Source organism: Panthera pardus, unplaced genomic scaffold, assembly GCF_024362965.1.
Source record: "Panthera pardus isolate Hobbes unplaced genomic scaffold, ASM2436296v1 HiC_scaffold_17, whole genome shotgun sequence".
Classification (NCBI taxonomy): domain Eukaryota; kingdom Metazoa; phylum Chordata; class Mammalia; order Carnivora; family Felidae; genus Panthera; species Panthera pardus.
In genome coordinates, this window is record NW_026526732.1 from 13,393,518 (window position 1) to 13,537,696 (window position 144,179).

General features: G+C 36.9%; 1 protein-coding gene across 1 annotated transcript; it reads right to left on the reverse strand.

Moving 5' to 3' along the window:
* Positions 1 to 6,167: 6,167 nt before the first annotated feature.
* On the reverse strand, positions 6,168 to 76,447 carry OPRM1 (opioid receptor mu 1). Its single transcript, XM_019412635.2, has 4 exons — positions 75,931 to 76,447; positions 30,896 to 31,248; positions 29,641 to 30,161; positions 6,168 to 16,606 (listed from the first exon to the last, which is right to left on the reverse strand). The coding sequence occupies exons 1-4, from the start codon at positions 76,221 to 76,223 to the stop codon at positions 16,568 to 16,570; spliced, it is 1,206 nt and encodes a 401-aa protein (XP_019268180.1). The 5' UTR covers positions 76,224 to 76,447; the 3' UTR covers positions 6,168 to 16,567.
* Between the last annotated feature and the right edge of the window lie 67,732 nt (positions 76,448 to 144,179).

Here is a 144,179-nt window from a genome sequence, read left to right on the forward strand (position 1 = left end):
CTTTAGGTAATATTCAAAATCAAATTCTTCCAACTTGCTTCCTAGCTTGGTGTTCTTAGTATATGTCTGCTTTGATTTTTCTCTAAGCAAAGGCATGTCTAGTTTCAAGGGGAGAGCCTGAGCACTGCCGCTAGCATTGGGCTGTGCAAGGAAAGTCGTAAAAGGAGCCGCACTACTGCTCTCTAGCGGGAGCCCCTGTGTCTCCTTGATGAGTTGGAGAGGCTGGAGAGGCCTGGATAAGAGGCCCCGGGTAGCTCAGAGAGGTTGGGCACTGCGGCTGACTCAGCCTTCCTATGTGGAGCCTGTCACTAGGCAGAGGATAAAATTAAAAAAAGAAGATCCCCCTGGATCTGGACAGAGATGAAGTCCATTAATATTCTGTAGGATGGGTACACAGACTTAGTAAGGGAAGACATATACTCTCATAGACTTCTAGTTATTCTGGTCTAGTTTGTTTTTGCAAAAGACAGATCCAAGTAATTCCATGAACAAAGGTTTGTCAGGATGCAGACTATAGATCCGACCTACAGAAATGGTCCAAGGCTGAGCTGGCCACCTGACTGCCCTGAAAGCCCCATGACCTTGTAGGAAATGGGCGAGAAGCAAAGAAGGGCCATGAGATCTTCTCTTCTCGGCATTAAATCTAATTTAAATAGACAGTTCCTGTCATCTATTTTTGATAAGTGGGTTAACTACGATTCCCATTTCCTCTTCTTGAATAGCATTTTTCTTTGACTCTTGTCCTAAAAATGCATACGAATTTTTAAATAAGCTGCTCAGTCAGCCAGTTTCTGGAAGAGAACGGTCTGTACTTTTGCAGGACTGTCTGATTGCTCCTGCAGTCTGGATCAGAAGTGGGAATGCAAGGAGTCTGAGTCATGGATGAAGATCTTTTAACAAGTTGCTGCTTTGTGTGTATTTTATGGTACATAGTGTATGTGTTGTTCCGCCTGTTTTATATGTCTAGCACGTCTTAGTGATGAGTGTGTTCTCTGCCTCAGGGAACCTGGGGGTTAGAGGAAGGGGGAGCAAGAGAGTGGGAGGCAGGGTGGGTCATTTGGGCACAACTCCAGAACAGAGCCATTATATCTGCTCTCGTCACCTTGACATCCCGGAGAAGTACACATCTTTCCTGGAGACATGAACTGGTTGAGAGAGGGTGGCACTCTCCTGCTTCTCAAAACAAGACTTGGACTGAACTTTGGTGTGTTAGAAAGAAGCACATTGTGGGCTGTGTTTATTCTAACACCTGGGGAGATCTCTTCCCACCCAATCCTAGGCATGAAACAACTTCTCTGCTTTGAGGTTCCAGGGGGAATAGTCCATTGCCCAGCATATGGGTATAAACACGACTCTACTTTTAAGACAGGTATATGGGAATTTAGATGGATAGATTTGGCATGGATGCTGCTTCCTGGTGATGTTTCAAAAATGCAAATTTAATCATCTTAGTTTCCCCGCTTAAAGATCTCTGATGGTTTCCCACTGTCCACTGAAGAAAGTATACATTCCTTAAATAACATTCAAAGCCCTTTAAAATTTGGTTTCAACCAGACTTAAAGCTGCTTCCATTGTTCAGCTCTCAAACCGTATGCCCCAGTCACAGTCCTTCCCAGCAGGCAATACTTTGCATTAATCAAAATCTCTTTGGCCTTTTCTGTAGAGATCAACAAGCTGATTCTAAAATTTGTATGGAAAAATAAAGGGCCAAGGATAGCAAAGTCAATCTTGAGGGCAAAGAAAAAAGTTAGAGGCCTTATGCTCTTAGATAATCAAGAGTCCTTGTAAAATTTCTGTATCTAAAACAGTGCAATAGAACAGATTAAAGAGAAACAGATGCATTAGGGCTCTGGGTGGCTCAGTCAGTTGAGTATTTGACTTCGGCTCGGGTCATGATCTCATGGTTCGTGGGTTTGAGCCCCACGTCAGACTCTGTGCTGACAGCTTGGAGCCTGGAGCTTGCTTCAGATTCTGTGTCTCCATCTCTCTCTCTCTCTCTGCCCCTCCCCCACTCAAGTTCTGTCTCTCTCCCTCTCAAAATAAATAAAAATTTAAAAAAGTTAAAAAAAAAGAGAACCAGGTGCAGATATATAAGGTTAAGTGAGTTATAACATGGGGGTTCTACTAGGCAGAAGGGATGCTCTTTTTTCGATATTGGTGGTGGGTTAATTGAATGTCCATATGGAAAATCCTTCTTAATTTCATACCCATACATAATTGTGTATTGTGAAAGGATTATGGACTGTGAAAGGTAAAAGATTCTAGAACAAAACATAGAATATCTTCTTCATTTTGTTGTCAGCAAAGATGTCTTAAACAGGATGTAAAAACCACTATCATTGATAAGTTAGAGTGTTTTACAATCCAGAATTTCATTCATTCAATTATTCATTCATTCAAATATGCCTGTGAAAGAGTAAAATGTCAAGCCATAAAGTGGGAAAAGATATTTTCAATGAATACCAACAAGATACTTCCAAACAAAAAAAAAATCCAAATGAAAAACCCCACAGAATGTAAAGAGTTATAAGTCAACAGAAAATGACATACAACCCAATAAAGAATAGCCAAAAACTTACATAGGCGTTTCACAAAAAAGAATTTGCAAATGTCAATGAAGACCTGACAAGATGCTCAACATAATTATCGAGAAATACAACTTAACCCCCTAATAAAATATCATCATATACCACTGAGGTGGCTAAAATTGTTAAAAACTGACAAGATGAAATATTGGCTAGGAGGTATAGCACTGGAAGTCTCTCACACACTGATGGAAGAAGCATAATTTAATGAAACCAATTTAGGAAATCATTTGATATTATTTCCTAAGCAATTTCACCCTCAGGTATGTATCCAAGAGAAGTATATATGTGTGTGTGTATAGACACACACACACACACACACACACACACACACACACACACACACACCAGACTATAGATTTAGTAGCATTGTTTATGACAGCCTAACATTGGTAATAACCCAACTGTTCATTAATAGTGAGATGAATAAATTGTGGTATGTTCACACAAAATATGAAGATTCTTGCACTCCATGAAGGCATCAGACTTTAACAGATAGGTAATGGAACATCATTCAGAGGTTTTGAGCGGAAGAACAAGCTGTGCTTCAGGAAGTTCCTCTGGTACTACTAGGCAGAGAAAACATTTGCATATATTGGGATCTGGGCCTAGGTTTTTCTTTTCAGAAGTTTCATGTTTATATCTTTTTAAAATATGTAATCTGGAGCTATCCAATATTATTTTACACTAGTTTTTTCTTGCCATAAAGTGTTTTTGCGTGGAGACAGCTTCCCCATTTAAAAAATTATGCTGAACAACTTAAAGTATGCTCTAAAATTTACCCCATTGAACTTCTTGTTTCTTGCAAAGAATTTCACTGCTTAAGATACCAAATTTATTTTTGAAAAGAAGACTAGAAGTGCCTACATTTATTTTCAACAATGGACTTTATAGCAGAGGATTATTTCCCTATATAGTTGGATTGGCAGTTCTAATTGAAGGAGCCACGGTTGTCAAGGTTTAGGGACATTTTGATTTTAAAAGTAGAAACAATCGAAGAGAAAAAGCCCACTTACTTCATTTATTTTAAGTACTTATTCAATATAGAAAACAGGGGAGACTCCACCAAAAAACTGATAGGACCGATAAATGAATTCAGTAAAATCATAGGATCCAAAAATCAGTGTACACACATCTGTGGCATTTCTATACACCAATGATGAAGAAGCATAAAGAGAGATTAAGGAATTGATACCATTTACAATTGCACCCAAAACAATAAGACACTTAGGAATAAACCTAACCAAAGAGGTGAGAGACCTGTATTCTGAAAACTATAAAACACTGATGAAAGAAATTGAAGACAACACACAGAAATGGAAAGGCATTCCATGTTCATGGATTGGAAGAACAAATATTGTTAAAATGTCTATACTACCCAAAACAATGTACAGATTAAAAAAAATTTTTTTTAATCTTCATGTATTTTTGAGAGAGAGAGAGACAGAGACAGAGAAGGAGTGTGAGCAGGGGAGGGAGACACAGAATCTGAAGCAGGCTCCAGGTTCTGAGCTGTTAACACAGCCCAATGTGGGGCTTGAACTCATGGACCGTGAGATCATGACCTGAGCCAAAGTTGGATGCTTAATGGACAGAGCCACCCAGGTGCACTGCAGTCTACAGATTTAATGCAATCCCTATCAAAATACCAACAGCATTTTTCACAGAGCTAGAAAAAACAATTTTGAAATTTGTATGGAACCACAAAAGACCCCGAATAGCCAAAGCAAACTTGAAAAAGAAAGTAAAGCTGGAGGTGTCACAATTCTGGACTTCAGGTTATATTGCAAAACTCTAGTGATCAAAACACTATGGAACTGGCACAAAAATAGACACATATCAATGGGACAGAATAGAAAACCTATAAATAAACCCACAACTATATAGTCAATCAATTAATTTTTTAGAATGCAGGAAAGAATATCCAGTGGGAAAAAGACAGTTTCTTCAATAAACGGTATTGGGAAAACTGAACGGCAACATGCAAAAGAATGAAACTGGACCACTTTCTCACACCAAACACAAAAATAAATCCAAACTGGATTAAAGATCTAAATGTAAGACTTCAAAACATGAAAATCCTGGAGAAGAGGGGTGCCTGGGTGTCTCAGGTGGTTAGGAATCACACTCCTGCTTTTGGCTCAGGTCATGATCTCACAGTTTGTGAGTTCAAGTCCCATGTCAGGCTCTGTGCTGTTGATGTGGAGCTTACTTGGGATTCTCTCTCTCTCTCTCTCTCTCTCTCTCTCTCTGCCCCTCATCTACTTCCTCTCTCTCTCTCTCTCTCTCTCTCAAAATAAATAAATAAGAACTTTAAAAAAGTCCTAGAGGAGAGTACAGGCAGTAAGTTCTTTGACATTGGCCATAGCAATTTCTTTCTAGATATGTTTACAGAGGCAAGGGAAACAAAAGCAAAAATGAACCATTGGGACTTCATCAGAATAAAAAGCTTCTGCACAGCAAAGGAAACAATCAACAAAACTAAAAAGATTAACCTACAGAATAGGAGCAGATATTTGCAAATGACATACTGATAAAGGGCTAGTATCCAAAATATATAAAGAACTTATAAAACTCAACATTCAAAAAACAAACAATCCAATTAAAAATGAGAAAAAATAAATAGAAAATTTTCCAAAGAAGACATATAGATGGGCAACAGACACATGAAAATCACTAATTGTCAGGGAAATAAAAATCAAAACTACAATGAGATAATACCTCACACCTGTCAGAATGGCTATAATCAACAACACAAGAAACAAATGTTGGTAAGGATGTGGGGAAGTGGGAACCTTCTTGCACTGTTGGTGGGAATGCAAATTGGTGCAGCTACTGTGGAAAACAGTATGGAGTGTCCTCAAAAAGTTAAAAATAGAACTACTCTAAGATCCAGCAATTGCACTACCAGGTATTTACCCATAGAATACAAAAATACTAATTCAAAAATAGCATCATTGTCTACAATAGCCAAATGATGGAAACAGGCCAAGTGCTCATCGACTGATGAATGGATAAAGAAGAAGTGGTATAGATGTACAATGGAATATTATTCAGCCACAAAAAAGAATGAAATCTTGTCATTTGGAAAGACATGGATGGAGCTAGAGAGTATTATGCTAAGCAAAATAAATCAATCAGAGAAAGACAAATACCATACGATTTCACTTATATGTGGAATGTAATAAACCAAACAAGCTAAGGGGGAAAAAACAGAGAGTGAGGCAAGCCAAGAAACAGAGTCTTAACTATAGAAAACAAACTGATGGTTATCAGAAGGGAAGTGGGCGGGGGGTATGGGTTAAATAGGTAATGGGTATTAAGGCGTGCACTTGCTGTGACGAGCACAGGGTGTTGTATGGAAGTGTAGAATCACTATATTGTACACCTGAAACTAATACTATGTTGTATGTTAACTAAGTGGAATTTAAGCAAAAACTTAAAAAATAAAGTACTTATTCAGTGCCAAAGTCATCTGTTAGTTAATTCTTAGACTCCTGACAGGCAACATTCACCTGGAGAATATCCTTTTTAAACAGGTAAGTTATGATGTGCAAATGAGAAAGACGAGGAAAATCTATATATCGCTATCAGATTTTCTTTATTAGTCATATATATCATTGTACATTACATGCAAGACAATCACAATATAGCCCAAATGGTTATGTATTCTGGCACAATAAGAGTAATACAGTCAAAAGTTTATATTTTTACATACAATTATCCTCAACAGTCAAATAGGAATAATGTAAAAATAATATACTGTTGTGCTCACTGTTTGATGTACAAGTCAGCATTTTGATCTGCCCATGAGACCACTGGGATCTGGCAATTCATTCTTTTGAAAGCTAAAGCTGACTATCCTCTCCTATCTGGAAATGTGCATAAAGTGTAAAATGATAGCTTAGTCTTTACTGAAAATGGAAATATTTATTTTTCTATAATTAAAAAGACATTCTGATGGGACCAAGACATTAATTAAAACCAGAAAACAAACAAAAAACTAAAGAAAAACTACCAGACCATCAACATGAAAAGAATGTTATATAGTTTTAAACATTTCTCTTTGGTGTTACCACAACCAAAACTATACAGTTGATCCTTGAACGACGTGGGGGGGCAGGGATGAGGGGGTTGGAGGAACTGACCAACCCCCCCCCCCCCCCCCAGCATGCAGTTGACAATCTGCATAAAACTTTTGACTCCCCAAAAGCTTAACTATAGCCTATTGTTGACTGGAAGCCTTAGAGATAGCATAGTCAATTAACACATATTTTATATGTTATACATATTATGTACGGTATTCTTACAATAAAGTAAGTTAGAGAAAGAAAATGTTATTAGAAAATCATAAGGAAGAGAAAATACATTTACAAGACTATACTGTATTTATTGAAAAAGAACCCAGTTATAAATAGACCTGTGCAGTTTAAATCCATGTTGTTCAAGGTCAACTGTATTCATTTGCCTCTATTTTCCTGGCAAGGGCACACGGGTGAAATACAGACACCTAGGTAAATATTTTTGATTTATTGTGCTGCGGGCAGATTTGGGGAAGGTCTTAAACACAGGAAGCATGTTGTGCCCACCGTTAAATCTATGGACTTTGTACTATTTTTCTAATGCTGTGGTTATCATTTCATTTACTTGGGTAGAAAATCTGTAAAACATGAACTATTCTAGACCCTCTTTTTACGCTACTGGTTGGCATTTTTATAATCAGCTCTTTGGATATGTGCTGCATAGAAGCTGAATCCATATGTAGAGCAGCAGATCTGTTTCTTTCCTTTTGTCCCCAACATGTTCAAGGAAAATGATCAATTCAGCTTTTTTGTCAGACCTCTGAATGGGAGCTGTGAGAACAAAATCAATGCATAGACAGTTGATTGCTTCTGGTAGGTTTGACTTCGAACTATAGAAAAAGGAAGCAACATTTCTGCTGCCATTTTTATTGCTGGGGGAAAAAGTAGTTTGTGGGCAGCATGTGAGAGAATCTGTACAAAAATATTTGTACCAAATCAACCACAGAGAATCTCATTTAACAAAACATATTTTTAAACAATATTTTGATTTTTCCCATGGAAACATGGGTATCTTTTTAAACTGTTTTTAGTTACTTGAATTTCAAATATAATTAAAAGCCTGCAGCACACCTCCTCTCCTTCGCTAATGGAAATTATCTTAATTATCTTTGGAAAACAAAAATGTGTCATTAGTGTTACAAAAAATTGAATGACAAGTGACAGAGCACCCAATGCTTAGATTCACACCTTTTAAAAGCTTGGCTGTTACATCTGATTAAACAGATTTTCCAATTTCTTTTTTTTTTAAAGCTCCACTTGCAATTTTTTTTTTCATTTAACAGAACAAAATAAAAGCAACAAGATCACTTGTTTTAAGTTTTAAGAATTATTATTAATTAAATGAAAAATTCGGAAAATGTATGGCCAAGAGAAGGATGTGTTAGTGGAAACTGGCACTTCTTTTTTAAAATTCTCATTAAATTAATAGGAATTTATATTCTTATATTCACAGAGCAGCAATTTTTATGGTGGGAGTATTAAATTATAAGTTGTAGCACTGAATTTTATGAAATCAGAATTTATGACCATTCAGACTTTATAGTGAAATTAATGGTTTGGGTGGAGATAAAAGCATAATTTGAAGTTCAAATTAAGATTTTAAGTAGAGAATGTATAGTTGAAAGCATTTTCTAAATTTCATTTTATTTCCCGAGTATCAATGTAAAAGAGCTTGCAATTAATTTATTGATACTGGACTTCCAAATAAGGAGCTAAGTTCTTAGTAAATTTTATTTCATTGATCGCTTTTTATTTTGATTACAATTTCCATACAATTTCCAAGGCTCCATTTTGTTAAGTGTGTGTGTGTCCATGATAATTATGTTCAAAAATGCCACATAATGTAAAGACCTTATCGGTAACAGAAAGTTCAACCAAACCAGACATTTTAAGAATCACAGAGTCCTCTGATCTTCAAGAGGCTGCAAAGATATTCCCGACAGCTCGGGAAGTCACCTGTTCATCCAGCCAAGAACTAAATAAATATGCTTGAGAAAATGTATAGAAACTTTTTTCAAATGAATATAGATGTTCTTAGGAAACAAAATACACATCAAAAATATTATTGACGTTTTACTTTTCCCATTATGAATTTTCTCACACAGTGGGCACTTAACACTCAAATTGCTTTTGTATGTGGGAGTCTCCAGCATTATAAAGTGCTGACAAGAGCTTCTTAGACTTCAAAATATTACAAAATACAGCTAGAGGTCAAAACTATGCTCTTTTAACACAACACAGTAAAAAAAAAATGACTAGTTTATGATCCAATCTAAGATTAATTTCCTACTTTTTACAAAGATATCTGTGCACTATGCAAAACCAGAGCCAGAGGAAACACTTCTTGCTTTTAAATTTATGCCAGAAACAGTGTGGCTGTTACCTGGCAGTTAGCATTTAGTGGATTTCCCCTTTCCTCTCGTTCAATTCTGCATGAAGTATAGGGTGGCTTTTTCCCCATGGTGTCTTTAACTGCTCACCGTCCAGCTGTCTCTAAGTGGGAAACTAGCCTATTAGAGAACAACCAGCATGATCACTTCAATGGTCTTCAGGATCAATAAGAAAACAACCAAACCGATCTCCCAATTTCCTACCAGAAGCTTCAGCATTGTTATAAGAAAATGATACTTTAAAAGAGATACTCATATTTTTATGTGCATATCCATGCTTATGGGCCAAGCTACATCCTGGTGCAAGTAACTTCAGTAACCTATTCCTGCTTTTGGATTTCACTGGAATTGTATTGTAGTGAACATTACTTAAAATAAAGGGATCACCAGTCATTATTAGGAATTGTATTATACAATTTGATTTATGAATTTCATTATGATAAGATTTAGTTCAAGGGTGCCTGGGTGGCTCAGTTGGTTAAATGTTAGACTCTTGATTTTAGCTCAGGTCATGATATAATGGTTTGTGGGTTCGAGTCCTGCGTTGAGCTCTGTGCTCACAGTGCGAAGCCTGCTTGGGATTCTCTCTCACTTTTTCGCTGACCCTTCCCTGCTCTCTTTCAAAATAAATAAATATTAAAAAATGATTTAGTTCATTCTTAGAAAAGGAAGAATTTCATAATAAAAATGAAAAAGAAATCGTGTAATCAACATCCCTAATAAATGGATGAAATTTATCAAAACAAACAAAAATCACGCAGCAGTTGTTGATGTAAACATAAGTTTTTCTTGTTGTTTCCTCCGCCCACTCCCCCCTCACTTAATCCATGTAGAAGTTATGCGACTGATTGACAGGCAGCAAGGGGATCCTAAGAGCTACTTGCCAGGTTCTACTATTTGCAATATTGAGTTTGTAAATCTCGAAAATAACCTGATGCTATTTGAACCTAATTTATATAGATGTAGTGGCTTGCATGGAAAGTGCCTAGCTGGGTAGGAGGCCTATTGTTTTTCTCTATTCTCTTGAGAAATAAGGGCCATGGATTTCATAAGGCAAATGAGTTTTGAGCTAATACAGCAATGATCAGTAGCAGCTTCCTACTGAGTAAGAACACTGGGTGAGCCTGGGGGCAGATGGGAACAAATTGTCTCACAGCCAAAGAGTAACAGGAAGGCCTTGTTATTTTTCTGTTTTTTGAATGGACTCCTGCAGAGGCAAGAGCAAGGAATAGGAATCAGGTTTACCACTTGCAGAGATGCAGGAAAACAATCAGCTGATAGGTTTCTTGTGCTAGTCAGGATATTAAGGGTTGAGTTCTGACTGACTCTAAAGTCAAAATGATATAGAGAAGGGGGACATTATTGGATGAAATGGGAAATGTAGGTGGCCCACCATGATGTCAAACCATGAGCAAATGTATGTCTCGATTTTCTACTTTCTTCTGGCAATGATGGCCTCCCACCCTGGTCATTACAAAGGGAAATCCATTGAGCAGAGAAAACTGAAGAGCATGCATGTGTGTGATGACAAATATCCCAGGGAGAAGTAAAAAATTTTGAACAGCCACAAAAAATAAGCCAACAACAACAGCCCTCCCCAAATCAACCAGCTAAGCAAGCAACTAATAAACAAAAAAACCCTCAAAAAGCTGGCAAATAAGGAATAGGCAGTCTGAAACATCTGACTGATGTTTTATCCTAATTTACTTTATAAATGGGAAATCTCTTTTGGAAGTCTCTGGTAGTCAGACTCCTTAGGCAATAATATCCACTAATTTTAAAACATGATGTCTTGACCATGGCAAGAAAAAAACTCATGTGTACAACTCTGTCAGGAAAACTGTAGAAATTAATACCACATCTTAATGTTATGCCATATAATGGAAACTTCATGCAAATTGCATTGTATTATTCTGGGAAAGTAAAAACCATGTCACTCAAAAACCAATGGAATCTACAGGTTAGCGTCTGATTAGAGATCTTTTGAGGGGATAATATAGACTATATGCCTGTAACTGGTCCTTTCTAACTCTGGGAATATCTGTGGAAGCCAAATCTACGTAGGCATTTGCAGACCCAAAGAAGCACCAATGGATCTCTAGGCTTGGTTGTTTTGATGCCCTAGCAGTGGGGGCAGTGACATTATGCCAGAACCAGATATGGGATGTGAAAATATCTCTGTGTCCCAGAAGCCCTTCTCTGAGGGAACCATAGAAAGGGGAGCCAATGAGACGTATAAATGTTGCAAATATCATGTAGTGTTGGGACATTACTTCCCTCCTCAAAATGGGGGAAAATAATTTGCTGTTTTTCTCAGTGATTCATCTGCTGTGTCCTCCACGATGGATAGTAAAATCACAGTCATCGGGTCACACAAATGTGATCTCTCCCTTTTCTCCGGGGCTCAGTAATTGCAACTATTTTTGCTGTGTCTATATTAATGAAGCTCACCTATGCTTGTTCAGGGTATATGACCATGTTCAGTTTTATCCAGGCTCTCAGGAACATAGTGTCTTCTCTATTCCTTCCCTTTCTCTTCTCAAATCTTCCTCTGTTTGTATCCCTTTTTCTCTCATTTCCATTTGGCATTCTATAACCCTCTGTATTCAGTAGAGACTTTCTAACTTTAGTGGGTAATACTAATTAAATAAAACATTGATGTATTGGAAGCAAAACAATAGAAATATCTCTTAAGAGACTTAAATGTATATATTATAGCCTGTTCTCAAGATTTAGGTTCTTTAAGAAATCAAATAGCAAAATAAGAAGGAAGTTGTAGGTAATGTTTAAACTACCTATTAAATGATAAATGATATTCTTATTAAATAATTCACCTATTAAATAATAAATAGGTAATCCACCTATTCCTGGAGGATTTTTGTTGCTAAACATTCCTATTACAAGGCATGTGACAATACAAAGATGTATTTTCCTCACTGTCTCCAGAAAGACCTCTATGTTCTTTCTCTGAAACCACAAATGAACAAATATACATTTATTCTTTTCAGGCAGTGCATACATCACTAAGAATGTGACACTATTAGTTGGAACTTAGGCAATAAGCCTTTTCTTGTTCTAGTTACACTGGTTTAGATTTCATACACATAATTGTAGGGGGAGAAGAAAACAATGTTTGACTCAGGAGATAGCTCCGAATGACAACAAATCATTGAGATGTGTGTGCAGTTATTGAGGTGTACAGAGGCAAATTCAGTTGCTGCAAAAATTATGAGCATCTCCCCTTATGACATATATTTAAGACTACCATTCTTTCAAAATCAAAACCTAAGATACTCCGTCTGAAAAATAGAAACGTATCTATGCTTACATTGAGACATTTGGGGCTGTTAAAATTAATATTGGGCAATTTTCAGACTACAGAGGGCTGTTTTGTGTTCTTTCCACAAGTGTATAGGGGTTTTATTGAAACACAGAGCTGTAAAACTTGCTTGTTTTATGTAGGTTCTGTTTCTGGTCTAATATATCCTAAAGAACCACCACAGCTTTGAGTAGATTACTACCTGCTCTGCAAAATGTTCGCACGATTTTTAAAGACAGTCTCTTAGTATAAAGGGTAGTAGTGCCAACCAGGTCCTCTGGGTGGTAGTGAAGTATGATGCCAAATAAGTCTGATGGGACAATGATAAAAATGAAGACACTCTCTCCTTCCCTGCTTACCCCTTATTGGTTCTACTTGATTCTTAACTAATTTCCCCCAAATAAATAATAAACATTTTGCACTGTCTTAGGGCTGGTAGTACACTCCAGGAACATCTTTTTCTATTGCATGGAGTTTTATTTTGTCTTCAAGCAGAAGGGGTACTTTTCTAGATGTGAATGGATCAGAGACTTTAAGTTTCTGGAGCTTGAGAGAGAAAGAAAGAGCTCATACCTTGTACCACATGAAATCACAGGGCTGTTTTTTCTAGGTGTGGGTTCTGGGACCTCGGGACTCAGAACTCTAAGCGTTAGTTTTCGAGTCAGTTGGTCACGAAATGCAAACCTGAACCTCATTCAAAGAGCAGATGAAGCAGTAGTTGTCCCAATTTCCTCTGTAAATTTGTAAAGTTTAAGTGCAATTCCAAGTGCAGATTTCAATGGAATTCTCACTTCATACAAGGTTACAGACAATGCAAGCGAATTGAAAAAGTATAGTATTAAATTTGCATTAAATATGTAATGGGAAGAACCCCACCCCCAAACTGATCTTTCTCTGAATATGTGCCCAGGGTCTAGAATCATCTTTTCACATATTTGAATCAAGACACACTTTCAAAGATTTATATATTTAATTTTTTCTGAGTTTTAAAAATCCCTTTAAATGTACATGCAGCTAGTCAATGTTCTTTGAAAAGTACCTTGTTACAGGATGCATTTTCAGCCCACCCTCAACCCATTTTCTGTAATCCTAAAATCTCAGTGTCAATGTTCGTTATGTTTGTAACTTAAGTGTCTCGGACACAAAAATATTGTGTAAATTAAATTGAACTTACGTTCTGACTCCTTTAAAAAATGCCATGGCATTACATGGCAAGAGCTTGAATATTTATTTGCCACACACCACAGTGCACTAAACTTTTGCCATTTGGTTTTGCTTACTTTTGAACAGCTAGTAATGTACATACTTCCTTGTGGTTTTAGTTTGATCTCGGGGTTACCAATGACTAGGTTGAAATTCTTTCTAATTACATTTAACTGGCTCTTGACTGGATGTCACAAAGCAGACCCTTTAATTGACTCGTCACTCTTAGTCTCTAATGTCCTAATGGCAGTAGTCTTAAATATAACCTGGATACCATATTCTGTCACTGTGATCCTGAAGCATCTCACACGAGGGAAAATACAGTGGTTGGGACAAGGCACTGATGAAAGTTCATGTTTCTTTCCATCCCTTCCCTTCAGCCAAGCAGTATGGCTTGTGAGAAAAAGAATTTTGTTGAGAATCTCGGCAAAAATCTTGATGCTTTTACAATGGCAGTGAGGATTTCTGAAGACACCCATTTCCTATGGGTGGATATTTCTATGAAAAGGGTAGTGTTTGTGGCTGTATATGCACAGCCACAGCAGGGGCATGTGTGGCTCCTAGAGAGGGTGAGAATCTAAGGCTACTATGTCTTATCCTTAGTTCACATCTACAGTCTCCTTTACTGGAATGCCAAGCCAGAAGAAATCCTATCCATAAGGACAGGAAGGTAAAATGAGAAGGAAGAACAAAGCAGAACATTGCATTTTCTTTATATTCGGATTTCATAAGGAACTTAAGCTCATCAGACTGAGTCAGGGCTGGCACTTCCCTATTTGTCATGGAAAAGCAAGGTAGTTCTAGCAAATTTCTGATAAAAAATGGTTTTGAATGAAAACTACTGAAAAAACACACCTATTTGTTACTTACCTTAGAATGTCTTAACTAAAGCTGGTTCTTAGGCAGAAATGATTGTTGAGAAACATCCTATGGGCAGAAAGCAGTAATATTTCATCTCTTGAGAGAACCTCTGTTATTACAGCCCATTAAAGGGAAGAATTTTCCTCCCTAGTGACTTACATACAGATACTTTATTCTCCCTTATTGTGTTTTATTTGAATTATCCTTTTACTTGTGAAATATCTAATAGTGTATATATGCATATATGTATTTATACACAAATGCATTTATTTAACATTCTAAAAATTTTTAAGGCTCCAGTTTTAATTACTCTGATCAGAAAAAAAATAAAAAATAATGCATATCCATTCTGGGACATGATACTTGAGAAATAGGTTTTTAGAGGCCAATATAAGACTTCAATATTCAAGATAAAATATTATCTTGGCTTTTGTTTTTTTCTCATCCAATGGATATATGTATTGGGTCCACATTAACTACAGCCAACTAGATCTGAGACAGTAAATTTAGTTATCTTGATCCAAGACAGCTGTCTTCCTGAAACATTGCCTCTGGATGTCCGGTGCATATTTGTGCCTTATTATATTGAGGGACAGACACAGATTTTAACATTGAATCTACTGGCAGCCTGTAGAGTCAGAAATATTCTTATAAGGGAAGCTGGCACCCTGTTTTTTATGATGTTTTCATAGATAACTTCAGTGTGCTTGATTCATCTAATTAATAGAGACAAAAGTTCAGAGTGGAGGGCTTTTTGGCATGAGGCATCTAACTTGACTGTCTACATAGATAAAATAAAACGGGTGATTGCCTAATCTCTACTGTATGTTACAACAAAGAAAACCATAGAGTAGAATTGTCTTAGAGAAATTGATTATAAGACTGAAATTTTACAAAGAAAATCTTGACATAATTTAACAAAGATCAGAAAGACCAACATACTGGTGGTGGCATTATATAAACACAATCTTCAGGAAAATATTCTTGGGTCATTGTTAATATTTCATGTCCAAGGAACTACACAGGAGTGAAAAGATTAGCCATGTTTATCTACTGTCATTTGAGTCTTTCTGTTTTGAGATTAAGCTTATTGGATCCATATTTTTCAAAAGGCTTAAAGTGTTCTGAAAATCAACCAAAAAAACCTGTCATTTTATCACATTGATTCAAAAGGCATAAGTATTCTGAGCAGAGTTTAAAAAAAAAAGAGAGAAAATAATATGCAAAGGGAGCATGCAGTATGGAGAAACTACAGAGAAATGAAAAGTAAGTACATTTTAATGCTTGACTTCCTGCACAGATGCAATGATGAGCTCACTGATCCACTGTTACCTTTTATGAATACTTAGATAGAAGAAGGAAACTGCACAGTTGAAACTAGGGAGTAAACCACTGAAAACCTTCGAATGGACAATCGCCCACTAAGACTCTCAGGAAGTACTTTCAGTGTGCAAGAATCAACCTTTCTGCAGCTGACACATTTCTGGCTTTCAGATTACCTTTCATGTTAATTTCTTCTCTTGCAATTATGTGGAGATAGGTAAGGGATGTTATTCTTTTAAAGAATACAAAACCAAGACTTGAAGGTGGACATGATGTCTTAACCAGAAGATAATTTTAAGGTTAATATTAAAGGTAAAAAGTAGAAGAAAGTATTCCTTACAGAAGACTAGAAAGTCTTGGACTTTCCACACAAGGTCCTTTGATCAGAGGTAGCATTTACTTTTCATGTCGCTATGGTGAATTTAACAATTGATGGGCGTTTTCTTTGATGAGGCCATCAATGTTTGCTTGCAAACAAAATATTACACACAAAGGAGTCACCTTCTAGGATGACCTCATTCACATACCACGGTGTGTTTCTGTCCTATTGGGCATCTTCCTCGGATTATGTACACAAACCGGACTCTTCAGTGCGGTATAGTTCTCTCTTTCCCAGCACTTCACTTAGTTTAGATGTCCCTCTCATGTGCAGAGTGGAGTGGCCACAGAGGATCAAGTTTTGATGACTCAGAAGCAGGCACTTTCCTAGGAAACTAGAGCCTCCCACATGTTCCTGCAACGACATACTTCCACAGAGATGGTGCCTTTTAAGCTCAGTGAGGGTCTGAATGGCATGAGACCCACTTAGGGCAATGGAGCAGTTTCTGCTTCCAAATTTTCCAGCTGAAAGAAGAAAAAAGAGCAAAGACAATGAGCATTTCAAATTGGGTAGCAGTGCACATTTATGGGACGTCTCCTGTATGTGGGCATTTATGGGGCAGCAGCTCTGTATGTCCGAGCTGCACTGAGGGTCCTCAGTATACTTTCACCGGGGACCCTCAGAGCTTTTCTTAATTGTCAAGACATTACTTAATCTCTTGGGTCATCACAAATAATCTCTTGGATCATTATGAATATGGCTAATGAATAAGGCTAATGAATAAGAATTATACACTAGCCTTCAAAGAGATATTATTGATGGCTTCTTGGAAAAAATACATTTTAATCCAAACCCCCTTATCTCCTTCTGTTCTTGACCCTCTTCCTCCTTCTTTAGCCTCAAATTATTCACGACCTGACAAAATTTTCAGAAGAAAAACAGTGTCTCTCTTTGCGATACTTTTTATATTCTTTATTTCTAAAGAAAGTAATCTTTATTTTTCACCCAATTCTCAAAATTAATGGATTTTTTTCTGAAGCAACTGACTTGAAATACAGGAATTTTTCCACCCCCACCTCCACGGTAAAGCTGGCATACATATTGAGCAATACCAGGAAATTTGTTCACACATGTAAAAATGTGGCTTGAGATTTTCAAATAAGGGGGGAGAATTGTGGAAGAGAAATAAATTTTGTAATTAACAAGTACTTATTGCTGTTATTGTTACTATAGTTTTTGGTGAGAAGAAAAAGAGGTGTTTATATAGTAAGTGTAACTTACTGTAAGTATAACTTACCATAAACACTTTATTTTGGTAAATTTCAAACTTCAGGAAAAATGCAAGAATAAGAAAGGTACAAAGAACAGTTGTGTACACTTTACCCGGATTCACCTGCTATTAACTTTTTATCCCATTTGTTCATCATTTGCTTTCTATTCTTTTCTTCCCTCTCCTTCTACACACACACACACACACACACACACACACACACTATCTTATTGAACTCTTTGATACTAACTTGACTTTTTATCACTAAATATTTCAACATGTTTCCTAAGAATAAGGAATAGAAAGATCATGATCACCATTTGGAAAGGCAGTCTGCCAGGCGCTCTGCGTTTCCTGCACATCCTTGTTGACTGCCCAACTGCAAAGCTTACCTATCCTCTGACCTGGAACAGTTTCTGCAGATGGTCACATAGGCAAGTAGGTAGGCCAAGGTGACCACAGCGCTGATTGTCCTGTGAAGTGCTTTTTCCTAGGGAGGTCTGTTTATTGCTTGCCCCAAAAGGGGCTGAGACTTTAGCTCTGGGTTCCTTAACTGTGACCCATCGTGTGTGCAGATGGTTCCATCCCACTGCCCTGTGGGGTGGGGGCAGAGGAGGCACAGCTATTGTGAAGCGTCTGCTGTTTGCTGTGCTGTGAGTACTAAACCGTCTGACATTTGGTCTACTTTTGGCATCTAAAGAGTTGTGGCAAGACAACCTGTTTGCTTGCTCAGTCACCTTCTTTGGTGTCTGGTTACTTCTTCCCAAAGGGGTACAGCGAACACTGATATTGTTTCCTCTGGTCCATTGAATCACATTGTCTATTTTGGTACCCATGGAACAGTGCCAAACCTGCTTGCTTGCTGAGATACCTCCTTTGGAAACTTGTAAGTCCCTGCCATTTTCTAAGACGGGGCTTCTTTCCTGACATAACCACAGTACTGTTACAGATTTCAGGATATTTGACATTTGACAGTGATACACTATTTTAATCTACCATCAGTTTTCCAATTTTGTCAACAGCTTTTTGAACTGTTATTTATTTATTTATTTATTTATTTATTTATTTATTTATTTATTTATGTATGTATGTTTTCAGGAAGTCAACTAGCAAATCCCCTTGGGTTATTTTTTTAGCCTATTTTGAACAATAAAGTTTTGAAAAACTTTTAGATTCAAACTGAAGCTTACTTGAGGCACTTTTAATCTCTATCCATACAATGGCTGGAGTTTGTTTACTACCCCTGAAGGGAATTTAAGAAATTGTTATTTGTTTGTTTGTTTTTTTATTTATTACTGATTTAATCAGCAACAAGGCAGTCCTTGAATCTCAAGGCTTAGAAAAGTCTTTCTTTGGTTGTATTGCAATGCCTTTCCCCATAGCTTCCACCTGTTGGCTTTAATTAGTGGAGTTGTGGTGAATAAATCTAATTCTCTCTTCATGTCCCTTCAAGTATATAAAGAGAACTACCTTGTCCTCTTAGAGTCTTCTATTTCTCAGGGAATCACGTGCAGTTACTTCAACCATTTGTCATATTGAGGAATTTTAACTTCTTTCACCTTTTTGGTTGTCCATCTCTGAACACATTATAATTTGCTTATTTCATTCCTAAAAAATGTGGTGTAGTAGAGAGAAGCTAACATTTCTTAGGCTCTGGACACTAGACTTCTGTTGATGTGATTATCTATAATTGCAATAGTTCAAATGGCCTCTATCATATTGTTGGTCCATGAAATAGGATCTGTAACTTTTTTTTTTCATATCTGCTATGACTCACATTCTGTGTGTCTGTAGTTGGATTTTCAGACTAAACTTTTTCTCTAGTAGATACTATAGTTGTAGGTTTTGCTTACTCTTCTAGTACATTGGTTCTTTATCCTATCATCTAAGACTGGGACTGCTAAGATGGGAATCCATTCAAATTTATAAACCTAACTCATTATACCATTATATCCAGATCATAATTCAACATACTATAACATTACAAAAACTAGCAAGAATTTGTCAAATCTCTTGTTAAAAACACCGTTGATGCTGTGCTTACCTGATTTCCTTGTCCTCTAAGAAAACAAGATTCCTTTTACCATAACTAATTCCTAGAGGTATTATCTTACCTCCTAGAGGTTATTGTTTCCTTTCTAAGTATTCTCAAAATATATATTAATAATATGATCTAGGTCCTAAAAATAATTAGTACAAAGCTCAATATTCAGTGTGCTTTTTAGTTGCTACAAAATAACCATTAAAACAGTGACTCTATTTCTTTCCACTAGTTTTCCAGGACTAATTCCCATTCTTCTTTGCTTCTGAGGTTATGATTTCGGTTTCACTGTGTTTCATTTACAAGTTCTCTTACTGGGTCACAACATCCAAGAGACTTGACCTCATTCTGAGCCTCCCAGGATCCTTGAACACTATCCTCACCTTTACTGACCTTTAATCCTTTCTTAATAATGTTTCAGGCTGAAAATCTTTTCTCTGAGAGAGAAGCTTCAAATAAAAGAAAGATTGAAGAATTGTCCTTTCCTCTTGTCTTCCATTAATATTGAGTCTTAGTCTTTGCAACTGGTTAGCAGTGCAGAAGGAAGCTTTCTTTTGAGAAATCGGTGTGCTGTTTCACAGAACACCTGGGGTCTAGCTCCTAGTTTGGGCACTCCTCTAAAGACATCACAACGAATTTCTTGATCAGTTACACACGGCTGTCAGTTTAGAGCAGTGGTTCTCAATTCATTTCCGCCCCCTGCCCCATCCCAGGGGACATTTGGCAATGTCTGGCGACATTTTGGCTGTCATAACAGGGTAGGTGGGTGATACTGGCATCTAGTGGATAGAGGCCAGGGATGCTGCTGAACACTGAAGTGCACATTCCCCCACAACAAAGAATTAGCTGGCCCAAAATGTCACCAGTGCCAATGCTGAGAAGACTTAGCTAAGATCAACCTTATGATTCCTTTTGGCACCATTATTTAATTCCTTTTAAATTTTCTTTATAAAAACTGTAATTTAGTTTCTTGGGGAAAAGAGAAGGAAGGAGATGATAAGTGTAAAGCTTCACTGAGTGGCTTGGAATAATAGTAATGCTAGCCAGTTGCCTGGCAAAGTGCATGGACTATGATCCAACACGTTCAAGTCAAAACTAAGTGCTAGCTATTACAAATACCACTATTCTCACAGAAGTAGCAGTTGAAACTGGAGAGTTCCAGAGGTTACTCAGAAGCATTCAGCTGATGGGTGGCAGAATCTGGATAAATCAATGAGCCACCTAAACTGTTGGATTTTATATTGTCTGCTATCCTTATCTAATTATAAAGTGCTCCCTTACCTGTTGAAATGTTTAATTAAATTTATATATACTTGAGTATATACAATACATAATAACCTGACTTTGTTTTAATCATAAAAGTTTTCTTAAACTCTACTTGAAAGCCAGGTATTTGACAAGATTCTCACTATCATCTTTCATATTTGGAAAAAAAAAAAGCATATAGTCAAAGAAGTATATTTCTGGCCTACACTTTCCCCGTTTGTAGAATAAGGAAGTTTGGACTGGACAATCGATCTTTAGTTTTTTGTTTTTTGTTTTCAGTTCCCATCACTTAAGAACTGTGAATATTTTGCATATGCTTGATAAATCCAATTGCATGAATGGGATTTAGATGTTGATCTTTTCTTATAGTGTAGTCATTTGAGAGTCTCCTTGTCCCTCTGAATTTCTGAAATAGCCAGAAAACTTTTCAATAACACGTATGCTTGCCATATTGCAAGCTTCGGTCTGCAGCATTGCAAGGTTCTAAGAGTGACAGGTTCCTCTTCCATTTCCAAAGTGTAGCTGAAGAAAATCAATTTTTAAGTTGATGTTTTGAATTTGAATGAACCCCTATATAATTATATTTGGGGATTTTTGAATATAAAGACATTTTAGCTAACATGATGAAGAAGAAAGAACAGAAAGAGTGAACTATTCTTGCTGGGTTGGTAAATTATAGGATGGGTTAAATACGTGATTGTATTGTCAAATATATAATGACCACATTCCCTTCCACACATCTACTATTCACTGCATTTTCTTGTTAAGGTTTTTTTTTTTTAAATAATTTGGTTTTTCTTGAGTAAAATATTCTTATTTCTTAATGTCATTTTCTTTAGCCTTTACTTTTTTGCTTTTCTATCAAATGTCTTAGAGGTAAATATTTCACCACAATAAGAAAAAATTACTCATTTCCAATGTTTTAAGGGACTTAGGCATACCATTTGGGATTCTGGATCATCTCTATCTCTATTGACCTTTATGAAGATTTGATAATGTGGGTAGAAAAAAAGGGGAAAATTAGGTAGGGCTTAATAGATTTTCTAGATTTCTGGTATCCTTAGGATTTCTGGTGTCTGTGTGGAAAACAGAATAGTGGGAAGAATGTGGCTGATATACTCTTTTTCTCCTTCCCTCCCTCCCTTCTTCCTCCCCTCCCTTTCTCCCTCCTTTCCTTTCTTTCTACCTTCTTACTTTATAAATTCTGTGCATTATAGACAAATGACATGAATTATTTTTCTCCATATTCATTCTTGGACTGACAGAGCCATTATTCTAAATCACAATGAAACTTGCAACTTATATTTATATTCATTCAATATTTGATAATTATATGTAGCTAATTTATCTGGCTAATTATTTGCATGTGTTCCTAATGAGTTCAGGTATTATGGAAAGAAAAAGTTCATTTCCTTTGATTCACAAGTAGTAAAGCAACAAACATTAAATTAAATGTAAAATAGACTCACACCCAGGTATGGTTAGTAAAGTAATATTTATGGGTATTCGTTCCTTCAGGATACATCACTGGTAATGCAGAAGATCAAACTCATATGGGGTCTTGAGAGTTGGCATTATAATCTTTTGCATATGTTGATCATGAAAACCATTCATGTTTTGAAAAAGTACTATTACAATGATTTAGCACTCAACATGAATCTTGTTTGTAGACTCCCCTTACCCTCACCGTGTGTGTGTGTGTGTGTGTGTGTGTGTGTGTGTGTGTATGTGCTTTTATTGCAGTATAGTGTTCTAATATTTCCTTTTGTCATGAAAGTTTCTACTCATGTCAAAACCAGAAACTCCATTATATAAGAAAGAAATTCCTTAGTGTAAAAGGAGAAGGGCAACAAAATTTGTGCTCTAGGTTCTTGACTTCCATGAAAATAATAATTAGAAAGGAAAAATTAAGACATGTTTTATTTTAAACATTTTTTTTTAACGTTTATTTATTTTTGAGACAGAGTGAGACAGAGCATGAACGGGGGAGGGGCAGAGAGAGAGGGAGACACAGAATCAGAAGCAGGCTCCAGGCTCTGAGCCATCAGCCCAGAGCCCGACGCGGGGCTCGAACTCACGGACTGTGAGATCGTGACCTGGGCCGAAGTCGGACGTCTAACCGACTGAGCCACCCAGGCGCCCCCATGTTTTATTTTAGAAACTTATACTTCTCATAGTGTCATTCCCCAAATCCTTTTGCTATGTGAAAAACTAGCAATTTGCAAAGATTTATTGCAGCCTATCAAAAAATAGGTTGAATGACATTCAAAAATTAATGACTGGTTTGTGGTAGGTCCTTTATATTCAGATGGTCAGTTTGTTTGGGATGAGGAAAAAATGCAAAAGCAAAATAATAATATGTCACTGCATTTCAAGTTCATATAGGTAGAATAATAAATGTGTTGTAGAAAGTTAAAAGAGCAAAATGTCCACCCTTCATATTTAGCTCCCAAGATATAAATACAGATAGAGAATAAAGACTGACATGTTCCAAAGCACTCAATCTCCATGTGAGGACTTTTCCATGATAAGTGATTATGAAATATCAACTCACCACTTAAGGTTAGCCAAATAATAACATCTCATTTAAAGTTAGTTTTTTTAAAGCTAAATATGTTGCTTTATTTTATCAGTTAGTTACATCAGTTGAAACAACAAGCACAGAAGAATGCTGCAGTAATTATATTAGTTAATCTAATCTTTAAAACGTAAAATGTAAAATGAGTACCCTCCCTGAAAGATGAGGGTATTCATTCAGGAAGACCACTAGCCAATTCATGATCCCTGTATGGCTCTGATATACAGAACAATCTTCTGGTTCAGTCCTCTTATGTTTGAGTTGAGAAAACTGAGTTTTTATAAGATGAAGGGGGCTTGCCCCATCACATGTTGGACAGACATAGCATGCCAACTCAAACTTTCACCTGACCCACTGTCCTGGTCTCCTCTGGCATCATCACCCACCAAGCTGCCTTGTCTAGTAGGATAAATATGATTTGTGAAAACACTAAATGAACCTCTCTGACATGAATGAAAAATTTTAACTTATGGAAAAGCAAATACTATCATATGGTGAGAATCAACATGGACTTAATGATGGCAAGAGTTCAGTTCAAATAATTTGAACTCATATAATGATAACCAAAATTCTCGTCATTGAATTTCTAATTTCCCATGATACTCATTAATCTATTTTGATGTTTATCTTTATACACAGACACACATATATCCTATGAATACATCTAAACAAGCCTACATAAAGACCTTTGTGCGTTTGAATTGTTAGTATGGAAATGCTAAAATTTAATTCTAAAAGTCACCATTGAGAAGAGTGTCAGCCACACTGGAGGAGAAGTAGGACACATAGATAAAGATCAGATTCAGCTGGACTCATTCCTCAGTCACTACTTTTGTAACTATGACTTTGGGCAAGTTAATTCTGTAGACATTGGTTTCCTCAACTGTAGAGATAATAATCCATACCTCATATGACTAAGTGAGATATACTGGACACAAACTGGTCAGTAAGTTTTATTTCTAATAGACTTAGAGCCAAATATTTTCTGCGAATAAACATATTTTCAATTAAACAATATTTTCTCCTCCCAGATTATGGCCAAGTTATAGAAGCATATGAAATTCTTCTGCTATTTATTAAAGATAATATTCACTTTAAATCTAAATAGACTCTAGTACTACAGATGCTTAACAAGGCACGACAAGATCATGCACATGAACACACACGCGCGCACACACACACACACACACACACACACACACACACTTGTAACTGGAATGGTTTTCTTCTTAAACCCTAGAATTGAAAGAACAACCATTTTGGTTTAGCAAAATATGCATTAATGAGGTCAAACTCTGTAGTTTTGTGAGCTATTCACATTTGGGGCTTTTGTGATGGAATTGAAATGCTTTTTCTTCTCCAATGATCTTTCCACAGATGTTTTATTAAAAAAATCAAGATCTGGTATTTGAGAGTGACACAGTTGGTTTAAAAAATAGTCTTCTGCTTTTAGTTTACCTGGGGATAATAGAGCTTTGTAGTAAATACAAATGCAAAACATCTCCTAATTTCTTAACTTGCTACTTTGATTAAAACGTTAAGAAAATGCTTAAAAAATGGTAACCAGAGGGCTTAGGGCTCAACTTGTCATATTACTGAGAAGAAGCTGTCGGAAGGTACTGTAATGTTAGCTTTATCACTGTTACATTACTATGTCCTATGAGACTCACTGATAGATACATTAGAAAGTTAAGGATTTGTCCAACTATAGCTACGTTATCTTGCTTTAGCAAGATGCATTTAGTGAAAAAATTCTTACCCATCAGATTGACTGAAATGGTAGCTGGGTTAGACAAAACGGTAACCTTGGTAGTATTTGGATAAAGTTACAGTTTAAATCAGTTTTCAGTTTCATGTTGTATTCTAAAGGCAGATTCTTGGACCCCACCTTGGTCTTGAGGCAGTGAACCAGAATTTCTTAGAGAAGTTCCTCAGAACTTATACTCACAGTAAGGTTTGAGAGCCTCTGGGTGAGACCACGTAATATTTGAGTACAATGTGGCGTTGTGTAAGAAAGCAGAGGAAAGCTTTGGATTAATATTAGAGGCCCCGATATTTGTCTGGGTTCTGCCTCTTACTGGTGGTTTGATCTCTGATAATCATTTAGCCTCCCTGAGCATTTATTTTTTTTTATATTTACCCATCAGGGTTGTTATATGAAGCCAATATGATCGTGCACGCGAAAGCACTTTTTAATTTGTTTGCTGTGATACAAATGTAAGACAGCATTATTATTATAGCTGTGGTTAATACAAGCTCCTTAAATAACAGTCCAGCTTGTCTAATAGAGTTGCTTCTTTTCCTGTATAATGTTAAATAGTAAAGGACGTAGTCTAGGTGTCAAAACAGAAAATGCATTATAGAATGCAGTCGGGGTGGAAACCAAGCAGTGAAGGCAAGCCAGCATCTCAGGTCCAAGGTGACCTGGATTGATCTGAGCAAATGGGGGAAGTGTTCTGAAGCAAGGTGGAGTCCAGTAGCAATGGCAGGGTGGGACATGCACAGAGAAATTAAATTGCACTGAGAGCAGATGGAAAGTGAATGTCTATGCCTGACTCTCCCTAATAAAAATCCAGAAGCTATAAAGACAACGAGCTGAACATAAATCAGGCATGGAATCCTGCAGCTGGAGTGGGAGGCTGAACCCTGGAATGGACAAAAGGACATGAGACATCTTTTCTTTCCTTGTTTATTTATTTTTTTATGCTTCTCCAGGGCCAAGTCCTCTTTAGGGCACGAAATCCTGTTCTTGGCTTCCTCATCAATAGCACTTGTTAGAAATACAATTAGAAGACAAGTACGAGTGTGACGATTTTTTTTTGAAAAGTAGAACTTTTGGTCAGAGGACTAGAGAGTAGAAAATGAAGAATGCTGCTGTGAATAGCTTCCAGTTACTGAAGGGAGAGCTGGGAATAACGTCAGAGTGTTATATAAGCATTGACGTTGTCAATCGGTTGTGTAAGAAAGGGGTCATCCTTACTACCCTCTGTATCTCCTGAAATATCATGAGGCCTCTGATCATCATTCATTCCACAGATATTTTTGGAGTACTTTTTAATGTGTCAGACACTGTTTTAGGTAGATGCTGGAGGAACTAGAAGGAGGAAGGCAGACGTGTTCTGTGCTCTCAGGAAGCTATGCCTACCCAATGCAGCACGTGTCTACGATAGAGATAGTTGGCAAAAAGGGCCACGATGATTTCCCTCCCTATATCCACATCCCTTTGCAATGTAACTTCAGCTCCTACCATCAAGAGGTGAGGTCTGTTTGGCCACCCCTTGAACCTAGAACCTGTGATCACCTTGAGAACAGCAAGGAAGATGAGGACCCATGTACAGTCTGCAATTGTTGCAGGGGTCATCCCAGACTAGCTAGCTGACAGCACTTCTGACACCTGCTGCTGTCCCTAGTGTGAGCCCAGCTGAGACCGGAAGAACTGTCTGGAAGCCCAGCCCAGGTCCAACCGCTGATCTATGGAAGTGCAAACTAAATAAATGGTTGCTCAAGGGTGCTGTGTTCCGGAATGATTTGTTATGTAGCAAAAGCTGACTGAGCAGCCCTTGACTATGTAACCATGATTCAAACTTTATTTGGGGCACAGAATTTTCTCAGATGGTTTATCAAATTACCTTGATAATTGGCAACTCTTCGCTTTGCGCTGTATGGACATGGTCTCAGTGTACAGTTGTCAGAATACAGACACCCTGGGAAGATTTGATATCGGATCTCTGATCTGCAGGATATGAAGTTGACTAATGTGCTTGAAACATGACATAGATAGTATATTTCTTGGAGAAAATACACATATATCTACAAGTACCAACTCCAGACAAGCAGTTAAAAAAGCTCATGCAAATCCAATTAGCTTTGTTTCCCAACATAGTGGCTCATGGTTTAAGAACAGAAAAGGACAAACAAACAAACCAACCCCCCCCAACCTGTCCTTCAGATTCTGAATTTGTATGACTAATCAACTATGCAGTATAGATATAACCGTAAAGTCTCTGGTTTTCCTTCAAATGGTTTTATTATTTTGATATATTATTGAAACTATCACCAAAGGCTTATGTACTGTTCCAGATGTCTGCGCGTAACTGCCTTGATTCTAATGATGACACATCAGTGGAGATTAGTGAAAGAGATCTTTGATTTGTCTTAATTTCCAAATATGTCAGAGTGTCTTTTCCTCTTTTCCTGGCAGCCGCTCTTCTCTGTCCAGCCCTCCCAGCTGGGCATTTTGGGAAAGCAGCCAATTCCAGGGCTAATGTGTTTCTGCTGTTATCTGACACTGATGCTGCTTCATAGAGGCAGCGATGAAGATAAGCCCTAATTGGATGTATTTTTAAAGCAAACCTTTTAGTTACTTAGAACAGAGCTTCCTCAATTAGCTTCCTTTCTCCTCTCTCTGGCTGTGCAGGAACCACACTAATGTGGAAATGCTGGATATGGATGGAAGTCAAGGGCAGGGTCTGGGCAACTAAAGGACAATCATGGTGAACTCAGGAGAAGTGCTTCACCAGACAGGCTAGGAGCTGAGCTGTTTCCAGGACAGCAGGTGAGGGAAGAGGGCTGAGAGGATCAGATGGGACTGGAGGCCTCATCAGTGGCCTGGGTCACACTACCCACAGCCACACCCCAGAGTGCCTGCAAGGGAGAGAAGGTAGGGCAGGCCCTGACTGAGAAAGACTCAGCACTTACAATGGGCTCCATCACTGTGCTCCCGTGCAAGTACTTTGTTCCAATGCAAAATATGTTAACCTGGGTTTAGGACTGAGGGTTTTAAATTGCTTTCCACAACATATTATCCTCAGGTCAGAGAAAATCTATTTAAATCCCTACCCTTTTTTAAATTACTCACAAGCTTTTGCTAGCTCCTGAGATGGATCTAGAAGAAGCAGGTGTAGAGGTCTTGATGTGGAAAAAATATAGAGAAAGGAAGCAGAATAGAAACACATTTCTTTCTGGCTTTTATTTCTGAAATGAAATTGGAGGTGACACTTAGTAAGTTAGTAATTTCCCGTTGGCTGGAAGAGGAGCTGCCATCATACCGTCTAGGGGGCCCAATGGCCCCTGCTCCTTTTGGCGTTATTCAGTATCAGCGATGTGAGGATCAGCGCCCCCTAACGCAGACCCTCTGCACCACGTTACCTTGGGTCTGTGGTGAACTGGAAGGGCTGAGCCTGGGCGGGGCGGGGTTGCGGGGGGAGCGGGGGTAAGAGGAGACAGAGTGGGGCTCAGGGAAGAGAAAACGGAGAGGAAGCCGCTGCTCTGTGCTGTACAGCTCTCCCTTCTCCCTCGCCAGTTCGACTTCCTTGTCATTTTTATGGAGTCATCTGTTCAGACAGTCCTGCCCCCAGACCTTAACAAGTTTTAAGGTTCTGACTCAAGGATTTACTTCACAAAATGTTAGAATTTGAGTTCTGTGTTATAAAATTACAGAGGCTGCGATTTTTGGATGCTGGCACTATCATTTGAAAATTTACTTATCTCAATTAATGTTAATAGTTAGGCGGTATGTTTGAATTACCTTACAGGTCAGATTCCAAATTTTGCACATCAGTGGCTTATCAAGGTCATAGTAAGTTAGAGACAAATTTTTCTCTTTTCTTTTTTTTTTTGGTTCTCATGTGATTATAATATTGTGTATAAATCTTGACTCTTCTGTGCAGCCCCGCATCTGTACTCTGTGCCTAGGAATACATCTTCCAAAAAATAGTCACTCCTCACCATATTAACCCTGACTGGTATAAGGGCAGTTATAAAACTAAGTTAGTTCTAGTAATTAAGTAGTATGATTGCTGTGTCCTCTAGAGTTCAGGTATAAAAATGGACAAACTAATGGCTGAACAGGTTAGGGCTGGCCTTTTTTTTTTTTTTTTTCCTTCTCTTTTCTCCTTTGCTGTGACCCTGATTTGCTGGGAACATCTGACACTCATCACCACGGTCAGCAAGTGATAACCCTTCCCATTTAACCACAGAGCCAGAGCAAGACTGGCTTTTGAGAAGTGACAGAGATATTGGAGTGATGTGCATGAAACATAGAACACCGGGGGAAATGAGAAGAATTTCAGAACAGGATCACTTCCACCATGTGCTAACGTCATAAATTTTGCATAGAAATAACAGCTGTGAGGATAGTGATTTTTAGTGGCTTTATGGATTTCTGGTAGGCATATCTCTGTATCTAAATAAATACATACCGGCACCTAGAGTTGTTTATATCATGAAGTACCCCTCTGTCTCAATGACCATAATTTACTCCTCTCCTCCCTCATTCCTCACGGGAGGAACCTCTATCCCTTAGTTACCAATCCACTTCTAATGGATTAAAACTGGATTGGTACAAACTCTGTAATTTTTATGTCACCTCCAGTAGGTATACCCAATTCCAGAAGCTGCATACCTGATGGTTAGTCCTATCCACTGTATTGGCCGTGGAGGGGTGGTCTCTAGTGTTCTGACGAATTCGAGTGGAGTTTTGTTGCTCAATGGTGGAGGAAGTTGGGATACAGAACTCTCTGAAGCATCGTTTGAAGTTTTCATCCAGAAATGCGTACAGGACTGGGTTCAGGCAGCTGTTTGTGTAACCTAGAGCAATGCAGAAGTGCCAGGAAACGGTCTGGAATGTAGTTTCTGGGATTGTAATCAAGGCTTTAATGATGACGTAAATGTGAATGGGAGTCCAGCAGACAATGAACACAGCCACAACCACCAGCACCATCCTGGTGATCCTTCGCAGGTTCCTGTCCTTTTCTTTGGAGCCAGAGAGCATGCGGACACTCTTGAGGCGTAAGATCATCAGTCCATAACATACTGTAATGATGAGGACTGGCATGATGAAGGCAAAGATGAAAACACAGATTTTCAGCAGGTTTTCCCAGTACCAGGTTGGGTGAGAGAAGGTGAGTGTACAGTCTATGGAACCTAGGAAACAATGGTTATAAGGGAGAATTAGCAGCAATGTCTAATTGCAGCCTTGACCAGAGCTAACTTAAAGCCATGAAGAGAAGCCAATAAGGGAAGATTTAAAGCAATTGAGGGAGAAACTCCGCTCTCTGTTGATTTTTAGGGAGTGTTTATTTTTAGTTTTTTTTTTTCCCACTACATATCTCATTTTTTGTCCATTTTGATTGCTTTAATTCAGTCAACAGTTGCAGACCTTTCACTGTGAGCTAGATCCTCTATGGGTCTACGTTGCCATAAAAATATAATCACTGTCCAAAGTCTATAGGAGTTTCCAGCTAATGGATATTTTCATTCCACCTTTTGACGGGTGGTTGATTCATCATTTTAGAAAGATAAATTTGTCATGGAGACAGCCACTCAAAGTTTTAAAACAAGCTTCCACTTAGTGTTTTTTTTGGGGGTGGGGTTTAAGTTCTAATTACTCTTGGTAGAGCTATCTTCTTGTTTTCCCATCATTTTGATGAAGTAAACGTAGAGAAATCAGGAAGCAGTAGGTTATATTCTCTTTAAACTGCTTAGTGGGCTTACAATTTAGGGAGAACTTCCTTTTACAAAACCTTTAAAGGCATTCTGCTAGAAAAAAATCATTAAAATGACAATTTGCCTAAGATGTTAGGCCACTCCCTCCTGGACGCAGGACTTCACCAGCATGTCTGTCTATAAAGCCTTCATCCCGCAGGCCTGCAACTTACCATGCCTGTACTTCGTTGTTGCCATGAACATCACAGGCAAACCAATGGCTGAAGAGAGGATCCAGTTGCACACATTGACAATTTTGGCGTTGCGGGGCGTACGGAAGTCCAGGGCCTTGACGGGATGGCAGACTGCGATGTAGCGATCGACGCTCATGGTGCAGAGGGTAAAGATGCTTGTGAACATATTATAGTAATCGATGGAGATCACAATCTTGCAGAGGATGGTTCCAAACGGCCATGTGCCCATTAGGTAATTGACACTCTGGAAGGGCAGGGTGCTGGTTGCTAAGGCATCTGCTAGAGCAAGGTTGAAAATATAGATGTTGGTGGCAGTCTTCATTTTGGTGTATCTAGGAGATGAAGGAGGAACAGTGGCAGAGTCAGAAAACGATCAACATGAAATACAGATGAGCTTCCAGTAATAAAATACATCACAAGGATTAGTGGAAAGCATTTGAGATGAGATAGGCGAGCTCTCTTTCTAATGCTAATACCATTTATAACTATGTGCCTATGAGCCAAATACATAGTTTCTTTGCCTATCAGTTTTCTAATCTGTAAAATGGTTATAATAGCTGCATGCTGATTTATTAGCTTTTTTTTTCACGTGTGCCAGGCACTGTGATAGATGTAATAGACACAGGGAGGTCTCAGTCACGTATCCAAGTATATTGATACTCATGAAATGGATATAAAATGAATAATAATTCATTTTAACTCTATGAGAAAAATTTCAGTATATATAGTTAAAATTATGGAAAAATTTAATCATGCAGGAATGTGTATGTATATATGTCAGTGTATTAGTGCAAGTGTGTTTATACGTATGTATGTCCATATGTCCATACACACACACACACACACACACACACACACATAAGACCATTATGGTGGCACAAAAAAGAAACAAAGGGAATAGAAGGGCTAAGGTAAGGGAAGAAGGAAGACATCCTGGAATTGTAAATGTGCAAGTATAATCTTACTGTTGGTAAGAGTAGGTCATTCTAGATAGGTAGAACACCTAAACAAAGGCATGACATGTGAGTTTTAGCACTGCCAAAGGATAAAATCCTACCAGAGAATGAATGGCAATACATTTGATAGGTTGGGCATATAGAGGCCAGTTCATGGAGGGATTTTTGTGCCATGGTGGGGAGGTAGGATTTTATCCAATCCATGATGAGAAAGGTAAAGCTGTTTTTATTTTTTAATAGCTTTATTGAGGCATCATTGACATACAATAAATAGCATATAATTAAAGTGTACAATTTGATAAGTTTTGACATATGTACACACTTGTGAAACAGTCATCTTAATCAAGATCAGGAATTGGTGAACTACAGCCTACAGACTGGGTCTGGCTGCTGCCTGTTTTGCTGGAACACACTCCCATTCATTTAATTACTTGTTATCTATAGCTGGTTTGATAATGCAATGGCAGAGTTGAGTAGTTGTGACAGAGACCATATGGCCTGCAAAGTCTAAAATACTTACTATCTTGCCTTTTACAGCAAAAAATGCCAACTCTTGATCAAGATAATAAACCTATCACCCTCAGAAGTTTCCTTGTGCAGCTCTTAATCTTTCCATCTTAGTTTCTTCCCTTGAACCCCAGCCCTAGGCAATCATTGATCTTGATCTGCTTTCCGTTATTCTAGATTAGTTTTCATTTTCTAGAATTTTATGTAAATAGAATCATTCAGTAGGTACCCTTTTTTTGTTTAGCTTCTTCTGCTCTGCACTATTATTTTGAGATGCATCCACATTTTGTTGCATGGATCAATAATGCATTCTTTTTTTATTACTGAGTATGGTTATTATTATTAGTATTGAGTATGGACGTGGATATTATAGTATGGCTATGCCAAACTTGTTTATCATTCATCTATTAGTGGGAAATGAGTTGCATCTCGTTTTTGGATACTGAGAATTAGCTGTTATGAACATTAGGACTTTGCATGGACATAGGTTTTTCTTTCCCTTTGTAAGTACTCTAGGAGTTTTATATGTCTTCAAGGTCACAGAAATTAGAAGAGATAAGTAGCTATATTGACAGCACTAATAAATTATATCTGATGGTAGAAGGATATCCTGCAAATGTATTGTCAAATTGCCAGATGTATTTGACATTCCACATCTATTTACCTTAACCTTAGGAACGGTACCTCAGTTTCACTCGGGGAAACCACTCCTTTTCCACTCTTAGTCTGTGTGCTTTGCAATTTGCTCTATTACTAGTTCAGGGCACCACGATGTAAAGTGATCGGGGCCATGGTGAATGTTCAGATATAGTCTCATGTTTCAGCCAGAGCCAATAAGATTTTGCGGGGACTTCTGGAGAAATAATACAATATTTTAAAATAATTAAACCTGAGAGAATGTAGGGTGTGTAGTTGTTGGAAGAACCTACTTGAAAGTGGATCCAACACAGAGGATGTGAATTTGGGAGAGTAAGACAGGAACCTATACCTGAAGCCTTGTACTTTTTGTTTACTTGGTGCAATACATTCTCTTTGAACTTCAGCCTGTGTACATTTTTCAGTCACATGATTAAGAAGCTAACTCAGACCAAGATAATTGTTGGTTGGAGGCTAGAGTATTATGGACTCATTTCTTAGGGCCTTAATTCAGTGTTCAGGAAAGGTTTTTTTTTGGTTTTCAATAAGCACCAGGAAGCTGTAGTTGTAATGGAGGATTTCATGAACCTCTTATGGTCAACAGGACTGAATTGTTTCTTTGAGCTCTAAAATTCTGATTCTCCATCTTGTCTGTTATAATCGCAGATGTTGCATTAATGCAGGAGAGTCAGACTTGGGGCCTTTTGAGTTGCTTTAGAAGTTTTATTCCTTTAAAAGATTTCAAAAGGAAAAGGTAGAGAAAGCCATTTAACTTGAAGAAGTAAACCAATTTGATTTTAGTGAGGACTCTAAATGTGGCAAACATAAAAAAGGTAATTTAGACAAGCTCCTCCAAACTTCAACAGCAAACAAATAAAATCAAAACTACAACTTAGGATTTCAGAATAAGTCACTTAGATGCTCAAGAGGTTTAAAGATTTTTTGATACTTATATGGGGCACCTGAGTGACACAGTTGGTTAAGCGTCCAATTCTTGGTTTCAGCTCAGGTCATGATCTCATGGTTACATGGGTTCGAGACCCGTGTTGGGGTCTGAGCTGAGGGTGTGGAGCCTGCTGGGGATTCTCACTCTCCCCCCGCCTCCCCCCTCATGCTGTCTCTGTCCTTCTCAAATAAAAAATTTTAAAAAATTAAAAAAAATTTTTTGACGTTTATAAAAAGAAATTTCTCCCACAAAGCAGACAAAACCCTTGCTAGCTCCATCACTGATTCCAGACGTGCACGATACAAAGGCACACGCCGCTGCATTAGTCACTTCCCACCCAGCCGACCTTCCATTTCACATCTTATCTTTAAGAGTGTGTCATGTTGAATAATCAGGTTCTTTACTGTCAGTTTTATGACTCAACATACCTCTAACCTTTCCTTCAGGCTCATCATAGCACTAGGTACTTATTAATGTGTGTTTATTTCAGTTAAAAAGATGTTCCTCCCCCAGAAAGAGATGTTTGTGTAACAAAATTAGGTTAGGGTCCTACATCACAAAAGAAAAAGTGGATGTCTACAAAAGCTGTTTCAAATGGCATTTTACAGGAACAATGCTGTTTGAATTTTCTCAATTTATCCAGAGTCTTCCTCTAAAGATAGCCAGTGTTCTTACCCCAGTTACTCACACTTTGAATCACAGCAAATATAAATGAGGGTTTTGCAATTTCCTAAATATATGTAAGAGAATTATACAAGACCAAAGGTTTCAGAATTCCAGTTTGCCTCCAATGTATCTCTAAAGGCTTTACTCTAAAGGGACAGTCTGATCAGAAAAGGGGTCCTTCAGTCCAGCAAACACGAGCTGATCATTCTGTTCTGCTCTGATGCAGTGGTATGAATGTTGCCCCAGAAAAGTTACACGAACAATCAGAGTCACCCCACAAATTATAGGAGTATACAAACCAGAGTTTGCAAAACTACCAAAGAGGTGAGCTGAAGGAAGGACCATCTCTGCTGCTTGGTTCACCTGAGTGGATCTGAGTAGAGCTCCTGGATATTAACACGCAAGCCTCTTTCCATCCTTTGTACCTATTCCTTCTTACCGTGCCATAAACGAGTTTGGTGACAAAATGGGCAACGACTGGAGGGATACATGGCAGGTCCTTGGAGTGTCTCACCTGGATTATAGGGCCTTTGTGACCTTGACCAGCCTTACTCTGCCCACTGAACTGGGGCTTTTTCTCTAGGCAGAGGCTCAAGCTTTTTTTTTTTTTTTTTTTTTTTTAGAATTATCCCACTAAATCTTTCCTGGTATGTATTTCTTTAAAACTGTTCTAGGTGATTGAGTAGCTTATTAAAATCCAAATGTATTACCATGCAATTATTATTTTTTTAAGAAACTGTATTCTCAGGACCTTCAATGTTTGACCCATATTTAGATGCTATGTTGGGGAAGAGGCATTATGAAGCCCATTTCATTGGCAGCTCAAATATTCTCCCATATTTCGTACACACTTTTTGTTTGTCAATGCCCTTCCTTTCTTTGTGGTTATAAAAGAATACTTATTCGTCTTCAGACCCATTCTTGATGTCATTTTTGCAACTATTACTACTTGCCAAAACACCATTGATTGTGACCAACAGGTGTTAAATGAAGCCACGCTGAATAAATTGCTTATATATAATCAATGGGCTTTGCAAACCTTTTGTTATTCTTTTATTTAGAGTTAATTCTTGAATCATGATGGCCTTGTCTCTAGCCAGAAAAAGAATGACCAAGGAAGCTTGAAAAGAGGAAGAACATATTTTAGAATCCAGTTTGTCAGCTAACATGTCACCCTTCATATCGCTCTACTACCTTTTCTCGGGGTTCACAACAGAGCCTTCACCTCTTTTTGGGCTAATTTGCTGCTCTTTCATGTTTTTACCAAATGGAGTTTTTCTTGCTCTTTTTCCCATTTGCTAATACCAGTGAAGTAGAAAGATCTCTAACCCAGTAAAGACTCAATGAGCCCTTTCTAGCACTGTGCTTGGAAAGATACTTCTCTAGCATCTGCCATGACTTTTCTGTCTACCTCACATAAAGAAATTCATGCTTTTGGAGCACCTGGGTGGCTTAGTCGGTTAAGCCTCTGCCTTGTGGTTTTGGCTCAGGTCGTGGTCTCACCGCTTTGTGGGTTTGAGCCATGCTGGCAGCATGGAGCCTACTGGGATTCTCTCTCTCTCTCCCTATCTCTCTGCCCCTCCCCTACTCATGCTGTGTCTGTGTCTCTCAAAATGAATAAATAATAATTTAAAAAAAGAAATTAACACTTTTAGGGGCACCTGGGTGGCTCTGTCGGTTAAGCCTCTGACTTCGGCTCAGGTCATGTTCTCCAGTTTGTGAATTTGAGCCCTGCATAGGGCTCTGTGCTGACAGCTCAGAGCCTGGAGCCTGCTTTGGATTCTGTGTCTCCCTCTCTCTGCCACTCCCCTGCTCACACTCTGTGTCTCTCTCAAAAATAAACATTAAAAAATTAAAAAAAAAAGAAATTCACACTTTTAATAGAGAAAATGAATTATTACGTACATGAACAAAAATGGTCATATGACTACCTACTTAAAATTCTCATTTATTGTCCATTTCATTCTTATATTTCTGGCAAGCGTGTGTGTGTGTGTGTGTATGTGTGTGTGAGAGAGACAGAGAGGCAGGAAGGGAGAGAGAGAGAGAGAGAGAGAGAGAGAGAGAGAGAGAGAGAGAGATGTAAAACAAGAACCAAAACCAAAGCCAGTGATAATACTCTCATTAGGTATTAACATAGAAAGAAACCGTATACTCATTTGTTATTTTCTGTTATATTCTCCACTAGGTTAGGGAAAGAGGGAACAGGGGGTTTCCTCACTTTGTTATAGAATGTTTTAAAATATTTCACTTATATTTATTTCAAAGTGGTTTTGTGTGGTCAATGACCAAATTTCCAATAAGCTTATACTAGAAAAAGGAGAGAGTAGTAACCTCAGACCTCTGAGTCCTGTGGACAAGAACGTGAGTATTGCCTGCCAGTCTGACTCACAAGACAAGACAGAGAGAGGCTTACAGGAAATAAACACAGAGGCACCTCCTTCCAGAGGTTAATTGGCTCTTTCCGTCTCCTTGTCACCAGAATGTGAGGACAATCAGAATCTTTTTGGCTGAGTGTTGTTCTCTCTTTATCCACACCCCCCTTCGTTTTTTGTTCTCTCTTTTTATTCTTACTTTATTCCTCCTCCAACTCCCATTAATGACAATTCATGAGAAAAATATCTTTCACACACAGAGAGGGAAAAATTTGCTCTCTTGAAGTAGATTGAGTTGATGAATCTTTTAAATAGAAAATGTGAAATGAATAAGTGATTATATATTCTTTTTGCATTTGTGGCTTGGAAAAATCAAAGTAAAATCTGCATTTCCTATTAATAATTGCGTAGAATCCTAATGACATTAAAATCGCATACCTTTCTATTTTATCACTTTACTGATGGTCTCATCACTTCATTCTCTTTCGGTTTCCTCTTTGCCTATTTTCATCTTTATTTCTCTTATTTTATTGTATGCATTTTGTAAGGCTTTTCAAATTCTCCTTTCGGAAATGGAACTGAGGTGGACGATGGAGTGAGAACATGGCCTCTGATTAGAGGAAAAAAAAACGAGAGGCTTCCATTCTGGCTAAGAGACTTTGGTTAATCATTTTTTTGGATTATGCCTTTTGGAAGGGCTTACTTACTGCTTTATTTCATTCCTGAAAATTTTACTTCAGGACATGGATAACATTTATTTCATCCAAAGCTTATATGAAAAAAATATATTTTGCCTACTTAATACCTATATTCTGTGATAAATAATATTTATGTATCATAGAAAAATTTTACTATGCTAAATCTTCTGATGTGTTTAACCACCATTGCTGGTTGAAATATTCTTGTCTATAACTTTATATTTTTGTTTACAAGAAAATCTCATCTCTATAGACTAACGGACTTCAAATATACCATGAGAATATCTACCTCAGAGCTAAAGCCTTTTGGTTCATAGAAACAATGTTTCACTTTTATTTTAGAGACCTGGTTTTGAGAACTTAGAAATATCTTAGATTTCAAATTTGGAAGTTCTAAGAGAAAAAGAAATTTCTTCTATTTTAGAATCTGACAGTTTTGTACACAAAAAATAATCGAGTTGTACATTATCACTAACTTCAAATAATAAATATATCCCTAGGCATTTATTTAATAATGAAGGAACAAAAAAAGGATACAACTTCAAAATATGGTAAAACAATTCTACCACCATCAATATTAGAAAATTGCTTTCTGAAGAAGCTCAAGCATATGCTAAAGATTATATATTTTTAGGAGGCATAGTCTGCCTATGAAATTATTACCTATTGTACTTAATGAAAGAATGAATATAAGGCTTCCTTTACACTTTTGGTGTTGATGCGCATACAATCACTCAATATAAGTAAAATACGAAAGATAACACCAATGGAAAAGATAAAAGAAATAAAAATAGAGAAAATTATCCATTTAGCACAGAACTCAGCACAAAATGGGACCAGTAAATGCTTGTTGAATGGAATTAAATATGGAAAGAAGGGCTTGGGTTATTTTATTTATTGTAGTAAGATAAGCCAAACGTTTTTTGGGAACCAGAAGGTTTTAAAGTAAAAATGAAGAGGGAATATTCTTTTTTCCTTGTCAAATCACTGTCATATTAAAGAGAACTTTGGTCAAAAAGGTCATGTAATGGTAAGTAGGAACTGAGAGGGGCTTTCAAAACCACGCTGTCTGATCACCTTGTTTTATGATAAGAGACCCTGAAACAGAGAGATGTACAAATTTTGAGATTTTTTTTCCCCTCCATTTCTTTAGGCTCCACCTAAAATTATAATGTGCTTTCTGTACTGTGATGTGGGTCATGTACGTTTCTGGGAGTGCATTGCTGATAACATTGCAAAGTAGTTTGCCCCAGCAATATTTGACTCACTATCTAGCTAAAATATGGTAGGTATGCAAAGCTTCTTAATCTTCCTCTCAAAAATGGCCATGCTGGGAACCTCTTGGAAATCTTGAGACATTTTCTCATTATATTGAATGTTGTAGCAGAATCATATTTTTAAAAGAAGAGCTGAGTTCATGTCTTTTGCTTTACTTTCTCATAATCCTAGCTGATCCACAACCTCTCTCTCACGTTCTATGACTGCCTTTGCAGCTCTCTTTTGGACATCTCCACCTGCTATTGGCTTCTCAAATGCAATATATCCCCCAAAGTATTTATTCTTTCTTACCCCCTAACCACCACTACCACCACCATCACCACAGTCAACAACAGCAAAATAATTAGTAACATCATTTAAAAAGATGTAACAAATGGTGAATTGAGATGATTGGGAAGAAGGATCAATAAGACTTAATTACTAAGGTATATAATATATAATATATAAAGCTTAAGAAGAAAGTCCGTATAGGGAAGAAAAAAGGGCCCAGGTTAAAGTCCTGATAAAGATGGCAGGTAATGAATAGCCACAGTTTAAATTTTTTTTTTAACGTTTTCATTTATTTTTGAGACAGAGACAAAGCAGGGGAGGGGCAGAGAGAGAGGGAGACACAGAATCTGAAGCAGGCTCCAGGCTCTGAGCTGTCAGCACAGAGCCCGATACGGGGCTCGAACTCATGGACTGTGAGATCATGACCTGAGCTGAAGTTGGACACTTAACCAACTGAGCCACCCAGGTGCCCTTGAATAGCCACAGTTTAAAGAAGAAACCCAGAGCTGGGGTTAAGGAAACCAAGAAAATAAAGAGTGTCATGAAGTCTGTAGTGGTCAAAGTCATGGAATGCTGCAGAGATTAAGTAAGATAAGGACAGGGATATGTTTATGGGCTTTAGCAAAATACACATTATTAACAGTCTTGACCAGTGACGTGGAGTGGTGGGGTTGGGAGATATTTAGTTAAGAGTTAAAAAGCAAAGGGGAGCAAGGGGGAAGGAGGGTATAGAATGCTTTTGAGATGTTGTGTTATGCAGAACAGAGGGAATGTGAGTCAAGAAAGGGTTTTTTAATTTTTATTTAAAAAATTTGTTTTAAACATTTATTTATTATTGAGAGAGTGTGGGCAGGGAAGGGGCAGAAAGAGAGGGAGACACAGAATCTGAAGCAAGTTCCAGGCTCTGGACTGTCAACACAGAGCCTGATGTGGGGCTCAAACTCATGAACTGTGAGATCATGACCTGAGCTGAAGTCAGACGCTTAACCGACTGATCCACCCAGGTGCCCCAAGAAAGGTTTTTTTTTAAAACCTTGATCTGGTATATATCATATATCTGGTATATATCAGTGAGCGTGTATGCGCTGATAGAAACACTAGCACTGGGTATCTGATGAATCAGAGGAAATAGAGGGCACTGGTGGCAGCAATGTCCTTGAGAAACTGAAAGGAGATGGGATTCATAGCACACATGGTCTCTTCTTGATTATTACTAGCAGCAAGACTAAAAGTAGGGGGACAGATACAGAAAAGGTCTGCAGACTCATTGAAGACCTTTTTTGCTTGCTTATATTTTTTCTGGTGAAATCCTTCTCTTGACCTCATTTTTCATTTCCTGGTGTCCATTTCTGTTTTTTGTTTCAGCAAAGCTGTTGGAAAAAAAACAATCCATGTTCACTGCCTTCAATTCTACCGTGTAAGCACACAATAAATATTTGTTAAATGAGTGAACGAAGCAAAAGTGTGGGCATCAATGAATGAAGGTGATGGAGCAAGGAAGGTGGGGGATCTGCCAGGGAGGAGAGCAGGAGAGCAAATTCAGCAAAGAAACATTTGGTTGGCGGTGTTGGGTGCTCACTTGAGGTTTGTAGTTTGCAAAACAAGTGGTTAGAATGATGGATGGGGATGGTCAGTTTTGAGGGAGCACCAGATTCAGGGTCTAGAGAGTGAGGAGGTATTATTAGTCTGAAAGGAGTAGGGGGTCCTTAAAGGGGAAATTTCAGAGTTCTTGATGGAGAATAGCTCTAGGGTGTGACTAGGGAAACTGAGGCTAAAATCGAGCTACAGTGAATTATCACCAGTGAGTCCAATTCAAACGCTGTCCTTCATGATGGAACAGGCACTTTATCTTTCCCTTTTTGCAGATGAGCAAACTAAGGCTCAGTGATAAGCAGGCTAACGCAAGGTTGTAAAACCAGTGAGGGACAGAACTGGGATGACCCCATGTCTGTTTACTACTCTGTGTTCCTTCCCCCTTAACAAACAAAAAGTCCCTCAGAGTCAGAGTTTGAGTCTTGGTACTCTTCCCTCCAGCCCACAGTAGGCAATCAAAAATGCTTATTTTATTTGGTTACTTAAAAAAATACACTTAATCTTTGTCAAAGAAATCCCTGAACATAATTTCATCCTGGTGATGAAAGATGCCAATTTCTCTTAAATTTCATAAATTGCTTAGTGCAATAACAAGAATGTAGCAGTGTTAATAAATGCTACTCTTCTCATGTATGAGCTGTTTGGAAGGATATCGGCCAAAATGCTATCTCCAGGAAGTTGGGTTCCAATTTATTTTTTATTTTCTTCTTTGTACTTCCCTGTATTATTTATTTTTACATTAAGATGCATCATTATTTTCTTTAATTTAAAAATACATTCTGGGGTGCCCAGATGGCTCAGTTGGTTGAGCATTCAACTCTTGATTTCAGCTCAGGTCATGATACTAAGGTGTGGGATCGAGCCCCACATCAGGCTCTGTGCTGAGCATGGAGCCTGCTTAGGATTCTCTCTCTCTTTCTCTGCCCCTCTCCGGCTCACACTCTCTCTCTAAAAATAATGATAATTAAAAAATAATAATAATACATTCTAAAAAACATTTTTAAACTATTGAAAGGAAATTTCAGAGACAATTTTTAATAGTGTCTGAAATAGAGTAAAAGAGGCCTTTGTGAAAAACATGCATGTGTGTGTGCGTGCACACACACACACACACACACACACACACCATAAGGGAAGTTAAAGTTGGCATTCTTGTTCATGTCCTATCCAGCTACTTCACATTCTAAATATTAAAGAGGTTGATTTCCTTATAGGGAGGTCACTGGTGGTCCAGGACTACAAATAGGTGGGTTAGTGTATTTCATTCTGGGGTTAGAATTAGGAAACTGTTAATACTACATATCTAAGGCGTACCTACCAGCAAAGTACTTATCCTAATCATGCTGATGTATTTTCTCCATTCACGGAATCATGACATCTTCTCTCTCGGTTGGCTCAAACATTCTCATGGAAAGTAGGCATGGCATTTAATGGGTCCCTTTAAACATCCACATGGCCTATCAAGAACTCCTCTCTAATTTTCACAGATTTATATCTGGCTATTCATTGATTTATTGCTCAAAATTATGTTAGTTAAAAAATAATTTCTGAAAGTTGGTCTAGAGTTTGGGGGATGAGAGTGGAATGCTGTGCTTGTTCTCAAATCTGGAAATGAAACATTGTATAATATTTACTCTCAACAAGTATTTGAGTAGTCAATAAAGGGAATTCTCATGCTATTAATGAATTTGAGAGTACATTTCAACCTTGCTCATGCTTGTGCATGAAATCTTAGTGCTGTGTAACACATGTGGTGATTATGCTAGAATTAGCTGTGTTGTTTCTTGGTCTGTAAGCTTCTGGAGTCCAGAGACCATGCTCCTTGTCTACCCTACTGTCTGCTCGCCCAAGCAACGTGATGAATTCTCCTGACCCAAATGCCCACATCTATATATCTCTTTAAATATGACATTCCTGTTCATTTCGTATTCTTAAGGGATTCTCATCATCCCCAACAGAAACAAATCATATCTTCTCCTCCTATGTGCTCTTACCACGCTGTATTGATCCCCATTTTCATCCTTCCCCCATTGCCAGAGGAGAGCAGGGGGTGGTGCCTAATGGTAGTGAGGCTGAGGAATCTGAGGGAAAAAGCCCCAGGGAGCTTTCAGGGAGTTAGCCAAGTTGCTGACAGCCAGGCTGTGGTATTTTTTTGTGGAACATAGCTCTATAGAATATCAACATAGGAGAACTCTTCATGGCTGTGATGCAACAAGACAAAAACAATCCACTCTATAACTACGCCTGAACAGAGATAAAATCCAAATCACCCACAGCCATAAAAATGCTAAACATTTCCCTCTCCTGGTTAACATTAAGTGATGGCTGCCTCTTATTCAGTGATGACTCCAGCCCTACTTTGTGAATTCTGTGTCCTAGATAAAAAATCACTGATGCTCACGCATCAAATTACTCTTGCTTTGAGATAGCACCCTATGCAAATAGACCTCTGCTTCCTTGAAGCCTATCCTAAATCACCAGACACTAAAATTCCTGTGGTGTTCTCATTGCAGCGAGCTTAATAAGTTTAATTGTCTTTGGCTCCAGGTGTATTCCCTGTGGCTATCAGCTGGTGAGCATTGATAGCAGAGCGTACTTGGCTCAGGAGATTGTACCAGCACCAGCGGGCCAACAGCAATCAGCAATTGGAAGGAGCATTAGGAATTTTCCAGTGATGTCCACAGATGGGCACAGGCCACTTAGAGGGCATTGCAGCCACAACAGCTGCCTGCACCACTGGAATCGTGGCAAATGTATTCACTCATTGTCTGCCTGTAGCAGATGCTACTGGGGGGTTCACCTTTTTTCAGGGCTGTTCCCTTCTTTCAGAGCCCACGACCATGCATTGAGCCATTGACTGGATCCTCACCAGGCCCTTGGTAACTCATTCACCTATAATGCATTCCATTCCTTCAAGTAGTGTTCCTTAGGTCTAGGAGTCATTGAAGCAAAAAAAACCTTCTTGTTCGATTACAGCCCTATGTTTTATATTTATAGTGTTCCTTTACAATATCTTCTAGAGATATTTTAGATTTTAAAATCCAGTATTTCCTTAATCAAAATGTTAAGTGTTGGGAGATTAAGTAACCAAAAATCTTACCTTTTAAGGTAGGAACATTCCTGGCAATTCTCAAGTCATAGAAACTGTTTACTTTGAGGAGCAAGGCCAGTCCTGTTAAAGTGTTATGAACCCACAGAGCAGTGAATAACCAAAACTACCTTGATTTTTTAAATTTCCTCCCAATTTACCTTCGTGATCAAGATAAGAGTAAAACAGTCCTGCATAGCCTAGTAGGAAGATATGGTTTAGAATTAGGATACACAGGTCTGAGTACTGTGTCTTGTGATCTTGGCCAAGTGGTTGAATTTCAATTTTTACAATTGTAAAGAGGTGATTACATTACCTCTAAAAATTACTATGAGAACACATTAAATGATGATGGTAATGGGTGCTATTTTAAATTATTTTAACCCTAGCCAATATTTATTGAATCTTTTATGTTGGGTATTGCTACATAGTAGTCCCCCTTATCTTCAAGAGATACGTCCCCAAGGATGCCTGAAACCATAGATGGTACCAAACCCTGTGTATACTGATTTTTCTTATACATACATGCCTATGATAAAGTTTAGTTTCTAAATTAGGCACAATAAGAGATTAACAGTAACTAATAATAAAATAGAGCAATTCTAACAATATACTTTAATAAAAGTTATGTGAGTGTGGTCTCCATAAACATCAATATTTTCTATTGTACTATGCTCTCCCTCCTTCTTGTGATGATATGAGATGATAAAATGCCCCTGTGATAAGGCGATGTGAGATGAATGATGGTAGACATTGCGATGTAGCATTAGCCTATTGACCTTCTGATGTTATTTTCACAAGAAGGGTCGTTTTCAGTTAAGGGACTGGTAACCAAAACTCTGTAAAGTGCAACTGCAGATGAGGGGGCACTACCAGGAGCAGTTTACTTGGATTTTCTAACTCAATCTTTGTAACAGGCTTATGGATGGCATATCCATTTTCTTTGGTAGATCATTGAAAAGAGCTTCATGGAGATTAAATAACCCACTGAAGAATGACAGTGACAGAAGCAGGATGTAAATCCATATCTGTTACAGTTTCTATTCTTCACTATTACGTGGCACTGCTATAACACACACCATGCAATACAAGCTATCTATATAATAAATACTTTATATTATAAAGTGCAATAAGGTTTCTGCATACATTTGTGTAAACTGATGCTCACAAAAATCCTACTGATAGGTGAAACAACTATGGTTATTGTCCCCATTTTATTAAATTTATTTATTTTTTTATTTGAGAGAGAGACCGAGAGCAAGTGGGGGAGAGGGGCAGAGGGAGAGAGAGAGAATCCTCAGAAGACTCCATATTCAGTGTGAAGCCTGAATTGGGGCTCAATCCCATGACCCTGGGATCATGACCTGAGCTAAAATCAAGAGTCAGATGCTCAACTCACTGAGCCACCTAGGAGCCCCTGTCCCTGTTTCAAAGAGAACTCTGAAAAGGTTTGGAGCAGTGTCAAAGACAGACACGCTTAGCACTATACATTTGAGATACCTGGGTGTTTTGTTGCTATGCAAGCAAAATGCCTATATAATTTAGATGTTTTCTGTGTGGTTTTGTGTGTGTATCCTATGGAAATAAACATTACCAGTGTTTAACAATAGTCTAGCATGTTGGAAAGAATCATTTATCATGTAGGGAGTTGAAATAGGAATGTTCTCATTGCTCCTGAGTGGGGTTTTTTTTTTTTAGGCTTCATGCCCAGTGTGGAACCCAAACTGGGGCATGAACTCATGACCCTGAGATCAAGATCTGAACTGAGATCAAGAGTCGGCTGCTTACCTGACAGAGCACCCAGGTGCCCCACTCCTGAGTTTTGCAATTGAGAGATTTAATTAAGATACACGAAGACCTAATTTCAAATTCCGTTTGTCAAAACTGTTGATGAGCATTCCCTGCCTATCTCTTTTAATGTGTCATAGAACCTGCTAATATCTAAATATTTTGGCATTCAATTAATTCCAGTGACAGTAGCTGTCCAAAATCTTTCAAGACCAATTGAAGGAGAAATAAAGGTAATACAATTAGTTCCTCTCAATCTTCACTTATGTAAAGTAGTGTATTTATGATGACTGTTTTCCATCCAAGCATTATAAATTTTTTATAACTTAGTGATCATACTGACCTGGGATTTTTCTAAGAAAAAGAAGGCAGTTTATTGAGATTTTTTTTTTCTAAGTATTTTCATGCAGAGAGATTTTTTGGAAGGTATTTCTTTCCCCTGTGGGGAATTCAATAGCACTTGTTAGTAGGAAAAAAAAAATGATTCATGAATAAACCAGTAATTTGGCAAAGCAAAAAAGTCCCATTAGTCTTTAAAATTTGAAATTTTCGTCTTATGGTGTGAAAAGAGTTGTTAAGTCGACGTGGAGTTGTCTTCCAACTTGGAATAGACTTATTTGGCACTATCAACATTTTTAGTCACAAATTAATGTATGTAACTGTATTTTTAATGGGAGAACTTCAAACATGTCTCAACTTATATTTTAGTGAAAAAGCCATCTGATGAATATTTTATTACTTTTCAAGATCATCTATTACATTAAAAATTTTTCCTCTTTTATTTTCATATTATTGTGTTTTTCTTCATTATACCATTGCATATCCATTGTAAAAAATCTGGAGAATATATGAAAAGTAAAATACAAAACATCATAAGCTTAACATGTAGAGACAAACTCTGATAATATTTTGTTGTATTTAATACTCTAACTTTGTGATCAAAGTTAAACACTTCACATTTCTTATATCTTAAGAGAAGAGTTACATGAGACTTTATATTATGAAAAAGAACATCTGAAGAATTATAAGCATGTCTTTAATTGTCATAGAATATATTTATATTTTCTTTTTTAAAAGAAATTTTAATTTTTTTGTATGTGTATTTTTTATTTTAAATTTTATTTAAATTCCAGTTAGTTAACATATAGAATAATATTATTTTTAGTAGTAGAATTTTGTGATTCATCACTTATATACAACACTCAAGCCTGATCATAACAAGTGCGCTCCTTAATCCCCATCACCCATTTAACCTATCCCTCACCCATTTCCCCTCCAGCAGTCCTTGGTTTGTTCTCTATAGCTAAGACTCTGCTTTATGTTTTACCTCTCTTTTTCTCCCCCTATGTTCGTCTGTTTTGTTTCTTAAATTCCACATATAAGTTAAATCATATGATATTTGTCTTTCTCTGACTGACTGATTTCACTTAACATAACACACTCTAGCTCCATCCACATTGTTGCAAATGGCAGGATTTCATTCTTGTTGGTGGCTGAGTAATATTCCATTGTAAATATACATCTTCTTTATCCATTCTTCAGTTGATGGACATTTGGGTTCCTTCCATAATTTGGCTATTGTTGATAGTGCTCCTGTAAACATTGGGGTGCAAGTGCCCCTTGGAATCTGTGTTTTTGTATCCTTTGGATAAATACCTAGTAGTGCAATTGTTGGGTCTTAGGGTAGTTTTACTCTTTAGCTTTTTGAGGAACCTCCATACTGTTTTCCAGAGCGGCTGCCCCAGTTTGCATTCGCACCAACAGTGTCAGGGTATTCCCCTTTCTCCCCATCCTACCCAACATCTGTTTCCTGATATGTTGATTTTAGTCACTCTGACAGGTGTGAGGTGATATCTCATTGTAGTTTTGATTCATATTTCTCTGATGATGAGTGATGTTGAGCATCTTTTTATGTGTCTGTTAGCCATCTGCATGTCTTCTTTGGAAAAATGGGTCTTAACTGGGTTGTTTGTTTTTTTTGGGGGGTGTTGAGCTTGATAAGTTCTTTATAGATTTTAGATACTAACCCTTTATCTTATATGTCATTTGCAAATATCTTTTTCCATTCCAAAGGTTGCCTTTTAGTGTTGTTGATTGTTTCCTTTGCTGTGCAGAAGCTTTTTATCTTGATGAAGTCCCAATAGTTTATTTCTGCTTTTGTTTCCCTTGTCTCTGGAGACATATCTAGTAAGAAGTTTCTGTGACTGATGTCAAAGAGGTTGCTGCCTGCTTTCTCATCTAGGATTTTGATGGTTTCCTGTATTACATTTAGGTCTTTCATCCATTTTGAATTTACTTTTGTGTATGGTATAAGAAATTGGTCCAGTTTTCATTCTTTTGTATGTTGTTGTCCAGTTTTCCCAACACTATTTGTTGAAGAGACTGTTTTTTTCCATTGAATATTCTTTCCTGCTTTGTCAAAGATCAGTTGACCATATAGTTCCATATGTTTCATAAGTGGCTCCATAAGCCATTTGAGAAGCAAAAACAAGTGTCACAGGTAAGAGTCATGAGTGACAAGGGAAGGTTTCTGTTTACTTTATTTAGGCTCTCTGGAGTAACACTGACATACCTTGCTACTTTCATTGGCAGTAATTCCAGCTAACTTGCCTTTCATCTGGTGTTTTGCTCACCAGGGAGATAAGGGCATGGTATAAGATGTTTCTCTTTGAATTTAATTAGGTGAATTTTTAGCAAAATCCTGAATAAAAGCTTATCTTTTCTTCCAGATGGGTTCTTCTCAGATTCTTCTAGAGTTAATTCTCCCAGATTCAATGTTTCTCATTCATTATTACCTCCTTCTAGCCCATATCCCATTTGGATTCCTTGGGACAGTGAGTTGGAAGAAGGAAAAAGCAGATTCCATGGACTCAGGTTCTTTTCTTGAATGTGGAAAATAACCTTAGAAAATATCTTTGCTCCCAAATTAAACAATGGCAATGATATTTATAAGAATTTTACTTTTAGGAATTCTAAGTTTATACCAACCATTAACTCTCATAGGAGCAATGATACAAAAGTTATAATTTTCACAAACCAGAATCAGGACATTTAAACACAGAGGGCTGAAATGAATCTAGCACTAATATACAGTATAATCAAATAAGTGGACTGAAACATTTCAGCAATGTCCTATGTCCTATGACTGTTTCTTACTCTTTTGGTTTCAGGATAAAAGAGTGGAAAAAAAAAGTATACAGTCACATCCTCAAGGAGCTTACCTTCTCCAAATTGGAAACTTCCTTTTTCCAAAAATGTAGAAAGGGATTGCTGATGTAAATGGAAATCTGAAAATGGCATGGTGCTTGGCTAGATGATAGATCCCAAACCAAGCTTGACCTATAACTGTCGGCACTGAGTCTGGCATACAAACCTTCCCCTGATCAGTGTGTTGTAGTCATCAGATATGAAGTATTAGCATCCACTTGTCAGCAGATCAAGTTATGCTATTGGGGATCTATCCCCTATATGACTGCACTTTTAGATGTCGGCTGAGCTTTTGTAATTAACAGTTTCACAAATAATTGATGGATCCTATTAATCAGAACCAATCAGTCTACCTTTCAGCTGAAAGACAGAGACCTAGATCCAGTTAGTTCAAAGACATAAGTTCAGTTCAAAATGTCACAGTCCAATTTAAGGAAAAACTCTAGATTTAGACCTATAAGGAGACAAGTGTTCTGTTTACTTCATTTTCATTTCAGTGGGAGTATAGCCAATCAATAAAGGAAAAGTCATGAACAGATTGTCAATTAGAGAATATTCTTAGAAGTATGCTGTAGAAGAGAAGATAGAAGCCTTGCAAACTGGCTTGAAAATCTTGCCTTGATGCAATTACACATAACAGTTTTGAAAGTTAAGTTTCAGGGTTACATAGATCTTGATTCAAATCTTAGCTCTAATTTTTAGTTGGACAAATCGGGCTTATTACTTAAATTTTCTGAGTTCTATTTTTCTCTTCTGTAAAACTTGGAATATAACTAGTACCTTCCTCAGATGGTTTGTGTAATGATGAAATGTAAAAAAAAAAACCCGGTTTATTTAAGGATTTTTACATGGAGTCTAACACGTATTAACTTTCAACAAATGTTAGCTAAAATGATGGCTATGCTTCTCATGGGCTTCAGATTTAATGAGGCTGACACTATTCTCCAAAAGACCCTGGTAAATGTTAATATTTATAAAAGTGTTACTTTTGTTTTGCTTATACTAATAATGTTTGTAACATTTTTTCAAGTGTGCTAAAGATGCATCCAGACCAATGATTGTTCTAAAAAACACAACTATTTTCTTTGACCAATTATCTCTCCACAAAATGTTTTGGTTTGTTAAGTTCCATAACATCATCTATTTTAATTAGAATGCTGACTGCTATATTATATTTTACATCAGTTTAACTTCAAACAACTGTGTGAACAAAACATCTCAGCCACACCAAAGCATGGTTTCTGTCACTGTACTAGAATTAATTTTTTTGATAGTGCAGAAGACCTATAACTTTATATAAAATGTATTTTAAAAGGCAATTAAAGCAAGTCTGTGTAGATGGGCATGCTACTTCATTTGTTCATGTACTATTATTTTGAGTTTCTAAATTCTTGAGAAAATAATACTCTTGTGGAAATGATCGTTGGTGTGGTTTATGTGTTTTAATTTACGCTTTGTGGCATTGACTCATGGAACAATGTCTTTTGTGGAAATGTGACATATTTATTTGTGTGCAGGAAACATCTCTTATGTTCAGAGAAATAATCTTTTCAAAAGATGGTATCAGTTTTTCCTTTGATATTTATATCCTAAATTCCACACAAAGGATAGTAATTTTAAAGAATACGAGTTTCCTGTCTGACTTCCAGCTTGAGTTTTCTGTCGCCTGTGTGTGTGCATGTTACAAAGTGTTCAGAAGAAGATGGCCATGGTTACAGTATAGTGACACTAATGAATCTCTTAGCAATGATTCTTGAGATTTTTCTTCCCCTATATCCCATCCATTCAGGACTCTACTATTCTGCTGCAATATCCTTATTATTTGTAAAATGTTTATAATAACTGCTTTGAGAAAGTTGTAAATTATGGTTGATAAGATTCTCTTTCATTGTTTTATTAAATTAACCAGGGCTCTGTCCACTCACTTTTCTCTATCTTGTCTCTGAAACATAAATAATACCTTTAAAAAATTTGGAAAGTGAATAAACACAAAGGAGTTATCCCATTGCTGGGCTTGGTGATAGAGAAAGAAAAACTATACTGATTGATTGTTAAAAAGCTTGGGAATAGTGTTTGCCTGATAGTGTGGTTAAAGATCATAGGTTAGTTGTTATGGTCCTATCCTAGGCATTTATCAACTGGCTAAATCTTTTGATTTTCTTCTCCACCAGACTGTACATTTGGGGACAGGGAACACTGTATCAGTTTTCTCACTGGTATATCTATAACCCCCAAGGGGAGTGTTTTGTACATGGTGAGTGGCCAATAAGCATAGCAAATAAATGCTCAGAGCCTCAGTTTCATCCTCTTCAATATTAGTCGAGTTAACAAATTTTTCCCTGTCTATGATCACAAAAATTTTTTGAAACTCAAATTACTCAATGTAACGAAAAATTTAAAGTCCTTTAAAATTGTAAGGTATAATCTTTATTATTTAGATATGTGTATCGTTTATTTTGCAATGAAGTTAAATAAGCTTTTTTGTTGTTGTTGTTGTTCTCAGAAGAACAGACTGCAGGATCTCAATTTACACTGTCTGATTTTAATAGGACCTCTTATTTCTTTGGCCTTGGATCACCAGCAGCATCAGAAGCACACTCATCCTTAATTTCATTCAACTCATGTGGTTGCCTTTTCATAGCCAATGGGGGCTGAATAAGTATGAAATTATAATGTCTGTAATAATTTCCCCTGTTCTTCTTGGCAGGCACAATCAGTTTCTGATGTTCAGGTCATACTGCTGGCAGAATTTTTCAATTAACATTTAATACTCCCCCAGAAAATGCTCAACCTCTCGTTGGCACTGAACTCACTGTTTCAGTGGAAAAATGTTCAGAAACAAAGAAGACCTTCCCTTTCATTGATCTTGTTTTCCACAGCTTTTGTACTTAGAATGATCTTCATTCTGGAAGACACTAAGCCCCATGGATGTTATTTCCTACCCTGTGGTTGCTTATTTATACCATTTACTATCCTTAGGACGTTTATGGACATTGCTTTGCAAGTTCTGAAAAAAAAAAATCCATCATGAAGGTGTTAGAAAAGATAGACACACAGACTCACTGTATCATCATTAAGGCATCCATTATGAAGAGCTCCACCTTTCTGACCAATTTTACTGTCTTTAGTGAGTGACACAGACTCATAAAAGAAGCTAGGAGTCTTCTCAGAGATGGAATCTAAATGACTAAATTTCCAAAGCTAGTGTTTGAGAACACCAGTATTATAAGTTAATAAACAATGCTGCTGGCTAAAAAGAGTTTCATCACGTGCAGTCAGCATTTAGACTTAAATTTTGCTTCAGATGCCCTGACTGTAACCTCAACTTAAATGTGAAACATTTAAGTAACAAAATAGCTATTTCCCTTCTCCCCCATAATTGGTTTGCATCTTTTTTACCCACTGAATTTATTCAGTGGACAGTATGAAAGACTTATCAATAAGGAACCAAGTAAGTTGCACTTCTCTGTCTTTAGAGTTCTCTTCACATCATCTTGGTAGTCAGCAAGATGATTTTGGAATGATCCAGTAGGGAAGGAACTGATTGGAACCAAGAGAATGACAACAGTGACACCCATGCAGTGCCTTGCCTTGCCTCTGCAGAAATTGTGATTCTAAAGAGATAAACTGCATTTCAAAATATTATAATGGGTAATATATCTGACCTGTGAGAAAGCAAAGCACTGGGTGAGTGCTGAGACACTACATGCTAATGGTGTGAGCCTAATGGGTGGGAAGATGAATTCTCAGTAGGAGGGGAACAAATAACAAAACTCCTTACTTTTATATAGCACTTTTAATGTTCATCGTACACTTCCATATATCTTATCTAATTTGGACCTAAAATCCATGTGAGATTGAATATGGTTATTATCTCTCTAGTAAAGTTTTACTAGTACGATTTAGGGAGGATGGGTGACAATGTTAACTAGCAAGGGGCAGAGATTCAAGCATGAGTCTTCTTAGGACTCTACCCGCTCCACCATGCCTATTAGGAAGAGAGCCAATTGGTCAATTTTAGGGAAATTTTGAAAACACCCTGAGCTTTAGCTTTTCTGAGAGGTGGTTTAATTTACTACTTTTACTATAAACAACTTAAAGTTCAGAGAAGCAAGGCGTATGAACAGACCTCGTAAACCTCCTGGACAGATAAGACTCCATTTCCTCTTCCATGAAGTGAATAGGTTGAACCAGATCTGTGCCTCTAAATCTTGGCTGCACATTAAGAGGCCTTCTTGCCTACGTCTAAAAACTAACCCCAGAGATTCTGATTTAATCAACCATAGCCTTAGGTGGAGCTAGGCTTTTATTTTTGTTTTAAGGCTTCCCGGGTGATTCTGATATGCAATGAAGATAGAGCACCACTGGAATAGATGATCTGGGAGGCCTTCTTCTATGTGTCTAAGCATATTTCAAGGACTTATGCAATAGTTATGATGTTTCATGAGTTAATAAGTTAATTGGAAAAAATAATGATTTATTTTAACCTGTCTGGATTCCTTGATAAAATATAGATCTCATTCTCATTTAAGAGATTCTGGCAACCTTAGAATTTTTGGCTGGACTATATAGAGTCCAGTTAAATCTCTCCTCAACTTTGCTCTCCTTGCAAACCTAGACCCAGCAGCTATCTGGCTAATCTAAAGAATTCCTGTACATGCCAGAAAGTTTTATCTGAGCACAACTATTCAAAGATTCAGTCATTTGGAGACAGATGGGAACCAAATTAAAGACGTGGAGTTAGGCAGAAAAGAGACTTCAGAGAGTCCTTAGAAAAACCATTGAGTAAAACCATGGACAAGAAACCAAGGGGTTACAAACACCACAGAATACTTTGGCATAACTAGTGCTCCTTTTTATCGAGCTAGCCAGCTCCTTTTTCAAAGGAAACATGGAGAACTGCAGAAAACAATTTTTTTTTAAATGAGCAAGTTACATAAATCAGAAAGAAAAGAAAAAAAAATCCAACCAGTGAGCTTTTGTGCCTGAAAGGGCATAATGAGAAGTTGAGTGAAATGAAGCTGCCAGTCACCATCTGGGTGCATGGGGGTGGGTGCAGAGTGGCTGGTGTGCAGACATAGGTGTCTTTGAGGACAGATTTTGTATTTGCTAAGAAGTTAATACGAATTTTCAGATGACAGTTTCAATTTTTCCTGAAAGCTTCAAATAGTTGAAGATGAAAATACTGTGAGAGAGCCTAAAAAATTGCACTGATTTAAGATAACCACAAAGCATGTCCAATTGAGGGAAATTTTTCAGCATGCTATTTTCTGAGCACTTGCTCCCTAATCACTGGCTAAGGATGGTAATGAATATTGCTGATTTTCTGGGGGGATGAGGGTTAAAGGTAGTGGTATAGGAGGATCCTGAACTCACCTCCTCCCACAAACACAACAAACCCACAGCTATATGTGGAATATTTCCTTCTGAAAAGGAACTGAAAGCTAGCTGAACGGTGTTTACACAAAAAAGGATAAAAAGGCTACATCAATATGGGTAGAAGAGGCAGAGACATGGCCTTGCAAGAAACCCCACCCCAGGTGTAATGACCATAGTCAGGAGGGTTCTTATAATGCAGAACTTGTCCCTTAATGAGTGAGGGTTTTCTTGTCACATATCAGGCACCCCAACCCTTGGGAACTGCATCAGACAAATGAGCCACCAAAGAGTTAGAGTTTGGCCTTAAAAACAAACAGGACTGGGGGTGACAAGGTGGCTCAGTTGGTCAAGTGTCAGACTCTTGACTTCAGCTCAGGTCATGATCTCATGGTTTTTGAGTTTAAGCCCCATGCCTGCTTGGGATTCTCTCTCTGTCCCCTCTCTTTGCCCCTCCCCTGCTTGTGTGCACTCCCCCCCTCTCAAAATAAATAAATAAACTTTAAAAAACATAAACAAACAGGGCTTACTTCCAGGAGAACAATAGGGCTATGAGGAACAGAAATCCACTCAAAAGGTTCAGCACACACCCACTACAAGGGGACCCATAAAAAGAGCAACAATTTGAAAGGCGACTAATCCATATCAGGGGACTCATTATGTTAACCTTAAAGCATCTGCCAGAAAGGCAAGAACCTGTTGAGACTCACTCTGCAGGTGGAGGTGCTGGCAGGTGCCATATTTGCATTCACCTTCTGCCTTATTGGTGCTGGGGCTGGTGGGTACCATTTTTTGCACCCATCTTCTGGCCTGTTAGTTCTAGTGGGAGCCTCACTCCCTCACACTGCAGCCATTGTCGCTTAGTGTCTTGCCCCTCATGCACCAAAGCTAGACATACAAGTACCTCACATTGCATCTCAGCTGTGGGTTGTCCCGTCCCAGTCCTGGTATGTCACAACCACAGCCAGCCTCGCCACAGATGATAGACATGTGCAGCCCACACAAGGCAGGCCTCTTGAGTGCCTGACTCTGTTGGGCAGTGGGAATTGTGTTTCTGAGCCTTATGAGTCTGAGGTAGTCAGAGAGACAGTTCTTAGCAGCCTACCATCCCTAGGTACTGAACAAACAGCTGACTAAAACATGTCCCCAGTCTTCATGAGACAAATGCCTATTTTCTTGTCCTGGAGCTTCAGCCTGAGGGTCAGGCTTCAGGTTTGCCACATATCCAGATGCTACAGCAGTGCTCCCAGGGAGTGTGGGCATGGAGATACTATATTAGAGCCCTCCCTTGACCTTGCTACAGCTCCCTGATGCATCCAAGAAATGAGATTTTATATATATGACTAATGCATTTTTTTGCCAGTGTTGCTGAGGGGATACCTCCAAATTTCCTGGTCTAGAAATCAGCAGGGTTTATGATTGCAGACCCATCTATATATACATAAGATTATCTCTATCTCTATCCCTATCTATCTATCTATCTATCATCTATCTATCTATCATCTTAAAAGCTGGTGCCAGAGGATCTGGATTACAATTAGCCTAAAACCAGGCCCTGTCTGAGATCCAAACTTTTGGAACTCTGACAGGTCTTGGCATACTCTCAACAACTAGGACCCATCAAAAACCAATCATGCTATTTAGACAATCAAAGAAGTCTGAGAAACAACCAAAATCCAGGGCAAGGTTGAATGATAAGGTTCATGTCCTACACAAGGCCACTCTTTCAAGACTTGAAGAGAGAGTTGTTTCATCTAATAAGGAGAAAAAGAGAGCTGCCCAAAATGAGAACACAAAAGAATGTATTCCAAGTGAAAGAACAAGACAAAACCAGCTGAAAATGGATCAGCAACCTGGAATATAGGGCAGCGGAAATTACCCAATCAGAGGAACAAAAGAAATAAGAATTAAACAAAATGAAGATAGTTTAAAGGACCCTTGGGACAATATCAAAAGAAAAAGCATCTACATACAGAGGCTCCAGATGTAGAAGGGAGAGAAAGAGGTAGAAAAGTTATTTTAAATAAATAATGGCTGAAAAGTTCCCTGGTGAACTTCCCTGAACTTCCCTGGTGAAGGAAAGAGACATCTAGGCTCAGGAAGCAAACAGGGTTACAAATAGGATGAACCCAAAGAGATTACACTAAGACACATTATAATTAAAATGTCAAAAGTTAAATATAAAGAGAAAAATTTTAAAAGCAACAAGAGAAAACAGCTTGCTACGTACAAAGGAAATTGATAAGACTATCAGTTAATTTTTCAGTAGAAACTTTGCTGGACAGAAGGGAGTAGCATGATATAGTCAAAGTGCTGACAGGAAAAAAAACCTTCCAAATGAGAATATTCTACCCAGCAAGGTTATTATTCAGACTGAAAAGGAGATAATGTTTTCCAAACAAACAAATACTAAAGGAGTTTGTCAACACTAAACTGACTTACAAGAAATATTAAAGGGATTTTTTTTAGCTGAAAAGAAAATGCATTAATTAGTAACAGGAAAACATATGGGAGTAAAAATCTCACTAATAAATGCAAATATATAGTAAACAGTAGATTAACCGCTTACAAGGTTAATATGAAAGTTAACAGACAAAAGTAGTAAAATTAACTATAAGTATCATAATTAGTTAAGGGATAGGCAAAAGAAAAGATGCAAAATATGGTATCAAAAACAGAACACATGGGGGATGGAGTAAAAATATAGAACTTTTAGAACATGTTCAAACTTAAGATGCTATTAACTTGATATAGACTGTTAAATATATAATGAAACTAGAAATCAATCACAGGAAGAAAATTCGAAAAATCAAATATGTGGATATTAGATAACATGTTATTGAAATCAATGAGTAAAAAAAAAATCAAAGGAGAAATAAAAAAAATATCTGGAGACAAATTAAAATGGAAATACAACAGTCCAAAATCTACGGGATGAAGCAAAAGCAATTTTAAAAGGGAAGTTTACAGCAGTACAGTCCTATTTCAGGGAACAAGGAAAGCCCAAATAAACAATTTAACTCTGCATCCAGAAAGCTAGAAAAAAAAAAAAAAGAATAAACAAACCCCAAAGGTAGTGTAAAGAAAGGAAACAGCAAAGATAACATGGAAATAATTGAAATAGAGACTAAAAAAACAATAGAAAAAATTAATAAAAGTAAGAGCTGAAAAGAAAAACAAAATTCACAAACCTTTGGCTAGACTCACTAAGAGAAAGATAAATAGACATACAGACAGATAGATATAGAATCAGAAGTGAAAAAGAGAAGTTAGAGCTCATATCACAGAAATAAAAAAGATCATAATAGACTACTCTGAACATTTTTAGTCAACAAATTGGACAACCTAGAAGAAATAGATAAATTCATAAAGACATTCAACCTAACAAAACTGACTCATGATGAAATAGAAGACCTGAGAAGAATGATTACTAGCAAGGAGATCAAATCGTTGATCAAAAGCTCCCAACAGGAGTCTCCGGAGCCAAGTGCAGATGAGAGGCCCACGGAAGAGGGTAGGAAGGGCGGCGAGGCGGTGCGGTCTCCACGGACTGGCGGGAGGGAGCCGGGGCGGAGGGGCGGCTTGCCGGCAAAGCAGAGCCCCGGAGTCTGGCTGGCAAAAGTGGAGGGGCCGGACGGACTGTGTTCCGACAGCAAGCGCGACTTAGCGTCTGGGAGGTCATAAGTTAACAGCTCTGCTCGGAAAGCGGAAAGGCTGGAGGACAAAGGGAGGGAGAGCTGCTGAGCCCCCGGACGGCAGAGCTCAGCTTCGTGGGGAACAAAGGCGCTCACCAGCGCCATCTCCCCTGCCCATCCCCCAGCCAAAATCCCAAAGGGAACCAGTTCCTGCCAGGGAACTTGCTCGCTCCGCGCAAACACCCAACTCTGTGCTTCTGCGGAGCCAAACCTCTGGCAGCGGATCTGACTCCCTCCCGCTGCCACAGGGCCCCTCCTGAAGTGGATCACCTAAGGAGAAGCGAGCTAAGCCTGCCCCTCCTGCCCCCGTGCACCTTGCCTACCCACCCCAGCTAATAGGCCAGATCCCCAGCACCACAAGCCTGGCAGTGTGCAAGTAGCCCAAACGGGCCACACCACCCCACAGTGAGAGGGGAAGAGAAGGCACACACCAGTCTGACTGTGGCCCCAGCGGTGGGCTGGGGGCAGACATCAGGTCGGACTGCGGCCCCGCCCACCAACTCCAGTTATACACCACAGCACAGGGGAAGTGCCCTGCAGGTCCGCACCACTCCAGGGACTATCCAAAATGACCAAACGGAAGAATTCCCCTCAGAAGAATCTCCAGGAAATAACAACAGCTAATGAACTGATCAAAAAGGATTTAAATAATATAACAGAAAGTGAATTTAGAATAATAGTCATAAAATTAATCGCTGGGCTTGAAAACAGTATAGAGGACAGCAGAGAATCTCTTGCCACAGAGATCAAGGGACTAAGGAACAGTCACTAGGAGCTGAAAAGCGCTTTAAACGAAATCAAAACAAAATGGAAACGACGACAGCTCAGATTGAAGAGGCAGAGGAGAGAATAGGTGAACTAGAAGATAAAGTTATGGAAAAAGAGGAAGCTGAGAGAAAGAGAGATAAAAAAATCCAGGAGTATGAGGGGAAAATTAGAGAACCAAGTGATACACTAAAAAGAAATAATATACACATAATTGGTATCCCAGAGGAGGAAGAGAGAGGGAAAGGTGCTGAAGGGGTACTTGAAGAAATTATAGCTGAGAACTTCCCTGAACTGGGGAAGGAAAAAGGCATTGAAATCCAGGAGGCACAGAGAACTCCCTTCAGACGTAACTTGAATCGATCTTCTGCACGACATATCATAGTGAAACTGGCAAAATACAAGGATAAAGAGAAAATTCTGAAAGCAGCAAGGGATAAACGTGCCCTCACATATAAAGGGAGACCTATAAGACTCATGACTGATCTCTCTTTTGAAACTTGGCAGGCCAGAAAGGATTGGCACGATATCTTCACTGTGCTAAACAGAAAAAATATGCAGCCGAGAATCCTTTATCCAGCAAGTCTGTCATTTAGAATAGAAGGAGAGATAAAGGTCTTCCCAAACAAACAAAAACTGAAGGATTTGTCACCACTAAACCAGCCCTACAAGAGATCCTAAGGGGGATCCTGTGAAACAAAGTACCAGAGACATCACTACAAGCATAAAACATACAGACATCACAATGACTCTAAACCCGTATCTTTCTATAATAACACTGAATGTAAATGGATTAAATGCGCCAACCAAAAGACATAGGGTATCAGAATGGATAAAAAAACAAGACCCATCTATTTGCTGTCTACAAGAGACTCATTTTAGATCTGAGGACACCTTTAGATTGAGAGTTAGGGGATGGAGAACTATTTATCATGCTACTGGAAGCCAAAAGAAAGCTGGAGTAGCCATACTTATATCAGACAAACTAGACTTTAAATTAAAGGCTGTAACAAGAGATGAAGAAGGGCATTATATAATAATTACAGGGTCTATCCATCAGGAAGAGCTAACAATTATAAATATCTACGTGCCAAATACCAGAGCCCCCAAATATATAAAACAATTACTCATAAACATAAGCAACCTTATTGATAAGAATGTGGTCATTGCAGGGGACTTTAACACCCCACTTACAGAAATGGATAGATCATCTAGACACACGGTCAATAAAGAAACAAGGGCCCTGAATGATACATTGGATCAGATGGACTTGACAGATATATTTAGAACTCTGCATCCCAAAGCAACAGAATATACTTTCTTCTCGAGTGCACATGGAACATTCTCCAAGATAGATCATATACTGGGTCACAAAACAGCCCTTCATAAGTTTACAAGAATTGAAATTATACCATGCATACTTTCAGACCACAATGCTATGAAGCTTGAAATCAAACACAGGAAAAAGTCTGGAAAACCTCCAAAAGCATGGAGGTTAAAGAACATCCTACTAACAAATGAGTGGGTCAACCAGGCAATTAGAGAAGAAATTAAAAAATATATGGAAACAAATGAAAATGAAAATACAACAATCCAAACGCTTTGGGACGCAGCGAAGGTAGTCCTGAGAGGAAAATACATTGCAATCCAGGCCTATCTCAAGAAACAAGAAAAATCCCAAATACAAAATCTAACAGCACACCTAAAGGAAATAGAAGCAGAACAGCAAAGGCAGCCTAAACTCAGCAGAAGAAGAGAAATAATAAAGATCAGAGCAGAAATAAACAATATAGAATCTAAAAACACTGTAGAGCAGATCAACGAAACCAAGAGTTGGTTTTTTGAAAAAATAAACAAAATTGACAAACCTCTAGCCAGGCTTCTCAAAAAGAAAAGGGAGATGACCCAAATAGATAAAATCATGAATGAAAATGGAATGATTACAACCAATCCCTCAGAGATACAAACAATTATCAGGGAATACTATGAAAAATTATATGCCAACAAATTGGACAACCTGGAAGAAATGGACAAATTCCTAAACACCCACACTCTTCCAAAACTCAATCAGGAGGAAATAGAAAGCTTGAACAGACCCATAACCAGCGAAGAAATTGAATCGGTTATCAAAAATCTCCCAACAAATAAGAGTCCAGGACCAGATGGCTTCCCAGGGGAGTTCTACCAGACATTTAAAGCAGAGATAATACCTATCCTTCTCAAGCTATTCCAAGAAATAGAAAGGGAAGGAAAACTTCCAGACTCATTCTATGAAGCCAGTATTACTTTGATTCCTAAACCAGACAGAGACCCAGTAAAAAAAGAGAACTACAGGCCAATATCCCTGATGAATATGGATGCAAAAATTCTCAATAAGATACTAGCAAATCGAATTCAACGGCATATAAAAAGAATTATTCACCATGATCAAGTGGGATTCATTCCTGGGATGCAGGGCTGGTTCAACATTCACAAGTCAATCAACGTGATACATCACATTAACAACAAAAAAAGAGAAGAACCATATGATCCTGTCAATCGATGCAGAAAAGGCCTTTGACAAAATCCAGCACCCTTTCTTAATAAAAACCCTTGAGAAAGTCGGGATAGAAGGAACATACTTAAAGATCATAAAAGCCATTTATGAAAAGCCCACAGCTAACATCATCCTCAACGGGGAAACACTGAGAGCTTTTTCCCTGAGATCAGGAACTTGACAGGGATGCCCACTCTCACCACTGTTGTTTAACATAGTGCTGGAAGTTCTAGCATCAGCAATCAGACAACAAAAGGAAATCAAAGGCATCAAAATTGGCAAAGATGAAGTCAAGCTTTCGCTTTTTGCAGATGACATGATATTATACATGGAAAATCCGATAGACTCCACCAGAAGTCTGCTAGAACTGATACATGAATTCAGCAAAGTTGCAGGATACAAAATCCATGTACAGAAATCAGTTGCATTCTTATACACTAACAATGAAGCAACAGAAAGACAAATAAAGAAACTGATCCCATTCACAATTGCACCAAGAAGCATAAAATACCTAGGAATAAATCTAACCAAAGATGTAAAAGATCTGTATGCTGAAAACTATAGAAAGCTTATGAAGGAAATTGAAGAAGACATAAAGAAATGGAAAAACATTCCGTGCTCATGGATTGGAAGAATAAATATTGTCAAAATGTCAATACTACCCAAAGCTATCTACACATTCAATGCAATCCCTATCAAAATTGCACCAGCATTCTTCTCGAAACTAGAACAAGCAATCCTAAAATTCATATGGAACCACAAAAGGCCCCGAATAGCCAAAGTAATTTTGAAGAAGAAGACCAAAGCAGGAGGCATCACAATCCCAGACTTTAGCCTCTACTACAAAGCTGTCATCATCAAGACAGCATGGTATTGGCACAAAAACAGACACATAGACCAATGGAATAGAATAGAAACCCCAGAACTAGACCCACAAACATATGGCCAACTCATCTTTGACAAAGCAGGAAAGAACATCCAATGGAAAAAAGACAGTCTCTTTAACAAATGGTGCTGGGAGAACTGGACAGCAACATGCAGAAGGTTGAAACTAGACCACTTTCTCACACCATTCACAAACTCAAAATGGATAAAGGACCTGAATAAACTCAAAATAAACTCAAAATGGATAAAGGACCTGAATGTGAGACAGGAAACCATCAAAAACCTAGAGGAGAAAGCAGGAAAAGACCTCTCTGACCTCAGCCGTAGCAATCTCTTACTCAACACATCCCCAAAGGCAAGGGAATTAAAAGCAAAAGTGAATTACTGGGACCTTATGAAGATAAAAAGCTTCTGCACAGCAAAGAAACAACCAACAAAACTAAAAGGCAACCAACGGAATGGGAAAAGATATTTGCAAATGACATATCGGACAAAGGGCTAGTATCCAAAATCTATAAAGAGCTCACCAAACTCCACACCCGAAAAACAAATAACCCAGTGAAGAAATGGGCAGAAAACATGAATAGACACTTCTCTAAAGAAGACATCAGGATGGCCAACAGGCACATGAAAAGATGTTCAACGTCGCTCCTTATCAGGGAAATACAAATCAAAACCACACTCAGATATCACCTCACGCCAGTCAGAGTGGCCAAAATGAAGAAATCAGGAGACTATAGATGCTGGAGAGGATGTGGAGAAACGGGAACCCTCTTGCACTGTTGGTGGGAATGCAAATTGGTGCAGCCGCTCTGGAAAGCAGTGTGGAGGTTCCTCAGAAAATTAAAAATAGACCTACCCTATGACCCAGCAATAGCACTGCTAGGAATTTACCCAAGGGATACAGGAGTACTGATGCATAGGGGCACTTGTACCCCAATGTTTATAGCAGCACTCTCGACAATAGCCAAATTATGGAAAGAGCCTAAATGTCCATCAACTGATGAATGGATGAAGAAATTGTGGTTTATATACACAATGGAATACTACGTGGCAATGAGAAAGAATGAAATCTGGCCTTTTGTAGCAACGTGGATGGAACTGGAGAGTGTGATGCTAAGTGAAATAAGCCATACAGAGAAAGACAGATACCATATGGTTTCACTCTTATGTGGATCCTGAGAAACTTAACAGAAACCCATGGGGGAGGGGAAGGAAAAAAAAAAAAGAGGTTAGAGTGGGAGAGAGCCAAAGTATAAGAGACTGTTATAAACTGAGAACAAACTGAGGGTTGATGGGGGGTGGGAGGGGAGGGTGGGTGATGGGTATTGAGGAGGGCACCTTTTGGGATGAGCCCTGGGTGTTGTATGGAAACCAATTTGACAATAAATTTCATATATTAAAAAAACAAAAAAAACAACAAAAAAACCCAAAAACTCCCAACAAAAAAAGTCCAGGATCAAAAGTCTTTCCTGGTGAATTCTACCCAACATTCAAAGAATAATTAATACCTGTCCTTCTCAAAATTTTCCAAAAAAATTGAAAAGAAGGGAATGTTTCCAAATTTATTTTATAAGGCCAGCATTACCCTGATGCGAAAATCAGATATAGACACCACAGAAAAATAAAATTACAGGCCAATATTCCTGATGAACATATGCAAAAATCCCCAACAAAATATTAGCAAGCCAAATTCAACAATACTTTAAAAGGATCATGCACCATGATCAAGTGGGATTTATTTTAGGAATGCAAGGATGGTACAATATCTGCAAATAATCAATGTGACACATACATCACATTAACAAAATGAAGGATAATATCATGTGATCATTTCAATAAATACATATAAAACATTTAACAAAATCCAACACGCATTTATGATAAAAAATCTCAATAAAGTGGGTATAGAGGGAATGTGCCTCAATGTAATAAAGGCCACATATGACAGGCCCAAAGCTAACATAGTACTCAACAATGAAAAACTGAAAATTTTTCTCAGGAATAAAGATTAGAAAAGGATGCCCATTCTTGCCATTTTATTCAACGTAGTATTGGAAGTCATAGCCATAGCAATTAGGAAAAAAGAAAAGAAAAGGAAATAGAAATATAAAAATCCAAATTATAAAGGAAGAATAAAACTGTCACTATTTGCAGACATGATACTATATATATGCAAGATCCTAAAAACTCCACCAAAAAACTGTTAGAATTAACAAATAAATTCAATAAAGTTGCATGATACAAAATAAATATCCAGAAAAATTTGCTGCACTTCTATACATTAATAGCAAACTATCAGAAAGAGAAATTAAGAAAATAATTTCATATACAATTGCATCAAAACAATGAAATACTTAGGAATAAATTTAACTAAGGAGATAAAAAATATCTCTGAAAACTATAAGATGTTGATGAAAGAAATCAAAGGGGACACAAATAAATGGAAAAGTATCTCATACTATGGGTTGGAAGAACCCAACCCATTTTAATATTGTTAAAATGTCAATATTACCAAAAACTGTCTATAGATTCAATGCAACCCCTATCAAGATCCCAATGGAATTTTTACAGAAGTAGAAAAAACACTTTTAAAATTTGTAGGAAACCAAAAAAATCCTGAATGGCCAAAGAAATCTTGACAAGGAAGAACAAAACAGGAGACATCACATATCCTGATTGCAAGCTATATTATAAAACTATTGTCATCAAAACAGTATGGTACTGGCATAATAACAGACAAATAGACCAAAGGAACAGAATTAAGAGCCCAGAAACAGACCAAATATATACGGTTAACTAATATTTGACAATGGAGTCAAGAATACTCAATGGTGAAAAGACAGTCTCTTCCATATGTGGTGCTGGGATAATCAGATATTCACATGTAAAAGAATGAAACTGGACCCATATCTTACACCACTCTCAAAAATTAAAATAGACTAAAGACTTATATGTAAGACCTGAAACCATGAAACTCCTATAAGAAAACATAGGAACAAGTTTCCTTGACATGGGTCTTGGTAATGATTTTTTATATATGACAACCCAAACACAGGCAACAAAATAAAAAATAAACAAATAGCACTATATCAAACTGAAAAGCTTCTAGACACACAAAATAAATCATTTACAAAGTGAAAAGATGATCCATGGAATGGGAAAAATATTTGCAAGCCATATATCTGATAAGGGGTTAAGATCCAAAATATATAAAGAATTCATATAACTCAGTAACAAAAAACCCAATTAAAAAATGGGCAAAGGACCTGAATAGACATTTATCCAAAGAAGATATACAAAAGGCCAATGTGTACATGGAAAAATGTTCAACATCTTTAGGCATTTGGGAAATGTAAATTGAAACCACAGTGAGATATCACTTCATGAATGTCAGCATGACAAGAAATAACAAATACTGGCATGGATATGGAGAAAAAGGGACTCTTGTGCATCATGCATGTTCTTAAATTTGTATGCCAATATAGGTATCTAGTGATATAGTGATTCATATGGGAACCCATTTTGTCTTCAAGCTATTCCCTTTGATTATGATAAATGATGATTAAAAATACAAAACGTGCCTTCATGACATGAAATTGTAATCATATTTAATATGGAACATACTTTCTGATTTTTTTCTTCAGCTCTGTTTTTAAAATATTTTCTGGGAAAACATTTGTATATGCAGTCGATCCTCATTATTAATGGATTCTGTATTTGCAAACAACCTTGCTTGTTAAATTTTATTTTAACCCTAAACTCTATACTGATGTGTTTTTATGGTCATTTGCAGTTATGTACAGAGTGACAGAAACTTTGAGTTGCTTTGATGGACAAGTTTTCAGCGGAGGTCAAACAAAGCAACACTCTGCCTTCCCATTTCAACTCTCAGACTACAAATGTCTCCTTTCTGTGACACATTTATAGCATTTTTGCGTTGTTTGTCGGTAATCTTACTATTTAAAATTGACCTCAAACAGAGTGCTGAAGTGCTGTCTGGTGTTCCTAAGTATAAGATGGCAGTGATGTGTCTAATATCTTAGATGAGTTTCATGCAGACATTGGTTACAATGCTGTTGACTGTGCATTCAATGTTAATGAATCGACAATAAAGATTAAATGGATGCCTTTATACAGAACCACAAATAACAGAAAGTTATGTTTTGATTAATTGATGCAAATGTGACTGTGGCTCACAGGAACGTAACCCTAAATCTTCCCTAGAAGCAAAGCTTCAGTCTTGTCTAATTTATTAGTCACAATGACTTCATAAAACATAACTATCATGAATATTGAGAACTGACTGTATTAACTTTTTAGTAATTTCACTCTTTAAAATCTTTCTGTATTTCAATCATAAGAGCACAATCGATTTCCAATTTAATGTTTTTGGACTTACACATATATGCACATATAGATATATGTACATATAGATATATGTGTGTGTATGTGAATTTATGATTTTCTTTTTCTTTTTTTTTTTTTTTTTCAACGTTTTTTATTTATTTTTGGGACAGAGAGAGACAGAGCATGAACGGGGGAGGGGCAGAGAGAGAGGGAGACACAGAATCGGAAACAGGCTCCAGGCTCCGAGCCATCAGCCCAGAGCCTGACGCGGGGCTCGAACTCACGGACCGCGAGATCGTGACCTGGCTGAAGTCGGACACTTAACCGACTGCGCCACCCAGGCGCCCCAATGATTTTCTGATATTAATCCAGTGATACAGATCGGTTTTCATGATTCAAGTTATAAAAGCTAAATACCCATGAATAAAGCAGTGAATTGAGAGAATTGTCTGAATCAGAATTTACATCTGAATACTTTGAGGTGAATCTGAAATGCTGAAAAGTTTGAATTACAAAATATTTCAAAGATGCATGCTTCTGTTGTTCAACTTTGAGATGTTTTCATTTCTTAACTATCACAGAGAGATAGTTGTATATCAAGTCTTCAAGATTTATCAAGTGACATTTTGTAAAAGCATGAGAAAATGTCCAGACTTTTCACAATCAGAGCCTTTATCATGGGTTACAGTGCAGGGAACTTGGTTGTAGAAGTACTTTGGGGAGGCTGCAAAGAGAAATGGCTTTAAGTTGAGACTTGAAGAATATGGATTTTATTAGAAAAAGTAGATGACAGGGGAAAATAAAAATTTATAGAAGAAATTAGTATGTAGCATATTTGGAGACTGAATGTATCATGTTGGTTTAATATATTTAAACCTTAAATTACAAAGAATAATTTTTACTAAGTGTGAATGATTACATTTGAATCTCTTTAGGACACCTACTTATATGCAACTAAGAAGATAACACATGATTGAATTTAAAAAACATACTCGACAATATTCTTGCCTGGGCAGAAACTTATATCCAGAACAGAATGATCTCTCGCTCATTTGAACCCATCCAGGGTTCCCTCATGTGTAACAGTCCTATCTGCCCTACTTTAGAATGCAACATCCTGAATATAATTAATTTCTGAAAGCAAATATTAAAATAATCTTTACATGAATTAAAAAGAGAATGAGAGAGAGGGAGGGAGGGGGAAGGAGGAGAGGGGGAGTTAGAGAGGGAGGAGAGGGAAGAGGAGTGGAGGGGGAGAGAACAGGAGAGGAAAGAGAAGTGTCAGGGTTTAAGCTGAATCTGAGAAGTCTGAGTCCAGGCCATATACTGTGTGTGACCTTTGAGGCTCAACCGTAGGCAACTACAAAGGCTCTACCTGGTAGACTTCATGGGGAGAAGCTGTCCTTCCCACAAGAGACTTGGTATATAATCTGGAGGAATTTGTGTTCGAGGACTCATGCCCCTCTTCCACCTCAACAGCAATGCTCTAAGATGTATATGCATCACTAGTCCAACTGCCTCCATTTGGAGCCTTCTTATTGAGTAGGCCTTGACAAAGCTATTTCCAGGTGTCTCTGCTGAGACCTCCTTATCAGGAGTCCTTGAAGAAACTCTTCTCTCTGACTCAATGCTTTCCCGCTCCTAGCTCTTCTTGTGACCTGGTGCCTTAATGTGGGAAAAACAGAACCCCGGGGAGCGGACACTTGTATCTTGTTTTGTGTCTTGCTTATACTCTCACAGTAAGTGAATGAAGCCTTGACTGTTGCCTTCAGTCTGGCTCATTATATTAATTGACTACCACCAAACTGGCATCTCAGCAATTTCTCTCTCTGACAGAATCCATTTGAGCTTATCTAAAATGCAAGAGGGTGAGATGGAATTGAAAACATTATTTAATTTGGTAAATCATTACTCTTTTTTCCCTAGATAGTATAGCTGCAAAATTATGGAGAAGTAGTCCTTGAAGTTGCCATAGGAATTCTTAGTACTAGAAGGGACTTCAAGAGTTTTTCAGTTCAATTCTTACATTTTACAGATGAGGAGAATGAGGCACAGAACAGTTTGAAATTGAGCCACAAGTGGCACTTGGGGTCCTGAGCCAAAGCAAAAAAACATTTTTTCTATGTGACCTTTATATTCTACAATGTATATCTTGAATTCAAAGACCCTTAGCCTGAAGAATTTGTGGGGAAATAAAATGGCCTGAAGCAAGAATGGATGCCTAGGGAAAGGAGATGCGAAGACAAACTCATTACATGATGTTTATTGTATACGACATTTCTTGTATCTGCTGTTTCAGCTCATTTTGAGGACCCTGAAATTTTCTTGAATTTAGTTATCATGAGAACTTTTATGGTTATTATATAACTTGGAACCAGTGGAGAAGGGGGTGGTAGTTTTTGTCTTCAGATAATTTATTAGAAGGCACAGGAGGCTTTATTTATTTCTTTTACATATCTGAGAGCATATTGCTACCATCACCCTGAACTCAAGAAGGAATCTGAACACTACACATGACTGTTACCTCCTTCCTGTCCATTAAGGGAAAATCTAAAGCCTTTCCTGAATCCTGAAACAGGAAAACTAATAAAAGGAAAAGCTTCGCTCATGAATTCTCTTCATTGTTCTAATATGGGATACTGATTAGAATTTTTCTTAAGAACTTTTAATTATTCAGGAAAACCTATATTTAATGAATTGGCAAAGGTCTATTTATTAATTGGATTTTACTGTGCCAACACATTGTAACCAATCATAAAAATAACAGGAATGATGAGCTTTACAGAGTGAGGCAGAAATTGGTGTGAAGGTAAATCATTTTGGAAAACGTTTGCAGGGAATAGAAGTGGGAACAGAAGTGGGGGAGTAGAAGGTAAAAAGGAAAGAAGGAAAAGCATGTTCTTGAAATGGTCACAATGAAGACCAGAGTTTCTAATGTGCCTTGTGGTCTGCTCCTCAGAACTGTGTACCTAAGGGTAGAGGGAAGCAGAGGGGACCATTTGTCCACAGCTTCCCATTTCCCCAGTCAAGGTGTCTTTCGTGGGTGGCAACTTCCTCACACATTCTCACCTGTGAATACCACACTGATTTCTGTGGAGGGTGGTAGAGTCAGAGAAGTTCCAGGGATGAAAACAAGGGCTATAGATGCAGCTAGGGTAGAAAGTTACCAAGATATATCCGGGCAAAACTAACTGCCATACTAATCACTGAAGTCAAAGGTGAACAGCAGGATGAGAGGTGAGGTACAACAAAGGTCTGAAACGATATGAAAATCACTATTTTAAAATATTACCTGAGAGAGCTCTGGAAATTCCATGAAAGTGCTCTAAGGACAGCAATGGAGGGTAGGATGGGGCTAGCAGTTGAGCAGTGCTCTGTGGCCCCAGCATGAGATTCATCCTGAATAGCTCCTTTGATTTCCTTTATATATTGGCTTATGAGTTTGTTTTTTTAAATAGAGTTCACTTACTTATTTTGAGACAGAGAGAGATCACAGTGCATAGGAGCAAGGGAGGGGCAGAGAGAGGGGCAGAGAGAGAGGCAGAGATTGATCCCTCTGCAAGCTCTGTGTTCTCATCACGGAGCCCAATACAGGGCTTGATCCCATGAACTATGAGATCATGACCTGAGCTGAATGCCCACGGAAGAGTCAATTGCCCAACCTACTGAGCCACCCAGGCACTCCAATATATTGACTTAGGAGTTCTTGAAGTAAGTGTCTACATCTAAACACAAGTTTGGAGACTATAGTCATAAATCATTGTTTTAGTTAATTAATATACATTAATCTTTATGAAGATTAAAAATATGAAATTCACATATTTTAAAAACTTCACACAACATTTAGTCTTAGTATTTATCGTTAATATATTTTAAGATGTCACACTGTTTTACATTATTTATCAAAACCAGTTTATCTGCTCCTGCTAACCAAAATAATTTTATTTCAATTAATACCTAAAGTGGAATTCTAGAAGAAATAACATTTTAAACTTTTATGTGTAAAGAGTTCTCTAAGACATTCAAAATCCCAAAGTAAGGATTGTTAGCATTTAGCATGAATGACATTTTGAAGTAGTCAGAAACCAATTATTTTTATTTCCTCCTTAGAAGTAGAGAAATTATACCTAGGTTTTATTCACAAGATTTACTTATTGTAGCAGTTGCCAGAAGTTTTCCCCCAAATACTGCATGTAAGTATTAATGAAAATATTTGTTCAGGAAAACACTTGTGAAGAAATCTTCACAATAATTCTTAACACAGATTTAGAGATAAGTTAACAGTATTAAGGAGAGTTAATTCTTCAACATCTCGTTTCTATGATCTGCTGGAACTAGAACAACTCTGGGAAAATAGTGAAATTATGTCTATTCACATTAATATAAAATATAAACATTTAATATATAAAGTTCAAAGAACATGTTTCAAAGATTATACTTTATGGAAGCACAGCAAAAATAAAAGTTTAAAATATGCCTATGAATAATAACCACCAAATTTACAATAATAATAGTCTCTGGGGAGTCAGTATAATAGGAGAAATGAGGCCACTTCTTATATATATGTAGCATATGTATAATATAATTTACATATTATATGTTATTATGTATATATAATTGTTATATATTATGGATTACTTATAATATATAATGTTTATTTTTGAGACAGAGGGAGACAGAGCGCGAGTGGGGGAGGGGCAGAGAGAGAGAGAGAGAGAGAGAGATCGACAGAATCTGAAACAGGCCTGTCAGCACAGAGCCTGATGTGAGGCTTGAACCCACGAACCATGAGATCATGACCTGAGCCTAAGTCGGATGCTTAACCGACTGAGCCACCCAGGCGCCCCAACTTATAATATATAAAACATACAAGCATGTATTGTATATTATATAAAGTATACAATATATATCATTATGTGTAATATATAATATATATTACTAGTATATATAATTATTATAATTATACATATAATTTTTGAAGGTGAAGAATCTTATTACTCTCTATACATTCCTTTGTGCTGGAAACATTTAATAAAATATGAGATAGCTCATTCTTTCAAGAAAGAAAGGAGAGAAAGAAAAGAAACTCAGTGATAACTCTATGTAGATGACAGAAACACAACCTACCACAGAGGAAATGAAAAGCAACTTAGTGTTTTTAGGACACACTGAAGAACAGTGTTATGGTAGAATTAGCACCTATATGTGAAATAAAGTTGACACTGTAAGAAATACTACGAGGAGCTCTGTATTGCAAGTAAAAGGAATACAATTAAATTCTTATATTTTCATGTAAACCATTATGTTAAGGACAGATTTTTATTTAGTAGGATTTTTTTTCCTTTAAATCCATCCTCAAAAAAAAAAATCATCCTCTAACTAGGATATTTTACAGTTTTAAAAAAGAAAGCAAGCTTTGTTAGTATTTGAGCTTTCTAAATAAACAATTATCTTTTTTTATTTTATTAAAATTACTAGTGACCATATTCAGGGACTTATGCATTAAAATTAACTCATATGTATATACGTATTTGTGTGTGTGTGTGTTAGATAAAATATATATATAATAGATATATAAAATATATATCTAATATATATATATTAGATAAAACATTGTTATTCCTTATTTTTCAGCTAATTATATCTGAAGTGAGGAAAAAAGCTTATACTTCTGTTCTAATCAGTCATGCCTGTTCATTTTGTAGTTTAAATCTGAATCAAATATTTAGTATATAAAACAAGTATAAGCTCATAGGACTTGTTTTAAAGTCAGAAATACTTTTTAGTGAAAGAAAAATGACAATAACATCTTGCATATATATACATTCTCTGCTCTGGTAACTGGTCATATTGAGAATTTATCTAGTCAAATTAAGAAGTAATCTGAAAAATGAAGGCAATATCATTCATTTGGCGCTCTTCATTGGAACTTTATTGGTCAGGATGATTTACACAACTCATAGAGATCTAACAGTTTCCAACCCTCTACTTTTTCTTTTTTCTTTCTGTTCTTTCTTTCTTCTTTCTTTCTTTCTTTCTTTCTTTCTTTCTTTCTTTCTTTCTTTCTTTTCTTTTCTTTCTTTCTTTCTTTTCTTTCTTTTCTTTCTTTCTTTCTTTCTTTCTTTCTTTCTTTCTTTCTTTCTTTCTTTCTTTCTTAACAGTGTGTGCATAGACAATGTTCACGACTACATGGACAAATCTTTTTGGAAAAAAAACTTACAAAAATAAATCCATGTGGGACAATATCAACTTTTATATTTATGATTAATTCTATGCTTTGGATAAGCGCTCTCAAAAAATGAAACATTCCTGGTGGCTATAACTCTGTGTACTATTCTGGCTGATTTTTTAAAAAATATTCTTGACAATAATACATTTTGTAATATTTTATCACCACAGTTTTTAGAATTTGTGTGGTAAATTTAATAATATTACCTTGCAAGTAATTTTTTTCTTTAAAACCAAAAAAAGTTTTTGTGTGATGAATAGCTATAACATTTCTATCATTTGACATCTGGATTTTAAATCTTTAGATCATAGGATGGTGATGGTATCTCTTTTCCTCCCTCATGTTTTTCAGAACAGCTGAACAGATTCTGTGTAAGAATCCTACTTAAGTTATACTATTTAATAATGTTGTTGATGAAGGTATGATGATGATGGAGTTGGGACAGAACAGAGCAGTATTAATCATGGTATCTGCGTTAGCAGTTATCTTTGTTGTTGTTTTGGTTGCCATAGTCACCTGAGCCTCATGATTCACTTGGTGTATTAAAACATACGAATAAATATTACCTTAATCTGGTTAGGAAACTGCAACTTGACCATTAATTGTACTTGACCTTTCAAAAGTATTTGTTGAACTTTAAATAATAGCAGGACGTGAGCATTTTACCTCAATACTCTAATGGGGGTAGCATTTTACTCACCTTTTTAACAGGGGCAATAATATCTCTGAACTATCACTTTTGTAGTAAAAACACCACAGCCTGGAGACAGTCCAATTAAATATTCTAAGCTAAATAAACATATTTTCTTCAACCCCAGATGCTTTCTTCATCACTTCATCAGTCACTAAACTGTCTATTTTTCTGTTTCGCAGTCATATTCCCAGAGGGTTACCTGACTGTGGAATTAAACACCCAACTTGCCACAGGTGGGTGTTGGGGATGAGTTTTCAAATCACACTGCATTTTGTTAGAACAGAGAAGTAAAGCATAATATCATGTTCTCACTAAGATGCAATGTCACTATCTGTCTCCAAGCCATCAAGAGGTCAGATGCCTTTAAAACAAACTCACCTAACCAGCAATCTCTTAAACACTGAAATAATACCAGCCTTCTTATTTCACAGCCAAATTGCTGCTTTACTGGCTCTCTCTTTATAGAAAAGTGTAAACTAGAGGGGAGAAAAATAAGGAAGGAAAATACCAAGAGAAGAAATAAAAGGAAATAAAAGATTATGCTTCAGACAGGATTTCTAGACACTTTAGTAATTTCTCTTCATTGTGTCCATGATTCCAGACATAAATTTGGGGGTACTTTATTATTTCCGCATTATTACGGCTAACTAAATCTATTCCGTCAGTCTTTTAGTTGAATTAACTCAAATCATAATTTGCCACTCTAATAAAAAGAAAATTATATTGGCTAATATAGATATTATATTGAACTAACAGTATTATAGAACTAATGAACTATCTGTCCTTGGAGAAATCACTGATATTTTCTGTGCCTCAGTTTACTCCTCTAGCATAGGTAATCTCTAGGGTCCCTTCCAGTCTTATCAGCTTGTGATTCTATGAATTTTCTTAGGACAAATGAGAATCATATTCTCTCTTTATAAAGCAGTCCTTTAATTATGCTTTATTTATTTATTTTTATTATCATAACTGCAAATTAGACTTGGTTTTTTATCTTTGAATCTTTGTTTTGGATTATTACAAGGTAAATGTTTTCAAAAATAAATTCTTCCATTGATTTCCTTCCTGCATTTTCCCTTCTGTTGTTAGCCTTCTTCTCAATAGATGGTGCTCTTTTCTCAGAGACACTACTTATCTTATACCTCAGCAAAAGATTAGAGAAATTAGTTTTATTCTTTAACAATCATTAATTAAAGAGATCAGGCATATAAGAAAGAATCGATTACAAGCAACTTGCAGCACCTTGATCATGAAAGTATAACAGGGAACATGATTGTTTAATGATTGAGGAGCTCCATTAAGCCCTACAATACTTGCTGAATAGATGGAGTGAATATTGTAACTAAATATGAAAATACCATGTTCACTACATACAAATAACCCCTAGTAGGAAGAAAACCCCATTTTAAGGTGTTAAAATATTTATTTACTTTAACAAAAATGAATATATCATATTCCATATTAGCATGTAGGATTTGAATATACACACCAGCACTAATGCAATCTACATTAATCTCAATTAATATTGAAAACTCGTACACTCTTTGCCAAACAAACCTGGAGCATATGAGTAAACAGAATATGGCCCACAAATTCTTTTGACATAATTTCACTGAGTAAAGACACTTTTTTCCCCATGAGCAACCACTGTAACTTCTTTATATTATAGTTTATAATCCAGAATTATGTCGCTTTTGGTCACTTTTAACTGGGTCTCATTATCAGAGGATTTGAAAAACAGTCATACCCTGCATTTCTCCTGAACCACACTCTATTCCCAATTCGGTTTGTGACTCCCATAGCAGATCTACAGCTGCCAACTGCAAAATGGTCTAGGCAGCCCAACTGTCATATTTATTACAACAAAACAACATTATTTACTGTGGAGAGACACAAGAAAAACTTTCTCACTGAGTGTGGCCTCAGGATGGCCACAAGGGAAGTGAGACAAATGTGACAAGGAAAGAGGAGGGCAGGGGGTGCAGCAAAGTACAGGGAAACCAGCAGGGGTAGGAGAGTTGCCAAGGTTCTTCTCTGAAAAGAACTCAAAAGGAGATCGGCCCCCAAATTAGGAAATCTTACTAGAATTCCTCTTTCATTATTCACAAATTACTGTGTCCACAGCTCCTGTGGAAGGGACTGAGGGTTCCTGTGTCCAAGAGCCCCCTTGGCTCAGTGTAAGTGAGCTCTAACACAGAGCTTATTATTATTATTTTTTTTCCCCGGAGCTTTACAGCTTCTACCAAAGCAACTTCTCTGTTTCTGAAATTTTTGATTCTTTAACAGTGGAGAGAAAAACAGAAAAGTAGATTTTTGCACTCACAACAACCACTCTATCCACTGTCGCTCCCATAATACCCCCCTGTTTACCTCTCTTCTCTCATCCTCCCGCCAAACACTACCCAGGGGTCAGGTGTCCCTTTACGCCCCTATTAGCTGCTGAAATCTCTGCTGGGAGCCCTGGCGCCTTCCTTACCTGATAATCACATACATGACCAGGAAGTTTCCGAAGAGACCCACGACGCACACGATGGAGTAGAGGGCCATGATGGTGATGGCTGTGATCATGGAAGGACTGCCGGTCGAAAGGCACGAGCTGTCGCTCCCGCCCAGCTCCGTGCGGTTAGGACCGCATGGGTCGGACAGGTTGCCATCTAGGTGGGAGAAGTTGACCCAGGAACCCGGGCTAGGTGCTGGGGAGCAACTTGAAGAGTGCAAATAGGGATCAGTGCAATTGCTGGCGTTCGTGGGGACGGTGCTGCTGTCCATGGTGCTGACGCCTGGCTGGGACCTCGTTGTGAGGTAACAGCGAGCACCCAGACTTTTCCAGGTTCCACGCGTCTCAGCTGCTTCCTCTCGCCGCCGCTACCACAGTTCCTGCTATTTCTTACAGAGACCAATCCTGGTGCAGCCAGAGAGGAGCTTCAGGCAGAAGGGGAGAGCTGGGCATCTGACATTATCCACTGTTTGTAGCCCCCTTTCGCCTTAGTAGTAGAGACACATCCTCAACCCAACACCACTGTAGGGAGGGGAGGGAGGGCTGTGCGGGATCCAGAGGCTGGAGGGGAGGGAGAAGAGAGAAGGGGGGTGGATTTTGCGCAAAGCGATCTAACGAGTTGGTCTGTCTCCCCATTCGGCACTCGTCCCTGCAAACACATCTAAGGAGGAGCAGAATGGGGAAGGGAGTTGGAGGGAAGGGTTGGGGGGAGAGAGAGTTAGTTCTTGGCAGCAGTAAAGCATAAGAAAAGGGGCTGACATCACTCTATTTTCCTAGCGCCGTTTTCTCTGTATAATACAATACGACAGGAAACACATTGGCCTGGTGCAACCTGAGTAATCCTTACCCCCCAACCCTTTTCCAGCCCTCTAGTCTGATGAAATCTTTTGGCATAGGGCACACAAATTCCTCGTCTTTAGTCTCCTTGTCTCAGTCCTGCGTGTCTACACATAGCAAAGGTGTTTTTACATCACTGAACGAGAATTTTCAACCCTACAAACCTGTCTGAAACAAATGTCCTTTTTCTGAAAAAGAAGTGAGAAACAAACTTTTGTGTAGGAAACTTATTCCATTCAGTCCATATTCCTTTAATTTCTGCTAGAGCAGAAGCTTTAGTTGCAACTGATTTTTATCCTGGTGGGGAAAAGGCACAAGAACTGGCTACAGCAATCAGGGGATTGTGGCATTCAGGAAAGTCAACGAAAGGTAAAGGTGATCCTCCACACTTAAATCTCACAGATCTGTTTAGAATTATTTATTACCTCTTTTATTGCCAGGCACATGAACATGTGCTTTTCAGTAGAAGCGTGTCAACATCAAGCATTTGCATTATTTCAGTCTGTTTCCTCCTATAGAGATTCCTAGAGGAATTTCATAGATATCTGGAACTGGTTGATATCCACACAAGGTTGAAGAATATTGATACACTTAAAAATTTGATACCTCACTTCCAAGACCCCAAATATTTTTATTTTAGAAATAAAATTTAAATCAACCAGGGGTAAGATGTTTTTGTTGTTGTTGTTTGTTTCTTTGTTTTTTGGTAAGTTAATACTAATTCTGAAGTAATTCTCATATCTGTACATGTGTGTATTTGTGTATGTATATGTCTTTTAACAATAAGCATTCGGATTAGGTATCCCCAGTTGGCTGTAAAAAGCAACCTTCTTGGGGAACAGAGAGAGGAGTAGGTTAAGGTGCTTGGAAAGAACATTTAATTCCAATTTTTTTTTTACCATTTTCTTGAAAACAGATAACTCATTAGTAAACTCCACTAACCATAAGTTACTTGGTCAATGTTCAATATTATTTTTATCCTTTTATACTGAAGAGTGTAATTTCAGCAATAAAAGTTTACAGAGATTTCCCAAAGACTAATAAAAATACCTTACCACATATTCTTGTATGAACTTGTATATCAATTCATTCACAATGAACTGAAATCTCTCTGGCATTATTTAGTCTCTTGAGGACACATAGAAGCAGTCTAAGCTTTACTTGATGTGAAAGACAAATAGGGACAATGGAATAAGCCCTGGCCTTTGACTCAAATCATTTTGTGAATTTTAGATTTATAACTTTTAATTGTGTGAATCTGAATATGTTACTTTCTCACACTGAGTGACAGTTTTCTTATCAGTAAAAAAAATGTTAATAATACCTCATAGGTCTGTTAGCAGGATTAAATGAGATATATAATACAATAGTAGTTAATAAATAACATTATTATTCCACTTCATATATTTGACAATAATTAAGTAGTCTCTTCTACAATTTAAATATTACTTTCTTTTGGCTGTTCCTTATAAAATGTAGTTTTGGTTTTTTTCTGTAACCTTGCCTTTTTTCTAGTCACATTATAGTTTGTATGTCCTTATTTCCTTTTTCCTTCCTTCCTCCCTCCCTTTCACTCTTTCTTTCTTTCTTTCTTTCTTTCTTTCTTTCTTTCTTTCTTTCTTCCCTTCCCTTCCCTTCCCTTCCCTTCCCTTCCCTTCCCTTCCCTTCCCTTCCCTTTCCCCTTTCCTTTCCTTTCCTTTCCTTTCCTTTCCTTTCCTTTCCTTTCCTTTCCTTTCCTTTTTTCCCTCCCCCCCGCCCCCCCCATTCTTAAGGTACAGCTCCAGAGCTAAAAACAGTGCCTTAAGTTTGGCTTGACCAATAAAAACTTAGCAATATTACAAACTTTTCTTTCTACCAATATAGTTATTGGAAGGCCCCATTGACTTTTTTTTTTTTTGAAGTCACATTACTTTCTTGACTTTCCTTATGTCCTTATGTTTAGTATTGACGACATTCCCTAAACATGAGCCAAATGAGTTCAATAGATATTTATTAAAGGTCTACTTTGGGCCAAGTTCTGCAGTTTTAAAAGTTAGATACAATTGGAGCTTACTTCTTATGCCTTATAAGTCATGTTTCTCCTGTCCTATAAATTTATAGTTGTTTAGAGGGATCTGAGCACAACACAATAGATTTTTAATTTTAAAATGACATCTTGTTAGATCTAGTTCATGATTCAAATCTAAGAAAATCTTTTGGAATATGATTTTGTCATCTTTTGTATGCCTACTTCCTACTTTATATATTTTATTTACTCTCTCAGCTTTATACACTGTGCAGGAAGATTCCTGAGGGTAGGCCCGTTCACTACATGGTATTTAATACATAGTGGACTTTTTCCTCTGCATGTATTAAATGTATAATATATTTCCATCTATAATATGCTAATTTAATTGAGACATAATTAGTATATATTTTTTTGTTGTTATTTTTATTGAGAGAGCAAGTGAGCAGGAGAGAGGGGCAGAGAGAAAGAGAGAGAGAGAGAGAGAGAGAGAGAGAGTCCCAAGCAGTCTCTATGCTCAGCGCAGAGCCTGATGCAGGGCTCAATCCCATGACCTGAGCCTAAATCAAGAGTCGTGGCTCAACTGACTGAGCCACCCAGGTGCCCAGCATATGTTTCATAAATGTTATGGATGGAATGTTTGTGTCCCCCCCCACCCCCAATTCATATGTTAAAATCCTAACACTCAGTGTGGTGGTATTATGACATAGGGTCTTTGAGAGGCAATTAGGTAATGAGGGTTGAGCCTTTAGGAATGAGATTGTTGGAGTGCCTGAATGGCTCGATGGGTTAAGTATCAGATTCTCATGGTTCATGGGATTGAGTCCTGTGTCGGGTTCATGCTCACAGTTTGGAGACTGCTTGGCATTCTCTCCCTCTCTCTCTGCCTCTTGCCTGGTCTCTCTCTCTCAAAACAAACAAATAAACATTAAAAAAATAAAAGGAATGGGATTATTGCCCTTATAAAAGAAACTCCAGAGAACTCTCTAGCTCTTTTTTCGCCATATGAGGATACAGTGAGAAAAGATCAGTTTGGCAATCTGCAACCTGGAAGAAGACCCTTACCAGAATCTGACCATGCTGTCACCCTGATCTTGGGCTTTCAGCTTCCAGAACTGTGAGAAATAAATTTCTTTTGCCTATAAGCCACTTAGTTTCTGGATTTTATTATAGCAGCCCAAACTGAGTAAGACAATACTTCATCTAAAATAATCTGGGTGATTTTTAAATGGCACAGCTTGAAAACAAAACACCTTTATGAGTATAATAATAACATTTATTTTTTTAGAGTCAGTATATTCTGTTAACTAACCAGGACTCAGTGTATAGACGTATGGACTAACCATGTGACTTTTCTCTTAGAATTACTGTCACAGAGTACAAATTCCCACTGTCTTTCTCTAGAAACATTATTTGTTTTTCATTCTATGGAGTAGGAATTTGAACTCTGGGCTTCAACTATATATTTTTAACTGAAATCTGATGTTTTCCTTTTCTGCTACTCTTTCTCAAGTTTCATTGAGAAAATTATCATTTCTGTTTTGAATGTGGGATATTCTGGACATCATGATAAGTCTTTCCTTAAATTATGTTAATATCTATATCTCAGTATCTCCCATGTATTCACTATACAGTTTGAGAAAATGCAGGACAAACTTAATTTCTCTTTCAAATAAATATCTTAGGAAAGCCTTGATAAAACCGGGGAAGAGCTGTTATGGGAATAAAAATTAGTATCACTTAGCATATAGTATAAAAGGACCTCATGTTCCAGCTTCTGTTATATTTTAGTTGCTTTATGGGGTGTTCTCCCTTTTCTCCATAATTGCATGTTTCATACCAGAGTGGTCTTAAGTCTGCTGTGAAATCTCAGGTCTCTTGTAAAAGGAGGTGAAGTGTAAATACATAAGTCAATTTATTACATGCTTAATTATTTTATATAACATGGATTCTAGCCATATAATATTTAGTTTCCTTAAGCCTTTAATTTCCTCAATCTGTATATTAGGAATATGTGCTTTTTTGTTAACATTTCTTGTTTAGCCTAGATTTTTCTATCTGAAGAGGGAAAAACTTATCCACCAGTCAAGATTTAACATTGATATCAAACCTTATCATAAAACACTTTTTTCACAAAAATATTTGCTTCAAAGCAATGCATTTAGTAATGGAATAGATTCTAAACAAGTGCTAAAAGCCCCTCTTCTTTGAATTTCAAAATACATTGGCTTTATTCATATAAATGCCTTTACCCCACACATATTTTAATAGCTTAGTCCTGATTTTTTTGAGACTGTTAATGGAACACAAGATTAACAGCTATTAGTGAAGAATACATAAATACAATGCGTAAAAGTATTACAGTGGTTTGATGTTCCGGAAAAAAAGGGGGCATCTAAGGTTTCATTAGAAGAACACTTTATGTGTTTATTTACTGATATTTTCTACGTCATATAATATCTAAATGTGTATACTAAAGGACTTAATTGCATTATGATACAATATTATCCTTGATTACTGTATTGTTGCTTTTACATTCAGTAAAATGGAACAGGTACACTTATTTACATGGTAAAAATAGAACAAAAAATAAAAAATAACTTCACACTACCTCAACTTGATAAACCTAAGAGAGAGACGTCTGAGATAGGGTGGACAAAAGCCTTGGACTTTATTTATTTAAAACATTAAAAAATTTACTTATTGAATTATAATTGACATATATTAGTTTTAGGTGTACTACATAGTGTTTCACATTTTGAGGGGGTTGGATAATTCTTTATTTGGATTGTACAGGTGCTGTCCTGTTTTTTTTTTAAATCGAAATATAGTTGACACACAAGTTATGTTAGTTCCAGATGCACAACAGAACAATTCGAGAACTCTATATGCTGTGCTCACAAGTGTAGCTACCATCTGTCATCATACAATGTTCTTACAATGCCATTGACCATAAACCTTATGTTGTACATTACATCCTTGTGACTTATTTATTTTATAACCGGAAGCCTGTACTTCCTACTCCCCTTCACCCATTTGGCTTGTCCCCCCACCTTCCTCCCCTCTGGCAACTATCAGTTTGTTTCTATTTTATTTTGCTTGTTCACTTGTTTGTTTTTTAGATACGACATATAAATGAAATCATATAGCATTCATTTTTCTTTGACTTATTTCACATAGCGTAAAACTCTCTAGGTCCATCCATGTTGCCAAAAATGACAAGGTTTCATTCTTCTTAATGGCCGAGTAATATTCCATTGTATGTGAAAGTATTTATAATTTGCCTTTTGGCTTTTTATATCTTGTTGTGTGTGGCTTGAATATTATCAAGAAGAATTAGTGGAAACATTACACTATATTTAATAGTATAAAATTGACCTTAAAGAGCTGATTGCTTTAAGGACCTGAAGGTAGTATTTATGCGTCCAGTTAACTCTTTTGAGCTAGTTTAAGCAGCTAGTTTAAGTGATTCATTGTTCTAAATAACTTTCTTAAAATCTAGATTCTCGTTTCTATTTGAGTCTTTCTCTTCAATTTCCAGTTATAGAGGTCAGCTATTACTCTATTTCTTTTTTAGCTTTATGTTTGGACAAAAAGTTCTCAGATATTTTTGGTCTCAGGACTCTACACATTTAAAAAATATTGAGGATTCAAAACAAACTTTGTTTTATGTAGGCTATCATTATTACAACTTATCATATTAAAAAGTAAAACAAAAAAAAAACTTTAGAAACATCCATTCATTTTGGGGCGCCTGAGTGGCTCAGTCAGTTAAGCGTCCAACTTTGGCTCAGGTCATGATCTTGCTGTTCTGGGTTCGAGCCCCAAGTCGGGCTCTGTGCTGATAGCTCAGAGCTTGGTGCCTGCTTCAGATTCTGTGTCTCTCCCTCTCTCTGCCCCTCCCTCACTCACACTCTTTCTCAAAAATAAATAAACATTAAAAGCTTAAAAAAATAACTGTAAACTTATTATAGGTAAACATAAGTTTTTAGAAAAATACTATATTTTCCAAAGTAAAATATTTAGTGAAAGAGTGGCATTGTTTTATATTATGCAATTATTTTTAAATGTCTGGTTTAGAAGAGGACATTTCTTTATGCAGTCAGTTGCAATATGTTGTTTGGTTGAGGATATGAAGAAAATACAGTCTTACACAAATATGCGGTTGGAAAGGGGAAGAGTATTTTAGTGGCCTTTGCAGATAATTGTGGATATTTTTCTTTGATACTAAACCTGAATTTAGCAAATGCTAGTTGCTTAAAGGTTAGTTGGAATGTGGAAATTGAAATAGTGATTTGTGTGTGTGTGTGTTCTGTTATATTAAAAGCCATTGGTTTATCTTCCACTTTGCGCGAATCTGCTACTCATGCATGATTTTGTAACATCATGCACTGATGATTTGGAAAATGTTGGTTTACTGGATTATGACAATTTTCTGAATGCTGAAACAGTCTACTGTATGATATCAAAAATGCCACCACTGGTATTCTAGGAAATTTATTCAGATATTGGGATGTTGTCAAACTACAATGGAAGACAAAAGTTTTCTAATTTCCAATTTTGCCTGAAAGCCTGAATTTTATCATTGGTAAGAAATATATTCAGTTTTCCTTAAAGTGATAGAAAAAGTTTAGTTTGCACTAAATCACAGAAATGCTTTTCCTGGGGAAAACCGTTCTACCCTGGGATGTGGCAAAAGTGCTTCACTTCCCACTTCATCATCTGAAGTGTCAAAAAGACACATACTCAAGGGTCAAGATTTAATAAAACTGATTATTTTTACTGATCTGTCAACGACATTTTAAAAGTGAATTTTTTTTCTTCTCTGTGAATGTGTATTCGTGAAAAATACAGCAACACACTTTTGAGCTCCTGCCTCGATTCCTACCAAGGTGCTAGCAGTTTTACCCATCATTTTTTTGCACTATTGACGCAAATTTCAACATGGTGAAAAAGCTGTATAACTTTCTAGAGTTATTGTAATAATAGTGTTGACTTCATGGATCCCTTGAAAGAGTTAGAGACCTCCAGGAATCCATAAGCCACACTTTCAGAACCACTGATTTAGACGTTTATAAATATTTCTTGTTTTCTGTTTCCTGTCAATCTACTGACCATATGTGTCAGTGCCGTGTCATTCCTTGAGCAAATCATTCGTTTGCACCATAGCCTTTAATGACTCACCCAAACCAACTTCATTAACCTGCATTCTTATCTACATACTACTTTGTGTTTCCTTTTTCTTGATTCATTGCCCCATTTCCCCCCTCCTTGAACTTCCATGCTTCATAGATCACATAGAAAGTGATGGTGGCAGGGGCGCCTGGGTGGCTCAGTCAGTTAAGCATCCGACTTCAGCTCAGGTCATGATCTCACGGTCTGTGAGTTCGAGCCCTGCGTCGGGCTCTGGGCTGATGGCTCAGAGCCTGGAGCCTGCTTCCAATTCTGTGTCTCCCTCTCTCTCTGCCCCTCCCCCGTTCATGCTCTGTTTCTCTCTGTCTCAAAAATAAAATAAACATTAAAAAAAAAAAAGAAAGTGATGGTGGCAGCTTTTTTCCAGCATGTAATTTCTGTATTCAAACCATAAAGACCCTTTTACTTTGGTGTTAGTAAAAGGATGCCATTCCATTCTCATTAAAATGGCACTTTATTCATGTTTTTATCTCTAACCCAGGCTCTGCCCTTAATCTTTCCCCTCTTTTCTCACAGCCTCATATTCCTCGACACTTTAAAATCTGACCTTCATTTCTAAGGGCATTAGGGACTTTCATAATGGTAACCTCCTGGCATTTTCAGTCTTACAGGATTTGTCTTCTTGAGTCTCTTCACTGTCTCTCTCCTCAACTCCATTTCTTGATTATCCTATCACTCTGATCACACCTTTTAATTTATTTTAATAGTTCTTTCTTCCTGTACTTGCTCTGTAGATGCTGATGTTTTTCAGCATCCGGTCTACTAACCTTCTCAACACGCTTTTCCAAAGTGATATCAAATCATTCTTGGTTTTTACCTATAGGATGATGGACCCAGTCAATTTATATCTCCAGCTCTGACCTTTATCTAAAGCTTCAGATTCTAATACCCATGGGTTTGGTGGACTTTTCCACTTGAACAACTCACGGGTACTAGGAATGCCATCCTTTGAATGTATTTTTCCCATCTTGTCCAAACATACTTCTCTTCATGGTGTCATTATCCCTGGAATCTCCCAACTGAGAAACTGGGTAGCCACCCTCAGCACTTCTAGGTGGGCAGAATCCTGTAGTGGTTAGGCGCATGAACTCTGGTGCCCCGTTTGTTGGTAAAATCCCATGTTAATCGCAAACAAGCAAAGCAACCGTGGACAATTTACTTAACCTGCTAGTGGCCAGCATTTTCATCTATAAAATTGAGTTCTCACTAGAGCTTTAATGGGTATTACATGTGCTGCTGTTAATAGAAGCACTTACAAGAGTCCTTCGTGCATTAAACATGGTATAAATATTTGTTAAATAAATTCATAGACTGCTCCCACTCCCCTTTTATCCCCAGATTCAATTACTGTGATTGCTGATTCTACCTTTTAAATTTCGTCTCATTCTTGCTATCAGTCTTCTAGTTCAGGCTTTTATTACTCCTGTAGAGTTGAATAGTAATCTCAACGATTCTCTTTTTCTCTCTATACATTCACCTTACACAGTGCTGCCAAAGGAGATGTTACAAATGGAAATCTGACTGTGCCACTATTGGTCATGTTTGTTAGCTCCTTATTATTGTAGGATAAAGTTGAATTTCCTGTTATATATAGTCCTTCAGCATAAACCCTTTTAGCTTCATCTCCGGGGTACTCACTGTTTGCACTTTGCTCCCTGTGAATACTAAACAACTTATAGTTTCTGCACTTGCCATACTCTTTCTTGTCTCTGTATTTTGATCATTTTCTTCTCTGGCACACAGGAAGTATTTAATAAGTGTTTGTTGACTGACTGTAAGGCACTGTTTTGGCCCCATTGGATGATATAGATTGGTCAGTGATAGAATATAGAAAATCTTCAGTGAACATTCTGTAACAACTGATTGCCAGGAACATGGTGAAGACCCGATGGTGAGAGGCATTCTGGACACAGGGAGCAGGGTATCTCAGAACTTAATGCACTTGTGCCAAACAACTGATTGGTCATTTTCCCCGTAAACACTTTTAGCAAAATAATAATGTAAAATTGTCCAAATGCCAATATCTGTATATTAACATTCAGAGACTGTGTTTTTGAAATAGGATTTCAAGAGATATAGACCCTCATGGAGCTTTTGATGGTATTAAACTATTATAGATTTTTCTTTTCTTATTGCTTTTTTTAAAAAAATATTTTATTTATTTTAGAGAAAGAGAGTGCAAGTGAGGAAAGGGTGGAGAGAGAGGGGGAGAGAGGATCAGAAGCAGGGTCTGTGCTGATAGCAGCAAGCCTAATATGGGGCTGGAACTCATGAACAGTGAAATCACGACCTGAGCTGAAGTGGGACATTCAACCAACTGAGCCACCTTGGTGCCTCTTTTATTATTTTTAATATAAAATTAAAACAAATGTCTATAAAAACCCTAGCATTAGGTATCACTTGGATTCTTTGTGGCTGTAATTTCTGGCCATTATCTTGGATTACATATTCTAGCCTTTGTCTGTATCCATTTGCAGGTTCAGAGAGATAAGTTAATACAACTTTGCCCTATTTTTTGGTCTTTTATGTGACCCCTTTTTTAACAGGAACAATGAAAGCAATGCATATATTTTTAAAGTTGTTTTTAACTCTGGATCCTTCTGACATTCATATAATTTTCCTCTTTTCAGTGAATAGATTGCACAAAATTTGATGTAGGACAACGTGCATCACCCAAACCTCTTGCTCAGTCTCCCTGTACTTTCTAAATCCTGTGAGGAAGATATCCCCAAATTGTCTTTACCAGAAAAAATTTGTGAGAAGAAAGCTGAGCACATATCTTTGATTAACTATCTATTTTTCTTTCATTTTTAGCTTATAATTTTACTTTTCTCTGCATTTCTTTTGAAAGAATTCAGACATATAGTAAGACTTGATTCAAGAAAGCTAACACTTCTAAGCTTACACTTGATAATACACTCCTATTAAAATTTTTAATTCCTAAAGGCACCAGACATAGTCCTATTTTGAATTTTTACAGTATTTCTCAGCATAAGTGAAAATTTCTAAAATCCTAGTGTTTCCATAATACTTGTCAAGTTATTTCTTTAAACGAGTTTAAGAACTTCAAGATCAAAAACCAGGGCTTACACTTCCCTGTAAATATGTTAATATGTCTTCTTAGATGTAAATACATATCTGGGTAACATGAGGAGACTCTCAGAAGGGTAATGTCAGGTATACTCTGAATATTTAAGGGAATACTCCTGAATATAAAAATAAATGGGAATTTTTCTCATTTCCTGATAGAACATTTTCTGATAGAAGCCTTCAGAATTACCAATGATAGCCCATCTCATCTGGATAGAATAATCTCATCTGGAACTGTGCTTTTTTATAATTATTAATGTATCCCTCAATATAGCTGCAAATGTTGGTCTTCTTTCTTTGATGTTAGGATTGATTTTCTCATGTAATAAAAAAGTCATTTAGAGCCAAGTTTATGTATTGTTTATGTCATTTTACATGGGGTTTAAAATGAGATAGTCAGCCTTAGACTATGGAGCTGAATTTTTAAAAAATATTTGGTTTATACATTTTTTGAAGGCAATTTGAAGATTGGTCCTTGAAACAGGAAGTATTTCTAGAAATATAACCTCACAAAATAACCATATAAAAAGTACTTTCATTTATGTTATAGAGGGCTTAACTTAAAAAAAAATTAATTTGCTGTCGTGTTGCATATGTACTACCTTAAAAAATGTCAGTTTTGTGTATATTAAAATGTTTTAAGGAAAGATCAAAGCATAAAGGGGGAATTATTTTATGTATGAATTTTTATTTGAGTTCAGTGAAGCCCCATGGAAGGGATCTAGAGACCTGTACAAAGAGAATAGGAACCTATAAACTGGGCCAAATAAGATGGTCATATTGTCAGAAATATATAATGAAAAAAAATTCTGTGAGGGAGAAATTCCAAGTTCAAAAAGAGAGGAGAGAGATATTAATGGGGTGCGAGTAGGGTGCCTGGGAGAAGAGCTTAATGATGGATTTAAGGAGGGTGAATCTTACATCTAAATAGAAGATGCTCTCTTTTTTCCAAGATGTATGAACCACAAAGAGAAAGGTTATCATAGGTCTGGGCATAGTAGTTTTTTCAGGACTTGAGTATTCATTCCTGGGCTTGAAGTGTGGGTAAGACAATGGCACTATGCTTCAAAGAGAAATCTAATGCTTTGTCCTTGGGCAATAAGTAACCTTAGTTTATTTTTATTATTTCCCAGAGCTATAATAGCTTTTGGACTCCCATATTTTTGATGAGCATGACCAGAAAAGACAAGAAAGGGAGTTTCTGCGGGAAAATGGAAAATGAGAAAGAACTTTGAACCTAGGGATGTGTTGTGAAAAAAATCTCTTCCATGTTTACATGTGGGTGCCCGCAGCCAAATGCTAAACTAAAGTCAGAAGACACTGTTGGATCCATTTATGGTTTCCCTGGGCAGTGCCATGAACAGCTAAATCATTGCACGTGGTGAAGAATTCAGTGCTTTTCACATGGTGTGTGAAATATGTACTATTTGATAGAGCAGTAGACTTATTTGATTGAGCAGTAGACTTATTTGACTAAATGGTTTGAATGGGTAGATGGCATACGACACAGCACAGTTGTACAGTGACATGGTTTGAAGTGTTGAGGTTTGGAGCTGACAGCCAAGAAAGAATTCTTGAGACATCTTTGGTGCAAAAAGATGGTGTTCTTAAAGCATGGGGACAGGACCCATGGGCAGAAAGAGCTGCACTGCAGTTGTGAGGGGTGATTGATGATATACCTTCAAACTTGGAGGAAGTTAGGGAGAACATATGTCTCTAAGGTATTTTGGAAGTAAAGTTTCCAGGACCTTGAGGCGCTAGCTGCTGCTAGGAAAAGGTCATTTATTACTATTTAGGAAAACTCAGGCATGAGACCCTTCAGATGTATATCAGGGGGCCATAAGCTTGGAGGATGATTGCCAACCTATATCTTGGAGGATAGAGATACAATAAGTTTCCAAAGACATTTTTATATGTTAAAGTTGACTCACAGGATCCTGGGTGGGTCAGGATAATGTTAAGCTAAGATTGCCTTTGGCCTTTAGCAAAGTGTCATCACGGAGGCAGCTGAGTTCCCAGAAGATCACTCTGTCTGTCTCAAGGACTTGTCAGTGGGTTGTAAGTTGTAAGGAAATTTAATTTTTCATTTGCCTTTGTTTTCCACATCATATAGTAGCATAGCAATTCCATTTAGTTGTCTGATTTGATTTTTGGAAGAACCTGGGTATGGTAGCTGATTAGGAATCATTTCATTTCCATTTTACTAACTCAGAAACTGAAACTGAGAATAGTTCCACAACTTAACAATGATCACCTGTATGGAACATAGTAGAACAGAGACTTCAGGAAATTAGATGTTAGGGGGCCAATTCCCTTTCTTTTCTCAATCTCTTCTCACAACATATGAATATGAGTAAGACATTTTCTGGGAGCCTATTGTATGCCAGGCACTGTGGTAGGTGCTTTACCTGGAATAGCCTCATGAGGCAGGTACTATCTTGAATTTTTCTATACAGGTGAGTAAAGTAGGCTCTGTGAGAGGGTGGAATGAATTGAAAGCCTGGAGGTTAAGCTGTCCATCATAAATACCTGGGTTTATACACATCATCAAACACACTAGGACCATATCACTTCTTAGGTAGATATGTGGCCATAACATTCACACATTCATTTATTTAAAAATATTTATTGGGCAATTTGTATGTGTCAGGCACTGGAACCAGGTACTAAGATAAAAGAATGGCCAAGTTCCTGCATTAATGGAGTTTGCATTCTACAGGGAGGGAGGGAAGAGGGGGTGGGGAGCAGTTGGAGAGGGAGAAAGGAGGAATAAATTAGTTTATGACTAATTTATGATTAGTCAGAAGATAATAAGTGCTAGTAAAAAACCAAGTCAATTTTGTGTTAAAATCAGATTGGCAGTCCAACGAAGAACCAGATTGAGAGGTATATCGGGATATTTGCTCTCAATCATATAAATGAGATCATAGCCCTTAAGAGAATGAAGCCCAACCATATTTTTATTTCCTTATACAATTATTTACTATTGAGGTTATTATTTCTAAAGAACTCTTTTTTAGTTTTGGTGATAACCTGGTTTTCAACTGAGAAAACTTTCTATCAGTCTCAATTTCCTTCTTCCCTGTATAATGATGGAACACCTATCACAGTGAAGATAGGTCCGTACATACTGTGCTTTCACACATACCAAGGCATCTGTTTATGTATGACTAGCTGTAGAAAATAACTTAATGTTATGTTAACAAAAGTTGAATTAGAATTTCAGACTTGAGGGGCACCTGGGTGGCTCAGTCGGTTAAGTGTCAGGCTTTGGATCAGGTCATGATCTCACGGTTCGTGAATTTGGGCCCCGCATTGGGCTTGCTGCTGTCAGCACAGAGTCTGCTTCAGATCCCCTATGTCCCCCGCTCTCCCCTGCTCACACACACTCACTCACACACACACACACACACACACACACACACTCTCTCTCTCTCTCTCTCAAAAACAAATATTTAAAAAGATTAAAAAAAAGGATTTCCAAATTTGAAAATGACTTTCAATATAAATTCTTAAATTCAGTTCTAAAACTTATTAAAAGATGTTTTATAAGCAATTTAAACTCTTTTTAAAACAATTTTTTTAGGTTTGTTTATTTTTGACAGAGAGAGAGACAGAGTGCGAGCAGGGGGAGGGACAGAGAGAGAGAGGCGGAGATACAGAATCCAAAGCAGGCTCCGGGCTCTGAGCTGTCAGCACAGAGTCTGAAGCGGGGCTCAAACCCACGAACCATGAGATCATGACCTGAGCTGAAGTCGGATGCTTGTGTGTGTGTGTGTGTGTGTGTGTGTGTGTGTGTGTGTGTGTGAGTGTGTGTGTGTGTGTGTATGTATGTGTGTGTGTGTATACACGGTATAGCTTTCTGTATGTTAATTTTTTTATACCTGTTACTTTATTAAGTTTCATTATTGTCTATGGTAAAGTTTTTTACTTTAGGGGATTTCAATTCATTTTTGCATGAGGTTACATGTTCTAAATTATAGCACTGGGAAATTACTTCAGTTTAAAATTCAAAGTCCCAGAAAACTTTTCAGAAATGCATATACTATATAACATAGAGAATATCTGTGCTCAGTGAGCCTCTCAGTAATAAATCCAAGGCCATAGCTCATACTGAAGTCTGAAGTCTCTGTTTAGTTGGGCTATTTTCTAAATTCAGCACAAGAATGTTGTAAATAACCTTACTTTGAATATTCCTTTAAGGTCCTATATATAGTAGTCACCCCTTACGTGCAGTTTTGCTTCCCATGGTCACTCGTGGTCAACCAAAGTCTGGAAGCAGATGATCCTCCTTCTGAGATAGTCAGAAGGTCAAGAAGCTCCTAATGCTATGTCACAATGCCTATGCCATTTCTTTCACTTTATCTCATCACATGGGCATTTTATCGTCTCATATCATTACATGAAGAAGAAGAAGGGTGAGGACAGTACAGTCAGACATTTTAAGCGAGAGAGTATATTCACATAACTTTTATTACAGTATATTAATATAGTTGTTCTATTTTATTATTAATGGCTGTTGTTAATCTCTTACCGTGCCTAGTTTATAAAATAAACTTTATCATAGGTATGTTTGTGTAGAAAAAATACAGTACATATAGGATTCAGTACTATCTGGGGTTTCAGGCATCCACTAGGGGCCTTAGAACACAATTTCTGTGAGTAATGGGGGACTACTGTATGTACTTTTGTATATATGATTCCACATGTAGAATTTACCCATTCTTCTTATTGTCTGTAGGCAATATTTCTCGATGGCTCTCAATTTTTCAATTTTCATGACAATTTTTAGCCTGCCCTGCATTTTGTGAGATGTAGTCCCCTTAAATATAAAGTTTGTTTCTCCTTATCTCATAATCTTTAAATGGCTTTCATCTTACAAAAAAAATGAACATTCTTTCAAAGGCTTACAAGGCCCTATAATATCTATTCCTCAAACCACATCCTTCTATCATCTTTGTAACCTCATTTTCTACCTCTTTTTCCTCATATCCTCACTGCCTCAAGGCCTTTGCACTTGAACTATTTCTCCCATTTATCACAGTGTCTCACTCCTTTGGCTCTTTAAGGTGTCTGATCAATTGGATCAAATAGATCAATAACCCCTTTCCTGACCAATCTTTTCAAGTAGCCTACACACTGTGGTTCATGTATCCCTGGCTCCATTTTTTTTTTACCCCTCCCTGTGTCCATACCCTTACTATTAATTCCAGTTCATTCTTGAAGCCAGTGGGTGGGATGACCTATACTCTTCTTTGAGTCTTAAGTTCAGTAATATGACTTTTTGTGGCCAGTAGAATGAACTAGAAGTGACACTGTGCCCATTTCAAGTCTAGGTCTCAGGAAGCCTTGGCTGTTTCTATATGTTCTCCCACTCTTCTTACAAGGCCCTGAGAACCTGCTCAGACTGGCCTGCTGGACTTTTGAGAAACATGGATTAGAGATAAATTGCCCCAATCCCTTGGCCAAGATTGACCTTGACCACTCTATAGTCAGCCAACCCCAGTCAGATCAGCAGAGTTGACACATGTGCAATAAACGCTTATTGCTGAATGTCACAACTTGGTAGTAATAGTTAACTATCGACACACCATTGCCACTTGATTTTACTTGATAGCGCTAAGCCTTATTTAACACTTACCACTATCCACCAATTACAGTTGACCCTTTAACAATGCTGGAGTAAGGGGTGCTGACACCCACATAGTTGAAAATCCATGTATAACTTTGATTCACCCCAAACTTAACTGCAAGTAGCCAATTGTATCATGGAAGCCTTCCTGATAATATGAACAGTTGATTAACCATATTTTGTATGCTGTATTATTATTCATTGTTGCAATAAAGTATTGGATTCTTACAATAAAGTAAGCTATAGCAAAGAAAATGTTATTAAGAAAATTTCAGGGAAAATCTCAACACTATGCTGTACTTATTGAAAAAAAAAATCTACCTATAAGTGGACCCGTGAAGTTCAAATCCATGCTTTCAGGGGTCAACTGATTATATGTTACTTTTATGTTTATTGTGTTCTACCATTCAATACTAATTCCATGAAAGCAGGGAGTTTTTCTGGCAAGAGTAGTTTCTCAATAAACATTTGTTAGATGAATAAATTCCCAAATTGTTTCCACATATTTTGTTAACATGCATTGATTATTTGACACTTGAACGACATCATTAATAGATTTTCTCAAACTACTCTCTCACACACATTTACACTGTGATTTAAATAAAATGCACATAGCTGTCTTTAACTCTTCTTAGAATTTCACGTCATTCTTTGAAAATATCCTGGCTGGAACTGGTTGGTACTCTACACATAGCCATCTTCATTATTCTTATTTTCTCTGGATTATTGGCTGACTTAAAAAGGCAGGAATCAAAATATTTGGGGCTCAAGGTTAACACACACTTGAAACTCTCCTCTCCTCTTGCACAAGCCTAACTGATTAAGGATAGTGAGCAACATATATTACTAAAAAAATTATCTCATATTTTTTTTATTTTTGGAAAACATTTAATTTAGCCTCTGTTATTTTTGAACATTATTGAGGATGAATAGTTTAAAGATAGAGAAAATGTCTTTAATTGCCTGAGCTGTAATCAAAACCTGAAGCCAGTTTTGACCCAAATCCTGCTTTTAAATGTGAGACGCTGGGCTAGGCTCACAGGTGTTAGAGTATGGCATTATTTGCCACATTAACCCTTTAAAGGCATGATACCCAGGAAGGGTTCTGGAAATCAGACGTCATCATAAATGCCACTGTTTTGCCAATAGTGGGAGCTCCACAAATTTGTATTTTCGGCTTAAGTTTACCCAGCACCTCGTGGAGGAAGAAAGAGATGTAGCCATTGATAATCTAGCAGAAGCTGATGGATCTGCCTGCTGCTCCTCTTTGAGTAGTATAATTCAATAAAGTATGTTATGGAAAATTTCCATCATGACAGCAATTAGAAGACAAATGTTTATTTCTGTTGAGTTTTACTTGCTTGGGATTATTTTAGAACTTTGTCAGATATTCAAACCCACCTTTATGAAAATGTTAGCATGTTATATTTTTATTATTTAGCCCATATTAAACCACTTGTTGAAGCAATGATTATAAATTGTCAGTTCCATTGGTATTATTGAATTGATCCCATCACAGAAGTGTTAAAGATGCAATTATTTGTCTGTTTCAGCTGTGTCCTCAAGACAGAGACTTCCTGGTATCAGGAGAGAATTATGTTTTTACATTTGGAAATGGAAGTTCAATAACTTAAATTATTTTGTTGATAGTTACAGTATGGTCTAAGTTACTTAAAAGGTTGTCTCAACTTGACTCTTTAAAAAAACTTTTTTTTAACTTTTATTTATTTTTGAGAGACAGAGAGAGACAGAGCATGAGCGGGGCAGGGGCAGAGAGAGAAGGAGACGCAGAATCTGAAGCAGGCTCCAGGCTCTGAGCTGTCCATGAACTGTGAGATCATGACCTGAGCCGAAGTCAGAGGCTTAACTGACTGAGCCACCCAGGTGTCCCTCATCTTGACTCTTAAAGTGCAATTCTTTTTTGTTCTGAATGAACGTTTTCCCCCCATGTTTGAATTTAAATCCCATCTCTGTGCAAACATTGCTGGAACATAATTTTAGTAGCACCATCTGTATTAGAAGTCCATCTGTGAAAGAAATAAACCAATGGGCCTATTTTAGTCTCCATTCCAACAGCTGCCAAAGATTTATTTTAAATAAAAAATGTCCTAAACATTTTAAAGTGGTCTATGCATGATTGAAATGAAAAATTATTATGGTCAGAATATTTTTTATTTTTTCTTGTAGCATCCAGATAATTGAGACGTATGTATTACTTCAATTCAAATTGCTTGCCCTTGAGTTCTATGTGTGTATAACCACGTGTGAGTGCACAATACGTGTGTATAACCATGTGTGAGGGCACGAAGACACGCACACAGATAAGCATACAGTCAGGATGCAGTTTATATTTATATTGGAAAAAAAACTTGCATGAAACTTTCATCTGTTGAAACTTTTCTTTCTTGTCTTTTCTCTTAAGCTGATTTTTCTAAATATTTAATTCCTAGAGCTAGGAAATCCAGATTTCCCTATGTTTTCCAAGGTTCCAAATGTATAATAAAATCAATATGTAACCACAGGAACTCTAAAATGATTTCTATAAAACCATACTTCGGCATAGATATTACTTATTCCATAGCCACTCAGGAGAAACACAGGTATGCGTACATACATGTCTTTTCATTTAACTCTCAAAGCTGTTAATTACTCCTTTTGTGCTTGCTGTCCCTCATTTGTCAGCTCTTCCATCACAGGGACAAGGCAGAATGCACGATATTCAAAAGATGAGTCTTCAGCAGTCCTTACACCTGCTTTTGCAGCAAATTCAGTGGAAAAGGTTTCTGCCACAAAACAAATCAGCTCTGTCTCCCCTGTGCTATGTTATTTCGGTAACGTGCCTTGTACTGTTGCTTTTCTGCCATAATATGAGAGGGTATGTATGCCCCAGGTTTTTCGGGGAAGATTTTGATGGGATGCAAGCGCTGGTCCTTCTCATAGAATGACATTTATTGTATGTAACAAACACAGGAACAAGGGGCTGCAATTACATAAAAGATAGGCGTCTTCTTCTGTCTTCTCAGAACAACATAGTTCTGCCACATCTACTTGACTGAATTCTCTTGTTCATAAAAGAAAAGGGCAATTAATGCAGGTAAAATCGTTACCAGCGCACGGCACGGAGAAGCCCTTCCGGACCCAGCTGCTCCGTCTTGTTCGCTTTTGCTTTTTCCGGTGAGTTTTTAGAACGCAGACGTAGTGAAAGCTTACAATATTGTGACAGATCACACTTCCCTAAGCTTTGTGGGTACTCTCCAAATGATCTTGGAAGACTTCCCAGCTTTGGTGCTGATTGATTTAGTCGCGATCCTTCTCTTTACAGGCAGACAAAGACTTATTGGGGGCTGGGGAGGGGAGAGCCTGAACAACAAGCAAACATGTAAGCAATGATGAGAGAAAGACAATTTTGTCCGTATTTTGAAATTAAAATTCTAGTTGTCTGTGTTCAGATATCAGATCAAAAGCGGCTTAGGGTGATTTGACCGGAAAGCATGTTTGCTTCATGAAGTCACTAGGAACGCTCTCTTACAAGGGTGACTTTACTAAAGATAGAATTATTCCTATACGAATGACCACCATTTATTGAAATCCATGGTCCAAGTCCTGTTTAAATTCATTTAATTTACATACCAATCCTATGAAGTAAATATTATCTTCCTTTTATATGTGAGAAAACTGACCTGGAGTAGAAGAAACAACTTGCCCGAGTTTACAGAGTTAATTTGGGGTTGAGTTAGGGGTCAGACTCAGGCAGTCTGGTTTCCAGCCTACAATCCTAACCTCTTCCCTCTACTGCTAATCACTATGCCACATCTCTGGGAGCATGGGCCTTGGAGTTGGACAAGCTGGGTTTAGACCCTGGCTCTGGTACCCACCAGTTGTGTGTCCTTGGGTAAGATGTTTAACTTCCATAAACCTTAGTGTCCTCATCTGTAAAATTAAAATAATAAGGTCAACCTCATTGTGTTCAGTAAGAATGAATGGAATAGGCTCAGTGTCCTTACTTGGGTGGAAACTTCTAAATTAAAAAATAGTCCCTTCACTTAAACTTTGTATGTTTTCATAGTAAATAATAAGACTAGTTTCTTGATTGCTCCTTGCAACAACATGCTCTGCTCAGCCATTCACCTTCGCTTATTTATGGACTTTTCACCTCTCTGTATCTCACCCATATTGGGAGACATAATGAATTCTCTTATTTGCTGAAAATATCCTGTGAATTTGGCTCTTTTTGAAGTAAAATTATGGGAAAATCACACCTAGAAGTTAAACCTGAGGTCTATTTTGTTCTGGTTGTACGTAGTATTTTTGTTTGTTTGTTTGTTTGTTTTAATGGTAGTGCTTAGTTTTATACAGTCAGAGAAAGAAAGCTTTCATAGTGGCAAAGGTCACATGACTTACTGCAATTTTTAAGAATCTGTGTCAAAAACCATTTCTTCTTATTAAATAGAAAGAATATCTTCGGCTAGATAGGTGTTTTGTGACATTGTGCTGATACTAATGAATTTTTGCAATAGGTTGGTTTGCACAAATATTGATAGACTGAATGGATTTCCACATATCTTTCAAGACTATGGACCGCTAGGCATATTTCCTTCCTTGATGATGCTTGGAAACTTTTCTTTCTTTCCCTAACTTATTTATATGCTTCAGGTTGGTACCATGGCAAATATTCAGGGTGTATTTTAGTGAGGAAATATATCTTTATTTGCACACTCACACACACACATATTTCTTTCAAGATCATTTTTCCAAGTTTGTCACACGTGCAGTCTCTACTTCCTCGCTTCTTACTTCTTTTCACCCTATTCAACCTGGCTGTCACTTCTAATGCTTCGCAAAAACTGTTCTTCACAAGAGTCCGATTGGGCTTTAGGACCGATCAGCACAGGTCTTTCCACAACCTACTCACATTACCTTTCTCAAAATACTTTTCTCTTTTGGCTTTTCTGTCACACTGTTCTCTCCCTTCTTCTCTGATTCTTCTCTTACTCTGTGTGGAATCCAGGTGTTGGAGTTCCTTGGTGTATGTTGGTCAAGGTTCCCCAGAGAAATCGAATCTGTCTACCTACCTACCTGCCTATCTGGGTGTTGTATCTATTGATCGTGGAGACTGAGAAGCCTCATGATCTTCCATCTACAATCTGGAAACCCAGGAAGACCAGTAGCATAGTTTGAAGGCTTGAGAGCCAGAGAGCCAGTGGTGTAGATTCTAGTCTGAGTCTAAAGTCCTGGGGACTAGAGGTGCTGAAGACAGGAGAAGGTCAATGCTCCCGTTCAATATTCAGAGAGAAAGAGAGAGTTCTTCTTTTTTCCTTTTTCTTCTATTCAGGTCCCCAGTGGATTGGATGATGCCTACCCATACTGGGGAGGGCAATGTATTTTACGCAGTCTACCAATACAAATGCCAATATCTTCTAGAAATATCCTCACAGTCCCACTCAGAAATAATGTTTAAGCAGATAACCTGGGCATTCTGTGATCTAGTCAAGTTGACACATAATATTAACTATCACACTTGAGGTAAGTCCTAGGTTCCTCTGATTACATTCTCTCCTTAGATGAGTTTATTAAATCCCATGCCTTTAAGTATAATTGAAAATTTTACAGCTACCAAAATAACAGTTCCATTTCAAACTCCTCCCCCAAATCATTTTATTCAGCGGGCTACTTGACATCCCTATTTTGATAACCCACGAACATTCCAAACTTACTGTGCCCCAAACTGAATTGATTTCACTTCCAAAGCTTTTTCTCACTTAGTCTTTTACCATCTCAGTAAATGATGATATCATTTCTAACTTAGTTGTTGAAACCAGAAACTTGTCCCCCCGCTCCATCCCCATCCAGACACAAACTCTCTGTCCAAACATATAGTCATCTACCCCATGCATCTCCACCGCCTCAGTGTATTCCACCATTGTTCTTATCTGGACTCCTGCATTAGTCTCCCACTTGACATCTTTGCTTCTACTGTTGCCTTCCTCTGATCTATTATACATATGGAAGTTAGAGTGGTCTTCTAGGAACATAAGGTTGGTCCTGCTGTCCCCATGCTTTAAACTCTTCAGTAACTGTAGCATTTAGGACCTGTACAATATGGCTTCTGCTTCTCTTTCAACCTCATCTGCTTCTACTATCCCCTTTGCTATATACTTCAGCCACAGTGGCTTTATTTCATATCTTTGAACACATCAAGTTAATCTTTTTTAATATTTCATCACAAACACATCCCCATGCCCATTCTCTTTTGTGCTATTCGTGTGATTGATTCTTTTCATTCAGTGGGTCATTTTACAACTAACTTACTGTCTTAGATAAGACTGTTCTATATTATAAAAATTGATTTTTTAAAAATTTTGTAGCATAGCCCTAGTTGATTTCCTTTACAGCACCTAATACACCTTGTATTTAAATACTTATTTGCTTACTTGTGCTATCCATTTCTTCACTAGATTATATACTTCACTAATAAAAAGACTATTTTTTGTTTCATATATTACAACCTTGGTGTCTCACACAGTGTTTTGACATAGTAGTCATTCAATAAATATTTCCTAAATAAACACATAAGTTAAATAGAGTGGGAAATTTTTTTTGAGATATGGGTGTGTGTCAGAATTCCTTAGAGCAGAGCAAAATAAAGAACAATTACAGTTGTAGAGTTTCAGATATGGTTTATGAGTTCCCGGGGTATACATTTATTAAAACTTCTATGAACTTCAACCCAAGTACAATATAAAGTCCATAAAGCAGTAGTAAAAAAGGGAAACACAACAGAACACTATTCACAGTCTTCCCCAAATTATTCCCAGAGTGATTGTCTGTGTTGTTCTCAATGCAAAAAAACAGTGTCCATACAGAATGACAGCTGGCCAGTCACTCTATTTGGTGAAATGTTCTTCCTTTGAAGTAGCTGATGGGAAAATTAATAGACCATGGAGGTTGAAAGAATAAAAGTAGGGGCAGATTCAGGTATCTTTAATGTGAGAAGTCTTTCTTCTTCCCTTTACTGTGTATGAAATGAAAAAATATTAAGATAATGTCAATCCTTACCATTCTTAGTAATCATCCATTTTCTTGTACCAATAATTATATCCTTGGGAAGAATCAGGGTATATTACATTAAAGTTGGAGTCTATTTCTATCTGGGATCAGTCCTTTGTAAATTTAAATCTTCAAGTCTGGGACTTCTGCTTTCAGTGGAAATGCAATTAACCTCTTAAATAACTTAACCTCCTAAATAACTGAGGAAATGTGAAATATATATGAAAGTGGTTTTTAAGATATTGGACATCAGCTAACAAAGGATAGTGATGCCTCAAAAATAGGAAACAAACAAGGTGAACTTCAACATTGTCCCAACTCCTTGCCTGAAAAAAATTTCATATAATACAAGGAGGTAAGAACCCAGAAAGAACTTGCTGGTCTCCTTCAGCTGAGAAGAGAGGGCTGGGGAGTCCATGGAGGTCAACATGGTTTTATTTGTATGGCAGATTACCAGATAAGAGACAGCTGTATTTAGAGAGACCTGTAGAGTTCCTTCTCAAGTCTTTTTATATAGGTGTATTCTGGTAAGTACATGCATGTGAGGCCACCAAGACTAGAGGAAAAAAACACCTAAAATATTAGAGAAAATAGTACTTGAACTAGGACTGAGAATAGTTTCACCAGCCAGTATAAAAAACCTCTTAATTCATCAGATATCAAGACTTCTATTGCAATAGTGGAGAAAATTCACCATAGGTAAATACTGCTTTGGTCTTGCCTAGCAAAGGTGAAAATCAAGACCTGAAAGAATCATACAAAATAACTTATCTCTGTCCAAGAATAAAGGTAAAAAATATTTATAGAAATACAAAAATATCCAACATATAAGGTGAAATTTATAATGTTGACAAACAATAGAAAATTACCAGGTGTACCAATGAGAAGAAAAATATGATCCTTAATGAGCAGTAAAACTAAAAATTGACTAAAACAACTCCCAAATGATGCACATGACAGAATTAGTAGATAAGGATGTTAAAACAGTTATTGTAATCATAATCCACATGTTCAAGAAGCTGGGGAAAGATTAGGCATATTAGATAGAGAAATGGAAAAAAATGTATATATCCCCATATTAAACTTCTCAAGATGAAAGATACAATGTCTTAGAGAATAAATACACTGGATGAGATTAACAGTAGGTTAGATATTGCAGAAGAAAGAAATCAGTGAACAGGCATATGTAGTGATAATACTTATAATGAAATAGAGGTAAACAATGAAAAAAATGAAGATAATATCAGATAGCTGTAGAAAAAAATTCAAGCAATGGAATCTTCACATAAAGGGACTAAGGAAAAGTATAAAGAAATATTGTAAAAAATGACAAATAAATTTAAAGTAAAACTATGGGAAAATATACCATGATAACAGTAATCGAAAGAAATCTGGAGTGGCTACATTAATATCAGAAATAGTAGATTTCAGAATAAATATTACCAGCAATAAAGAGAGCCATTTCATGATAATAAAGAGGTCAATTCATGAAGAGAGCTTAACAATCCTAATTAAATGCAATTTATGCATTTAATAGTAGATCCTCAAGTAAAAACTGAAAAACTCGAAAGAACTGTAAAGAAAAATAAACAAACCCACAATTATAGTTAATCATTTCCTCTTCATATTAAATGAACAAGTAGACAGAAAACCAGTAAAGATGTAGAGAACTTAATACTTTCAACAAGTTTGAACTAATTGACATTTATAGAACAGCCCCCCACCAAGACTAATTGAATAATCTGTTAATTGCACATGGAACATTTAACAATGTAGACCATGTTCTAGAATATAAAATGACTCTCAATAAATTTTCAAAGATTCAAGTCATAGGATGTTCTCTGAGCACAGTGGAATTGAATTAGAAAGAAATATTAAAAGTAATATTTTTAGAATCTTAGAGATCTTCTAAGTAACCCATAGGACAAAAAATTCAAAAGGAAAATGAAAAAGTATCTTGAAGTGAATAAAAATGAAAACACATCTTGTTAAATTTGTGCAATGCAGACAAAGCAGTACTTAAAGGGAAACTAATAGCACTAGTCTTAAAAGGGTCTCAAATCAATGACCTCAGCTTCCACTTCAGAATATTAGAAAGGATGAATAATCCCAAAGCAAGCAAAAGAAAGGAAATAATACAAATCAGAGAAGAAATCAATGAAACAGATGATAGCAAAATGATAGAGAAAATTAGTAAAAACAAAGGCTGATTTTTGAGCAGATAACTAAAATTATAGGAAGATCACTTCCTGTCCCAAACCATGTACTTTGTGGTTTTTTGACTGGTAGATTAGAGGGCCTTGTGAATATTTTACTCAATGCTGCATGAAATATGATGTTTTTCCATTTGGCTGGTAGGAACGGGCACTGTATTCAGCTCTGTGTGAGTATCAGGTACTGGTCCCTCTAATTCTTTTGGGTGGTTCTTTCCCCAGCCTTCCAATACCTTCTTCACACACACGCACTGTTCAGTACTCTGTTGAATACTCAAGAGTGATCTTCTGCAGGTTTCAGGGTCCTTTTCCTGGGCAGCCCTCTCGTCTCCAGGACTCTGCTTGGTACATCTAACTGTTTGGACTATTATTTCGATGTCACAACTCTGATTCTCTGCCTATGTTGCCCCTTCCTGTGGCAGTTGACTGGGAACTATTTCAAAGCAGTAAGCTCGAGCAATTGTAGGGTTTACCTCAATTTACATTTCTCAGGAATCCCTGCCCTTTGTTGCCATGGTCCAATGTCTTGAAAGTTTTTGTTTTATACATCTCATCCTGTTTTTGATTGTTTCAATGGGAGAATTAATTAAGTCTCTACTGTTCCATTTTGCCTAGTAGGAGATATTTTCATCTTTTTTTCAATGCATTTGGATGTATGTTTGTCATTTTCTTTTCTGTGCCTCAATATGTTTGGCTTTTCTCTGTCTCTTTTTTGTTCATCATTTGAGTTTTTAACTGTGTTGTTCCATTATCTCCTAAATTGAATTTAAATTTATACATTCTACATTTTTTTGATGGATGCATTAACAGTGGCAGTTAATAAGTGTTTGATTGCTGCAGAATACTCACAGGACCTAGAATTATAATGATTACAAGCCTACAGTTTTCTTCAGGAAAAGGAAACAATATAGCTACTTGGGATTAATTTAATAACTTCCAGACAGCAATTTGCTGAGTGCTTTTGATATTCAATATTGATTTTAAACCATAAGAAACTAAAATAAACATTGAAGGCAATCAGTGTATCATTGAGAATTATTTAGGCTACAAAACTTTTATTGGTCTTTTAAAATTTCACATTTTATGCTGCTGTTGTTTAAGCATTGCATGGCACCTTGATTTGATCCAGATATCATTTAAGGCCACTGATAATATATATAACAAGTTAAGATTGCAAATACTGTCTAGCCAGACTATCAGAAATATAACTATAATTGAACAACTTGGGTTTATTGCTCGTTTCAACAAGGGGAAATCTGCACCATCAAGAACTGTGAATCATCTAAGTAAGAGAGTTTTAGAAACAACTTTTCAAAATAAGATTTGGGCTTGGTTTATCAATTTTGAAGAAGACTGAGGAAGCAGACTTTGTTGTGGATTGGATACTGTCAGAGAGTGGAGGTAATTCTATCTTCATAAATCTTATCAAAAAGGAAAGAAGACTAGATTAAGGTTAAAATTGTAGTCATTTGTATCAGCCAGGATAGGGGGACGTTCAGACATTTTTGCAGTTTGGAGAATGTTAATGTTTTTGTCTGTACTCAGACATGGTTATGGTCTTGTCTTTGTGTTGATCCACAAGAGTCACAGATTGGCCTTTTCTGATGTTGATGTTCTCTGAAATTAAGTTCCACAGGAGAACACCAAGACCTAGCTATGAGTGCCAGGCTGCCTCCTGTCAAAAACTGCTTTTCTTTTTCCAAAGACATATTGAAATGAAACCAGATAAGAGAATTCAAAGAGACATTAATAATAGGAAAGTCTATTTAAGCTAAAAGGATGCACGGTATGCAAAATGTGCATCATTGTATCAGTCAGGGTTCTCTAGAGAAGCAGAACAAATAGTATATCTATCTATCTATCTATCTATCTATCTATCTATCTATCTATCTAATGAAGTATATATAACCATGTAAGACGTATGGTTACTGTACTGGAGAGATCACATGGAGAGGACGAGCCCTGAGACTACAAAGGAGAGAGACCCAGGTTTTCAAGATCTTAATCACTATACAGCAGCTACTGTGTTAATGACATCAACTGAGACCAACCAGATAATTGCTCAGCTAACCCCAGTCAACAAATAGAAAGATGAAAATAAAAAATAACCTTATTTTTATAAGTCACTATGCTTTGAGAAAGTTTGTCATACAACAATAGATAATCAGAACGGGGATGCGGAAAGGCAAAAAAAAGGAAGCAGCGAGAGAAGTTAGAGGGCTAGTCAGTTGTCCAGGTGAGAGATGATGTGACCTTGAACTAAAATTTCAGGAGATAAGAAGAGACTGAAGTCAGAGATAACAGGATTTGTTGAGAGGTTGCTGGATGTGAGATAAAGAGAAGAATCAAGGTATTTTATGTTACTGGTTGGAACAACTGGGATCACAACAATACTACCTAGAGGTGAAAAAGTTTTTAAAGAAAAGTTTATTTACGTAGGGTAAATAGAAGTTTAGCTTTTAGATATCACTATCAGTATGACCACTGGACATCTAGTAGAACTGCCTTGTGAGTAGTTGGATCCATACTAGGGAGTCTGTTGGAGGCACTAATGTGCGGATGACAAAGGAAATCAAAAAGAAATGATTAGTGAGATAAGAGGAAAATCAGAAAAATATGATGTCCTTAAATCCAAGTGAAGAGGTGTTTGAAAGAAGAAAGTGTGTTGGGTCAAATGCTCCTGAGAGGGCATGTACGAAGAGGGTCAGTCATGACCCTTGGATGTGACAACACGAATGTATTTATTGACGAAGAGCAAGATTGATTTCAGTGGAGTAGTAAAGACGAAGGCCTAAAATTATGAGTTTAAGAGAGAGTGGATGATGAAAACATGAAGGCAATGAGGACAAAACAGTTTTTGTTAATTTTGCTAGTAAAGGGGGCAAAATTCCTCAAAATTGGAGGTAGGTAGGATTGTAAGGGGATTTCTTTTCTTCCCTTTCTTTTTTCTTCTTTTCTTTTCTTTTCTTTTCTTTTCTTTTCTTTTCTTTTCTTTTCTTTTCTTTTCTTTCTTTTTTCTTTTTTTAAGTAGGCTTCACACCCAACGTGGAGCCTAACGTGGGGCTTGAACTCATGACCATGAGAGTCAGACACGGGATGCCTGGGTGGCTCAACCAGTTGAAAGTCTGACTCTTGGTTTTGGCTCGGGTCATGATCTCACAGTTCATCAGTTTGGGCCCTGCATTGGCCTCTGCGCTTGGGATTCTCTCTCTCTCTCTCTCTCTCTCTCTCTCTCTCTCTCTCTCTCTCTCTCGGTACATCTAACTGTACTCCCCTTCTTGCACATGTGTACTGCTCCTCCCCTTCTTGCACATGTGTACTGTCTCTCTCTCAAAATAAACATTCAAAAAAAAAAAACAAAAACAAAAACACAGACACCCAAACAAGGGACTCTTTAAAAGGAAAAAGATGTCCCACGTTTATTTTGTCATGAGAAAATCCAGTGAAGAGGGAAATCCTGACAAGGGATATAAGTAAGTAATTTCAGGAGCTGGGATCCAGAACACAGGGAGAGGCATTGACGTGCTCTGGAAGAAAGGCCATTCACCAAAGGAAGCAGTGTGTAAAAGAACAGATGTTTGATCTTGGTGGATTTGGTGGAATAGGATGAGGAAGTTATCTGTTGAGCATTTCTAATTTTGCCGCTTGAGTGATGTTTTGGGGAGGAGATGTTGTCATTTTGGGGAGAAATAAAATTTTGTGAAACAGTCATCTGAAGAGAGTAAATGCTTTAGACATCTGGAAGCAATTAGGAAGTTCTGCTTTTCTGTTTCTCCACTGAAGAGGGATCGGATCCTGACCCTCTGCCCTGTTGTTACATATTCTGATGTTTTGCCCAAAAGTTATTGTAGAAATTGTTCTGAATTAAGGTTGCCATAGAGCTTGGGTATGCAGGCTTAGTGAATCACCACAAATTTTCGTATCTGTTGTGGATAGATTCAGGATAGGTGTGATCTCAGTCAGGACTCCTTACTGGACTCTGCACAGGCAAACTGCTGAATTGTCTTGATCATTGTAAAAGTTTTAGCAACACCACCATATGGCAGAGTTATTTCAAAGGATAGGATTCCATTTTAGAGTTAGAAAATGTGTTTGCTCTGCATCTGCTGAGTTGTTGAAGCCATTCAGCTGGCCTCAGGGTGGTTCCTTGTTTTTTGGCTAACTGTGAATTACTGTCAGTGTGATATCATTCTGTTTTGCTGTCCCAGAATTTTCTGCCAACACATTTTCCTCCATCAACAATGGTGGTTTTTTTTTTTTTTTTTTTTTTTTGTGGCATAATCCTTATTTATCAGCAAGGAATCACAGAGCTACAGGAGGATTTCAAACTCTTGAATTTCATACATTAGTGGTGTCCAGAAAAACCTGGAGATAGATATATAGTATATATTATATGAATTCTCTCTTGTATATAATATATATATAATCTCACTGATTTTTCAAAAACAATCATTCAATTATTCAAGTGGTAAGTAAAAAAAATGCTAGCAGCCTAAATTTTAAAAAGAGATCAGTTACTGCACTAAAAATAAGTAAATAGAATTATCCAATGTTATAGAGGAAGCAAGGCGGGGTGGGGGGATGGTATTAGTGATGGAGCCCATGGAGAAGTAAGAGGAATATGTGATTTATCTTCCTCAGCACCAAAAAAGAAGTACCATGACAATCTATTTTTGAGCCATAACTTAAGTAAAACCAGACCTGTATGAAAACGAAATCTTACTGGTCAGGCAATAAATATTGATATGTCATGAAGCACGTACTGATACGGAGAATGTATTTGTGAAAGATAAAATTTTGGTGAAAGTTCAGAAACGCTCTAAGTGCTCTGATGTTAAACAAAACTCTTTGGCCAATTTCAGAATGTCATTTTCTGCACTGCAGTGTATTTGTCATTTTAGACTAAATGTAGGACTTTTCACTTGGGGATAAAAACATCTGGCTTTGAGTCACTGAATTGTCTAATGGAATAAGCACTGGAAGTGATAATAGGCAGACGATTGAAACATGCTCTTCAGCTTCCCTAGCTCCCCTAGGGGATAAATATTTCATTCGATGGAATGAGAATTAGCTTTTGAAGTAACAGTGAGAGCACCCAGAATTTTCCCAGTTCTATGTCTCTAGAGAAACTGCTTAGTCCAAGTAATTGAACTTTTGGAAATGAGACTGGTGCATGCTCATAGGCTGAGGTGAAACTCAGACCAAAGTATGGCCAAGTTATTTGGGGATGTGATAAGTTAGGGTAACAGGCTTGGCCATAAAAGCCTAGGGGGTGCTTGAGGATGCCTGCCTTTGCAAGTGGAACAGAATAGAAGTGATATATTCTGGGCTCTCAACATAAATACTGGGAATTAGAATTATAACTATTGCTAAATTAACCAATGTTAAAGACTCCTAGTCTGCATTTCCTTATCTGCATGAAACAGACACATGCTATTAACTTGCATTGAATTGTCACAGAATGTTTCACATTTCCCATAAATGATGTACAGGATTGGTGTACTTTTGGGTATTTTTCTTTTTTCCACCCCTATTCCCCTTTTGTGTATGTTTCTGATCTATGGATATTGGACTTGGATGAGGAACTCAGGCACGATGTGACAGTAATAGGGAAGCTTTCATTGTGCAGGGAGAGGTATTCCAGGATTCTTAGAGCTCCGAAAGAGACAGGCCGAAGCCTCTGAGAACACACAACTGCTACCGTAGATCAAAGATGATGTGTGTAGCAAAGGAAAATATTTTTTCTCTCCCTTATATGTATGTTTTTTTTTTTCCAGAAGACATGGGGATTATGGTTCTAATTCTATTCTGTCTGCCACAGGAAATAAATAAAAAATCTCCTAAGAGATTTGAAAAATTAAAATGATTTAATTTAAATGAAACCATAAGGGCCAGGACTACTAAATGCTGGCAATTGTAATAACCCTGGCTTGAGGTGCGTAGAGAAGCAGTATGCAGAGGACAGAGACTTTAAAATAATTTGAAACCTGGGCCATGAGAAAACTTTTATAGAGCAAGGGCTATGACAATAACAATAACAACTGACCTGCTTTTGGAAAAAAAAGTGCCATTTAGGTGGTTGAATAAGTACAGCTCTCAAAATATTCCTCTCTTTCTCATAAAAGCTAAATGAGGAACAGAGTAGTTGAAAATAAAGCAAAAATACGGCAGCAATAGGCCCATAGGAAATTAGGTGCAAGTGAAGCCTTGGGCTCTCTTGAGGTCCATGCAGACAGAACTGTGCAGAGCTTCTGAACTTTGCCTGGAATTCTGGGATAAGCTTTGGAAAGCAACAGATGGAGCAACACTTAACCATCAGGGATATTAGGTTCCCCATCACCCGGAGGGGCAGAAGGGACGAGGGGAGGAATAAGTCATTTCTGTCCTCGAGGCCAGTGAAGTTCAAGATTCTGAGGAGAAGAGAGGTTCTTCCAGGTCCATTGGCAGGAAGCATGCCTAGTTCTAGATTATAGCCACTGTGCTTTCCACTGTCTGTGACAACTGGACAAAGAACAATACATCTCATCTAAGGGAATCCAATAGGGTAAAAATGATTATCAGTGAAGACAAATAAGATTATTTGGTGTAATAGAATTGATTTTATAGGCAGGAAACAATTTTGGGGGGACTCCCTGCCCCATCTTTTAAGGAGATATAAATGCAGCACACAAATGATTTTTTTCTCTTTTTGGTATTAGAAACTACATTTTTACCCAGATACATCCATTTAGTAGATGACATGGAGGAACATATTGTCACTGTGGAAACTGAATTAAAGACTTTGAGTTTAAAGGGCATAAATTGTCTCAAAATTCAGAGTAAGGACACGGAGATAACAATGATGAGGGAAAAGATGAAATATTTGGTTGGTAGATCCAGGAATCTAACATGTAGATAATTTAAAAAAGAAATAACAGATTAAGGATATGCGCTCCTTTAAAAAAAGAAAAGGATCTCTGAGCCAAGGATAGAGTTGAATCTATAGGTTGAAAGGACTAATCAGGGGTGCCTTGGGTGGCTCAGATGGATGAGTATCCAACTCTTGATTTCAGCCCAGGTCATGATCTCTCAGTTCATGGGATCGAGCTCCACATCAGGCTCTATGTATGGAGCCTGCTTGGGATTCTCTCTCTCCCTCTCCTTCTGACCCTTCCTCTCTCACGTCAGCATGTGATGTGAGTCACAAAATAAATAAATAAACTTAGAAAAAAAGAGAAAAGGACTAATCAAATTCCTGGTAGGAATGATGGAAAAAAAGAAAGCTCTGAACATATTCTGATAACATTGGCTTCTAAAGTTACAAAAATCTGACAAAAGTCTATAGGGAGAGAAAAAAATTATAGTCTGACAATTGACCATTTATTTGCCAGTCAGCTATAAACAATCTCCTGACCACTGACAGAAAAAATCGTGATTCCAGAAATCACTGCTGTCAGCGCAGAATTCAGACAGGCTTTCCTGGAGTAAGTAACCCTGACACAGAAGAGAGAACATAGCTATGGATGAAATGCTTAAAGAAATAGATGGTGATATGAAAGTAAGCAAAAAAACACTAGAAAATAACAGATTGATCTGAAAGATAAGCAAATAACACTTCTAGAAATAGAAAATGTTGAAGTAACTCTAATAATGCAGGTTAGACATAGCACAGAATGAAGGTGCTTGCAGACACTACTTGAAGGAATTAACTAGACTGCATCCCAGGGAGACAAAGAGACAAAAAATATGAGAAAAGGTAGGATATAGGGAGGAAAGAATGAGAAGGCTCAACATATTTTAAGTGGACTTCCAGAAAAAGAAGGATAGAAAAAAGTGGGGAAAAAAAACTACTTGAAGAAATAATGTCTGAAAATTTTATAAATTAAAAAACAAAAAACAAAAACAAACCTATAGGTTTTTAAGAAAGTGAAATATTCACCAATCTGGATAGACACTAAGAGATTTACACTTAAATTAATTGTGGTGAAATGGCAGAAAACAAAGGTAAAGAAAAATCTTAAAAGCCATCAGAGAAAAAGCAAGTCATATACAGGTTAAAAATGGGTGAGCTAAGTAGCCAATCTAAGAGGCCAGAATAAGAACAGAACAACTTTCCACTATAAAATGAGTAATGTCTGAGGATTGAATACAGAACATAGTAAGAATAGTTGATAGTACTGTATTGTATTATTAAAATTTGCTGCGGGGCACCTGGGTGGCTCAGTCGGTTAAGCAGCCAACTTCGGCTCAGGTCATGATCTCGCGGTCTGTGAGTTCGAGCCCCGTGTCGGGCTCTGTGCTGACAGCTCAGAGCCTGGAGCCTGTTTCAGATTCTGTGTCTCCCTCTCTCTGACCCTCCCCTGTTCATGCTCTGTCTCTCCCTGTCTCAAAAATAAATAAAACGTTAAAAAAATTTGCTGAGAGTAGAACTTAAATGTGTATTTATATGTAATACATATAAAATTTTCCTATCTATATATCAGAACAAAAAGTTTTAGAGGTTGCAGAAGGATATAAAAAGTTTATGGTAGAAATCAATAAAATAGAAACTAAAGATGACATAAGAAATCTCAACAAACCTAAAGTTAATTCTTTGAAAAAAAAAAATAGAAAATATTTGTAAAATTTTAGCAAGAAAAATATTAGGCAAATAAAATAAGATTAGATGGATAAAATGGGAAGAAATGTAATTTACTATAATTTATTAAAAATTAATAGAAATCCTGGGGCATCTGGGTGGCTCAGTTGGTTAAGCATCCAACTTCAGCTCAGGTCATGATCTCGCGGTCCGTGGGTTTGAGCCCCGCCTCAGGCTCTGTGCTGACAGCTCGGAGCCCGGAGCCTGTTTCAGATTCTGTGTCTCCCTCTCTCTCTGACCCTCTCCCATTCAAGCTCTGTCTCTCTCTGTCTCAAAAATAAATAAATTTTTAAAAAAAATTTAAAAAAATAAATAGAAATCCTAAATTCCCCTATAATCATTCATGAAATTAACTCTTCCATTAAAAAAATTTTCCCCAAGGATGACACTTGAGCCTGATAGCTTTACAGGCTGATTCTAATAAATTCTTAAGAAATAGAGTATTGCAATCTTATACAAACTATTGTAAGAATGGAAGAAGAGAATACTCCCAGTTCATACTTCAAATTTGATAGAAACTTGATTTCCATATCAGACAATTTTAGGCCTATCTCAATAAAGATTCAAAATTCCAAAGCAAAATCTACAAGAGAAAAAAGAACGTATTGTAAACAAGTTGAATTTATCCCAGGAAGGCATAAGTGTCCAGAAATATCTTTTACCAATTAACATATTAAAAAGAAAAAGACGTGTGACCATACTAACACATGGATGAAAAAGCGTTGATGAAATTCAACTTCCACACATGATAAAAATTCTTATTAAACTAGAAAATAAGGCTTCCCTTTACCTGACAAAAGATACCTAACATAAACCAAAAGCAAACCATTCTGAATGGTAGAATATTTTAAAAAATTGTTTTGTTTCAGGAATAAGACAAGATTACTACTACTACTATAAGATAAGAAAATAAAATAAAGGATCGGAAGATTAAAAAGAAAGAAACTGTAATTATTTTCAGATATTATGTTATTTACATATAAAACTCAAAGGTTATACTTTGAAATCATTAGAAGAAATAAGAGATTCAATAACATAGCTGAATATAACATCAATATATAAAAATTCATTGGATTCTATATACCAGAAATTAAGTTGGTAAAATGTAATTTCTTTCTTTTTTTCTCTTTCCTTTCATTCCTTTTCTTTTCTTTTCTTTTCTCTTCATTCCTTTTCTTTTCTTTCCTCTTTTTCCTTTTCTTTTCTTTTCCTTTCCTTTCATTTCATTTCTTTCCTTTTCTTTTCTTTTTTTTTCTTTTCTTTTTTCTTTTCTTTTTAGAAAGAGGGAGGAGAAAGTCCAAGTGGGAGAGGGACTAAAAGAGAGAGGAGAATCCCAAGCAGTCTACATGCTCAGTACAGAGCCCAATGTGGGGCTCTGTCTCAAGAACTGTGAAATTATGACTTGGGCCAAAATCAAGAGTTGGATGCTTAACCTACTGAGCCACTCAGGCACCCCAATAAAATGCTATTTTAGACTAATATATAAATTACCTAGATTTAATGCTAGCAAAGAATATGCAAGTACTGTATGGGAAAAAATGGAAATATTTTCTGTAAAGCAGTCAAGAAAATAAATGAAGAAATATATTGTGGTTTAGGTTATAAAAATGTTGATTCTTCCCAAATTGATCTGTCAGTTGAATTCAATTCAAATCAAAATTTCAATGGGGTTAAAATTTCAGTAGGATATGTGAGTGAAATTTGACAGGGTATTTCTAAAGATGATGGTAGGAAAATGCCTTACTGGTCACCAAACCTTTAGAAAGATATGGTAGTTAGGTATTTTTGGCATTGGACTTCATGAAAAGAGAGACAAACTGACAAATCAATATGAACACAATGGATATGAGAAGTGGAATTAAAGAGGGGAAATTGAATAGACAGTATTGTGAAAATGAACCTTATTTATACAAAAATTGATTTCAGTAGATTAAATCATTTAATGTAAAAAGCAAAACGAAAACTTTAGAAAAGATGTAGGCTGAACCTATATGAACTCTGGGTAGTAAAAATAAAAAAATAATACTTATAAAGTGACAATAATAAGTAAATCATTTGACAGATTTCCCTAAGTTAAATCTAAGAACCCCGTTCATTAAAAGGCATCACTAGAAAAAGTAAAAACAAGTCACAGAGTGGGAGATGCCATTTGAACATTTTCTGATAAAAATTCAATAAAAATTAATTTATTCACAAAAGACCTGGAGAATAAGGCAAATATTTATTAAAATAAAATTGAAAGAGCAGAAAAACAAAATGAATAGATAAAAACCTCTCCTAAAGAATCATTTGGTAAAAGAGGAACTTTACACCAAAATTGCAAAATATCTGGAACTTAAACATAATGAAAAGACTACATTTCTGAACCTTTGACATACAGATGGCATAAAAGAACTGTGACTAAATACTCAAAAAAAATGAAAGGAAAATATTAGGCATTCAGCATAATGACTTTGAAAAACTAAAATTAACCTGAGGAAACAAAAGGGAGAAGCAAATAAAAATAAAAGCAGGAAATAATAAATGAGAAAATGAAAATCATTGGAAATAATGAATAAATCTTGTGCCAGTTATTTGGAAGGGTAAAAAGCAAGACCATAAACTTGTTTGCAAAATCAATCAAGGAAAAAAGAGGAATAGATCAATAAAGTATAAAAAATGATAACGGGGAAATGATAAAAGATACAAAGGAAATGTATAGATGTAAAAGAAATATTTCCATCCATGTTATACATTTTATTGTGATGAAATACGTTTTCTACCAGAATGTAAATTGTCTTAATTGCCCCCAGAAGTGTTGAAATAATAGTTCTAATAGTTCTGTGCCACATACTCTTCTGAGGGTTTTACATAATAATTCTTTTAATCTTCGCAACAATCTTGTGAGGTAGGACCCTGCGCGTGTGTGTGTGTGTGTATTATATATACATATATATGTGTATGTATATGTATATATGTGTGTGTATATGTGTGTGTGTGTGTGTGAATATATATATACATATATATATATATACATATATATATATGTATATATATATAATCATTCCTATTCTCCAATGAAGACATGGAGGCACAGAAGGACAAGTGATTTGTCTAAGGTCACACAGCTAGTAAGGAGTAGAACCAAAATTCTAACCATGGGCTTCCAGCACCAGAGTCCGTGCTTCCAGCCAGTTTACTGCCTTTTCTTTAAGAAAACACAAGTCAAATGCCATAGAAGAAAGGGGGATTGCTGTTACTTCCTGAAAAAAGCACCAGGCTAGAGAGAGGCAAAAAGAATTCTACCTTGCTTGGAATGAGACCTAATCAATATTATTTGAAAGCTCCAGAGGAGAGAAACAGAAGACATTTCCAATTTTTTCTAGGAAGCAACTATAGCCTTCATATGAATGCTCCCCAAATACAGCACATTAAAGTAGGTCAACAAGATCACATATGGATACCGATAGAAACATTCTGAGTAAACAGAATTCTAAGCAAAAAGAATGACCAACACATTAACAGAATAATAAACAGCGTTTCATTCTAGTTATATAACAGATTCAGCACTGGGAAATCTGGTAATCTAATTCATCAACTAATACATTAAAATGAAGCAATTTTACATACACAGAAATGCTGAAAATAAAGTTGACGAAGGTTATTATATGTGATTAGAAAATTTTCTTAAATAATGTCTTGGAGCAGTAAATTGACTCATCCACACTGATAGTCTATATGCAATAACTTTAGTACTGTGGTATTCCAGGCACTGATCTCCTCTAAACAACTGAGAAGCCAGAGAAATGAAGTTAAATATTGAGAAAAAAAAGAAGAAACACAAATGCAATTCTGCCACACACTCATGAGAATGCCGGTAATTAAGCACATCAACAATACAAACTCTTGGCAAAAATGTAGTACAATTAGAGTCGTGCAATTTGGATGTAAATTGGGACAATCACTTTGGAAACTAAGTTTGCAATAATTACTAATACTAAATATATACACAACTCTGGACCCAGAAATTTTATATACACTTACGTATGTGTTATATAAATACATTCAAGAGAAATGAGTACATATATCCACTCAAAGACATATGTATAAAATTTGTTTGTACAATGTGTAGTAGCTTATTCATTGTAGTCCCAAGGTGGAAACAACTCAAACACCCATCAGTAGTAGAATGGGTAGATACAATATGGTGTATTTATTCAATGAAGAACCATACAGCTACGAAATAAAAGTACCGCTACCTGCCAACAACAGAGATAAATCTCACTGTCATAACAATGAGTGGAAAAAACTAGACAAGAGTACAGAAGCTAGGATTCCATTTACATGTAGTTGAAGAGGAAACAAAACTCGTGTCTGGCTATAGAATGGTTGCAGTCTAGCTATGGGCATAGGGTGGGGAGTGGGTTTTGGCTGGGAAAAGGCACAGGGAAGTTTCTAGGATTATAGAAATTTTATATATATATTTTTAAAAAATGTTTATTTATTTTTGAGAGAGACAGACAGAGACAGAGACAGAGACAGAGAGACAGACAGACAGAAAGTGGGGCAGGGGCAGAGAGAGAGGGAGACACAGAATCTGAAGCAGGCTCTGGGCTCTGAGCTGTCAGCGCAGAGCCCGATGTGGAGCTGAACCCACTGACCGTGAGATCATGACCTGAGCTGAAGTCAGACGCTTAACCGACTGAGTCACCCAGGCTCCCCAAGAAATTTTTGTATCTTTATCTGAGTGGCAATTACAAGGGTTTATACGTATATAAACATTTTTAAACATTGGTCGAACTGCCCACTCAAAATTTGTGCCCTTTGTACCTCCTTGACCTGAACAAAACATTAAAAAATAAAATGTGCAAGAAATACAAAAAGGCAATATTTGTGGGTTTGAATACCACACAAGTAAAGATTTCTGTTATACAAATAGCATGGACAAAATTGACAGACACAGACTTGGAGATGATTCTGATATAGTCTGCAACTAAAAAGCGTTCTTAATATTTGCACGAAATCTTAAATGTGTAAGAAATTCAGTTTAGTTGGAAGACAGGAAAATCTCTAATTAGCCAAGAAAAGATGTAACAGATGAATTACATGCATGGAAAGAAACATGAATACCTAAACAGTAAAGATTATTCAATCACAGTAGTGAGGAAAAATTTCAAATTAAAAAAGCAATGAAATGCAATTTTTTTTTTTGCCATCAAAATTAGGGTCAGAAAATTAGGTATTAGGTATTAGGTCAGAAATTAGGTATCATAGTGGAAAATCTCTTCCTGCTTCTGAACTATAAATAGGTTTGACAGTTCTGCAGAGTAATTTGTAGTGGATTTGTGTATGTACATATGTCATCACTGACTCTGTTCCTCGAGATGTTCTTCTGAGAAAAACCATTCTACATATCCATGAAGAAATGGTCCAGCTTTGCTGGTAAAATCAGAATGGGAAACCATCTAAATGACCATCAATAGGGACTGGGAAGGTAAAATGTCGTACCACAAATGATGGAATACTATGCCACGGTGAAAACGAAAACTACTCTATCTATAGGAAGCAGGATGAATGAGTCAGAAGTATTTTGCATGAAAATTATAAAGTAGCATAAAGAGGTGAATAGCCCCAAACCATTTTATAAATTGTAGTCCATAATTTATGGTGACACAATGGGTTGGTGACGTTAGGGATGATACACAAAGCCATTAAAGGAGGGAAAAATAAAGCAGATGAAAAGAAATTTAAAAAGAAAACTGCAAGAAGCAGGCATTATAGCCACAAACTGGCCGGTAGCTCCAATTCTATGTGCCTGAAGCCCAAAAGAATAAAATAACCTCCCACAAAACAGAACCAAATAACCTAAACTATTTTCTATTTCCTTCAAATTGCAATTCATGCAGTTAAATCATATGAAAAATGAACAAATTGGACAAAGCAAGAACCACATCAGAATAATATCGTTTGTGACATATTCTGCTGCTGGAATTTATCAAGGCTCCGTCTATGCTTAGCTTACGTCCTATTTTCTTCATTTTGGGTTTTTGATTAAAATTAAAATATCATTAAATCTGCTGCAGTTCGAAGGACAAATCCATGTAAATCTTTTGATTTCTAAAGATCAGGGTGTCAGAAAAGTTAACCAGATTTATTTTTACTGACGTAAAGCTTTTGGTATAGCTACTGTAATTTATTTATATTCTCTTTTTGTAATTACATTCTTTATATATTACTCTTTATACTCTTTACATATTACTCTTATTGACTACTCACATTTTATATAAGATAATAAACTGAGAGTATGCTTGAATAATAATCTTCATAGTGGTAATTACTTTAAGTACTTTGTGATTTCCCGAGTGTAGTTGTGACTTTTTGTGTTGTTACAAGAGAATAGGGAAATTGTGTTGCTACACAATGTTCTACTTAAGCTCTAATTTAACGAATGACCAGTTTTGGCAACTAAATTCTACTTGTTTTACCCGAAAGAAGCCACAATGTTATTGATATAATTAATACCATATTAAAACGCTGAAGCATTTAAAAGTACTGTACAAACTACAACTATAATTGTCAGGGTTTTGTCTTACAATCTAACACTGAACTTGTAGACAAACTAGTTCTGAGTGTATTTTAAGCAAGGAAAAGGCAGAGTCATGATGAATTGTGAAAGGCCATTATTTTCTTTCAGTGCACATCTGCAGACGTCTTTGCTCTGTAGATCAACAGGTCACACGCTGGAGATTGTTAATATCAACACAACATATCCATGGTTCTCAATTGTGCCATTTTTGTTTCACCTTGAGAAAATCAGTGACCATCCCCAGTGTGTGGAGCCACATTCCCTTGTTTCAAATCCTAACTGCCCACTTAGCAATCTGTGTTGCTGTGCATAAGACATTTGATCTCTCTGTGCCCCAGTTTTCTCTTGTGTTAAATTGGGCAAATGTCATTATGACCTCCTATTTGGGTCTAGTTAATTAGTGCCCAGAAAATTGTGAAAAGAGCCAGAGAGTCCAGCCATATAGAGCTTAGCCAAACACGTCTCCCTGCTAGTTGCCCCTGCCTTGGCACAAAGCTCCCCCAGAGCTCCTCAGAGCAGGATTGTGATACACCCACGTTTTCTGCAGATGATGGGCAAAATCTGCCACTAATGACTTCACTGCCACACACCAGTCAGTGTCAACCACCCTGACAACTTCGGCGGTCAGCTGTGGGATATGTTGCTGCCCATCAGGAAGAAGGGGTTTGTATGCTTCAAGGAGAGGTGGTGTCTCAGGCATACAGGGGTTCATGCAGGCAGTCCTAGGTTGGTGTATGGGGGGGGGGAGACAAGGGCTTTTGGGGGTGCACTTGCCCGGTCTCTGAATTTCTGTTTTTATTTATTTTATTTTATTTTATTTTATTTTATTTTATTTATTTTATTTATTTTATTTTATTTTTACTTATTTATTTTGAGAGAGAGAGAGAGAGTATGAGCAGGGGAAGGGCAGAGAAAGAGGGAGAGAGAGAGAGAGAAACCCAAATCGGTTCTGCACTGTCAGTGCAGAGCCTGATGTGGGGCTTAAAGTCACAAACTGTGAGATCATGGCCTCTGCTGAAATCAAGAGTCAGACGCTTAACAGACTGAGCCACCCAGGTGGCTCTGAATTTCTGTTATGTTTTGTTTTGTTTTGTTTTTTTACATATAACAAATACTTTTATCTTTTTGTGGCTGGTATACCCATTTTATGATGTTCATGCTGGCTATAGAATATTGTTCTAAAAATGCATTGCATGTGTGTTCTACAAATGAAAACTTCATCAGTAAGTTGAAATACTTGAGTTGACAATGGATTTCAAAATCCATTCCCATTTCCATAAGCAATCTCAAAATTAATTTTACTTTGAAAGAAAAAAAGGAGCTGTTGCAATCTTCAAATATAATTTCCACTGTAGTAATTTTATTTTTTCTGCAAACTTGTTGTGGACAAAGTTTTATTGATGATCACATAAAAACTTGAATATATCATCATTTAAAAGCCTTGACCAGGAACTTAATCTTACCATTTCAAGTATAAGATCTGATATTAAAAAGACATGTTTACAGAAGCAGTTCAAGTTTTTCATTTAAATTTTCAACAAGTTAGAGTTTGAATGTTTTATAGAAATTTGGCATGCAATATATGACTGAAAATACTGTTTTTCTAATAATGAAGTAGTAGAAAAAAGTAACATTTTTTTCCCACCAAAAACTATACAGATGTCACAAGTATGACTAAATCTCCGATATTCATTCCATTTTACCACTGAAATATTATTTTTCTTGTGTGCCACGCTGTGAATAATTTTGGGAAGTACTTACTAAATATAAGCCCAAACCGGGATGTACTGCAAACATTCAAAAAGAAAAATCAGACTTACATTAATGATAAGGGAAAATGTCTAGGTATTTCCCTAGTTCTCATCACTAGTTCTCACCAATATTGCACTCTTCCCTTCCTGGGTGTTTGGTTGAGCACATTTCCCATCTTTCTCAAGGTTAGGTATGTACAAGTGACTAGAACTACGTATTGTCATGTGAACAAAAATGACATGTATCGTTTCTGGTGTGAGCTTTTCTCTTTTCTTTCTTTTTTCCTGCCATGGTAATAAACAACATTTCAAATGGTGGACCATTGGTCACTGTGGGCTTTTGAGGAACTCTGTGGGGTAAAATAGCTGTCCCCACGTCCAATGACCTAATCTTAACATGCATGTGTGAATCCACTGCTCATTGAAGGTTATTCGTTCTCTTAGGATGAGCTTAACTTACTCTGAAAAACTCATCAAAATACTAAATAAAAAAAATAGATTGAAAAATGAATGGGGCTGATATTCAGACCATAGTAAGAATTATTAAAAGAAAATAATCAAGATGGATGATCCCGTAAAATTAATAGGCAAGTGTCTTGAACAGGAAAGAGGATACCCGATGTTCAATGAATATACAGAAAGGTGATTACTGAAATGTAAATGAAAACATAATCACACACACACACACACACACACACACACACACACACACACACACCCCAGAATGGCTAAATTCTACAAGCTGGCAGTACCAAGTCTGAATAAAGATGCGAAGCAATGGAAATGCGAATAGAAATGTGAATGGGAATAACCTATTTGCAAAACTGTGGCTTATCTACTAAAGTGGAATATACTTAGTCCCAGTGACTCAGCTATTGCACTGCTAAGTATCATCAGAAATCCATGTGAAAGAACCAAAACCTGAACACAAAAGTAGACTAGATAATTAAATGGTGGCATATTCATATAGTAGTGTGCTTGTCGTCAATAAAGGAAAACCAATTACAGCAAGGCAGAATTACATGGATAAATATCATAAACATAGTATTTCCTAAAAAAGCCATATCTAGAAGAAGATGTAGCATATTTTCCCTTTTCATAAATTTTAAAATCTCATAAAAGTAGCCATTATGTTAGAAGTCAGGATCATGTTGTATGTGGGGAGAGGTATGGTCACCAGAGTGTTCACTTTGTGATAATTCACTGAGATGAATATTTGTTCCATACATGTTTTCTATGTTTGTTATACTTAAATAGAAAGAGATAAATGGAATATTTTTAAGACAAAATCTCTTTCTGATAAATACGTGTGCAGACAAAAATAGTCTGGGAATATGTATTTCAAACCCTTTCCTTTATAATTTTTAAAACTGCTATATCTACTTTCACTTATTTTTTCAGAAGCATCAAATTTAGTATACTATTTTAAAAATCTTTACATTTTTGTTTTATTTAATGACAGATTTTAACAATGATTTTTAAAAAAGGTTTACTGTATCATCAGTAATTTTATTTCAACTTTATCTAAAAAATTAGTAAACTTGGCTGGGAAACTAAGCTATCATTTTTATTAGTTTCTATTAGTAAGTACATCCTGAGTTACTAAGAGTATAAACTTTTAGAATGTGAAATATGTTTGGTAGTTTGAAGCCTTTGCTTTTAAGAAAGTGTTTATGTGAGTATCTCCCACAATTTGTGCAACAGGAAGGCATTTTGGTTAAATGCATGAAAGTGTGCATAAATTTATATTTTGTTATTTTAATTTCAAAGAAATCTCTTGGCCCAACGTGGGGCTCAAACTTAAGACCTCAAAATCAAGAGTCCCACACTCTCCTGACTGAGCTAGCCAGGCACCCCCTAAAATGCATATTTTAAATTTTGTTTCTCTTCCTACATTATATAGTTTGTGTGTGCCTATTTTATTGTCTTAGGGTAAATTTTGTCATAGAAGATTATAACTGAAGTAGTATTTTCCAAAATATGTTTTGTGGGAGCTAATCCTGAGATTTCTCTCTCTCTCTCTCTCTCTCTCTCTCTCTCTCTCTCTCTCTCTCTCTCACACACACACACACACACACACACACACACACACACACACACATCTTGTTTTCAAATATATCTGGGAAAGAAGATACAGTCTAGCTCCCTGTAGAGGTTAACAAAGCATATGAGAATATTTAGGACTTTAACTAGTCTTACAAAAAATGAGCCTTCTTTATTAACATTAACACATTCTTCCTTAAGTTTATTTGCAGTTCTCCAACATTCCTACTTTATGAAATCCTGGTTTACCTCTCTAAGTCATAACCCACTGCCCCATATTCTCAAATGTATGATGCACTGGTTTGTCCTCTGACTGAAAGGCATCTGAGTAATTCCTTGCCATAAATTTGAATAAACATGGAAATGATTCTTGCCTTTTATCTTTCCTCCTTCAAATGCCTTTGTTTTATTCAGTTTTAATCTTAGTGGTAAAATCAGGATGCGGTCTGGGGCCAACAGTTGAATATGTTGTTTTATGTTTTATATTGTTTTTGCTTCTACAGCCAAGGGACCACACCACCTCTCTTGTCCTATACCTCACTCCCTGTCTCTCCTTGGCCACTCCGCACCCACCCTACAGCCCACACAGCCTTTCTCAGTGGTAATCTATTATCTAAAATGGGGGCGTCTCTTCTCCCTTCTAACCCATTACAACTTCCATTTTCTGGGTATAGTTGTTAGGAGAAAGTCATTTTCACAATTCCACACAATGAGAGATAGCATAGCCTAATGCATTTCTGTCTCTTAGAATTTTAGCTTTTTTTTTCCCCTGGCAAACAATGAGACTAAGTATAGAATTAGAGCAGATAAAATAATCAAGTGCATTTCATCCAGAAAGAACATGGGGAGATATTTTTCAGAATCCACATATCAAATCACATTGTATAAGTTCTGTACCAGCTCCTCTGCATCCCAAAGGCAGTGGCTTGGACAACAGGACCCAATTCCAGTAGGTATATTTCTGCTTCCACTTGAACTCCCTAGTACAAGGTTGGAAACTATGATCCAAAGCTCATTTAGGGGCAGCCTATGAGCTAAGGCATCCCAAGCCTAGGATGACCTTTACATTTTTAAATAGTTGAAAAAATATCAAAAGAAGAATATTTTGTGGCCCACAAAAATTACATGAAATTTAGCTTTCAGTGTCCACAAATAAAGTGCATAGCCACAGTCATTTGTTTACTTAGTGCTTCTGGCTGCTTTCAGACCATAGAGTTGAGTAGTTATGACAGATTCCATATGACCTGCCAAGGCTAACTGGTTGACAGTCTGATTCTTGCCACACAAAGTTTACCTATCCTAACCTTTTAGTAGAAAAACACCCACATGAAACTGTGGCATCAAATGACCGCTTCCTCATCTATAACAACACTATGCGTCTCTATGTTCACACTAATACATAGGTCCTTCAGGGAGTAGGGTTTTATTTTGATTTGCTTTTTGAGATCTTAAGACTTTGTGTTTTAAATTGCCAGGCAATATTTGCTTTATACAACAAATCAAAGGATTAAGAGATTCTTTCCGAACAAAATAAAATCTTTTTACCACGCCTGTAAAATCTCCCTCCCAGAAATAAGCGATATGAACAGTTTGATGTATATATTCCACAGGTTGCTCTGTGATCAATCAAACAGAAACAAGCATGTATAGAATATGGGTATTGTGTTGTGTGTGTGTTTAAGAATTATCCGTTACAGGGGCACCGGTTGGGCGGGGGGGCTCAGTTGGTTAAGTGTCTGACTTTGGCTCAGGTCATGATCTCAGGGTTCGTGAGTTGGAGCCCTATGTCGGGATCTGTGTGGACAGCTCGGAGCTCAGAGCTTGGATCCTGGAGCCTGCTTAGGATTCTGTGTCTCCCTCTCTCTCCGCCCTCCCCCACTTGTGCTCTGTCTCTCTCTCTCCCAAAAATAAATAAACATTAAAAAAATAATAAAAAAGAAGTATCCATTATGTATAAATCTGCAGCTTAGAGGGCAGCCCCTGGTAGATTTTATACAACTCATTGTTTTTAGTAGTTCCTTGTAGCTTATAGTTGGATACACCATAATTTAGGCAGCTACCCACTTGCAGACGCACGTGCATTTGACTTTCAATCTTCTAACCCAGCCAAGATAGACAACATTACATACAAATCCTCACATAACGGAGATTTACTTCTGTAAGACAGAGTCTAATGTTAGACTGATGTAGCAAAAGATTTATTTAATTTTAAAAATCTAATTTTCTTATTAATACAAGAAAGGCAAACACTCTTTTAAGAATGCTAAAGGAAATTTAAATACATTTTATAGCATCTTTCTTTTTAAGAAAGAATATTGTAGAAAGGTCAAATCTCCCTATCTGTATTAATTGACAAATGTACTGTCCCTCTTTGATTTATTTAACAATATCTGTTGTGAATTCAACCTTATTATTATTGCAATTTCAAAATTCTTTTTGTTATTCTTTGCTTGATTTAACATTTTTACCCTTTTACCTGCAATCTGTCTGAGACACTTGGTTTTCATTGTGTCATTTGTACAAAACACATAGCTTGTTTTAGTTTATTGGTTCAGGTATGAATCTTTATGTTCCAATAGAGTTTATCTTCTATTTCAGATTCCTCATAAAACTGGGATAACTACTCTTAAGTTTTAAGTCTCATTTGTTTTGTTTTTTGAATCTTTTTTTTTAACATTTTTATTTATTTTTGAGATACAGAGACAGAGTGCAAACAGAGCAGGGGCAGAGAGAGAGAGGGAGACACAGTATCCAAAGCAGGTTCCAGGCTCTGAGTTGTCATCACAGAGCCTGACGCAGGGCTTGAACTCATCAACTATGAGATCATGACCTGAGCTGAAGTCGGATGTTTAACCGACTGAGCTTCCCAGGTGCCCCAAAATCTCATTTTATTTTCTGTTTAGAATGTTTCCTAAACATTTATTTTTGCTAGTTGGATTTCCTTTCTTTTTTTCTCTTTTGTTCTCTGTGTGGCAGGCAGAGTGAATGTGTGAGTTCATGTGTGACTCCAGTTTTAAGGTTCATTGTTTTTACTCTTCTACTAGATATCTTTGTATCCATGACACCTAACCCTTGATCTTTTCATACAACCACTGTAGATGCATCTATTAATGTTCTATCTCAAAGATGAGAAAATCACCACAATTGTACTTCTGCCTGCTTCCTTTCATAGATTTTATTTCTCCTGTTTTAGTAAGTTTATCGCATTGGCTTACACCATTCATCCTTGATTTATCCATTACAGGAGGTGACTGCTGAATTTCCTTTAAGAAATATGAGGAAATTACACGTATCCTTCAACTTATTTAACTTATTTTCTGTTACTATTTCACAGTAACACAAAAGTGTCTCACAGTTTTTACTTATCAAAGTGTGATTTTAGTTTCTCCCAATGTATTGCTTTTATCTTCTGTGACCATATCTCCCATGGCTGCTTAGATTTATTCCTTATCATTAGAAAACAGTCAACAATCATAAGGCACCAGACTTGACTATGACATGTCCTCCTATTGCTTGGTCACCTGCATTCTATTCCTGAGTTCTGTTTTTGTTAAGAATGACTCAAGTTATTTAAGAATGACCCCCTAGGTTTCTTTTTTTTTAGATTGTATGCCATCCTCGTAGAGTGATCTTAGTCATACCTTCCCTCTGGACTTTGTTATTCTAGCTCAGTAGTTCTGAACTAGAGGGCAGTTTTAACCCCACCTCCGATCACATGGATTTGTCTTAGTACATTTGAGCTTCTGTAACAAAATATTATCAACTGGGTAGCTTCATGGCACTGGTTCTCAACCTCAGTTCTGGAAGCCGGGAAGTATAGGATCAAGATACTGACAGATTTGGAATCTGAGGAGGGCCCACTTTCTGGTTCTTAGAGGGCACTCTCTCGCTGTGTCTTCACATGTGGAAGGGGGCAAGGGAGTTTTTGGGGGCTTCTTTTATGAAGGCATTAATCCCAATCATGAGGGCTCCAACCCCATGACTTAATCACCTCCTGATGCCATCACCTTGGGGGTTAGGATTTAAATACATGAATTGTGGAAGGACATCAACATTCAGACCATAGCAAAAACCTCAGGCATCTGGAGTCTTTTTTGGGTGGAGGTCAGTAAACTATGGAGCTCATAGGTAAAGGCACAGGGCAGCTCTCCTACAACAAAGAAATATCTGACCCACAATATCAGTAGTGCTGAGGTTGAGAAATCTTTGTTTCATTGCTTCCAGAATTGAATAAACCTGGGAAGAAATATAAAGCCAGCCTGGTTTTTATAATCTCATTGTAACAATTACTTGATATTTTTGCACGGATACCCGAAGAATTCATTTTTCAGCTTTGAGATTTCGGTATTAAATGATCTACATCATTTTTTTTCCTCTCCAAATTAGCCCTACTTTTAAGAAGAGGCTTTTTTTGAAGTCTCATATAAAAAGCCAAGGTCTTCAGTGCTTTCTCCTCACTTTGGATGGTCAGGGCTACAACCTGTGCCAACACAATGTGATCGCCCGAATCTCATTCAGCCAACGACCCCCAGGATCTGTTCCTTACCTGCCGCCTTGCAGTCTTGTCTTTGGGATGAACAGCTTGGTCTGTGGCCAAAATTGCAAATAGGGATATTTCTTAATCAGCCCTTCTGAGAAGTTTCTACCCGAGTTCTAGTCACCCCAGGTCCTTGGAACCTGATTTCTGTTTCTTTTCCTCTGTGAGGCTGATCCTGCCTCTTAGGACTCTGCTTCCCTGGGCCACAGCTTACCAGTTGCCATCACACTTGTAGTGAAGATGAATGTTGAGATCATTTTGTGTGTTTCCCTTCTCTCAAGCATCACAGACCTTCAGTGTCAGCTGTTCAAGGCCTGAAAATGGGTGCTTTATGTATTTTGTCTTGAAGGGTGCTGGGTTTACTCCATCATGGCTGGAACTGGAAGTAGGTTTTACCCTTGAAACTGTCCTCTACTTCAGTCATGGAAATGTATTCTCTTATATTTTAACTTTATTAAAATAATATCACACTTTTTAAATGGTCTCTATGTTTATAGATTGTATTTTTAATACATAAGCTATCAGAAGAAATAGGTAAATCTCAAAAAGTACAAGATATGGAAGATTTAAAAAATGATTTATAGAACTGATCTAAACGATATAGAGAGAATCTGCATTGAAGAAAGAGAATATAAATTCATCTTTACCACAAGCACAACACTCCCAAGAAAATCAATCAAGTACTAGATCTCAAAGAAAGCCTTAGTATATTCTAGAGCACTCGCAGTATACATAAGGTTTTTTGTTGCAATGCAATAAATTTAGGAATCGATACCATTGATTTAGCATAAGAAATGCCAATTGTCCAAAAACCTAATCAATTACTTCTGAATAACCTCCATTTCTTTCTGTGATTGTTCTTTATATATGGAATTGCAACCTCTTTCGGTTATTATATAATAATAATAGTTTTTAATTAAACCTTTTAAATTAAATTTTAAATTTAATTTCAATTTTTAATGAAATTTACCCTTTTTAATTTTTTAAAATTAAATTTACCCTTTACATTGTAAAAACAAGATCTTTTGCATTAGAGAAGATACATCAACTTAAGGTCTGTAAAAGAAATTTTAGTAATATTCATTTACTTTGACCAGTTTCCAGTTGTTTCTACATTAGCAGTGAGATACAATGAGTGATTTTTCATTTTTCCTTTCAGTTAAGCTTGGGAAGAAAAGCCAGCCTAGAATGTTTGTGATAGGAGATATATGTGAATACATATTTTCTATAATGCAAACAGTTTGTATGTTTAAAAAAATAAGGATAAAAAGCATCTGTCACTTAAAAAAATGCTGGAATGGATTATTTCAATGATTTTTAAGTTACTGAAATTAATAAACATTTTAATGTATTTTTATGTTTATGGATTGTGTTTGTTATAAAATAATTGTCATTCAGTATATGTTGAGCTTGACCTTTACTATGATGGAGATTTGACAATTTCTTTTCTCTAGTTTTTCCCAATGTGTCATTAGGGAACTTCGTGATGTCTGTCAACATAGAGATATTTACATCTGTCTGTTTGTGGATATCTATCTCTACCTTTATCTCTATATATATTTTTTTGTTTTTGAAAGAGAGAGAGAGAGAGAGAGAGAGAACAAGTGGGGGAGGGGCAGAGGGAGAGGGAGAGAGAGAAAATCTTAAGCAGGGGCTCAATCTCAGGACCGTGAGATCATGATGTGGGCCAAAATCAAGAGTCTGATGCTTAACTGATTGGGCCACCCAGGTGCCCTGATATCTTTTATGTATCATAATAGTCAAATCCCTTATTTCCTGAGTGTGGTTAATGAGACTCTGAACAGTAACCTCAGATATAAAAGGGATATGCTGATATTCAAATCCATTTGGATACTGGATTTCAGAGAATGAGTAAGGAAATTTTGAATAGTGAAGCATTTATCAAACATTTGTCCAAAATTATTTAGTTCCAAAGTTGGGACAGTAAAATTTCCAGTTGCCGGGGATAATAATATGTGAGTATTTTACATAATACTAAGCGACATCAGAGGTTTCAGTAGAGTTATGACAAAAGTTGACATACAGTATTAAATCTAAAGGAAATGTCAGTGATTTATTTTATTAACCAATTTCTGCAGTAGGAAAACTCACACCATGTCAGGATTCACAGTGAAATTAAGTTGACAAAGCATTTAAGGAAAGCCAAGTCTCACGGGCAAAGGAGGCACGGTTCCCAGGAATACATGAAATTCTAATTCACAGTTTCTTTTAGTGTTACCCACTTTAAAAATGGATAAAAATCTCTGACTGAGGAAACACCTCCACCAGATTTCAATTATTACTTTTACCCATTGTATGGATTAAATTAGAGCCTTAAAAGAGTTTGTTCTATCTATCTGCCTATCTATCATATCTATCTATCTATCTATCTATCTATCATCTATCTCTCCGTCCATCCATCCATCCATCCATCCATCCATCCATCCATTAGTGGTGGGCAGCTTGAAGTGCAGTCCTAGTTGAAGCTAAGGATGCTACAAACTTTCTGCTATTTGTTCGTCACTGGTGAATTATTTTTAAGCCCCTCTCCAGTTCTTCTGAAGAACTCATAATATGAGAATTTCTAAAGACCAACAAACACATATTTTTATGTGAATCTGTGGCTTAAGATTATTTTGACTCCTTTGCCAACCTTTATTTGAGGAGGAGTAAGTATCACTTGTTTAGGAAAAATGCCATCTATAAGCCCTTTACATCAGCAAAACTTCAGGCAAGACAGTTGTCAAATTATCTATATAAATGTAAGTCACCTCTATATTTATGGAACTATTTATACAGTAAAATTTCTTAGAAAATAAATAAAATTGGGGAATTATAGAGCTCTAAATTACACAGTTTTAAACAGAAGTGTAAGTTTATGTGGCTTCTTATAGATGGTACCAGAACTAGAACCTAATTTGTTTCTGCTAGTTAATGATCTCTTAGAAATAAAGTTAATAGATTTAAAAAATGAAAAACAAACTGGAATGGGTATAGAAAAAATATGTTTATTTTTTATATCCACATGGATCTTGCTAATATAGGCTTAAGTGTTTTCACAGAGTTTACCTTCTTAAGTTGGTTTGCATTTCTTTTGCTCATAATTTAGTTTACTCTGTATTTGGTATATCATTCATTGTTTTCATAACGTAATGAAAAGTGTACAATAATAGATTCTAAAGTACTGCAGTTAAAATTAAGAATGTTTTAGGCTTTAATGCATATATAAAGTGACTGAACAAATTTAGAATATATCATGAATAGATGGTACTGTTATATTTTCTAGTTTATCTGAGGGAAGCTATATTATATTATTATTAATATTATAATATAATATTATATCATTATTAATATTATAATATAATATTATATCAATCAGAAAGTCCTTTAGAACTGACTTAGTAATATGTTCAGAAAATGTAACAGAATGTGGCACATAATTAGGGCTGCCAGATAAATTATAAGATGCCAAATATAATAATATATATTATATCACATATAATATATATAAAACATATAATAATAACTATGGAACCCAGTCAAACCTATATGCAAAGCCAGCCAACTAAATTACTTTAAGCGGTTTCATTTCTTTATGCACATTAGGAGAATGTTAGAGAGAGTGCTTTAGAAATGCAATTTAAGGACTTAATGCAAACAACTTTTGCTTGCATATATGTTATAATTTTTTAAAGTAATAGTTAAATATCGCAAACTTGAGCTTACCATTGTGTTTCCAAGTTGCCCTTTTAGAGTGGAAGCACATAAACTTAAAAGAGTAAAATGAAAATACTCCTTTATGAGACAATTTTTCTCCACATAAGATGAAACCAGCTCTCATAAAAATCATACATCTTCAGCAATGTCATACAGCTGGTTAACAGAACTGTAGGGACTCAGACCCAGGTTACCTGATCCCAATCCTTGTGCCTTTTCCATAATAGAATGGTATATAAGAGACAGAAAATTTTGTAATTTCAGGAATAAGTCAGTGCTTGAGAGTTAATTAAAAATTATTTGATGTTTCAGATCTATGTTATTAATATATACTCCTGCCCATCCGAAAGCTCTAACTAGAAGTTGTGTCAGGGAATTAACCTTAGCCAAGCTGATGCCAATGAACTATTCTAGTATTTTCTTGAGAGATGGGTGGAAACTAATATTTATTAGGAGTCAGTCCCTAGTTCAGGAAGAATGAGATTGTAATGTCATTTACCAGAAGCTAGCAGGGGACTACTTAGAAATTAAATTTCATTCCAGCTTTCATCTTTATTTGCCCACTTACTCGATGAACATCAAGTCCATTTTCACTTGTCCCTGGCTTCAGTGCACAGCTTTGACAGACCTGTTGTTCCCATGATGAAATGATCATATTTTGGTGTCCTGTCTTGTTATTTTTTCATTCTTTATATGGCACCTCTATTTTTTGCAGCCTGACCCTTCATGTTTGAGGCTTTCAGTCACTGAAAAATATTGGATGATTTTCCATTTGCTGCCACGTTGCAGCATAAAAACGCACTACAGAGAAACCTTACAGTATTTCTAAGTAGTAGCTCTTTTGAGTGGGCAAGAGAACTTGAAGGAGGATGATCCCTAATCTTGGTGAGATCTAATATAGGGGACAGCTGAGATAGAGACTTCTTAGAAGCTCACTTAGAAAATTATGCTGTATGAGCTTTACATTAGAATTTCAGCTTTGCAAGGAAAGTTGCTCTATTATCTGTTTAAATCATTCAAATGGTGCTCCTAGTCCTGTAGTGTACATCATGTGGTCCTTTGTCAGGGATGTGGGCATCATCAGTGACAGGAAACCCTCATCTCCCCAGGATCAGTTGGGTCTGACTGGACACCTCTGACTGTTTACATTCCCACTTTAACTTGGGCCCTAATCTCTCCTTCTGTGACTTATTCTTTTGTGATAATTCATGGGGATGACTTTCATGATAATTCCTCTATGATTGAAGACAGTGAGCAATCATGTCTTCTAGACTCTTCTCTCCGGGTTAAATACATCTCAGAATTCTGTATGACATGGTTTCTGGGGCCATGTTCTTGCTGGGCCCATGTCCCCTCTGTTCTTGGTTTCCAGGTTTCTATAACTCTTTTAAGAACTGAATATTCAGGGTATTCTTACCAGTACATAGTAAGTATGATATCATTTTTCCTGTTGTATAAATTATCTCTTTATTGTAGGATTACATCCAATATTGGATCATTCACATCATGTTTTTGGCATGTATTCATTTTAATGTAGAAAAAACCCAACTAAATTGGCTTTATGCAAGTCACTGCCAAATCAAAATTACTCGGAACTGGAATTTGTACAATTGTTCTATCTGGATATGAATGTAGTCCTATAATGTCATACCAGTTAGATTCCAGTGTGTTAGATTTACCCCAATTATTGCAGTCCAAAAGATTATTTTTTGTTATTAAACCTTTTTAAAGTTGATTAATTTGAGAGAGATAGAGACAGCATGAGAAGGGGAGGGAGAAAGAGAGAAAGAGAGAGAGAGAATCCCAAGCAGGCTCTACATTGTCAGCACAGAGCTCGATGTGAGGCTTGAACTCACGAAACTATGAGATCATGATCTGAAGGGAAACCAAGAGTTGGATGTTTAACGGACTGAGTCACCCAGGCGCTTGCCACCCCCCCCCCCCAATTTTTTTTTGATACAGATTCTGTTTTCCAAATTATTCACACTCACCTCAAGTTTCTCTTCATTTACATATTTGGTAAATATTTTATTTCTACTTCCAAATCAATTGAGATAAAGTAGACGAAATAAGAGTTTTGAATAAAATTCCTGAAACATATTAGTTACATCTAAAAATTTATTTTCCACTCTGATTGCCATTTTATGTCACCTTTTTGTTCTATTATACTTGGGGCTGCTTTTTTTCCCCCTGGAGGAAAATGTCTTAAATAAAATTAAGGATGAAAACAATAATTACTTATAATCTCTGCACTCCGAGAACCTACGAATAAAACAGCAGTTTTAGGCAGTGTGCTTTAAGTAGCCCATGAAAAATACTAGCACAATGTTAGAGATATTTGGAGGTAGGCAAAAATGCTTTTGACTGAAGTGAAAGCCATATGGAATTAACATTTCAATTACTAATTCCTTTATCAAATATTTATTTATTCTGTACTATGTACTAGATTTGTTTCATGCTTGGGAGAATAATAGAAATGAATACAATGAGAATTGAGCTTTAAAGAACAGAGAGATTATCTCCAGGCAAAATTTGGAGGGAGATCATTTCTAGCAAAACAAATAGTAAGAACAAAATCCCAGAGGCAAGAAACCCTGCTCTATATCTTGGGAGTGGAGATCTAGGCCATTCTCAAATGAAATAATAAGGATGTTTTGTGATAAGAGTTCTCATGGAGCAATTTTTTAAGACAAATCACCCAGAGAAATGCAATTTTAATATTTAATTGGATTACCATTCATAACGTTTCATTCCCGTGAACTAAGACATTGCTGTGTCCTTGCGATATATATACACACACACAACCCCATCTTGACTTCCATATGTGGTTTGTTTTTATTTTATTTTTTTAAATTTTATTATTTTTTTTACACTACTAAGCACTTTTATTTTTGCTTAGTAACAAACATGACTGGAAGGTGATATGATTATTAATCATATTTTATACATAAGGACACCAAGGCCCAGATGTGTTAAAATTTTTTTTCCCACATAAAGTTGAGATTCAAACCAGTATCCAGCCTGACTCCATGGCATTCCTAAACTCTATACCATACACCCTCCTAATAATAGTGGAAAGGGCACAGGATTTAGAATCCAGGGGCCACTACTTACTAGTTGTGTAACCTTGGTCACATTACTTTAACTCTTGGATCCTTAGTATTTTTGTATTTTTTTTAAATATGAAATTTATTGTCAAATTGGTTTCCATACAACACCCAGTGCTCATCCCAACAGGTGCCCTCCTCAATACCCATTACCCACCCTCCTCTCCCTCCCACCCCCCATCAGCCCTTAGTTTGTTCTCAGTTTTTAAGAGTCTCTTATGGTTTGGGTCCCTCCCTCTCTAACCTCTTTTTTTTTTCCTTCCCCTCCCCCATGGTCTTCTGAGACCCACACAAGGATCCACGTAAGAGTGAAAACAGGATCCACATAAGAGTGAAAACATATGGTATCTGTCTTTCTCTGTGTGACTTATTTCACTTAACATAACGCTCTCCAGTTCCATCCACGTTGCTACAAAAGGCCATATTTCATTCTTTCTCATTGCCACGTAGTATTCCATTGTGTATATAAACCACAATTCCTTTATCCATTCATCAGTTGATGGACATTTAGGTTCTTTCCGTAGTTTGGCTATTGTTGAAAGTGCTGCTATAAACATTGGGGTACAAGTGCCCCTATGCATCAGCACTCCTGTATCCCTTGGGTAAATTCCTAGCAGTGCTATTGTTGGGTCATAGAGTAGATCTATTTTTAATTTTTTGAAGAACCTCCACACTGTTTTCCAGAGCAGCTGCACCAGTTTGCATTCCCACCAACAGTGAAAGAGGGTTCCAGTTTCTCAACATCCTTGCCAGCATCTATAGTCTCCTGATTTGTTCATTTTAGCCACTCTGACCAGTGTGAGGTGGTACCTGAGTGTGGTTTTGATTTGTATTTCCCTGATGAGGAGTGATGTTGAGCATCTTTTCATGTGCCTGTTGGCCATCTGGATGTCTTCCTTAGAGAAGTGTCTATTCATGTTTTCTGCCCATTTCTTCACTGGATTATTTGTTTTTTGGGTGTGGAGTTTGGTGAGCTCTTTATAGATTTTGGACATTAGCCCTTTGTCTGATATGTCGTTTGCAAATATCTTTCCCCATTCTGTCGGTTGCCTTTTAGTTTTGTTGATTGTTTCCTTTGCAGTGCAGAAGCATTTTATCTTCATGAGGTCCCAATAGTTCATTTGCAGCAATGTGGATGGAGCTGGAAAGTATTATGCTAAGTGAAATAAGTCAGGCAGAGAAAGACAGATACCATATGTTTTCACTCTTATGTGAATCCTTGTATTTCTGCAGGATTGATTGTAATAAATACATTTTCATTCATTATTTTATCGACTTGGATCCTCTCTCTTTTCTTTTTGAGAAGCCTGGCTAGAGGCTTATCAATTTTGTTTATTTTTTCAAAAAAACAACTCTTGGTTTCGTTGATCTGCTCTACAGGTTTTTAAGATTTTATATTGTTTATTTCTTCTCTTATCCTTATTATTTCTCTTCTTCTGCTGGGTTTGGGGTGTCTTTGCTGTTCTGCTTCTATTTCCTTTAGGTGTGCTGTTAGATTTTGTATTTGGGATTTTTCTTGTTTCTTGAGATAGGCCTGGATTGCAATGTATTTTCTTCTCAGGACTGCCTTTGCTGCATCCCAAAGCATTTGGATTGTTGTATTTTCATTTTCATTTGTTTCCATATATTTTTAAATTCCTTCCCTAATTGCCTGGTTGGCCGATTCATTCTTTAGTAGGGTGTTCTTTAACCTCCATGCTTTTGGAGGTTTTCCAGACTTTTTCCTGGGTTGATTTCAGGCTTCATAGCATTGTGGTCTGAAAGTATGCATGGTATGATCCCAATTCTTGTATACTTATGAAGGGCTGTTTTGTGACCCAGTATGTGATCTATCTTGGAGATATCTTGGAGAAGGTTCCATGTGCACTCGAGAAGAAAGTATATTCTGTTGCTTTGGGATGCAGAGTTCTAAATATATCTGTCAAGTCCATCTGATCCAATGTATCATTCAGGGCCCTTGTTTCTTTATTGATCCTGTGTCTAGATGATCTATCCATTGTTGTAAGTGGAGTATTAAAGTCCCCTACAGTTACCACATTCTTATCAATAAGCTTGCTTATGTTTGTGATTAATTGTTTTATATATTTGGGGGCTCCCATATTTGGCGCGTAGATATTTATAATTGTTAGCTCTTCCTGATGGATAGACCCTGTAATTATTATATAATGCCCTTCTTCATCTCTTGTTACAGCCTTTAATTTAAAGTCTAGCTTGTCTGATATAAGTATGGCTGCTCCAGCTTTCTTTTGACTTCCAGTAGCATGATAGATAGTTTTCCATCCCCTCACTCTCAATATGAAGGTGTCCTCAGGTCTAAAATGAGTCTCTTGTAGACAGCAAATAGGTGGGTCTTGTTTTTTTATCCATTCTGATACCCTATGTCTTTTGGTTGGTGCATTTAGTCCATTTACATTCAGTGTTATTATAGAAAGATATGGGTTTAGAGTCATTGTGATATCTGTAGGTTTTATGCCTGTAGTGATGTCTCTGGTACTTTGTGGTCCTTGCAACATTTCACTCCCAGAATCCCCTTTAGGATCTCTTGTAGGGCTGGTTTAGTAGTGATGAATTCCTTCAGTTTTTGTTTGGGAAGACCTTTATCTCTCCTTCTATTCTGAATGACAGACTTGCTGGATAAAGGATTCTTGGCTGTGTATATTTTCTGTTCATCACATGGAAGATTTCCTGCCATTCCTTTCTGGCCTGCCAAGTTTCAGTAGATAGATCTGCCACTAGTCTTATCGGTCTCCCTTTATATGTTAGAGCGTGTTTATCCCTAGCTGCTTTCAGAATTTTCTCTTTATCCTTGTATTTTGCCAGTTTCACTATGATATGTTGTGTAGAAAATCAATTCAAGTTACGTCTGAAGGGAGTTCTCTTGGATTTCAATGCCTTTTTCATTCCCCAGATCAGGGAAGTTCTCAGCTATGATTTATTCAAGTACACCTTCAGCCCCTTTCTCTCTCTCTTCCTCTTCTGGAATTCCTATGATACGGATATTGTTCCATTTCATTGCATAACTTAGTTCTCTAATTCTCCCCTCATACTCCTGGATTTTTTTATCTCTCTTTTTCTCAGCTTCCTCTATTTCCATAATTTTATCTTCTAATTCACCTAGTCTCTCCTCTGTCTCTTCAATCTGAGCTGTGGTCGCCTCCATTTTATTTTGCACCTCATTTATAGCATTTTTAGCTCCTCATGACTATTTCTTAGTCCCTTGATCTCTGTAGCAATAGATTCTCTGCTGTCCTCCATACTTTTTTCCAGCCCAGCGATTAATTTTATGACTATTGTTCTAAATTCATGGTCCATTATATTGCTTAAATCATTTTTGATCAGTTTGTTAGCTGTTGCTACTTCCTGGAGTTTCCTTTGAGGAGAATTCTTTCGTTTCGCCATTTTGGATAGTCCCTGGGGTGATGGGGAACTGTAGGGGACTTCCCCTGTGCTGTCTGGAGTAACTTGTGTTGGTGGGTGGGGCCGCAGTCAGACCTGATGTCTGCCCCCAGCCCACTGCTGGGGCCACAGTCAGACTGGTGTGTACCTTATCTTCCCCTCTCCCAGGGGCAGGACTCACTGTGGAGTGGTGTGGCCTCTGTCTGGGCTACTTGCACACTGCCAGCCTTGTGCATGCTTCGATGGGATCTGGCATATTAGCTGGGGTGGATCCGCAAGGTGCACAGGGTGGGAGGGGCAGGCTTAGCTCACATTGCCTTCGGTAGTCCGCTTCGGGAGGGGCCCTGTGGCACCGGGAGGGAGGCAGACTGGTTGGAAGGATGGATCTGCAGAAGCACAGCGTTGGGTGTTTGCGCGGTGCAAGCAAGTTTGTGACTTGTGACAGGAACTAGTTCCCTTTGGGATTTTGGCTGGGGGATGGGCGAGGGAGATGGTGCTTCCCAGTGCCTTTGTTCCCCGCTGAGCTGGGGCTCAACAACTCTCCCTCCCGTTGTCATTTAGCCCTCCTGCTCTCGGAGCAGAGCTGTTGACTAATAACATTCCAGATATTAAGTCCCGCTGGCTATCAGAACACACTCCTTCTAGCCCCTCTGCTTTTGCAAGCCAGACTCGGGGGCTCTGCCTTGCTCGGCAGGCTGCCCCTCCACCACCCTGGCTTCCTCCTGCCAATCCGTGGAGCGCGCACTGCCTCTCTGCCCTTCCTACCCTCTTCCGTGGGCCTCTCATCTACACTTGGCTCTGGAGAGTCCGTCCTGCTAGTCTTCTGGCGGTTTTCTTGGTTATTTAGGCAGATGTCGGTGGAATCTAAGTGATCAGCAAGATGCGGTGAGCCCAGGTCCTCCTACGCAGCCATCTTCTCCTCTGTGGTTTATTTTTAAACACATGTTGACCAGTAGCTTCCATGATCAGTAGTGAAATAACTGAATTTGTGTTGTGTTATGATAGAGTTTCACACAAATGCCCCTATTATTTTCACTTAGGATTCAGGCATGGTTTTGTGGTTTTTGAAAGCATAAGAATCTTTTGATGTCTTGTACATCAAGCTGAGATGCAAGTTTTTGATAACTTACCATTAGAAATATGTAGTGTCAAGAGAGGGTATTTATTATTCTCAGAATGTCTAATGCTAGACATAGGGCTTCAAGACTTCTCAAGTCAAGGGAGGCTACTCAAGTCTTCTCTGGAGAAATTTCTTCCCTTTCCTTCTTTTTCTTTCTTCTTACCAGATTTATCTTCTAGTAATTTCCCACTATTAGGCTTTCTAAAACTTACAGACTTTCTCCTTTATTCTAATATTTCAGTTCTATCAAACTTGAAAATTTTATGTGTTTACTATAAAAAAAAGTAGAAAATAAGCAAAATGAATAAAAAAATCACCTGTAATACCACCACCAGAGATAACTATTGTTATCATTTTGATGTATTTTTAAAAGTGGATTTGTGATATAATCATCTTTTTTAAGATTACAATGTTCAAGAAATAAGGAGAAACATTTTAAGGCTTTGTGAAACCAATTCTAAATGAACTATAAGAGTCATTATTAGAGTCATTATGTATCATTATTATTATTTAATATATGTAGTATAGTAATAATTTAATATATAATAATGGTTAAATAATTATAGTAATTATTATTGTAAGAATAAATAAATAATTATAGTAATAGTTTAATATATGTAGTATAGTAATAATCATTATTGCAGAAAACACTAAACAGAATTACTTGAAGGCAGAGACTATATATTATTTGTCTCTGGGACCTAAGTGCTTAGCCAAAGTCTGGATTGTGATAGCTCTACACTTTGTTTAATGAATGATTAAATCTTGAACATGAATGAAACCTTACATTTGGGAAAATAATTTGAATTCAGTATTTCTAAATCATTGTTTTCTCTTTCTATATTTGATATAAATATTAATACAGAAGAAAATTATCAGGAACATTTATCAAAATGATCTGAGATAGTTCCATTTTTTTCTTAATTTAATTCATAGTGAGGAATATAATCAGTATTGAAAATTATCTTCTGTTTTCTCATTAAGAGGACAAAGCAGAAATGGACATGACCCAAGACATCAGGATGTCAAATGCTGGCAAAAACAATCACCAGCTGTTTTGAATTGGTTGTAGTTCCCCATCATTCTGAGAAGACACAGAAATCACTTCCTAAGCTCTACTCTGTTAATAATTGTAAAATCAAATCCATAATTGGGAGAGGATTCTATTTCTGATATGTCTGATGAGAATTTTGGAAATTATTGATTAACAATTATAAATTAGGTAATAGGTAGTTTTTATTTTTTTATTTTTTTATTTTTTAATATATGAAATTTATTGTCAAATTGGTTTCCATACAACACCCAGTGCTCATCCCAAAATGTGCCCTCCTCAATACCCATCACCCACACTCCCCTCCCTCCCACCCCCATCAACCCTCAGTTTGTTCTCAGTTTTTAACAGTCTCTTAGGCTTTGGCTCTCTCCCACTCTAACCTCTTTTTTTTTTTTTCCTTCCCCTCCCCCATGGGTTTCTGTTAAGTTTCTCAGGATCCACATAAGAGTGAAAACATATGGTATCTGTCTTTCTCTGTATGGCTTATTTCACTTAGCATCACACTCTCCAGTTCCATCCACGTTGCTACAAAAGGCCAGATTTCATTCTTTCTCATTGCCATGTAGTATTCCATTGTGTATATAAACCACAATTTCTTTATCCATTCATCAGTTGATGGACATTTAGGCTCTTTCCATAATTTGGCTATTGTCGAGAGTGCTGCTATAAACATTGGGGTACAAGTGCCCCTATGCATCAGTACTCCTGTATCCCTTGGGTAAATTCCTAGCAGTGCTATTGCTGGGTCATAGGGTAGGTCTATTTTTAATTTTCTGAGGAACCTCCACACTGCTTTCCAGAGCGGCTGCACCAATTTGCATTCCCACCAACAGTGCAAGAGGGTTCTCATTTCTCCACATCCTCTCCAGCATCTATAGTCTCCTGATTTGTTCATTTTGGCCACTCTGACTGGCGTGAGGTGATATCTGAGTGTGGTTTTGATTTGTATTTCCCTGATAAGGAGCGACGTTGAACATCTTTTCATGTGCCTGTTGGCCATCCGGATGTCTTCTTTAGAGAAGTGTCTATTCATGTTTTCTGCCCATTTCTTCACTGGGTTATTTGTTTTTTGGATGTGGAGTTTGGTGAGCTCTTTATAGATTTTGGATACTAGCCCTTTGTCCGATATGTCATTTGCAAATATCTTTTCCCATTCCGTTGGTTGCCTTTTAGTTTTGTTGGTTGTTTCCTTTGCTGTGCAGAAGCTTTTTATCTTCATAAGGTCCCAGTAATTCACTTTTGCTTTTAATTCCCTTGCCTTTGGGGATGTGTCGAGTAAGAGATTGCTACGGCTGAGGTCAGAGAGGTCTTTTCCTGCTTTCTCCTCTAGGGTTTTGATGGTTTCCTGTCTCACATTCAGGTCCTTTATCCATTTTGAGTTTATTTTTGTAAATGGTGTGAGAAAGTGGTCTAGTTTCAACCTTCTGCCTGTTGCTGTCCAGTTCTCCCAGTACCATTTGTTAAAGAGACTATCTTTTTCCCATTGGATGTTCTTTCCTGCTTTGTCAAAGATGAGTTGGCCATACGTTTGTGGGTCTAGTTCTGGGGTTTCTATTCTATTCCATTGGTCTATGTGTCTGTTTTTGTGCCAATACCATGCTGTCTTGATGATGACAGCTTTGTAGTAGAGGCTAAAGTCTGGGATTGTGATGCCTCCTGCTTTGGTCTTCTTCTTCAAAATTACTTTGGCTATTCGGGGCCTTTTGTGGTTCCATATGAATTTTAGGATTGCTTGTTCTAGTTTCGAGAAGAATGCTGGTGCAATTTTGATTGGGATTGCATTGAATGTGTAGATAGCTTTGGGTAGTATTGACATTTTGACAATATTTATTCTTCCAATCCATGAGCAGGGAATGTCTAATAGGTAGTTTTTAAAGAGACAACTTGTTTTTTACTTCCCTTTACCAAAGTAACATTGAAGATATTGCAGATAAGAAAAAAAAAGATGACAAAATCTTTCCTAACATATTGGTTCATCTTTCCAACTTCTTTCCTAATATATTTATAGAAATGGGATAAAATATCATTTTGTGCCTCTAAATGGATTTTATAAAAGATAAATTACATTAAGAAGATAATTTTCAAAGCTACTATTCCTTTTTCTCCATAGGTAGTAGTGATGCCAGAGACAGAATACAAAAATCAGGGTATTTTTATTGGCGAATATAATGAAAGAATAATTGTTAATGAATTTAATACTTATCTAATCAATACAGATTCTTTTATCATAGACAATTGGAGCATAAGAATATATTGTTTAAGCATTGTGTTTCTTTCCTTCTACCACTAAGGATGATGGATGAGTAGGGAAGCAGGAATGCTTCTGCACAGAAGACAGAGCCTGCATCTAAATGGCAACATGAAACAGAAATTGATGTTGTTTACCTTCAGGAAGTATGAAGTTAAGTAAAGAAACCAGTGTCATTCTGTGTTCCCCAAACAAGGGTTTGATCCTAAGAGTCTATCCAAATATTATTTGTAGAGATTTTTTTTAGCTCCACTTATCTTTATTTTTTCTATTTCTCTCAGATATTGCAAAGTTCTTGGTCTGTTTAGCACTGGGCAGGAGTTATGGAATCTAATAAAAGGTGTCTGGCGATAGCTTTGTTGCTCGTCTATTTCTTCAGGAACTTCTGTCAGTTGGTTGAGTGACGTTTTTGAACCTGCTAATTTTTAAGCAGGTTCCTGAACAATAGCATCAGACAGTAACATCTATAGCGAGGATTCTAGATCCAGTGGGAGTTACCACAAGTACAGCCATAGTGCCAGCTCAGTACAGTCAAATTTGGGTGACACTTCACACCAAGAACTAAAGACCTTTGGAAAACCCAGACACATTCTGAGCCAGTCAACCTCAATTGATATGTGGAATTTGAGATGGAGTCCAAAATGGACTGGCTGAAACCCATGTGGAGTATTATACCTGTTATTTTTGTAACACATTCTTCATTCTCTATTGAACTTGTTTTTTTTTTTTTTTCAAAAAAATAAGAAAGGAAAGAGTCAATTTGCACTCAGTTGTTTTCTCCTATTAATTGCTGTTTCTGTAAAGCGCATTGGCAGCAAATGTGTTTGATCTTTATTAATTTGGCACAGTGTTCATCCCCAGGTCATAGGAATTTCTGTAGTCTACAGAGTTGAGAAAAGAATGCAGAGCTTAAAGGAAAAATAAAGCCAAGACTGTATCATACTGTATACATACCATGGATGTTAAGTGCAAGCTATTATCACTTCAAATAATTGTGTCACAGTTAGAGATTTGGACACTGATTTACATATGGACAAGGGAGACAGGGGTAGTGAAGAAGAAGGGGAATTCTGCATGCATTTGAAGAGCTCATCTATCACTATGGAAACAGAAACATCCTAGCAACAGCTGCTTGGTACGTAGCTGACATGTAGAGCTCAAGACCTTAAACAAGAGGAAAATGAGCCATGAAGAAATCTTTAGTATATATAGCATTTATATTTTTAAACATTTGAAATGGAGGTGGGAAATTCATACATAATTATGTCAAAGAATAGAAAGTTACAGAAATCAAAGTTTGTCTTCTCACCATCCTAGAACCCAGAATATTACTTGTATTCTAATAGCTACCATTATCCTGACTGTAAGACAAAATGCCACTTATCAGATAGCCAATGCTACTTGAACATCATTTGCTGAGTCTAGAAGATAGCATTCAACTATATTTTAATATACATTCTTTGTTCTCAGTGATTCTTAGAATCTTCTCAGTATAAAATATTTCAAACCTTCCTCTGTAAAAGGAGAAAATTCAATGACTTAAGGTTTTTATTGAAGCTTGAAAAATATTATAATCGTGTTTTTTTAATTTTAGTGAATAGAATAGTTTTCTGATGCTTAAAATTTCCTGGATAAGCATGTCTGCTGTTCATTTTACATGTTTAAATAAATATTTATATATATAAAATGAGAATAACCAAATATTGATTATAATTTCACATCCCCCTGTATGAATGGTGTGTGTGTGTGTGTGTGTGTGTGTGTGTGTGTGTGTGTGTGTGTGTCTGTTCATAGCAAATAGTTTCCAGGGACCAGAGAATTATTTTTCTGTAACTTTTTAATATCTGAATGTAGATTTGAAACGCATCGTGTGGACTTCCCCTTCTATTTTTGGAGCCATCAAAGTTAGTGACCCAGCCGTGGAACCAATCATATTGCTATAGACCATTTTAGGAACTCACACTGCTTTACTGTTTTACCCATCACTTTTAACTTCCAGAATCATAATTCTAGTATTTAAAACATATTTTCATACTAACCCAGAGGACAGACCAGAAGACAGCTTTTTAAAACATAACCTTTTAGAGAGAGCAATTCAGAAAATTGTAGTAAATCGATAGAATTCACTATGTATTTAATGTCAACACTATCAAGTGTCCATCAGTTAAAAATGTCATTTGTTATATTAGTTTCAGGTGTATGATATAATGATTCAACAATTCTGTACATTACTCAGTACTCATCAAGGTAAGTAAGTGTACTTGTGATCCTCTTTATCTATCTATTTGGGTGAAATAGAAATGTCATTTTTAAAATCCAGAACTTAAAACTTTTTTGTATGTCTTTACTAAGTAATAGAAAGGAATATTGTTAACTATACTGTCAAAATTGCAAGATTGGGGTGCAGAACGTTTAAATGTCTATCTACCATCACATAAAGAGTCATTTGCATGATTCAAAGAACCAAGTTCTGTGACTGTTGATTTTCACATGAAGTGAACACTGTTACCAGAATGACCTCCTACTTGTGACTTATAGTTCTTGTTTTGTGATACCCAGACATCTTATTAGCTCAAGAGGCATTAAGAGTCTCCAAAACCCTGAATAATTAATTCTATTTTATTTAATTTAATTGCATCCCCACTCATATAGGTAACACAACCAAATATCTGAGTCATCCTAGACTCTTTTTCTTTATTTCCGATCTCATATCCAATCACGAAGTCCTGTCAATTTTATCTTCATTAAATTTTTTCCCCCCGAATTACTGTAACAGGCTTGCTCTGCTGTTATCTGTCCTCACTTTAATCAATTCTCACAGTCGCTATCTGAGCTTTCCAGATCCAATTCCAGTGATGTTCTCTCTTGCTTAAAAATTTTTAATGGCTCCTCACTCCCCTTGCAATAAAGTACAGCTTTTTTCATAGGGTACAGAATCCTTCAAGATCCAACTTCTGTCACCATTAACCTTGTACTCCCTCTGCTCTTCAAACGCTAAGCACCAGCCATACAAATGACTTGTTTCCTGAATTTTGCTCCCTTACACTTTTACACTTACTCCTCTCAAAGAAACTTTCCTTTAACCTCTAATTTAAGTTCTGTTTGTCCTTCAAGATGATCAGGCATGTTGTTCTCAGTTTTTTTTAATGTAGACTGAAGAGTATAAGGAAACCCCTGTAACCATTACTCAATTTCAACTATTAATCCATGGCCAACATTTTTCAGGTATATCTCATTCCTCCTGTATTATTTTGAAGCAATTCCATTAGCCATTACTCCTTCTGTAAATCCTTCAGCATACGTCTCTTAAAGATAGCTCTTTTTAACCACTAACAATAACATGATCTAAAAGAATTACCAACAACTTCTTGATTCTATGATATACAGAAAGTGTTCAATTTCCAACTGTTCCATGTGTTAACAGTTACATAAGTTTTCTAACTTTTAAATCTTTTATGGTTTGCTACTTGAATCTGGATTGAATAAAGTCCAAGTGGTGCAAATGGTTTATGTGTCTGTTTCCTATAGGTTCTATCTCCAGGTTTTTCCCCTTGCAACCTAACTGTGGAAAAAATTAGGTTATTTGTCCAAGAGAATTTTCAATTAGCAGGATTTTGCTGATCCTTCTATGCTCTCCAGTGTTCTTCCCTCTTTTGTTTGTGTTGCTAGTTGGATCTAGAGACTTAATAATATATGATTCTTTTTTTTTTTTTTTTTTTTTGACAAGCCTACTGCAAATGGTCTTCCATCTGAAGCACATACCTGGTTACCTCTATTTTTATGGTACAATGAGCTGTGTACACCGTTGATTCATCAATGCATTAGGGGTTGTCAAACGGTCATATTGCAATGTTATCATTTCTTCCTCATTTGGTAGCTAGATTAATTTTATGAATAAAAACATCTCTTGGCTATCCATCATGAAGCTTATATACCTTTATTTACCAGTTTTCACAACATTTACCAGTTTTCAAAAACATTAATTGATCAACATTTTATTTTGAATTTTGAAATTCAAAATAAATAAAATAATAAATTGAAATTTAAGATTTTATT

Bases quoted from the DNA above. Each gene is read 5' to 3' on its own strand.
- OPRM1 (XM_019412635.2), bottom strand. From the start codon at position 76,223: ATGGACAGCAGCACCGTCCCCACGAACGCCAGCAATTGCACTGATCCC. The intron at 31,249-75,930 runs GTAAGGAAGGCG...TTCATCTCCTAG, and splicing joins GTCATGTATGTGATTATCAG to ATACACCAAAATGAAGACTG. The intron at 30,162-30,895 runs GTAAGTTGCAGG...ATTGTTTCCTAG, and splicing joins AACAACGAAGTACAGGCATG to GTTCCATAGACTGTACACTC.